The sequence below is a fragment of the Natrix helvetica genome (assembly GCF_964273705.1).
Source record: "Natrix helvetica genome assembly, chromosome: 1".
NCBI lineage: Eukaryota > Metazoa > Chordata > Lepidosauria > Squamata > Natricidae > Natrix > Natrix helvetica.
The window spans coordinates 374,397,143-374,540,452 of record NC_138548.1 but is presented as its reverse complement, the minus strand read 5'-3'; the positions used below and the strand labels follow the sequence as shown (position 1 = coordinate 374,540,452).

Sequence of the window (143,310 nt, the reverse complement as noted above, 5' to 3'; positions counted from 1 at the left end):
AAAATCCCAGTGCCCTCATCTGTTTGTTGGCTAAATTTGCTATGTGTGTGTATATGTGATAAATCATTCCACTTGGCTATTCAGTGTACTGATTCACAGTGTGAATTGAGATTATAGGAAAACCGATTCATCTGAATGCAGAATGTTAGCTGCAATTTAGTTAATGCTTCAGAGAGTAATAACTTTCGACTATTGGTTTAACCCAGGATCAAAACAGCATTCTGCCTAGAGTGGAACCATCCCTCTCCCACCCTTATTATTCATTTTAAAAATTCAGTGTTCTGTTTTTATTACTGGTTTGGTTAGTTCAAGTGATCCTTGACTTACAACAATTTGTTTAGTGACCGTTCAAAGTTACAACAGCAGTGGAGGGGGTGGGAAAGGGACTTACGATCATTTTTCACACAAGACTCGTAGTTTCCTGATCAAAATTCAGATGCTTGGCAACTGGTTCATATTAATGACAGTTGCAAAGTCCCAACATCACGCGATCCCCTTTGGCGACCTTCTGTCAAGCATAGTCAAGAGGGAAGCCAGGTTCACCTACCACCGATTTCCTAACTCATCAACTGCCGTGATTCACTTAACAACAGAGGCAAGAAAGGTCGTAAAATGGGGCAAAACTAACTTACCATATTTTTCGGAGTATAAGATGCACCGGAGTATAAGACGCACCAAGGTTTGAAGAGGCATTTTTTTTTAAAAAAAGTTTTTGTACTCTGCAAACCTCCCACAAAAGGCCCATTTTTCGTGAACACGGGCCCGTTTTTTCCCCAAAAAAAGAGGCATGAATAGCCTTTAGGGGGTTTGCAGAGTGCTCGGGGGGGGGGGGGAGCGAGCAAAAAAATGCCCTGGTTTTTTACAAAAACAGGCCTGTGTTTTGTCAAAAAACCCTGCATGCATAGCCTTTAGGAGGCTTATATAGAGTACTCCTGGGGGCTGGGGGGGGCAAAATTGAGCAAAAAACGGACCGTTTTACACTCATTTCTGCCCTCCCCAGCCCCTAGGAGCTCTCTGAAAGCCTCCTAAAGGCTCTGCATGGCCATTTGGTGAAGGGGGCAGGGTTTCGGGAGGCCAAAAATGCTGTATTCAGTGTATAAGACGCACCCAGATTTTCAGCCTCTTTTTTGAGGGAAAAAGGTGTGTCTTATACTCCGAAAATACGGCAATAATAGAGATTTTGGGCTCAATTGTGGTCCTAAGTTCAGGGAGCTAATGTGAAATAGTGTTCACGGTCCAAGCTAGAAACTGGGAGGCTCCAAATTTGAATTTCACCTTTGCCACAAAGCCAGCTAGGTGACTGTGAGCCAGTCCTTTGCTCTCAGCCCTAGGAAGCAGGTGATCCCAGCAAACCACTTCTGAAATCCTGCCAAGAACAATGGCAGAGACTTGTACTGGCAATTATCACAGGACCATTTAAAAAAAAAAGTTTGGGAGTACTGTATTTTTCGGAGTATAAGACGCACCTTTTTCCCTCAAAAAAAGAGGCTGAAAATCTGGGTGCATCTTATACACTGAATACAGCATTTTTGGCCTCCCGAATCCCTGCCCCCTTTGCAAAAATGGCTGTGCAGAGCCTTTAGGAGGCTTCCAGAGTGCTCCTGAGGGCTGGGGAGGGCAAAAATGAGCGAAAAACGGGCCGTTTTTTGCTTCTTTTTGCCTCCCCCAGTGCCCAGGAGCACTCTACAAGTCTCCTAAAGGCTATTCATGCCCTTTTTTTGACAAAACATCGGCCTGTTTTTGTGAGAAACAGGCTGTTTTTTGCTCATTTTTGCCCCCCACCCCCTAATTGTAATAGTCACAATATATTTTGAACAACAGCCATTGCATAGGCCTTGCTACCATCCAGGTCAATTCAGTGCATAGGCCTTGCTACCATCCAGTGACCCAAACATGTTTTTTAGACCCTACAAAATGCCCGAAGCCCAAGAATGTTCTTTTCGCAAGATGATTTGATATATGAATGTAGCCATGACTTTTTCCAGGTTTACTTAGAAATGATTGGGAATAGCTTTTGATGTAGCTGTTTTAGAAATGCAGCAAGTGAAGCTGCCTGAAGCATTTTATTGTAAATTCTATGTGTTATTTTAATCCTATCAAACATTTCTTTAATAAAAGAAGTTATATAAAAAGAAATTATTTCAATTATAAAGCCTTCCTTTGATTAAAAAAAATAGTGTAAACAGCTTGAACTCTTCCTGATGGCTAGACCAATATTAGCATTTTTTGAGCTACACATCACATCCTTCAGGAGCAGCAAGTTGTTGTTGTTCGTTGTTTAAAGACACCATAATCCCTTGCGGGGTGGAGTCGAGGCAACTGATTGGAACTGAGTGTTTACTAGCCAGATGCCCTTCCGGTCGCCAATGTGGAGTTTTGCATCGGGTATATTCTCACTAGTGATTGAAACACATAAGAGAATATCGCTCCCACCGCCTTGAGTCCACAAACAGTTTCATAGGTGGAAGGCGTAGGCATTTTGGTGAGGTACTGACATTTAGTACTGTAAGGATCCCCAGACTGCTCCTGAGTGAAGGAGTGGAACATCTGCCAGTTTGAACTGAGGTAATGGAATGTCAGACTTCTTTTCACGTGGGGAGGGGGAGTAGAATGTCTAACACCTTAGCATCAGAGCATGTTAATATAAGGCAATTGACAGTTGGAACAGAGTTCTTTTCAGGTAGGGAGGGGGAGCTGAACTCCTTAGCATCAGAGCATATTAATTATAAGACAACTGGCAGTTGGAACAGAGTTCTTTTCAGGTAGGGAGGGGGAGTTGAACTCCTTAGCATCAGAGCATGTTAATTATAAGGCAACTGGCAGTTGGAACAGAGTTCTTTTCAGGTGGGGAGGGGGAGTAGAACTCCTTAGCATCAGAGCATGTTACTTAATACTGTAAGAAATACTAATGATCTGATGGTCATTTCAAAAAATCCTTTCTTAGTGGGCACATAGACGACAAGAGGAACATATGTGCCAAATTTCAAGTTTGTAGGCTTTACAGTTCTGGAGATTTCATGGTGAGGGAGTGCCTTTTATATATATATAGATTGTGCCCAAAGAGAGAAATATCAGTCTCTACCAACAATCAAACTCACAGTCTCCTGATTGTGAGGCGAGAGCGCCACCTCTAGGCCACCACACCACTCCTTCAGGAGCACCAAGTGATTCAACTCCAAGTCCTGTGTGGAGTTCTCCTTTGCTCTGGTTTTATCTGCCAAGCGGGCTTCATGACAGGAAGAAGAGGGGAAAACAGTGTATGTCTGATGTCAAATCATCTAACAGTCCTTGCAGCTAGTAGACTAGTAAATTCCCAGAGTTGGTTGAATCAGTCAATCCTTTGTCCATCTATCTTTTACCTAGATGTATGGGCTGCTTTAAGTGCAGGTGATTCTAAGCCATATACAATTCAATTCTGGGGGGGAAAAAGGAAAGAATTCAAACAATGAAGAACCATGGCATGATGCAATCCACTTAAATAATAACGAGAATCTAGGATTCACATTCTACTGCAGAAAATTCTTAAAGTGAATAGAAAGATAAAATTACTGGAGGCTTTCAAGAAGAGACTGAACAGCCATTTGTCAGAAATGGTATAGGATCTCCTGCTTGAGCAGGGGGTTGGACTAGATGATCTACAAGGTCGCTTCTCATTGGAACTGTGATCCTGATGGCAGTAAGATTACTTTATGTACAAAAATGGAAAGACATTTTGATCTCCCCCCCCCCCCGGATGAATGGCTACAAAAATTGATGGAGCTAGCAGAGTTGGCCATTTTGAACAAAGAAAAGAATATAAGTACCACCAGGGTCTTTTTCAGTGAGATGGGCTGTTAGGCATGTAACCCTAGGCTTGGCTTGACAATGTATATAAGCTATGATTGTTACAAATGTTATTGTCACTTTAAATGTTAGAGAAATGTAATTGGCTTGTTACCTCAAGCAGCCATAAGAGGGAGCCAGAATGGCTGTTAGCTCTCTGTTTTGTTAGAAGCTGGTCGGTGTACTTTGAGGTATTGTGGCTTGCTACTGTTTAGCTATACTTTGTGTGTTGACTATTTTTGATAACTGAATTACTGAACTGTGTATGACTTGGACTGTTAACCGGACTCTGAATCCCTCTATATTTCTACACAGTAAACTACTATATTTTTATACTATCCAGTGTCTCTGTATGCTGGTTTGTGGGTGTTATTCCATGTCACTCTCATTATGCTTCTCTGCATATTGGCTCTTCTAACAGGGAGCTTAATTACTTAACACTGATTATGGGCCCAGAGTGTTGCAGACGTAGCTAAAAAGAGAGTTGGTGTTGATACGCATTACCATATACAGATAGCTGTTTAGTTTATAAACGGGGAGCTTAATTACTTAACATGGGCCACTATATAATTTTTTTAAATAAATAAATAGATCTTTTTTCTTGCAAAGCTCTGTGTGTGTGTGTGTGTGTGTGTGTGTGTGTGTATGTTTATGTATATGTATATGTATTTGTGTTACAACCCCTGGTATGCCCAAATCCCAGTAAGGGTATGGCTAGCTGATGAGAGCTAAATAGCTTGAAATAGATCTATACTAGTCTCCCTTTATTTATTTATCAGCACAAATACAACACACACACACACACACACACACACACACACACACATATATATACATACATACATACATACATACATACATACATACATACATACATACGTATTGCCCCTGATGAAAGAGATGTGAACCTACACACCTGCATCTCCTACTTACCACTGGAGGACTTTCAAAATCCGGAATGCTGGCTGTAACAAAGAAATGAGAAAAAACAAATTTGGAGGAAAATAGCATGTCCCTTTTAGTCAAACAATAGATCACAAACATGAAACACAAACTCCTGGCCATCTCCCATGTGTACACTTTTTTTTAAAACATAAAAAAGAGTTTCCTCTTGCTATCTGTCATCTCCCATCATCATACAGCTTAAGAGCCATGGTAGCGCAGTGGTTAGGGTGCAGTACCGCAGGCTACTTCTGCTGAATTGCCAGCTGCCAGCAGTTTGGCAGATCAAATCTCACCAGGCTCAAAGTTGACTCAGCCTTCCGTCCTTCCAAGGTGGGTAAAATGAGGACCCAGATTGTTGGGGGCAACAGGCTGACTCTGTAAACCACTTAGAGAGGGATGTAAAACACTGTGAAAGCAGTACATAAGCCTAAGTGCTCTTGCTCTCGCTATATAGAACAGAGATCTCCAAATTTGGCAACATTTAAGACTTATGGACTTCAACTCTCACTTCAACTCTCAACTTCAAGTCTAGGGAATTCTGGGAGTTGAAGCCCACAAGACTTCAAGTTGCCAAGTTTAGAGATCCCTGACCCAGAATAGGGCTTTTCCAAAATCTGTTTGGCATGAATGTGATGGACATCATTTTTAAAAAAGCCAATGCCCAGCTCATTATGCCCAGCTAACAATTAGTTTCATTTATTGCTATTATTCTAATGTCTAGAGCAGCAATGGCGAACCTTTTTTGGCTCGCGTGCCATAAGTGGGGGGAGCGCAGGGGGATCTTGTGCGGGCATGCCACACCCATAATGCAATGCGTGACACACACCCCAGTGCGCATGCACACACTACAGGTGCGACCCCCCATTTTTTGCATGCTTTTTTCACCCTCCCCAGGCTCCAGAGGCTTTATAGGAGCCTGGGGAGGGCGAAAACAGCCCCCCCCCACCCCCCCCAAAAGCCCTCTGGAGGCTTCAGGGACCTTCAGGAGGCTTCCCTGAAGCCTCCAGAGCAGTCAAAACGAACCTCCAAGCAAACCAGAAGTCTGTTTCTGAACTTCCGGTTTGCCGTAGGGCTGGTTTTTTGGGCTCCGGAGGCTTCAGGGAAGCTCATGAGGGCCTCCAGAAGGGCGGGGGAGGCTCTTTTCGCCCTCCCCAGGCTCCTATAAAGCCTCTGGAGCCTGGGGAGGGCGAAAAATGGCTTTAAAAAGGATGAACTCAGCTGGCCAGCGCGCGCATGCATGCTGGCCAGCTGACAGGGCAGTGCCTTGTGTGCCGTGACAAATGGCTCCGTGTGCCACCTGTGGCACGCGTGCCATAGGTTCACCATCACTGGTCTAGAGCTTTGTTTCTGGATCAAGGCTGACAAAAATTTAATAAAATATATTGTGGTTGGCTGATGGCCACAACTTCTTGCTACAGCCTCTACATATTTTACTCAATTTTTGTTTGTGTGTTTTATTGTGAACTGCCCAGAGAGATTTAAATACTGGGCAGTTTAGAAATTCTAAATAATCAATCAGTGGATTTATGGATTTATACAAACTTACTTCTACAGGCAATGCTCCACTTACAACCATGATTAAGCCCTAAATTTCTGTTGCTAAGCAAGACAGTTGTTAAGTGAGTTTTATCCCATTTTACAACTTTTCTTAGCACAGTTATTAAGTGAATCATTGCAGTTGTTAAGTTAGTAATATGGTTGTTAAGTGAATCTGGCTTCCCCATTGACTTTGCTTGTCAGAAGGTCGCCAAAGAGGATCACATGACCCCAGGACAAAGCAACCGTCATAAATACAAGACAATGTCTAAATTTTGATCATACAGACATGGAGATGCTACAACGGCTTTAAATGTGAAAAATGGTAATGTCACATTTTTCGATGCTGTCGTAACTTCTAACGGTCACTAAGTGAAGGATTGTAAGTTGAAGACTACCTGTATGTAGCAGGATCCTACACAGGTGGTCCTTGACTTACAACATTTCATTTAGTGACCGTTCAGAGTAAACAACAGCACTGAAAACAATGACTTCTTAGAATTAGAATTCTTTATTGGCCAAGTGTGATTAGACACACAAGGAATTTGTCTCCAGCGCAGAAGCTCTCAGTGTACACAGGGATAGGTTATTATGACTATTTTTCACACTTATGACCATTGCAGAATCCCCAACATCACGCGATTTGCATTTGGATGCTTGACAACTGGCTCACATTTATGACGGTTGTGTGTCCCGGGGTCGTGTGATTCTCTTTTGTGACCTTCTGACAAGCAAAGTCAATGGGGAAGCCAGGTTCACTTAACAACCTTGTTACTAACTTTAACAACTGCAGTGATTCACTTAACAACTGCGCTAAGAAAAGGGATAACATGGGGCAAAACTCACTTAACAACTGCCTTGCTTAGCAACAGAAATTTTGGGCTTAATCGTACTAACAACTGCAGTGATTTCACTTAAGAACTGTGGCAAGAAATGTGGTAAAAATGGGGCACTTAGCAAATTTCACACTTAGCAACATAACATTTGGGCTCAATTGTGGTCATAGGTTGAGGACTACCTGTGTTTCTCATTGCAGGGAAACTGTAAATCTGCCACATTTTCATTTGGGCTCATCGGGATCCGTCTCTAAGGCAACCTGTACCAAAATTACATTTCAAGACCACTCACCCGACGCTGTCCTGTACGTGTTTCTGCCCCATTTTTCTGCAAAACAGAATCAAGAAGTCAAAGACACTTAGAGATCCCTTATTTTCCCCTCGGCCTTTGGTACAAATTCAGAGCTTCATTCCCGCAGAATCGGAAACTTCCTAGTCCTGGACTGGGAAGTCGGAAAATCGTCCTGGAAGATGGGAATGCCCCCTCCCCAAAAAAAAGGGGTGTGAGCATGTCATTCGCTAAGTTTGGCAGGTTTAAAGAAGCTAAGCAGGATCCATGTTGATTAATTCTTGGACTTCCTGAGTTCAGCTTATAGCCCCTGGATTTCTTAGTGGTCTCCCATCCCAGCACTAAACAAGCCCAGCTCTGGCTTCTTTTTTGGAGTCTGCCAATTTCAGCTCAGTGCTGCTACCAGTTAGGCAGAGGAGCTTCCAGATCCCAAACCAAGGATTCAATCAACATCCTCAAAAGCAAATCAGCCTAAATATTATTGCTTCAGGCGGTGTTTTGGAGCCTTGGTGGCTTGAAGGCGCATGGACTTCAACTCCCAGAATTCCCCAGCCAGATGTCCGTGCATCTTCAAATGCCAAGGTTTCAGATTCGATTAACAGAGTTGGAAGGGACGTTGTAGGTCATCTAGTCCAACCCCTTGCCCAAGCAGGAGACCCTACACCATTTCTGACAGAGGGCAATTCTTCCAGTGATGAAGCTCCCACAACTTCCAGTGACCATCACTGCATGCAGTATTCTAGGTGTGGTCTTACTAAGGCTTTATATAGAGCTTAGGGTATCATATGGATCCATTCTCCAGGATTTTCAGGAGATTTGTAGGTTGTGTTCAAGGAAGCTTGTGGGAAACCCCAGGTTCAGGGGCACTGAGGTTGACTAGGGGATTCTAGAATTAAAGTTCATCAATCTTCAAACTGCCAAGGTCGACAAACACAACCTTGGGATATAACATAGCATATGGTGTAGACCAGGTCTCCAAAAGCAAACCAAGCTCAACATTATAGCGTGGAGCAGTGTTTCTCAACCGGGTCAATTTGAAGACGTGCAGACTTCAACTCCCAGAACTGAAGTTGAAGTCCACATATCTTCAAATTGACCAGGTTGAGAAACACTACTTTAGGGTATTTATGTAGACCACGTCTCCTGGATCTTGAGGATGTTTGGAGGCTGGGTTCAGAGGGAGCCTGATCAGGAAGCTTGTGGGAAATACCAGGTTTGGGGATGTGGAGGTTGGCAGCACCTCCCACATGTTTTGTGAATGACGCACCTTGTGCCTGCCCAAGAGATACTTACTGACGTAGACAGTCACTCCAACAGCAATGAAGATTATGGCCACCACAACCCCAACGACTCCGGCCACAAGCCCCATGTCGGGCACAAATGCTGTGTTAGAAAAAGGATAAAATGACTAGAGGCATCCTTGAGCTTTTTCTTCCCTCTAATTTCCCTGTCTTAGCCAAAGGGCAGCGAAGACAATAGATAACTACGCCATGGCGCTCTAAAACAGTTGGTCCCAAACTTTCTCGCTTTGTGGATCAGTGGTGGTGGGAGAGGCGGTAGTTCTACATGAGTGGCAGGTGAACATGGGCATGCAGCTCCACTTATATGTGTGGTGGGCATATGTGCCCGCTACTTTCCCAAACAAAGCTGTGCATGCATCTGTGCTCACCCACTACTGTTCTGACCGAGGCTTCCCAAGAGCATGAAGCAAACTCCTTCACCCGGCAAAAACCCCTTTTATTAATTTACAGTGAATTCTGCTCATTCACAGCTATAAAAGTCTTTCAAAGGGGGATTTACGGTCACAGACTTTATCTGGCTTGGAGAGTTGACAGGCCCATATCTGCAGAACCTGGCAAGGAGTATCTGAGAGTCACTAACCAATTAGCGAACTAATTGTCTCCTGCAAACTCCACTCCCCTTTCGCTCCTCTGTTATTTCCTCTGGAAGGGGCCATTCATTGTCTGGTCTTACTCCCAAGTCGACCCCTGCTCTTTAGCTGTTCCCTTCTTCTGGCAACTCTACGCATGCACACACTGGGAACAGGCTCCAGCTGCTCATCTGCCTCACTGATGTCTGACTCTGAAGGCAGCTGATAACTGGCATATGACCCTGGTGCCTTCTCTGCCTCCGACACAGAGCCCTCATCAGAACCTTCCCCAGATTCCAGGACTTGCCCATGTTCCTCCCCAACCTCCTCACTGTCCTAATCTGCTGCCAGCTCCACTGGCCACGAGCAGGCCACAACAATTACTTCTGTGCTCGGTTCCGAACAAGCCACAGCCTGGTACTGGACTGCAGGCCAGGAATTGGGGACCCCTGCTCTAAAATATTCCTAATACCTGGGACAGAACCTCTGATCCAGGGTGATAATTGATTTGTTGGAGGAGGAGTGAAATAGCCATTTTTCTGAGATGCTTTAACTTGGATGCTTGTACTGAGCAAGGGTGGACTGGATGACCTCAAGGGCGACTTCCAACGCTAGGATTTTGACACGCAATAAAAAAATATACCTGATTTTTCCATACCATAACCTCTTCTCCCCTACACATCTACACACCTTCTTTCTTCTGGCATCCCATAGGAGCCAAACTTTACACAACCACCCTTAACATTTTTCTCCTCTTTCAGAAGGCCATAATTTACCCACCGGCTCTGATTTCCACCCACTATGGTGCTGGAGAAGACTCCTGCGAGTCCCTTGGACTGCAAGGTGATGCAACGGTCAGTTGTAGAGGAGATCAACCCTGACTGCTCTTTAGGAGGCCAGATCCTGAAGATGAAACTCAAGTGTTTTGGCCACCTAATGAGAAGGAAGGACTCACAGGGGAAGAGCCTCATGCTGGAAAGGCAAAAGAAGAAGGGAATGGCAGAGAATGAAGTGGCTGGATGGAGTCACCGAAGCAGTAGGTGTGAGTTTAAATGGACTCCGGGGGATGATAAAACACAGGAAGTCCTGGAGGAACGTTGTCCATGGGGTTGCAATGGGTCGGAAACAGCTTCGCAACTAACAACAACTGAGTTGCCAAACACACTGGACTAGTTCAAGGGTTCATCTAAACTTAGGTTAGGTCTCTTTAGGGCCTGGCATGTTGAGTGAATCCAACCTTTGATCAAATTCATGGTCAATGCATTGGGGGAAACCCAGTAAACGAGTGTTCACTCCATCACCTGGTTCATTAGGTTGTATGATCACAACTATGTGAGGTTTCAGGGATACCTTTGCTCATGTTCATCTGCTTCCCCCTCTCCCCCTTTCTCTCACCAGGCTCCACCCAGGCCAAGATCAGAGGCTCCGGCAGTCCAACGTGGTCCACATAACACCGATAGCGGTCCCTCTCCTTTGGGTCAACCTCGATGCTCAGCCAGGCATGGTAGGTCCCATCTGAGTTTGGAAGAACACCCCCCCGGAAGGTGTCCTGCTCCCAGACCATCCCATCCTTCCTCCAGGTGGCATCCATCTCTTTGGGATAAAAGCCATAGACTCGGCAGATGAGGGTCTCCATACTGTTGTACTGGACACTGCGAGTTACCTTCACCACTGGAGCCTCTATAAAGAACACAACACTGGAAATTGTTAAGACTTAAGATTAACAGAGTCAGAAAGGGCCTTGTACATCATCCCTTCCAACCCCCACCCAAGCAGGAGACCCTACACCATTTCTGACAAATGGCAGTCCAGTCCCTTCTTGAAAGCTTCCAGTGATGAAGCTCCCAGAACTTCCGAAGCAACTTCTGTTCCGTGGGTTGATGGGTTGAATGAGCCAGGGTGATGCAGTGGTTAGAGTGCAGTACGGCAGGCTACTTTTGCTGACTGCTGGCTGTCTGTAATTTGGCAGTTCAAATTTCATCAGGCTCAAGGTGGATTCAGCCTTCCATCTTTCTGAGGTGGGTAAAGTGAGGACCCAGATTGTTGGGGGCAATAGGCTGACTCTGTAAACCGTTGTATCCCTTCTTTTAATGCAATTTAGGATTGCATGGGCTTTTTTGGCTGCCGCTGCACACTGTTAGCTCATATTTAGCTGGTTGTCCACTAAGACTCCAAGACCCCTCTCACAGTTACTGCTATGAAGCCAGGTTTCACCCAGGCAACAGGTGTACTTTTGATGAGCTTATCGATCAGAAAGGTCGGCAGTTCGAATCCCTAGTATAGGTCTCCTGCATGAGCAGGGGTTGGACTAGATGACCTCCAAGTTCCTTTCCAAATCGGTTACTGTTAATTTAATTTTGTTAAATTAAATTTTCGGAGTATAAGATGCACCATTTACCCTCAAAACAGAGGATAAAAATTTGGGTGCATCTTATACGCTGAATACAGCATTTTTGGCCTCCCGAAACCCCGCTCCCTTCACCAAAATGGCTGTGCATTGCCTTTAGGAGGCTTCCAGAGTGCTCCTGGGACCTGGGAAGGGCACAAGTGAGTGAAAAATGGGCCGTTTTTGCCCCCCCCCCCAGCCCCCAGGAGCACTCTATAAGCCTCCTAAAGGCTATACATGCCCTTTTTTTGACAAAAAACGGGTCAGTTTTTGCAAAAAAAAAAAAAAAAAACCAGGCCATTTTGGGGAATCTGCAAAGTGCAAAAACTTTTTTTTTTAAATTTGCCTCTTCAAAATCTTAGTGCATCATATACTCTGGTGCGTCTTATACTACAAAAATACAGTACTTGTGTGGCATGAAGGCCTTGCAGCACAGATCCAGTGCTCTCCTGCAACATCTTCCACCCTTGGCTCCCTCCTTCCTTCCTCACCCTTCCTCAACAGGGATTCCTTTCCATACACCATGCACTTCTGAAGCAGCTGGATACATTCCTGCTCCAAAAAGTTATTCCGGCTCCGGGCGATGAAAGGCTCGGCTTCCCACCTCCTCTTGGTCACCTGAGCGCGGACATCAACCGCCGTCCAGGTGAGGGTCTTCTGATCCAAGCTGATGAAGTCCTCCCCATCATAGCCATACTGGTAAATCCCGCTCTTGCGGCCATCTTTGCTCAGATCGCAGCCAATCACCCGCTGCCAGCTGTGAAACCCTGCCGAGAAAAATGGGCACAGAGCAGAAGTATAGTACTCCCAGGAGAATCTCTATTCTTTTTTTTTCATTAGAATTTTTTCCACTTTTTTTTTTTTAAAGAAAGTTTTTTATTGGTTTTTTAATGTTTTACATAGAGAAAAGGTAAGGGAAAGGTTACAAATTTTGGCAGCTGCGAAATGCGGTAGGTGCACCCCCCCCTCCAAACTCATAATATACATTTGCATAGAATTCAAATATTACATAATAGCATATAGTCAGTGTGGTAAATTCAATTGGTAATTTCGGTCAGTTTATATCACGTAGATTTTCTTGCTTATTTGTGTGATCTGAGCTTTCTTGATGTCTACCCATCTCCCCCAGCTGGCAGTGCTCCGGCCCCTCCCGTGTCTTGTACCTCTACTGAAGTGTCTTCTGGTTTTTCTAGGAGTAATTTATTTTTTTCCATAAAGGCCTGCGCCTCTATGGGTGTATTAATTCTAACTCTTCTCTCCTCCCAGAATATTAGCATACCTTCAGGCAGTAACCAAAAATGGGCACAGAGCAGAAGTATAGCACTCCCAGGAGAATCCCTATTCTTTTTTTTTTCATTAGAAATTTTTCCACTTTTAATATAGTATCTAAGCTAGTCAATTCAACTGAAAATCTATTTGAAATCTTTTAGGAGGAAAAATAACAATGAAAAACTAGACTAATGTGACTGTGTAAATATTCAGCTGTAATTCAGGTCCATGAAAATTTCCTGATCTGTCGGTTCCCCTCAGCATTTCCTCTTTAAATTTTTTTTTATTATTATTTACATATACCGTGTTTCCCTGAAAATATGACATGTCCTGATAATAAGGCCATGGCACATTTTTTGGGTGGGCAAAAATATAAGCCCCCCCTGAAAATAAACCCCCTGGACAACCCCCCCCTTCTGGCCAGGCAGAGCGCTCACCACCCTAGCGGTCTCCCAAAAGTGCAAAGCTGCGGGAATTGGGGGGGGGGGGCAAAGGTGATCACGTTGCTTGGCGCCTTTGGGATATCACTAGATTGGTGAGTGGCACTGTGTCCAGCTAGAGAGGGGGGTTGCCGGGCGGCTGCTCTTTTGTGAGCATGCTCCCAAAGAGCAGGCACAGCCTCAGGGGCGAATGGCTGTGTTGTGCTGTCACAGCCATGAAGAAACCACTCACGAGCAGCCACCCAGCAAACCCCCTTTCCAGCCGGGCACAGTGCTATTCATTGACCTAGGGGTATCGCCAAGTCGCATGAGCGTCTGTTCGCCACTGCCCAGCTCCCGCGGCTTGGCGCCTTCAAAATGCCAGTGAGAGGGGGGTCTGCACGAGCAGTTGTTCCGCTCCCGCTCGCACGCCTCCCAGCCTCACGATGCCCTGGCCCAGTTCTCCCTGCAGAGCAAGGGCACCTTCACTGCCGCCGTCGCCATCCCAGCATGGCTTTTTCAGCGGCTTCCAAACTGAGTCTTCCGGCAGTGGACTCTTTGGGCATACGCTTTATGGTTGTGGGCCAGCTGCCAGCACAGTGTACTCCCAGAGTGTACAACCATAGAGCGTACGCCCAGAGCGGCCACTGCCAGAAAACTCAGTTTGAAAGCTGCCAAAAAAAGCCATGCTGGGAGGGGGGTGGCAGGCGGTGGCAGCGGAGGTGCTCTGGCTCTGCAGGGAGAGCTGGGCCAGGGCATCATGAGGCTGGGAGGTGCGCGAGCAGGAGCGGAACAGCTGCTCACGCAACTCCCCCTCTCCAGCCGTGCAGAGTGCCATTCACTGGCATTTTGAAGGCTCCAAGCTGCGGGAGCCGGGCGGCGGCGAACAGGCGCTCACGCAGCTTGGCGATACCCCTGGAAAGGGAGGTTGCGTGAGTGGCTGCTCGTGAGTGTGTTCGCTTCATGTCTGCTGTGTTGTGCTGCTGCAACAGCGCAATACAGCTGTTTGTCCCTGAGGCTGTGCCCGGCTCTTTGGGAGCCCGCTCACAAGAGAGCAGCCACCCGGCAACCCCAAAACAATAAGCCCTCCCCTGATAATAAGGCCCAAGCCATACTTTGTGGGTCAAAAGAAAATAAGACCTTGTCTTATTTTCAGGGAAACACGGTAAATATATTGAATACAGTGTGATTGTCCTGGCATTTCACTTACCATGGAAACCAATGTGAAAAACAAATAACATGCATACTATTTAAGCAGTGCTAGCGTTGTAGAGTTCTTTTTGACCATCAGATTCATTCGAATACACCGAGGCATCTACAATATCTCTTTCCAAGTCCACCTAACCTAATTTTTCCGTATTCCAACTTCCACCTTGTGCTTCTAACCCTTGATACCATCTCTTCCATTTTCTTTGCTACCATTTCCTAACTGGTTCAGATTCTTCCTAAAGAGGAATGGTCCTCTCTCCGATGGCCAAAATCCATGCTTCCCCGCCCTCCCCGCCCAATGTCTTACCTCTGCTGGAGTTGTGATAGCTGTGCAAGATGGCGAGGTCAGTTTTGAATCGCCGCTCCGTGGTGCTCACTCTCCGTGATGTCAAATCCCAGAAATGGGAGTCTTCCTCCATTTTATGAAGCCAGGACATTTGGGGTAACATTCTTCTTGTGGGGGAATCAAAACGGGCAGCTAGCTGGTCGTCCACATATGCCACCACCTTATAGTGTGGCACATCCTGGCTGGAGGCCATGACCAGAGTGTAGAAAATGCGCAAAGAATGGGGGCCTGAAAAGAGTACGGGGGGGGGAGGAAATTTAGGAGAGGGGTGCCCAAAGGCAACATAAACCCCTTACCCTTTTATATTTGGAACCAGGCCCCTTTTTAGAGAAGGCCTCAATACAGCTAATCCTCAACTTGCAACACTTGAATTACGAGAGCTGTGGTGGCATAGTGGTTAGAAGGCAGTACTGCAGGCTACTTCTGCTGACTGCTAGCAGTTCAAATCTGACCAGCTCAAGGTTGACTCAGCCTTTCATCCTTCTGTTGTCGGTAAAATGAGGACCCAGATTGTTGGGGGAAATAGGCTGACTCTGTAAACCGCTTAGAGCACTTAGGGCTGTAAAGCACTGTGAAGCGGTATATAAGTGCTATTGCTATAGAGATAGATAAATAGGTAGGTAGGAAGGTAGGTAGGTAGGTAGGTAGGTAGATGATAGATAGATAGATAGATAGATAGATAGATAGATAGATAGATAGATAGATAGATAGATAGATAGATAGATAGATAGCCATGGTGCACAGTGGTTAGAATGCAGTATTGCAGGCTAACCATGCCAACTGCTAGCAGTTCAATTCTGACTGGCTCAAGGTTGAGTCAGCCTTCCATCCTTCCAAGGTGGGTAAAAAGAGGACCTAGATTGTTGGAGGCAATAGGCTGACTCTGTAAACCACTTAGAGAGGGCTGTAAAGCACTGTGAAGCAGTATATAAGTGCTATTGCTATAGATTAGATTAGATTAGATTAGATTAGATTAGATTAGGTTAGGTTAGGTTAGGTTAGGTTAGGTTAGGTTAGGTTAGGTTAGGTTAGGTTAGGTTAGGTTAGGTTAGGTTAGATTGAGGATAGATGGCTAGATAGATGACTGGCTGGCTGGCAAGAGAGAGAGAGAGAGAGAGAGAGAGAGAGAGAGAGAGAGAGAGAGATGGTGGTGGTGGTGCAGTGTTTAGAATGCAACATTGCAGGCTAACCCTGCCAACTGCTAGCAGTTCAATTCTGACTTGCTCAAGGCTGACTCAGTCTTCCATCCTTCTGAGGTCAGTAAAATGAGGACCCAGATAATCAGCTGACTGTAAACAGCCCCTTCTAGGGCTGGAAAGCACTGTGAAGTGGTATATAAGTCTAAGTGCTGTTGCTATTTAGTGATCGTTCAGTTACAACGCACTGAAAAATATCTTTTATTACCTTTTTTCCACACTTACAACAGTTGCAGCATGATCAAAATTCTGATGCTTGGCCCCTAACTCTTATTTATAACAGTTGCAGCACCCATTTGGCGACTTTCTGACAAGCAAAGTCAATGGGGAAGCCAGATTCACTTAGCCATCATGTTACTAGCTGAACGACTGTGGTGGTTCACTTAACGACTGTGGTGAGAAAAGTCATAAAACAAATTTCTCACTTAACAACATACATTCTGGGCTCTATTGTGATCATATGTCAAGAACTACCTGTGCTCTAAAACAAGGCTCTCCAAAATTGGCAACTTTAAGACTTGTGGACTTGAACTCCCAGAATTCTCCAACCAGCAGAGCCAGCTAAGGAATTCTGGGAGTTGAAGTCTACAAGTCTTAAAGTTGACAGGTTTGGAGAGTCTGTGCTCTAAAATTTTTGCTACCTATGGAGGTATATCAGGAAAGACATCTTGCAGGGATGGTCCAAAGAGAGGATGGACTAGATGCCCTCTAGTAACTCTTCAGTTCTATCCCAGGAGGTATAAAACCACGTCAAAAGCCTATAACGAGTTTAACAACATGTACTTATTCCACACAGACAGGATGGGATGGAACCTAGCCACCCAACCAGACGACGCCTCTGGAACTCGCTGCCACGGGAAAACTACGTCGCCTCAGATCTCCTTAGTCCCGCCGCGGCGCCGCCTCTGGCCACTCACCCGTGCATCCTCCCCGCAGCAATAGAACGGCCACCGCGAACAGAAGCCCCAACCGGGCTACCGGGAGCCCCATCCGGAACCAGACGCCGAAGTGCAGTTCGCATCAGCTGGATCGGGACGAGGCTGCGGCCAAGGAGAAAGTCTATAAAGTGCGCCGTAGGCGGCTGAGCCCTGGAAAGTGAAAGTGGGGGTGGGGTCAGCTCCCTTTGGAAAGAAGGAAGGGATACCCGTAGAGGCCCCGGATCAAAAATCTGCCAAGCCCCGAGCGTAGAGAGGAGGACTCCGCCCCTTAGATAGAATATAGATAGAAAAGAATTCTTGATTGCCCAAGTGTGATTGGACACACAAGGAATTCGTCTTTGGTGCTTATACTCTCAGTGTATATAAAAAGACAAGATACATTCGTCAAGAATCATAAGGTGAAGCAATTAATGATCGTCATAAGGTACAAATAAGCAATGAGGAAACAATCAACATCAATATAAATCGTAAGAATACAAGCAACAAAGTTACAGTCCTGCAGTCATAAGAGGGAGGAGATGGGAGATACAAACGACGAGATAGAGGGCGAGGCATCGTGGGAATTTCCCTTGTTTGTTACGGAGCGGGTCAGCTCAATCCTCCGGGTGCCCCGAGAGGAAGACCCTCCTGCCCCCTTCACGCGTGGGTGATCTGATTCCAACCCAGCTCTTTGCGCGGGACTACAATCGCCTTTCCCCCTGTGGTTCGGGGATAGTGGGGATTGTCTCTAACATCCGCGAAAGGCGGCCGATTGCCTGGATAAATATAAGTGGATTGGAGTCGGGCGTTCTCTAAATCGATTAAAAATGAAATCCTTTCCTTTCTCACCTGCCAGCCCTTCCCGCTTCTTGTCTTCACCTTTTGCTGGCTTCTGACGCTGCTAGCCCACCAACTGAACTCCGCGCCAAAGGCGGAAATGAATCCAGACAAGACAAAACGAAACCAAACGGGGGTTTTGTGGTTTGAACCGTTGCTAATCCTCAACGTTAAATGCCAGCCCATCCCACAGGCTCCGGCGTCCTTCTGTATGTCTTGAAATCGGAGGGAAAGAAAGGGAAGAAAGAGGGGGTGGGTAGCGGGAGGGAGAAAGGGAAGAAAGAAAGAATGGAAGAACGAATGAAGGCAAAGAAAGAAAGAGGAAGGAAGGAAGGAAGAAGGAAGGAAGAAGAAAGAGGAAAGAGGAAAGAAGGAAGAAGAAAGGAAGGAAAAAAGGAAAAAAGAAAGAGGAAGGAAGGAAGGAAGAGGAAGGAAGGAAAGAAATAGAAAAGAAAGAAAGAGGAAGAAAGGAAAGAAAAAGAAGAGAGGAAGGAAGGAAGGAAAAAGAAAAAGAAAGAGGAAGGAAGAAGAAAGGAAGGAAGGAAAAAAGAAAGAGGAAGGAAGGAAGAAGAAAGAGGAAGGAAGGAGGAAGAAAGGAAGGGAAAAAAGAAAGGAAAGAAGGAAGGAAGAAGAAAGAGGAAAGGAAGGAAGGAAGGAAGGAAAAAAGAAAGAGGAAGGAAGGAAGAAGGAAGAGGAAGGAAGGAGGAAGAAAGGAAGGGAAAAAAGAAAGGAAGGAAAGAAGAAGAAAGAGGAAAGGAAGGAAGGAAGAAAAGAGAAAGAAAAAGGAAGGAAGAAGAAAGAGGAAAGAAAGAAATCCACCAGTTATACTAGGGGTGGAAATGAATCTGGACAAGACATAAAAACAGAGACACACTTTGTGGCCCTTTGTGGTTTGAACCGTTGCAGGTCCTCAGCGTTAAGTGCCAACCTTTCCAAACATGCACAGGGACCCTTCGGAGGGGAAGAGAAGCAGGGAAGGAAGGTTGGGGTGGGGGGTGGAGGGTTGAGGTGCCATCCCAGGCTGGCTTTCCCCTTTCCCATTCTTCTCTTCGTGCAGCTTCACCCCTCCGGCTTCACTGAGCCTTTGGTGAATAACCAACTCCCGTTTCTTTTTCTGAGCAAGGAGTGAAAGTGAAAGTAGAGTGTTGAGAACTCTGCCCTTCCCCACCTCCTTCCCTCCCCCACCCCCATTCTTGGCTTGAGTCTTCCTCCAGTCCAGCTCCCCTCCTCCCCAACAGAAAAATCTTCCAGAAGTGGCACTCCTCCCCGCTCCAGTGTGAAACTCCAAGCAGGTCCTATGCTGCTGGCCCTCCAAGCAGTGGACATGTGGGGTCAAACTGGGGTCCAGGCAGTGGTGAAATCCCAAAATTTTCCCTACTGGTTCTGTGGGCGTGGCTTGGTGGTCATATGACCGGGCGAGCAACAATGCAGCAACCTCACAGTCACAGAGAGCTCAAAAACCAACTACCACACTTTACACAAAGATAACCCAAAAGCTACACAACTGACTCACAGACAATGCAAAAGCAGCTAATTGTCGGAACCATTTTTTTACCTTTTAAAGCATTTTTTTTCCTACCCGTTCAGACGAACTGGTAGCATTTCACCCCCGGGTGGAACCCCGAGGAGAGTGGCCCAAGGACCCCCTCCCCAGAAGTGTCTCTGCCCAGCTGCTTCCAGGCTCAGCCAAGAGATGCCGGGGACTTCTCGGGCCAATTTCCAGGGTGAGCATCCACACTGGAATCCTCCCAAGTACAGGTAGCCCTCGACTTACGACCATACTTGAGCACCCCAGATTTAAGCCGCTAAGTGAGACATTTGTTAAGTGAGTGTTGGTCCCATTTTATGACTTTTCTCACCACCTTTGTTAAGTGAACCACTGCAGCAGTGGTGGGTTGCAGGCGGTACGCCCCGGTACGGGCATACCGGAGCCAGCCCGGAGCACCGGATACTGTTCTGGTACGGTGCTCCGGAGGGCCCACCCACCCGCCCAAGCTCCTTACCTGTGTTTTAAAGCTTCTGCACAGCCATGCACGCGCATGGCACATACAGCGCCTGAGCAACGCTCCACGGAGCAGCTGGAGCATCGCGGAGCATCACGGAGGCACTAAGACGCGTGGACATGCTGCGCGCATACATGAGGATGTCGCTGGCCCTATTCCAACCATACCAGTTGGAACGGGATTTGAAACCCAGCACTGCAGTGCAGTTGTTAAATTAGCAACATGGTTCTTAAGTAAATTTGGCTTCCCCGTGGAATTTGCTGATCAGATGGCCATGCAAAAGTATGACCCCAAGGGGGACACTGCTACCATCATAAATATGATTCAATTGCCCAGTGTCTGAATTTTGATCATGTGACCATGGGGATGCTCCACTGGTCGTAAGTATAAAACATGGCCAAAAAAAGTCACCTTTTTCAATGGCCATTGTTACTTCAAATGTTACTAAACGAACTGTTGTAAATTGGGGGCCACCTGCAAAGCTGAAAGCTGATCTTCTATTTGAGAGTAGCTGTCAAGCCGGCCTCCCTCAGCAACCAAGAAAGAAACCACTTAACTCCATTCGCAGCATTTAGAGTACTTTTACTGGTTGTGAAAAGATAGTAGCTAAGCAAAGCAAGATCTGAGGCAAAAGCGCGCGAAATCATACATATCAATATATGACCCAACTGCCTCCCCTTGGTAACCTCATCTCACAGTCCAATCTGCAAATCCCTTAAGTGTCATGTGAGTTCCATCTTCAAGGAGCATCATCAGGTTGGTATGCAGGACGGTTGGCCTTAACCGACACCAAGCACTAATCTCTAGCATGCGCAGTAGACGGTGAGATCAAAACTCCCTTTTTACAATGTCTCCTGTACTTAAACCTCCCCTCCCAAATACCAGCCCCCCCCTCCTCCCTATTTCAATGACAGCCAAAAGCAAATAGCGAAACAGAGGCTGACAGTAGCTTTTTTCAATAGCAGCGAGGCAGGAGCTGGTGCTGCAGACACCTCCCTTCCCCCGAATTGTGCCCTTCACCCTCTTCCCTTTCCAGGCTCCTCCTGGCTCTTCCTCTCTATTTAAACCGGTTGATGTCAGAACCCAGCTGGGGCTAGCCCACTGCCTTGCTGTGGTCTGAACTGGATCCAGAAAGAGCCTGACAGCCAAGTGCATCTCACAGAGCAGAGTTATAATGTGTGGTTCTTCCGGAAACACAAATCACTGCATTTCGCTCCAGCTGAAGCGTCCAGATACTCTTCAAGGGCACTCCCATTTATAAGGCATTAGAGTAGTCCAACCACGAGGTGGCTAGAGTATGAGTGACTAAGCAGATCCCCTAATATAACACAAGATAACATTCAACAAAAGTAAATAGGGGAAGATGCTCCCCTATCATTAACACAAGTGGTGTGTTTTGATCATCTGACCCTGGACAGTGGACCCTGAGAAGGAGATGGGACAACTTGCTACTGTGATGGCGTGCCATCGGCCAGCAGAGCTGACAGCAGATTCAGACAGTGAAAAGGTTGGGGAGGGACATGGGCCAGTCCTGGAGTCTGGGGAAGGTTCTGATGAGGGCTCTGTGTCAGAGGCAGAGATGGGGCCAGGGCCATCTGACAGTTATCAGCTGCCTTTGGAGTCAGACATCAGTGAGGCAGAAGAACAGCTGGAGCCTGTTCCCAGTGTGCGCATGTGCAGAGTGGCCAAAGGGAACAGCTAAAGAACAGGGGTCGACTTGGGAATAAGGCCACAGGTGGACGATGAATGGCCCCTCCCAGAGGAAATAGAAGAGAAAGGAAAGGGGAGTGGAGTTTGTAGGAGACAATTAGTTCGCTTAATTGGTTCATGACTCTCAGAGGCTCCTTGCCAAGTTTTGAAGATATCGGCCTGGCAGCTCTCCAAGCCAGATAAGGTCTGTGACTGTAAGTCCTTCCTTGAAAGACTTTGCTGGATGTGAATGAGCAGAATTCACAGTCAATTAATAAAAGGGGATTTTGTCAGGACAAGGAGTCTGCTTTGTGGTTTGAGGGAAGCCTAAGTCAGACTCAGAACAGCCACAGCCAAGTTTCTGCAGCCAACTCACCATGGCCAACTTGCTGCAGGATGAACACCAGGTCACTTGACAACAAGCCCCCCCCCCCCCATTTGTGACATCATTTGGGAGTACGTAAGCTGATTGATATCCACAGTCAATAGATGGAAAGGAGTAAGACTTTTATTTACCAATGATAAGTTCTAAAATATGTGCACCTCTGTTCCATGGTGGATCCCCTTTAGATAGTTTTGAAAAGCACACATTGCCACAAACCAGTCCTGGAAACATACATCACAATACATCAATCATCATACATATAACCTGGGTAATCACAGTAACACACTTGTCAAGCACAGGGAAAAGCAGGAGATTCCGGTAGTTCAGATGAGTGTAAAGAATCTGGCGAACTAACAATCAAGGGAAATGAGCGGGAGATAAGACACTCAAGGTGGGGTGGACTTAGATCTCTTGCAAGGGTGCAGGGGCTTGTCATGACTTATGACGCGTTTGACTCCTCCCTTGAGCTCAGCCTGGTCACCTTCTACAACACTTCAGCTAACGCTTACAAGGTATGGGAGACTTTATCTGATCAGTAATGTTCCTAAGCTAAAAGCCTCCCTAAGCAACTTGGAAATCAGGAGTCCAGGAAGTTCCAATGAATATGTAGGCTTATTCATTGCTAAATCTCTATACAGGCTGTCCTCGACTTACAACCACAACTGAGCCCAAAATTCCTGTTGCTAAGTGAAAAGTTGGTTAAGTGAGTTTTGCCCCATTTTACAACCTTTCTTGCTACGGTTGTTAAGTGAATCACTGCCATTGTTAAGTTAGTAACCCGGTTGTTAAGTGAATGTGGCTTCCCCATGGACCCCACTTTCACATTAGGCAGAAATCTTGGGAACTGTGTGTGTGTGTGTGTGTGTGTATACACATATACCCACATGTATCTATGTATCAGTGACGTGCGGTGAGGTTTATGACTGGTGAGGCACTGACACAGTGCTGAGTTTCAAATATTTTTAGACTTGTGGACTTCAACTCCCAGAATTCCACAGCCAGGCATCATGCTCAGTTCCAATTTAAAGCGACAGCATTTGTTTTTCTCCTTTGCTCCTTTCTTTTTCTTTTTCTTCTCCTTCCCCTCCTTCCTCCCTCTCTCCCTTCCTCCCCCTCTCTCAAACACACACACACACACACACACAGAGAGAGAAGTTGGATTGGACTATCTCTCCTACCCCTTCCCTCTCTCACTCACTCTCAAACAAACCCCCCCACACACAAAAGTTGGATTGGATATCTTTTCCAGTGGCTTGAAAGCAGTTCCTCTGCCATCCCCCCCCCCCCCCATTCCCCTGCTGCCTTCCCCAAACACCTCCACCATTGCAAATGCAGCCTGCTGTCTGGGTGGGAAATGCCTGGAACACAATAAAGCCCACCCACCACCTCCTGCTGGCAGGCTGGGGTGAGAGGAGAGGCAGAGAAGCCGGAGGGGAGCCTTCCAAAAGAAAGAAGCTGGGGGGGAAGTGTGTGTACTACAGCATGGCTCTTTGCCTGGCTTCCTGCCTCCTCCCGTGGTCTCCTCAGTGCTCACTTGTGCTCTCCCTCCCCAAGTGTAGTTTGATTGCAGGTGGAGCCACGTTGCCTTTTCAAACTTGTAATCAGTGAAGCTGGGCTAGATTTTTATATAGTTTTATCCAGCTGTGTGTGTGAGAGAGAGAAATGAATGGGGGCCTGGGGAGGAAGTCACTACACTTGGGGAGGGAGAGCACCAGTGAGGTTAAGCAGAGTCATCCACGGTGAGGCAGCAACTAGCTCAGCTTTTTCCTTTTACTTTCTTTTTTCATGATGAGAGTGGTGCGGCTGTGCCTCACTTGCCTCACCTGACTGCACGTCACTGCTATGTATATGTATGTATATGTATGTATATGTTGTGTGTTTGTATATATGTGGGATGTGGTGGCTCAGTGGCTAAGACGCTGAGCTTGCCAAGCAGAAGGTCGGCAGTTCAGTGGTTCGAATCCTTAGTGCCGCATAATGGAGTGAGCTCCCGTTACTTGTCCCAGCTTCTGCCAACCTAGCAGTTCGAAAGCACATAAAAATGCAAGTAGAAAAATAGGGAACACCCTTGGTGGGAAGGTAACAGCATTCCGTGCGTCTTCAGGAGTTGAGTCATGTCGGCCGGAGACATCTTCAGACAGCGCTGGCCCTTCGGCTTTGAAACGGAGATGAGCACCGTCCCCTAGAGCCAGAAACGACTAGCAGGCATGTGCGGCGTAACCTTTACCTTTACCTATGTAAAGGGGGGGGGGGGAAGTTGCATCTTATACTCCAAAAAATAGGTATGTGAACTTCAATAATCAAACAGTAGTTGTAGCAAAAGGAGTAGTAAACTGCTAGGGTCATTTGGTCAATCTTTCACCTAAGCATATAGACCGCCTTAATTGCAGATCATTCTAAACTGTATACACTTCAGTTCTGTGAAAAAAGAAGGAAAAAAAAGATTAAAACAATAAATAATGGGATCAGGGGAATACTAAAGCATGGTCATTCTGTGCCATGCAGAGTTGCTTTCTGTGAGATGGTTGACTATAGATATTTGATGAATGAATGAATGAATTGGGAAGGAAGGAAGGAAGGAAGGAAGGAAGGAAGGAAGGAAGGAAGGAAGGAAGGAAGGAAGGAATAGCACTAGCACTTAAGATTTATATACCACTTCACAGTGCTTTTCAGCCCTCTCTAAGCAGTTTACAGAGTCAGCTGTCAGACCTGGAAGCCATCTTTTACCTTTTGGACTTCAGGCCTGCCACATTTTCCACCGTGGGAAAATGGGAGGGGGGATTATACAGAGTGTGGGTGATATGTAGCCATAATAACATTCTTTCTCAGAAAGTCAAGGTCAACTGGCCCTGCAGCTGTGGTGAGGCATCTCCAATTTTGGATGGCGTCTGATTGGATCATGTGATGGACATGTGGGTACTGGACAGGGGCTTGAACTTTCTTTTGGGTGGGGAAAACTTGGAAGCTTTCAGATTCAGGTTCCCCTAGATGTGCCAATATGACATCTCTAATAAAATGGGACTTTCGTTAGGGGCGTTACTTGGAACCCTGACATCAGCCTCTTGCCCCCAACAATCTGGGTCCTCATTTTACCGACCTCGGAAGGATGGAAGGCTGAGTTAACCTTGACCTTGGTGAGAATCGAACTGCCAAACTTCAGGCATCTGACAGTCAGCAGAAGTAGCCTGCAGTATTGCAATCTAACTACTGTGCCATTATGGCTCAAGGGAGGAAGGAAGAAAGAAAGGAAGGAAGGAAGGAAGGAAGGAAGGAAGGAAGGAAGGAAGGAAGGAGGGAGGGAGGGAGGGAGGGAGGGAGGGAGGGGGGAGGGAGGGAGGGAGGGAAGGGGAAGGGAAGGACATTTTGTTGCAGAGCTGAAAATTTTATTTTTCCTCTCTGATGAAAAATGCGTGATCTTACAGCCTTGAGTGTCCCTACTTACCATTGGAGGAATTTCAAACTCCTGGATAGTGGCTGTAACAGAGAGATGAAAAAGTCAAGGTTCAAGGCACGGTGGAACATCCTCTTTAGCCAGACAATATATCAAAGGGGTCACACTCACACAAGAAATGCAAAAATCCTGGGCATCTCCCACATGTACACTTAAAAAAAAACAACAACAATAGAATTTCCTTTTGCTGTCAGTCACCACACATCGATCATCAGGTAGAACCGGATTTTTCAAAATATGTTCTGCAAGAATTTAGTGAATATCATTTTTTTTAAAAAAAAATGCGCTCAAATACAGCCGGTCCTAGATTATATTTTATACAGTAGGAAGGCAAAACTGATGGCCACTATCATTGCCTATCAAAATGCCATATACAGGGAATCACATGAAGTACCAATGTCACTCTATAAAGCCTTAGTCAGACCACATGTAGAGTACTGCATCCAGTTTTGGTCCCCACGATGTAAAAAAGATGTGGAGACACTAGAAAGAGTGCATAGAAGAGCAATCAGGATGATTAGGGGACTGGAGGCTAAAACACATGAAGAACGGTTGCAGGGACTGGGTATGTCTAGTCTACTGGTGAGTAGGACCAAGGGAGACACGATAGCAGTCTTCCAATATTTGAGGGGCTGCCACAGAGAGGAAGGGGTCAAGCTATTTTCCCAAGCACCTGAAGGCCAGACAAGGAATGGATGGAAACTGAACAAGGAGAGATTCAACCTGGAAATAAGGAGAACTTTTCTGACAGAACAATCAACCAACGGAACAGAAGTTGCCTTCAGAAGTTGTGGGAGCTTCATCACTGGAAGCTTTCAAGAAGAGACTGGACTGCCATCTCTCAGAAATGGTGTAGGGTCTCTTGCTTGGGTGAGAGGGGGGTTGAACTAGATGACCTACAAGGTCCCTTCCAACTCCTGTTCTGTTCTGTTCTATATTTGATAATTGATAATTGATATTCTATATTCTATTCTGTTCTTATATATTTTATATTCCATTGTGTTTGTTCTGTTCTGTTCTAGCCTAGCCTAGCCTATTCTATTCTTTTCTATTCTTATATATTTAATATTCCATTGCGTCTGTTCTGTTCTGTTCTCTTATTCTATTCTATTTTATATTCCATTGTGTCTGTTCTGTTCTATTCTATTCTATTTTTATATTCCATTGTATCTGTTCTATTCTATTCTATTCTATTCTATTCTATTCTATTCTATTCTTATATATGTTTATATTTCATTGTGTCTGTTCTATTCTATTATTCTATTCTATTTTTATATTCCATTGTGTCTGTTCTATTCTATTCTATTCTATTCTTATATATGTTTATATTTCATTGTGTCTGTTCTGTTCTGTTCTATTCTATTATTCTATTCTAGTCTAGTCTAGTCTATTTTATATTCCATTGTGTCTGTTCTATTCTATTCTATTCTATTCTATTTTTATATTCCATTGTGTCTGTTCTGTTCTGTTCTATTCTATTATTCTATTCTATTCTATTTTAGTCTAGTCTAGTCTAGTCTATTTTTATATTCCATTGTGTCTGTTCTATTCTATTCTTTTCTATTCTATTCTTATATATGTTTATATTTCATTGTGTCTGTTCTGTTCTGTTCTGTTCTATTCTATTTTTATATTCCATTGTGTCTGTTCTATTCTATTCTATTCTATTCTATTCTTATATATGTTTATATTTCATTGTGTCTGTTCTATTCTATTCTATTCTTATATATGTTTATATTTCATTGTGTCTGTTCTGTTCTATTCTATTCTATTCTATTCTATTCTATTCTATTTACTCCTATTCGTGCTCCTACTCCTATTAACATGCACCAGGGCTCTCATTTTGATCATGCTGGCCCCGTCTCCCATTGAGTCATCCTGCCACAGGGCCCCTTCTTTCCCCTTTCCCTGAAGAAGCACTTATGGAAGGTTTCAGGGGGATTATTATGCACAGTTGACAATTAGTTTCATTCAGTGTCACTGTTCCATCTTTAGAGCGTTGCCTCTTCAGCCTCAGGGGAAATCAGTCAACCACATTGCGGTTGAGCAATGGGGCCTGACTTTGGTGCAGCGTATATGTTTCAATTTTTTAAAAAAGTGTGTTTTAATTAACCACGGGACAGTTTAGAAATTCTAATTAATAAATCAATAAATACATATACAGGCAGTCCTTGAATTACAACAGTTCATTTAGTGACTGCTCAGAGTTACAACGGCACTGGAAAAAAGTGACTTATGTCCATTTTCCATCCATACAACCATTGCAGCATTCTTAGGGCCACGTGATCAAAATTCAAATGCTTGGCGACTGACTCGTAGTTATGACGGTTGCAGTGTCCCAGGTCACGTGATCCCCCTTTTGTAACCTTCTGACAAGCAAAGTTCTTGGGGAGGCCAGATTCAATTAACAAACACGTCGCTAATTCAACCACTGCCATGATTCACTTAAACACCTGTGTCAAGAAAGGTGAAAATGGGACAATGCTCACTTAACAAATGTCTCACTTAGCGACAGAAATGTTAGGCTCAATTGTGGCCATAAGTCAAGGACTACCTGAAGACTGTACATATAAACTTTTACTCAGCAGGAGCCCTTATTTCCCATCACAGGGAAGCTATGAATCTTCTACAGCTTCATTTGGGCTAATCTGGATTGTCGTCTCATCCGCCCAAAGACAGTACCAAAAATTACCTTTGGGGGTTGCTCACCTGATGCTGTTCTGTATGCATTTCTGCCATGTTTTTCTGCAAGACAGAATCAAGAAGTCAGAGAGGACGTTCCTGGTTCAAGATCCCTCAGTTTCCCCTCAGCCTTTGGTAGAACTTCAGAGCTTCAGTGCTCTTTCTTCAAAAGGAGCAGCAGAAAGCTGTAGACTCTACTGCAAAGTTGGAAAGCCCTCCTGGAAGAAGGAACAGCTTCCAAACACAGGGGGTGCAAACATGCCATCAGCTGACCTTGGCAAGTTCAAAGGAGATAACCAGGATCAATGGTGATTACTCTGTTTCCCCCAAAATAAGTCCCAGCCCGAAAACAAGCCCTAGCCCTTTTGGGGTGGGCCTAATATAAGCCCTACCCTCAAAATATGCCAAAGGGATGGGCGTGGCCCCCTAGCCCCTTGCCACAACACAGATACCTGTAAATCTGAGCGCAGAGGCATGAGGGAAGACAAGCGATCTGGATGTGCTGCACAGATGCCTGGCTCATGGGAGGATTGTGCGGCTGTCAACTCATAAAGCATTTTCGACTGTTATCAAGTTGCCATGCTGAGGAAAAGAGGGGAGCGCATTCCATGCACACCTTCGGCTAGACTCGAATCTTAGATTAAAACAGCAAGCGTGTGAGTCCTGCACCTCGTTGGATAATGTGATTTATGACACAGACTGAGGGGAAGGAAGAAACAGGGGCAAAGTTTAGCTATCATTTAAATGAGGTCAGATCTGACTGCAATGTGGTATTGCCGAAATGGTGTTCCTAATAAATGAATGGATTTCTTTTGAAACTTGGCTTGAGGCTCATGAATTAATTAGGGCATCTTTCAGAAGCCTGACAGTAGCACCACTGACAGCAGGCAGAGGCATGGGAGAGGGGGGAGGCAGGCAATCCTGATGCCTTGCACATCTGCCTGCCTGGTGTGGCCACGGGCAAGCTGATAGACAGTGGGATGGAGTGGGCAGTGTGTTGGGATCACCTGCCTCCCCACCCCTGTGCCTCTGCCACCACCTGGCTCCACCAGGGCACTTTTCGTCCAAAGGGAGATGAAGCTTCATCTGCTTGCAAATGTCACACTCCATTTCAAAGCATCCCATTAGCTTCGAGAATCCCTCATTTCTCATTTCACCGTCTGGGTGAAAAGTATTTGGGAGCCTATGGGTCCCTTGGGAATGGAATGTTTTGCCCAGCTGTGTTGCTCAGCCTCCTGCTCCAGTGCCACGCTGGTGCCGGAAAAAGTGAGCTGGTGGCCACAGGGGCTGTTGCTGCACATGGATGCCGATGCTGCTACCATGAGGCAGTTTTTGGGGCATGGGGCCATGGGACCCTGAGGTAAGGTGGTGTGCACATCAGGCAGCTCCAACCGCCCACCTCATGGCGTTGGTACTCAAAAAAACTAAGACACTACCGCCTCGAAAATAAGCCCCAATGCTTATTTGGGGACCCAAAAGAAAATAAGACCAGATTTTATTTTTGGGGAAACACAGTAGTTGTTGAACTTGCCAGTTTTCATTCTAGAGCTCTTGGATTTTTTTAGTGGTCTCCCATCCTAGCACTAAACAAGGCCAGCTCTGATGCTTCTTGAAGTTTGCCAACTTCAGCTCAGTGCCGCTACCAGTTAGCCAAAGGATCTCCCAGATCCCAAACCAAAGTGACCACATTCAGCCAACATCCTCAAAAGCAAATCAGCCTAAAAATTACCTCTTAAGGCTGTGTTTTGGAGACTTGACACCTTGAAAGCACATGGAGTTCAACTCCCAGAATTCCCCAGCCAGATGACCATGCATCTTCAAATGCCAAGGTTAAGAAACACCGGCTTAGGGTGTCATATGGACAAGTTCTCCAGGACTTTCAGAATTGGAGGTTGTATTCAAAGAAGCTTGTGGGAAATGCCAGGTTCGGGGGCATTGAGGTTGGCATCATGTTGGCTGGAGGATTCTAGAGTTAAAAGTTCTTAAATCTTCAAAATACAATCTTAGGATATTACATAGGATATTGTGTAGACGAGGTCTCCAGGACCGTCAGGAAATTTAGAAACCATGTTCACCGTGACCCTGATGAAGGATGCTTGTGGGAAACGCTAGAATTGCAGAAAAAACAATTACTGCCAACCTGCCTTCCATTGAGGACCTGTACACTGCACGAGTCAAAAAGAGGGCCGTGAAAATATTTACAGACCCCTCACATCCTGGACATAAATTGTTTCAACTCCTGTCCTCAAAACGATGCTATAGAGCGCTGCACACCAAGACAACAAGAACATTTTCCCCCCAAACACCATCACTCTGCTAAACAAATAATTCCCTCACCACCGTCAAACCATTCACTAAGCCTGCATAACTATTACTATTAGTCTTCTCATTGTTCCTATCACCCAACTCCTCCCACTTACGACTGCAGGACTGTATCTTTGTTGCTTGTATCCTTACGATTTATATTGATATTGATTGTTTCCTGATTGCTTATTTGTACCCTATGACTATCATTAAGTGCTGTACCTTATGATTCTTGACAAATGTATCTTGTCTTTTTATGTACACTGAGAGCATCTGCACCAAAGACGAATTCCTTGTGTGTCCAATCACACTTGGCCAGTAAAAAGTTATATTCTATTCTATTCTTCTATTCTGAGCTGTGGAGATTGGCAGTACCTCTATTTTGTGAATGACACACCCTGTGCCCACCCAATAATTACTTACTGATATAGATAGTCATTCCAGCAGCAATGAGGACAGCGGCTACCACAACCCCTATGACTCCAGCAATGAGTCCAAAGTTGGATAATACGAAAGCTGTGTGGGAGAAAAGAAAAAATGACTGGGGAGCTCCGGGTTTCTCTAGTGGGTTTCTCTTCCATTTTATTTCCCGGCCTTGGCGAGAGGGCAGCCAAGCAGGGGTGGGATTCAGTCAGTTTAGACAGGTTTGGGCGAACCGGATGTTAATTTTATATCTGGTTCGCTGAACCAGTAGTTGCAAAGACTGGCTAATCCTGCCCACCCCTCCCCTCCCAGGAGTCTCCACACGGCCTGTTCATCTTGCTAGGTAAATGCAGGGCCCACGTGGAGGTTCTAGGAGGGCAAAAAATGGGCCTCCCAGAGTTCCAGAAGCCCAGGGGAGGCTGTTTTTGCCCTCTCAGAGGCTCAAGAAAAGCCTCCGGAGCCTGGGGAGGGCAAAAATGAATCTACCAGAAGTTCTGGAAGTCCCAAAATGGGCCTGTTTCTGGCCTCCGGAGCCCGGGGCGGCCATTTTCGCTCTCCTGGAGGCTCGAGGAAAGCCTCCGGAGCCTGGGGAGGGTGAAAACACTCCCCCCACCATGGTGCAGAAGTAGGCCATGCCCATCATGGCCACGCCCACCCAGCAACCAGACAGAGAACCAGTTGCTAACATTTTTCAATCCCACCCCTGCAGCCAAGACAAAGTTAACCTAGTCACATTAAGAAAAGATTCTTAGTAGTAGGAACAGAATCTCGGTTCCACAGAGATGATGGATTTCTCCGAGGAAGAGCTGAACAGCCATCTTTCTGGGATGGTTTACATTGGATGCCTGCAAAGGGGTGGATTGGATTATCGTATTTTTGAGTATAAGATGCACCGGAGTAAAAGATGCACCAAAGTTTGAAAGAGGCAAATTTAAAAAAAAGTTTTTGCACTCTGCAAACTTCCCAAAAATGGCCCTTTTTTATAAAGGGCATGGATAGCCTTTAGGAGGCTTGTCGAGTGCTCTGGGAGGGCGGGGGACAACGAGCAAAGAACGGTCTCTTTTTCACAAAAACAGGCCCATTTTTTGTTTTTAAAAGGGCATGAATCGCCTTTAGGAGGGTTATAGAGTGCTCCTGACAGCCCATTTTGTTGCTCATTTCTGCCCTCCTCAGCCCCCAGGAACTCTCTGAAGCCTCCATAAGGCTCTGCATGGCCATTTTGGTGAAGAGGGTGTGGTTTCAGGAGGCCAAAAATGCTGTATTCAGTGTATAAGATGCACCCAGATTTTCAGCCTCTTTTTTGAGGGAAAAAGGTGCGTCTTATACTCCGAAAAATATGATACCTCAATCAGTCAATCAGATTAGACCTGGAAAGGACCTTGGAGGCCTTCTAGTCCAACCCCCTGCTCAGCAGGATACCCTATAACATTTCTGACAAATGGTTATCCAATCTCTGCTTAAAAACATCCGTTGTTGGAGCATTCAGAACTTCTGGAGGCAATTCGTTCTATTGATTCATTCAACTCCATCATGACATTCATTGGTTTGAATGTCCACAGCTATGTGAAGTTTCAGAGACACCTTTGCTCATAACTGGTGACCCCCCCCCCCCACTCCCTTTTTCTCACCAGGCTTCACCCAGGCCAAGTTCAGAGGCTCCGGCAGTCCCTCGTGGTCCACATAACACCGTTAGCGGTCCCTCTCCTTCGGGTCAACCTCGATGCTCAGCCAGGTATGGTAGGTCCCATCTGAATTTGGAAGGACACCCCCCCGGTAGGTGTCCTGCTCCCAGACCATCCCATCCTTCTTCCAGGTGGCATCTATCTCTTTGGGATAAAAGCCATAGACTTGGCAGATGAGGGTCTCCATACTGTTGTACTGGATCCTGAGAGATATTTTCGCCAACGGGGGCTCTGTAGAGAACACAACACTGCCATTTTTCTGACCCAGCTCCCCAAACATGGCCAACTCTCTGACGTTAACTCAAAGATTCCTTTATTAGGAGCACCAGCAGCCTCATCAAAAACGTCCTCTCTCACAGCCGGATAACAAGTGTGGCTGACCAGAAGTTGAATAGTTGTATGCCACATCTATTCATCTCTGTCCCATGCCTTTTATCCCTAGAGCTAGGGTTGAGCTTCACTAGCAGTGGTGGGTCTTCCGTCCCAAGGATCAGCCCACAGATTTCCACTGCTCTCCTCTCCTTTCCTCTGCCTTCTGCACATCCATGCATCAGGCACTGGTCTCAGCTATTCCTCTTCTTCTTCATCAGCCACCTCCACACCTGGAAGCTTTTGACTCTCCATCTGAGGGCTGACGGATGGCCCAGGCGCCGCATCTCTCTCTCTCTCTCTCTCTCCCCCTCCCTCCCTCTCCCCCCCTCTCTCTCTGTGTCTCTCTGTCTCTCTCTCTCTCTCTCTCCCTCCCTCCCTCTCCCTCTCCCTCTCTCTCTCTGTGTCTCTCTCTGTCTCTCTCTCTCTCTGTCTCTCTGTGTGTGACAGCTCCATTCCCTCTTCCCCCTCTGAGCTCTCAGGTTGCCTTGATGCTGATCCTGACTCGCACGTCTCTTCCTCCTCCTCTGATTCAGCTGCTGGAGGGACAGGTGGCCAGTAGGCCATTTCAGGCATGTTTTAAGACTGCATTTGTGTAGCGTGGAGGCCTTGCGCCACAAATCCAACGTTCTCCTGCAACAGCACCAACCTTTTCCTCCCTCCTTCCTTCCTCACCTTTCCTCAACAAAGAATCCTTTCCATACAACATGCACTTTTGAAGCAGCTGGATACATTCCTTCTCCAAAAAGTTATTGGTGTTCTGGGTGATGAAAGGCTCTGCTTCCCACCTCCTCTTGGTCACCTGAGCGCGGACATCGACCGCCGTCCAGGTGAGGGTCTTCTGGTCCAAGCTGATGAAATTCTCCCCATCGTAGCCGTACTGAAAGTACCCCTGCTTGTGGCCATCTTTGCTCAGCTGGCAGCCAATCATGCGCTGCCAGCTGTGAATCCCTGCTGAGAAAAGGTCAGGTAGTTTTCGACTTATAACCTTTCGCTTCGTGACTGTTCAAAGTTGCAACGACACTGAAAACATGTGACTTATGACCATTTTTCACATTTACGACCTTTGCAGCTTTCCCATGATCATGTGATGAAAATTCAGATGCTTACCAACGAGTTCATACTTATGACCGCTGTGTCCCGTGAGGACACATGATTCGCTTTTGGGACCTCCTGACCAGCAAAGTCAATGGGGAAGCTGGATTCATTTAACAACTGGGCTACTAATGTATCAATGGCAGTGATTCACTTAACAACGGTGACAAGAAATGCCATAACATGGGCCCAAACTCCCTTAAGAAATGTCTCACTTCACAACAGAAATGTTGGGCTCAGCTGTGGTCATAAGTGGAGGACTACCTGGAGGCGCAGAACCAAAATGTAACTGTCAGGCCTGTAGTTATGTTCCTTTTAGGATCTTTGGCCTTTTAGGATCTTTCTATTATTTCACTGTGCTGTTTCATTAGTGTAGTAGTTGGGAGGGGGGAATAGAAAGGAGTAGAATTGTGGAATGTGTTGTTATCATTCTTTTCTAGAAGCCCAAGGTCATCTTTCGTCTCCGCACCTCTGCACCTGACCGGAACCAGGTGGGTGGAGATGCCACCATGGCCGAAGAAGATTGGACCATGTGATGGATTTACGGGTGTCGGGATAAGATCATGAACTTTCAACTGGGTGGAATTCCAGGAAGAAGATCAGAGTTGGAATTCCATAGACGTGCTAACTTGCCTGTATGATTAAATTGGAACTTTAAGGATGATTTTGCCTTCGACTCTGATTTAATTCTGCATGATATTTGGAACACTGACAGTAACATATGCAGAAATACCAGCTCTGTGTTCCCATCTTTAAATTCCATTTTTGGGGGGCGGGGAGGAAGTTTTCTTCTCCTACTTGGGCACTTATTGAGACATATTCTGATGGAGTTTCCTCCCCCCCCCCCCCCCAAGCAAAGCTATAAGCCATTTATTTTGATCTGGCTGAAAATCCTCTTTCAGATTTGCCCTTTTTTCAACTCCTCCTTGATTTGTTTCCAAGAAAATGTAGACACCATAGAGACACTCAAGTCTTTGACTTACAACAGTTCATTTAGTGACTGTTTGAAGTTACAATGGCAATGGCATGGGAAAAAGGGAGTTATGATCATTTTTCACACTTATGACCGTCGCAGCATCCCCATGGTCACGTCATCAAAATCCAGATGCTTGGCAACCACTGTGTAGTTATGACGGCTGCAGTGTCCAGGGGTCATCTGATCCCCTTTTGCGAAGTCAGAGGGGAAGCCAGATTTACTTAACAACCGTGTTGGTAGTTTAACTACTGCAGTGATTCACGTAAGAAATGTGACGAGAAAAGTCGTAAAATGGAGCCAAACTCATGTATCAAATGTCTCACTTAGCAACATAAATGTTGGGCTAAATCATTGTGGCTGTAAATCGAGGACTACCTGTCTAGCATACCCCTGCACAGAGATTTACCTTTATTCTCAACAAATCCTCAGTTCCTAAAACAAGCTTAATAAATATTGTCCCAAAGGTGATTTTTTTTCAAGAGGCAACTGGACTTTCTGGGTTTTTTTTCCTGGACTTTCTGAGTTTTTTTTTCCTTTGAAGACATTTCGCTTCTCATCCAAGAAGCTTCTTCAGCTCTGACTGGATAGTGGGGAATTTTGGATGAGAAGTGAAATGTGTTCAAAGAAAAACCAGAATGTTCCTCTTCGTTTTTAGGTGCTCGGTAAGATTTTTTGAAATGACCATCAGATTATTAGTATTTCTTATACAGTATTTAACATGCTCTGATGCTAAGGAGCTAGACGTTCTACTCCCCCTCCCCACCTGAAAATAATTCTATTCCAACTGCCACTTTGGCTGGCACGTGATTCATCAGGCCTGTGGGCTGGGAGTTTAGACAATGGGGCCAGCCTGAGGGAGAGAAGGGGATAAGATAGGAAAGGCCTCTGTGGAGCAAGGGGAGAGGGAGGGTGGGAGAGAAGGAGATAGGAGAGGATAAATGGGGACAGCCTGAGGGAGAGAACGGGGAGAGGAGAGGATAGGCTTCTGTGGGGCAAGTCTGAAAGAAGGAGAGAGTATATATAGAGAGAGTATATATATCTATCTATATCTATATCTATATCTATATCTATATCTATATCTATATCTATATCTATATCTATATCTATATCTATATATCTATATCTATATATCTATATCTATATCTATATCTATATCTATATATATCTATATATATGCATTTATGTTACAACCCTTGGTATGACTAAATATGGGAGGAAGGTCACTACTCCCTCTTTCTGTCCTTCGGCTTATCACAGAAGACCATGCAGGCAGAAAACCATATTTTTATTTTTACTGTTGCCTTTTTATATTTGTGTTGTAATTGTACTGATAAATAAATAAAGGGAGACTAGGATAGATCTATTTCGAGCTGATTAGTTCTCATCAGAGTTCTAGCTCTAGTCTCCCTTTATTTATTTATTCATCTATATATATCTATATATATATATATCTATATATATATCTATCTATCTATCTATCTATCTATCTATCTATCTATCTATCTATCTATCTATCTATCTATCTATCATCTATCTATCTATCTATCATCTATCTATCTATCTATCATCTATCTATCTATCTATTTCTCATGGGGAGGAACAGCAACCTAGAGAGGCCAAAATACATGGTTCCCTCCCCCACACGCCTTACCTCTGCTGGAGTTGTGATAGCTGTGCAAGATGGCAAGGTCACTTTTGAACCTCCGCTCCGTGGTGCTGACTCTCTGAGATATGAAATCCCAGAAATGCAAGTCCTCCTTCTTCACATTAAGGAGCCAGGGCACTTGGGGTAACATTCTTCTTGTGGAGGGGTCAAAGCGTGAAGCCAGCTGGTCGTCCACATATCCCACCACAACATATTGGGGCACATCCTGGTTGGGGCTCAGGACCAAGGTGTAGAAAATGCGCAATGAATGGGAGGAGGAATCTTGGGGGAAATAGGGGGAGGAGTGAGACAGGAAAGGCACACTTTTAATCCCCCCACCCATCCGTTTTGCTTTGGAATCAGCCCCCTTCCTAGCATCAATACTAAAACAAGACTCTCCAAGCTTGGCAAATTTAAGACTTGTAGACTTCAAGTCCCAGAATTCTCCAACCAGCATGGCCGGCTAAGGAATTCTGGGAGTTGAAGCCCATGAGCCTTCAAGTTGTTGACTTTGGCGACTCCCTGCTCTGAAATTCTTGGGTACCTATGGAGGTGTATCAGGAAAGACGTCCTGCAGCGATGGTCCAAAAAGAGGAATGGACTAGATGCCCCTCTAGTAACCCCCTCCTACCCGCAGGAGATATAAAACCATGCAAAAAGCCCACAGAAGATTTAACAAGGTGTGTTGATTTCAGATTGGTCGGATGGGCTGTAACCAGTGGTGGGATTCACATTTTTTAACAACCAGTACTGTGGGCGTGGCTGGCTGATCATGTGACTGGGTGGGTGTGGCCTAGTGGTGAGATTCAAACTTTTTTTACTATCAGTTCTGTGGGCGTGGCTTTGTGGGTGTGGCAAGGGAAAGATACTGCAAAGTCCCCGTTCCCTCCCCACCCCACTAACCTGCTTTCCAGCTCGGTTCTCCTGTTCAGGGCAACAAAAGATGATCAGCTGGAAGGTGGGGAAGCAGAGGGGGTGGGGCCAGCCTATTTGCCGGTTCTCCGAACTACTCAAAATTTCTGCTACCAGTTCTCCAGAACCTGTCAGAACTGGCTGAGTACCACCTCTGGGTGGCCAACTCGACATCACTCAAGTCGAGGGGTGCCTTGCCTCCCCCCTCCTTACCTGGCCTCTGGAGCTCTTCTGTCTTTGTCTATTAATTTGTCTACTACTACAGTGTCTGGTTGATTATCTAATGCCTGCCTGTCCTTCTGGATCTGGAACTCCCACAGATTCTTAGCGCTATTATTCTCCACAATCTTCTGTGGAAACTCCTTGATGGCTGGCTGGAGAATTCTGGGAGTTAAACTAACCCGACTCCCCAACCAGGCGAAGCCTCTGGAACTCGCTGCCACAAGAAAACCAGGCTGCAACCAACCGCCTTGGTTTTAGCCCCACTCGTCCAGCAACTCACCTGCGCATCCTCCCCGCAGCAACAGGACCACCGCCGCGGACAGAAACCCCAAACGGGCAACCGAGAGCCCCATCCGGATCCAGTCCCGATCAGCTGGTCGTGACCGAGGAGGAAGTTTCTCAAAGGCGCCGGTGGGAGCCGAACGCTGGAAAGTGAAAATGGGAGAGGTTCGGACTCGGCTCCCTTTGGGGAGAAGGAAGGGGAGACAGGAAAGAGAAGGAGCCGGAGCGAAAGGAGGCTTCATGGGCGAAGTCTGCCGGACCCCGAGCGCAGAGAGGGGGACGCGCGGCCCCTTAGATAGAGGGCGAAACATTGTGGGAATTTCCCCTGTCTGTTGCGGAGCGGCTCAGCTCAGCGTCCCTGGTTCCCCAACAGGAAACCCTCCTGCCCCCCCCCTTCACGGGTGGATGATCCCACTCCAACCTAGCTCCCTGCGGGGGACTACACTCCCCATTTTCCATCCTCCCCCCGTGGCCTGGGGACGATGGGAGTTGTCTCTAACACCTGCGAAAGGCGGCCGATTGCCTGGGATAAATAAAAGTGGATTGGAGTCGGGCGTTCATTAAATCGATTAAAAATAAAACCCTTCCCTTTCTTACCTGCCAGCCCTTCCCGCTTCTTTTCTTCGCCTTTTGCTGTCTTCTGACGCTGCTAGCCCACCAGCTAAACTCGGCGCCAAAGGCGGAAACCTATCCAGGAATGACACAAAACGAAACCAAACTAGCGCTTGTGGCTTGAACCGTTGATCCTCAGCGTTAAGTGCCAGCCCCTCCCACAGGCTCCGGCGTCCTCCGCTCTCTTGAAATCGGAGGGAAAGAGGGGGGGGGGAGGCAGAAGGAAACAAAGAAGGAGGAAGGGAAGGGAAGGAAGGGAAGGAAAGAAGGAAGGGAAGAGGAAGAAAGGAAGGAAGGAAGGAAAGAGGAAGGAAGGAAGGAAGGAAGGAAAGGAAAGGAAAGGAAAGGAAAGGAAAGGAAAGGAAAGGAAAGGAAAGGAAAGGAAAGGAAGGAAAGAAGGAAGGAAGGAAAGAAAGAAAGGAAGGAAGGGAAGGGAAGAAGGAAGGAAGGAAAGAAGGAAGGAAGGAAGGAAGGAAGGAAGGAAGGAAGGAAGGAAGGAAGGAAGGAAAGGAAAGGAAGAAAGAACGAAGGAAAGATGGAAAGAAGGAAAGGAAGAGAGTAAGTCCTGGTCTGACTCCCTCCTCTCCCAAATTCCTCCTTCGGGGCTACCTTCCCTCCTACTTCACTGAGCCTGGTTTGACCAGTTTTGCTATTTCATAAATAACCAATTATCCCTTGTATTTCTGAGCAAGGACTGAAAGTGAAAGCAGAGGGTGTTTAATAAGTAACCAATTCCCCCTTTGTACTTCTGATCAGAAAGTGAAAGTAGAGTGATTCAGAGCTCTGCTCTCTCTACCTCCCCCCCCCCCTATTCCTGGTAAAGGCTGTGCCTCCCTCCAGTCCCCTCCTCCTGCCATCAGAAACATCTCCTGGGCAGGAGTGTGTAGCCCTTCCAGGAGTGGTGCTGTTTCTACACTCAGGGGTGAAGTTCCAAGCAGCTCCTGTCCTGCTGGTTCTCCAGGCAGTGGGCCTGTGGGGGTCAAACATGGGTTCAGGCCCACAAGCAGCTGCGTGGAACCCTAAGGAGTAGGACCCCCACACCAGGTGTGGCTCTGTCCAGCTGTTTCCAAGGTCTGCCAAGGGTTACTGTGGATTTCTTTGGCCACTTTCCAGGTGAGCCTCAGGACTGGAAATCCTCCAGAGTAAAGCAGACAGTGGGTCTTCCTGTTGGAGAATTTCTTTCCACAACAGCAGTGAGGGAGGAGCTGGAGCTGCAGACCCCTTCCCCCAATTCTGCCCTTCATCCTCTTCCATTTCTGGGCTCCTCCTGGCACTCCCTGTGCTATTCTGACCTAGAGATAACAGAATCTAGCCTCATTTCATCAAAAACGAAGAAGAATTACACATGCCTCAGGATAAATGTTTCAGGATCTGAATCGGTCACCAGGACCAGAGATTTTGTCTTCCAGGTTTCAGGCTCAAGCTGAAGCCCAACCTCGGGAAATGTCTCTGGGTGCTTTGGGCTGTTCTGTGTGGGTTGGTTTTATGGTCTAATTCCATCAGACCCAAAGTGACTTTCTGTACCATCTCCTGCTAACCGTTAAGCATGATTTCATGACTGTGACTTGTGATTTCCTGCTGGCTTCCCCAGAGAACGCCAATTGGTCATACTTGACTAATCTTTTTAGGATGTGTGTAGCCAACAGTTAAGCATGATGTTGTGACTTGTGACTTGTGATTTAACCAAATAACAAGAGTTGGAGGGAACCTTGTAGGTCATCTAGTCCAACCCCGCCCCCACCCAAGCAGGAGACCCTAACATTTCTGACAGGAAGGCAATCCAGTCTCTTCTTGAAAGCTTCCAGTGATGAAGCAACCTACAACTTCCGAAGGCAACATCGGTTCCATGGGTTGATTGATCTCACTGTCAGAAAATTTCTCCTTATTTCTAGGTTGAATCTCTCCTTGTTCAGTTTCCCTCAATTGTTCCTTGTCTGGCCTTAAGGTGCTTTGAAGAATAGCTTGACCCCCTCCTCTCTGTGGCAGCCCCTCAAATATTGGAAGTCTGCTATCCTATCACCCCTGGTCCTTCTCTTCATTAGACTAGCCATGCCCAGTTCCTGCAATCTTTCATCGTATGTTTTAGCCTCCAGTCCTCTAATCATCTTGGTTGCTCTTCTCTAGAATCTCAACATCTTTCTGGTAGTGTGGTGATCAAAACTGGATGCAGTATTCTAAGTGTGGTCTTACTAAGTCTTTAAAGAGTGGTATTAGTATCTCATGTGATCTTGATTGAATCCCTCTATTAATGCAACTTAGGACTGTGTTGGCTTTTCGATTTTATGGGAATTTAAGGGTATTTATTTTTGTATACGGTTTTTTAATGAGATGTCTGTACACCGCCCCGAGTCCCTCCGGGGAGAGGGGGCGGTCTATAAATCAAATAAAACTTAAACTTAAACTTGGGTGGCTGCTGCACACTGTTGGCTCATATTTAATTGGTTGTCCACTAAGACTCCAAAATCCCTCTCACAGTCACTGCTATTAAGCCTGGTTTCTCCCAATCTATTTGTGTACTTTTGGTTTGCTTCCCCAGTGAATGCCAATTAGTTCCATACTTGACTGATATTTTTAGGATGTGTGTAATGGTAGCCAAGGGATGTAATGGCTAAGACACTGAGCTTGTTGATCAAAAAGGTCAGCAGTTCAGCGGTTCGAATCCCTAGCGCCACATAACGGAGTGAGTTGTCCCAGCTTCTGCCAACCTAGCAGTTCAAAAGCAAGTAGAAAAATAGGAACCACCTTTGGTGGGAAGTTAATAGTGTTCTGTGCCCCTTCAGCATTTAGTCATGCCGGCCACATGACCATGGAGACGTCTTCGGACAGCGCTGGCTCTTCGGCTTTGAAACAGAAATGAGCACTGCCTCCTAGAGTCGGGAATGGCTAGTACATATGTGCGAGGGGAACCTTTACCTTTAATGGTAGCCAACAGTAGCACTTCCTTAGGAATTCTTTTAGCTGATTGCTTGCTTCATTTGCACAAAGATCCTTACCTTTTGTTCAAATAGTATTTCTACAGGTGTTCTAAAATACCTTTTAAATTTACAAAACATAAATAAAAAATAGAATTTTATTAAGTTTCAAAAAAAATTTAAAAACAGTTAACATACAAAAATACAACAAAAAGGAAAAAGTGACGTTCGAAAACAACAGGGAAATTTTTTAAAATAACTTTTTAAAAATCATGAAAAAGAACAGGAAAAAAAAACGTACAACTTTTTTGGAGGTGCCTACAATTGCAAGACTCTTGTACTCTTTTAGTGCATACTTATTTTAAAAGATAAAAAACTAAAAGATAAAAATATAAAAGATACCAGCACACACAATCAAATGATAACAAAATATAATACCCTCTTAGTCTAAATAAAATGCATAGCCCATAAATGCATGATAAAATCAACACAAATACACCCAATATTACTAGGAGCTATATATAATAAAACATCCTGCACTTTAAACAAATATCTGAGAACCTAAAATAAAATGTAAATCTATTAAACTCCAATAATGCACATTGTACAAGATATAATCAAATCACAGCTAATCATCAAATCTCCAAATCAAAAATTCATTTTTTTCTTTAGAAATTTTGGGTTCAATTAGCATCATAAGTCAAGAACTACATGTAAATTTAACAAATAAGTAGGTCTTAATTTTATTTTTTACCTGTTTATTAAGTACCTATTTACTAGCGCTAAAAATGAACATTTTGAAGCCTTCTGAGTTTGCAAAGGTAAGTAGAACAACGAGAGGGAGGCGAAATCCGCTGTGCCACCTGATTCAGATTAGCTAGAAAGCAGGAAATCCGACGATTCTAGCTAATAGCGCGTCACAGCTGATCGTCCCCCAGCTGATCGTTGGAAATACCGGTTCGCCTGAACCGTTAGCATTTCACCCCTGAAATCACATCACAATTGCAATAGGATGCAAGTTATCACCAAAGGGGAGGAAAGGATGAGAATATATGGGAGGGGAAGTGGGAATTGCCATAAATCCATCAACCACCTCCAGGGTGAAATTTCCCCATTGGAGCCTCAAGCCAATTGGCAGAACTATTCATGTTCTTGACTGAATTTCAGTAACCATTTGTATACCCCACTAAGGAGTTTCATTTTTTTTTCTTAATCTAGAGATAGCCTAGTTAGCACCTTCGTTCATTTCTCTGACAGAGACCAAGGAGGAAGAGGGAATCTGGTCATATCAATGTTGCTCAACAACTGTCAGAGTGTGCACAGGGCGACTACTATTTTGAGAAATCCCAGGAGCAAAATACAGTATACAAAGTTTTGTCTTTCAAACAGTGATTTATCTACGAGGCATCTATATATACATATACGTTCTAGACAGATACCAGGCAATCAATCAATCTGCAACTATGCTGTCCCAACAGTATATAGCTAATGTAGAAATTAAGAACTGTCTCCTTTAAGAAATTACCTCATGGGAAATGTAGCCACCTTATGGGAAATGTAGGCAGAACTGCCTTGTGGGAAATGTAGTTCCATAACATGTGACCACATCTGTGTTCCCTGATTGGGCAGTGGGTATTCTGCCCGGGAAAAGTGATTTATTACTAGGCTCTCTCTGAATCGCCTTTGGTTAACTGGGATGGCAGCCACCGCTCATCCCCTCATCTCCGCTCATCGAGGGATACAGGAAACCACAGACCTTTTACACTACGTGATGAGACAGATCATGGAAAGTCAGAAGTATCTTAACACTGAACTGTAAGTTTTGCTATTAAGGATGCCTGATAATAAACTTGATCTGAAAGAGATTTCTAAGCGTGGAGTTTAGCTGCCTGCCTCGGACAAACTGACATCGCTGAGGCAGAACAGCAACTATAACACTAGGCATACACTGAGAACTACAATGGAGATAGAACAGGAAGAGAGAGAGGGATGTCATCACATGGCCTCCCTTATATAGACAGCTTCTTAAAGTGGCAGTAACCCTGCTGACTCATTCTCATTTCATCATCTCATTTTACAACCTTACAGCAGCTGGTCAGCTATTAAATCATCGTTACCTTAACAGCAACAATTTGTTTTATAGATATACTTTAGAAATACAAACACTGCACTTTTTGAGATTCCAGGACACTGGAAGAGGGATCCTGGCCTCCCCACAGGCTGTGCCACCCTGGTTCCTTCTCTTCAGACTCTGTGACTCCTGCTTCGGCCAGTCAGCTGTGTGCGGCAGCAACCAAAAAAGCTAATACAATCCTTGGTTGTATAAACAGAGATGTAAAATCAAAATAATGTGAAGTATTAGTACCGCTTTATAAAGCCTTGGTAAGACCACACCTGAGACACTGCATCCAGTTTTGGACATCGCATTACAAGAAAAGATGTTGAGGCTTTGGAAAAAGTGCAAAGAAGAGCAACTAAGATTATTAAAGGCCTGGAGACTAAAACACATGAAGAACAGTTGCAAGATTTGGGTTTGGCCAGTCTAGAGAAAAGAGGGAGTAGGGATAAACAGATGGACATGATAGAGTATTTTAGTATTTGAGAGGCTGCCAAAAAGAGGAGGGGGTAAATTTATTTTCCAAAGCACCAAAAAGTAAGACAAGAAGCAACGGATGGAAACTAATAAAGGAGAGAAGCAAACTGGAATTAAAGAGAAACTTCCCAACAGTGAGGACAACTGAGCAATGGAATAGCTTTGCCTCCAGAAATTGTGAGTGCTCCATCACTGGAGGTTTTAAGAAGAGATTGGCCAGCCACTTGTCTGAAATGGTACAGGATCTCCTGCTTGAGCAGGGGGCTGGACTAGAAGACCTCCAAGGTCCCTTACAGCTGATTCTGATATTCAGTCCTGGTTAGACATCTCCATCTGCCCTGCTCAGGAGCTCCACCTTTTGAGCCACTGCTGATTCTTTTCTTGCCTGTGTCATATTGGCAGAGCGGCTTCCGGAGCCTTCTGGGACCTCCAGCTGCCATAGGATGCCTTGTGCTGCAAGGAGAGAAAATGGAGAAGTCAACCCACCACATCCCAATTTTATATCAGGGAGGTGTGTTTACTCTCCACCCCTTAGTTCTCTCTTCCCCCGTCCCCCACTGCAACCTCAATAGGTCAAAGAAGAAACAGCCAAAGAGAAAAGTTTGTAGCTCTCCTCCACATAGACTCCTCTTGGTCCTTCCCCGAGAGAGGAATTCTTGGAGAAGAGTCCACATTGGCTCAGTCCACACAGAAAGACCCAGGGGTAGCTGTCAGAGGTTGCCTCTCACTCACATCTCAGGAAGAGAATCCAAAGTCCCACGTTTATGGCAGCCACGATTGCCACAGGGATCCACCACATTGTAGCTAAAGGAGGAGAAATTCAGAATTTCTGATTAGACAAAGGCTGAGGTCCCTGATGGAGAGATGCTCAGCAACAGAAGCATTTCCCAACCTGCACTGGCCTCCAGGCTGTGCTCCCACATGAAAGAAGCCAACTGTCTTAACTTCTACCTGTCGGGAAAATTCTCCTTAGTTCTAGAACCAACTTCTAACTGTCAGGAAAGGGCTCCTTAGTTCTAGAACCAACCCTTACCTTTTTTAAAAAAAAATGATGACCTTTACCTTTTAACTGTCAGGAAAGTTCTCCTTAGTTCTAGACCCAACCTTTAACTTCTAACTGCCAGGAGAGAATTAGGTTCTCCTTAGTTCTAGAACCAACCTCTAACTTCTAACTGTCAGGAGAGAACTAAGTTCTCGTTAGTTCTAGAACCAACTTTTAACCTCTGTCAGGAGAGAACTACGTTCTCCTTAGTTCTAGAACCAACCTCTAACTCCTAACTGTCAGGAGAGAACCAAGTTCTCCTTAGTTCTAGAACCAACCTCTAATTTCTGTCAGGAGAGAACTAAGTTCTCCTTAGTTCTAGAACCAACCTCTAACTCCTAACTGTCAGGAAAGGTCAGGAAACCCACCTCCGATGTGAACCTCCAAAATACAATGTGAGCTCCCCCCTCCACATGAACTCGTGCGTCCCCAGCATTTGCCGCGTCCCCTGTGCATGCATGGCATAGACCTGAAGACCAGCTGGGGTGCGCGTGCATGTGCGGTGGAGCTGGGCTTGGGCAATGGCTGGCATGCCTGCAGACAGGGCTCTGTGTGCCACCTGTGGCACATGTGCCATAGGTTTGCCATCACAGCCATATACCATATGTATCAAGCGTGCACAAAAGAGGTCGAAAACAAGATGGATCAATGATATCCGCAAGTATTGTGGGCCCAATTGGCAAAAGAGAGCTCATCACCGTATTGGTTGGAAACATGCGGAAGTGGTCTTCCTCCTGCAGTGGATCCACAATGGGTAAGGATGGTGATGATGATGACGCTTTATCATATATTATATATTTGGACCTTTTCTTTCAAGTTGTTCCCCTGTCAGAAATTCCTTCTCTCCCATCACTAAATGTAAGACTACATTTGCTGCTCTCCACCTGAGAACTTGAGATGGTGCAGCAGAAGTCTTTCTTCTCCCCACGCTTTCCAACATTGGTGAAAAATAAACTTCTACGCATCACAACCTCTCACCTGTTTTGTCCTCCCAAGCCAAGACCAGGGGCTCCTGCAAGCCCTCGTGCTTCAGGAGACACCGAAAACGGTGCCTCTCCTTGGGGTTAATTTGAATGCTGAGCCGGACAGAATAGGTCCCGTCGGAGTTGGGGGCCACATTCCTAAGCAGGGTCTCATTCTTCCAGACCTCTCTGTTCTTCTTCCAAGTGGCCTGGATCTCCTTGGGGTAGACGCCAAAGGCCTGGCAGATGAGGATCTCCAGGCTGTCATCTACTTTCTTGCGAGTCACCTTCCCCACTAGAGGCTCTGCCGAATCAGCAATACCAGAGTTCCTAGAATTTCTAATATTTCTGTTAAGATGACTTAATAACTGGGAAGACCTCATTTGGCCATCCTCTCCCACTGCTCCCTCCTCCATGTTTGAACCTATGAGAGCCTCAAAGATGGGACATTGAAGCTCTTTAGATTTAGCTTTGAAAGATACCTGTGTTTTCCCCCAAAATAAGACCCAGTCTTATTTTCTTTTCAGCTCCAAAATAAGTGCTAGGGCTTATTTTCAAGGGGTGTCCTATATTTTCCATATACACTTCTGCTTGCTCGCCACCACAAGGCGGGCGTGGGGGATGGAGCGACCATATGCACCCCAAACTGGCTTATCTCAGGGGCCCCCGCATCCAAGCTACCCATGCCCCAACCTTGCCTCCCCTCATGGCCACGGCACCAACACACTGCTCAGCCTCCTGCTCTGTTGTGGCTGCAAGCAACCAGAAGCATGTGGGCTGGTGGCAACATGGGCACCTGCTCAGTGATGAAATCTAATTTTTTGCCCACTGGTTCTGTGGGCGTGGCTTGGGGGAGTCATGTGACTGGGTGGGCGTAGCCAACCTTTTTTTCCACTTTTTAAAGCAGTTTTTTCCTGCCCGTTTGGGCGAATAGGCAGGAACAAAATGCTTTAAAAAGTGGGGGGGGGGAGTTTCTGACAATCACGTGGCTCAGCTGTGAGCCACGTGATTATGGGAAGCTTCCCCCCACTTTTAAAAGCATTTTGTTCCTGCCTATTTGCCCAAACCGGCAGGAAAAAATGCTTTAAAAGGGGGGGGGAAGCTTCCCACGATCACGTGGCTCACAGCTGAGCCACGTGATCCACGGAAGCTTTTTTTACTACTACGAACCAGGCCGAACTGGGAGGATTTCATCCCTGCTCCTGCTGCACAAAGCTGCTGGTCCCACCGCAGTGAGGCAGGTGTCAGGACATGAGATAAGCTAGTGCGGGACATGTGGGGCAGCTCCACCCCCACCTCACAGCCATGGCACCACAAGCAACCAGACAGAATGGGCACTGCACAGGCTCTTAAGTAGGGCTTATTTAGGGGCTGTTGTAGCCCAGCAGGTTCCGGTTCAGCTGATGCTGGACTCAGGTAGTGAGGGATCATTTGAGTCTGCCCTGGATGATGTTGAAAACCCTGTGCAAGTTGCAGATTCAGAGCAGGGACCAGAGGGACTGGTTGGCCACCAGGAGGCGCCTGAGGCATGGAACAGTGGGGAAGTTCAAAGGCAGTAAGATGGGCTGAGAAATGAAAGCAGCAGCTTCGTAGGCAGGCTCACAGACGATAATTAGCACAGGTGGTTGTAGATTGGCCCCTCCCAAGAGAGCTTATAGGTGAGGTGTTGGGAGGGGACACTTGTAGGAAACAACCGTTAGAAATTAGCAGTGAAGAAAGTCGAAGTCTTAGAGCCGTGTCTGAATATCTGGTTTGTTTTTTGAATTCTGAGTTATCTGGGCCTTTGGCCAAAAGATTTGTTATCTGCAATTAAACAGTGGCAACCAGCCAAACCTGTGTTTTGGCTTGTTCACAGGCATGGAGAGGGGGGTCAGAACAGGGGCATAAGGCCTATATTAGGCGCACACGTAAAAATAATGTTAGGCCTTATTTTCAGGAGAGTTGTTATTTTCGGGGAAGCAGGGTATACATAGAATTTGGGGCAAAATTTCTACTCTGACTAAAATAATTGGAATGCTTTTTGGTTGAGTCGAGTTTGATTCTCCCATTCACTGGAATTTTATTTGAATTTTAGAGATGGAAACACAAGTAGTTCGCCCCTGGCAACCACTCATTTAGCCATCATGGTTGTCACGATGTTAAAAAGTTTGCTAGACATGAACTGACTGAAACTGACACTAAAGAGTTAAACTGAGAAAGAGTTATTGCGCAGGTCATAAAAATTATCTGAAAGTGATTTATTGCGCATGTCTTCACACATTCCAGAGAGAGAGGCGAAGGAGAAAAGAGAAAGCTTCTGATGAACTTTTGTCCGCCTGCCAGAAAGCTGGCAGACGGAACTTTCTTATCAAAATGTAATAATTAGTTAGTTTTGTTTTATTTACTTTTATTATTTTCGTATTAAAGTTTGTTTATTAATTAGAATATGCTTCTCAAGACTTTTATTCTTTTTCTTCAATATCTTAATGCATATGCTGTTGGGAATCAGCCCGATCCATAGACTTCATTTTTCTTCAGGGTGATTTTTTCCCCTGACAATGGTGTGGTGGTTAGAACGCAGTACTGCAGGCTACGTCTGCTGATCATCGGCTGCTAGGAGTTTGGCAGTTCGGGTCTTACTGGCTAAAGTTTGACTTAGCCTTCCATCCTTCCGAGGTCGGTAAAATGAGGCCCCAAATTGTAGGGGGCAATGTAAATCGCTTAGAGAGGGCTGTAAACATTGTGAAGCGGTATAGAAGTCTAAGTGCCATTGCTATTTAATGTCCGATCAAAGTTACAACAGCACTGAAAAAAGTGAATTATGATCATTTTTCACATTTATGACCGTTGCTGCATCCCAATGGTCACAGGCTCAAAATTCAGACTTTTGGCAACTGGCTAATATTTATGACGCTCGCAGAGTCAGATTCACTTAACAACTGTGTTACTAACTTAACAACTGAAGTGATTCCCTTAACAATTGCAGGGAGAACGTTTGTAAAATGGGGCAAAACTCATTTTACAACTGTGTCACTTAGGAACAGGAATTTTGGGCTCAATTGTGGTCATAAGTCGAGGGCTACCTGCACAAATCAAACCGATCTTTTGATTCTGTCCCAAATGCAGGACGTGGAAATTGTATTGCAATTTCTTCTGCTTTGCCAGATTGGAAATGGAACCGGATCTTGCAGCCTTAATCTCTTGTTCAATTAGATTCCTTATCTTTATCTGTGAAGAATTTACTTTGGGGGATAGTGAAGATTATTTCCCCATCGCTCTTCTGTAATCTGATGTGAGATACTGCCCAACCTTTTCCTGCCAAGCCCATGAAAGATGCTTGGCTGTGTAGGACAGAAATAATATGGGGTAGGGGGAGAGGGTGGAAGGTACAAAAACAAAATCAACACAATCCCCAGTTTGGGGGTTGATTCAATGTTAACCTACCAAATTGAATGTGCTCAATGCGTCTGCATTTCCTGCGTCAGACGAGGAGAACACATCTTTCTCTTTCTGTCCTGGCCACACTTGACAGAGGCACAATTGAGAGTGTTTTAATAAAACTGCATCACTCTTTGGTTTGGTGGCAGCAGTGACTCAGATAGAAAGTCCTTACAGAGGGTGATAAGGACAGCTATTCTATATTCTATTCTGTTCTGTTCTGTTCTATTTTTATTCTTATTCTTCTATTCTATTCATTCTTATTCTAATTATTCTATCCTATAAATTCAATCCAGTCTATGCTATTCTATGCTATTTTTATTCTAATTCTATTCTTATTCTATTTGTTCTGTTCTATTTTCTATTCTATATTCTATTCTGTTCTGTTCTATTCTATTTTTATTCTTATTCTTCTATTCTATTCATTCTTATTCTAATTATTCTATTCTATAAATTCAATCTAGTCTATGTTATTCTATGCTATTTTTATTCTAATTCTGTTCTTATTCCATTTCTTCTGTTCTATTTTCTATTCTATATTCTATTTGCAAGTTCTTCCACATAGAAATAAGGAACAAACGGGTCTTTACGTTATGACCCAATGCTAGTTCCATTTGTTTTGCAAGCTTTTCTCGTGAAAATAGGACAGGACCTTCAACATTAATTACTTATTCAGTTAGTTTCTTTGCCTTTGAAGTACTAATTTGGGGGTGGGGGCATTGAAGGTTATTTTCAGGGGTGAAATTCAGCAGGTTCTGACTAGTTCTGGAGAACCGGTAGCTGAAATTTTGAGTAGTTCTGAGAACTAGTGGTGGAAATTTTGAGTAGTTCGGAGAACCGGCAAATGCCATTTCTGGTTGGCCCAGAGGGGGGGGGATGGAGATTTTGCAGTATCCTTCCCCTGCCACGCCCACTAAGCCATGCCCACCAAGCCACACCATGCCCATCAAGCCACGCACACAGAACCAGTAGTAAAAAAAATTGAATTTCACCATTGGCTATTTTTCTTCTGTAATGTGATCTGGGATACTGCCTGACCTTTTTCTGCAAAAGGTGGCTTGGGTAGGGAAGGGTAGGGAAGAAATAATATGGGGAGGGGGAGCCTACAGAAACATGCTCAATGGAGGGCCCCCCCTTTGCCACTCACCTATCCTTTTTGGAGCATCCTTCCGGTAGGACAGGTATCTCTGCAGCCACACAATGCAGGTCTTCTCCAGGAAGACATTTACTTTCTCGGACCACTCTGGATCATCCTCCTGCTTGACCTTCTCGGCTCGGGGCTGAGCTTCTCCCCATCTGAGGGTCTCATTCTTGAAGCTGATGATATCCCACCTGTTGTAGCCATAGCGCAAAAACCCTCCTTTGCTCCCATTGTTCTTGATCTCACAGCCCAAAATCGCCTGCAGGGTGTGAAGCCCTGAAAGAGTCCAGGAGAGAGATGGGTGAGAAGGGCTTAGGAGTCCTCTCCTCGTCCCCCCTCCCCTCCAGAAGGCCCATTAAGAAGTCTCAGGCAAATGCTTATGGAGATTCTCAGTCATCCAGGTCTTGATTGTCTCAAGAGGCAACTGGACTTTCTGTTTTTTCTCTTTGAAGACGTTTCGCTTCTCATCCAAGAAGCTTCTTCAGCTCTGACAGGATGGTGGGGAATGGAAAGATTTATACTCCTTGCAAGACAGCTGGTCATTTCCATTCTTTGAGACAGTTGTTGAGGTCACCTGGAAGTTTATCTGTTTCATCAGAGTGTGTCAACAGAGGGGAGGAATACGACACCATCCATCTCCAATCTACAACACCGTCCTTTCAGCAGTTCCAAGAAGGCTCCAGACCCATTTGCACCACTCGGGTGACCCTGAGGACACAGATAAACCTCCAGGTAACCTCAAGGACTCTCTAAAAGAATGCAAATGACCAGCTGTCTGCAAGGAATATCAATTCCCAACCATCCAGTCAGAGCTGAAGAACGTTTGTGGATGGGAAGTGAAACAAGAAACCAAAAAGTCTAGTTGCTTCTTGAAAAAAGCACTTTTTGGACAAGTCTCACGCAAGGAGTCTTGTCCTTATCTGGCCAATTTCTTATTCCCCTCTTTATCCCACAAGGATCAAAGCCTTTTAGTGGTCCGAGAGCATAATTTGGGTAGGGCTAACCCATGAAGAATTTGAGGGAGAAAATTGGTTTTGTGTGAGTGTTTGTGTTTTACAGGAAATAAGATCCCACCATTACGGCTCCTGAATCCATCGGAGGCCAAAAGTGGCGCTGCCTCTGCTCACCTCCAGCACGGCGGCCCAGTTCTGATAACTTCTCCAGGTCAGCCCTGAAGACCAACTCAAAGGGCAGAAAGGTCCCCTCCTTCACCTCCTTCACCCAGGACACCAGAGGCTCCATCTTCCTGGTGTGGCTGTCAAAGAGAGCGATGGGCTGGTCATCCAGGTAGCCCCTAATGAAGGACTGAGGCGGCCCCTGACTGGGCTCTGACAGATGGAGGTAGGAATAACACAGGGAGTGTGAGAGAGAGCCTGGATAGGGAGGAAGAAAAAGGATAGAATTAAGGAGTTTACACTCCATCCCCTCCAACATTTTACTATCCACGAGCATCTCCAACAACTGGCTTGCTCTCTTTCTGCTCTGCTTGGAAAGGCTCCTCCATTCAAACCCGAGGAAGAAGCCCCAGCATCCCTTTGGCTGAGCTTAAAAACATCTGGGCAGAGCCACACCTGATTAAGGTTTCCCCACCCCTGGATCCTCTGGGCCCCCCTGGGATTCCCAGCCAGCTGCTTATGCCCCGGATCACAACTCCCCTGCCAATTGCAAGGAACTGGTGGACCTGGGACAGGACTGACCACATGATTGACTAAATAATTGGCAATTAAAATTGCCTCGCCCTAATACAGCCTACTCATTCCTGCATCTGCTAATAATGCATCTTCACAGAATAACAGAGTTGGCACTTGGCAGGGACCTTGGAGGTCTTCTAGTCCAACCCCCTGCTCAGGCAGGAAACCCTATACCATTTCAGACAAATGGTTGTCCAATCTCTTCTTAAAAAATTTCCAGTGTTGGAGCATTCACAATTTCTGAAGGCAAGTTGTTCCACTGATTAATTCTTCTAACTGTCAGGAAATTTCTCCTAAGTTCTAGGTTGCTTCTCTCCTTGATTAGTTTCCATCAGTTGCTTCTTGTTCTACCTTCAGGTGCTTTGCAGAATAGCTTAACTCCCTCTTCTTTGGGGCAACCCCTGAGATATCAAACAAATGCTATCATGTCACCCCTAGTTCTTCTTTCCATTCTTTCCATAGACACACGAAATTTCAGCAATCATTCTTTATATGTTTTAGCCTCCAGTTCCCTAATCATCTTTATTATTCTCCTCTGCACTCTTTCTAGGGTCTCCACATCTTTTTTACATCGTGGTAACCAAAACTGAATGCATCGCTCAGATCCGGAGCGAATGGGTCCCCTTCAGTGATCGTGAGGAGACACCGGAGGCGAGTCTTGAGGTACCTATCTGGGAGGAGTTTGACTCTGTTGCTGCCGAGGATATGGACAGGCTACGCGGGCGACTGCGGGCCACCACATGTTTATTGGACCCGTGCCCCTCCTGGCTTGTACTGGCAACCTGGGAGGTTACACGTGACTGGCTCCTGGGTCTGGTGAACGCCTCGCTGGAGGAGGGGTTCCTGCCAACCGCCTTGAAAGAGGCGGTGGTGAGGCCCCTACTTAAGAGGCCTTCCCTAGACCCAGTTGAGTTAGCCAATTATCGTCCTGTCTCCAACCTTCCCTTCTTAGCGAAGGTTGTTGAGAGTGTGGTGGCGCAGCAGTTCCCTCGACACCTGGAGGAAATTACTTATCTAGACCCGCGCCAGTCCGGTTTCTGACCGGATCACAGCACAGAGACGGCTTTGGTTGCGTTGGTGGATGATCTCTGGAGGGCGAAAGATGGGGGCTGTTCCTCCATCTTAGTCCTGTTAGACCTCTCAGCGGCTTTCGATACCATCGACCATGGTATCCTATTGCGTCGTCTGGAGGGGATGGGGGTGAGGGGCACCGTTTTGCGGTGGTTCTCCTCCTTCCTCTCCGGTCGGACGCAATGTGTGTTGGCGGGAGAGCAGAGATCGACCCTGAGGCCGCTCACGTGTGGAGTGCCACAGGGGTCGGTCCTCTCCCCTCTCCTGTTCAACACATACATGAAACCGCTGGGCGAGATCATTCGAGGATTCGGGGTTGAGTGCCATCTGTATGCAGATGACACTCAGTTGTACATTTCTACCCCGAACCACCCCAACGAAGCCGTCGAGGTGATGTCCCGGTGTCTGGAAGCCGTGCGGGTCTGGATGGGCGACAACAGACTCAAACTCAACCCTTCCAAGATGGAGTGGCTGTGGCTACCGGCGCCCCGCTTTAACCAATGTGTTCCATCTCTGGCCATTGGGGGGAATAACTGCCCCCAGTGGATAGGGTACGCAATTTGGGCGTCCTCCTAGATTCCCGGCTGTCGCTAGATGATCATGTGACGGCCGTGGCTAGGGGGGCGTTCCACCAGGTTCGCCTGATGCGCCAATTGCGTCCCTTACTGGAGCGGGACGCCCTTTGCACAGTCACTCATGCCCTAGTGACTTCTCGCCTTGATTACTGTAACGCTCTCTACATGGGGCTCCCCTTGAGATGCACCCGAAGGCTCCAGCTGGTCCAGAATGCAGCCGCGCGGGTTATTATGGGGAGTACTAGGTACTCCCATGTAACACCTTTCCTGCGCGAGCTGCACTGGCTACCTGTGGCCTTTCGGGTACGTTTCAAGGTGTTGATCGTCATCTTCAAAGCGCTCCATGGCTCGGGACCTAGTTATTTGCGGGATCGCATTCTACCCCATACTTCCCTGCGACCAATCCGCTCTCACAGAGAGGGCCTCCTCCGGGTACCATCCGCTAAACAGTGCGGGCGGGCAGTGCCTAGGAGTAGGGCCTTCTCTGTGATGGGCCCAACCCTCTGGAACGACCTCCCCCCCCCCCCGATATTAGAACCACCTCTGATCTCCGCTCCTTCCGCAAGAAACACAAGACCCACCTGTTTCGAGTAGCTGGTCTGGCCTAATTATAATTATAATCGTAACTGTATTTAACATCTATTACAAACCTTCCTGGATGGCTTTTTTTTTGGGGGGGGGGGTAGCTGCATACACTGCTGGCTCCCATTTAAATGGTTATCCTTTCTTTCATGATTTGTAACACACCATTCCTGTGTTCAACAACTTCATTCTCTCCCGGAGTGTAGGAGTTCGTTTTTCTATGGGTTATTCTTTTTTTTTTCTCAGCCATTGCTGAAACATGTTAGACATGACCTCTGTTTGTAAGTCTGTTTATAGCTGGCAAACCCTTTGATTGACCCATAGCTTCCTTGTTAGAGACCTGGCTACTCTTCAGAGAATCAACCCAACCCTTTCCCGGCCCTCCAGCCCTTCCCAGGTGACTCAATTTTCTGATAACGTGGACTCCATAGCAGGTAAGCCCAGGAAGAGGAAAGAGATGGATGAGATGGATTGAGTTCTGTGATGAATTTAAGAAAGAATAAAATAAAGCTGCAAACTCTTCTACAAACAGCCCCCACTTTTCTCTGCCTCTCCTGTCAAACCCCCCTCCCCAATCTCTCCTGCTCCAACCTCTTTCCCCACTGTCTGCTGTCCCTATCCTCCTCCCCCCACTTATGTATGTAAATCAGTCCCAGGATAATGTATAAACTCTATCCTGGCTGTTGTTTTTGCTGCCCAAATTGCCCCTTGCTCTCTATTTTGATATTTCCCCAGAAATACCAATGGAATTGATTACAAAGAAACACCAAATGTTCTTAAAGGAGGATTGGCGAAGCAAGAAGGAAGGAAGATGTTTTCTGTCTTGTAAATCTTTCCTTCCTTCCTCCCTTCCTTCCTTTCTTCTTTCCTTCCTTCCTTTCTTCCTCCCTCCCTCCCTCCCCCCTTCCCATTTATCTGGAATAGTATATAAGGTCTCCTGCTCCAGCAGGGGGCTGGACTAGAAGACCTCCAAGGTCTCTTCCAACTCTGGAGACATGATAGGAGTGTTCCAATATCTCAGGGGTTGCCACAAAGAAGAGGGAGTCAAACTATTTTCCAAGGCACCTGAGGGTAGAACAAGAAGCAATGGGTGGAAACTAATCAAGGAGAGAAGCAAATTAGAACTGAGGAGAAATTTCCTGACAGTTAGAACAATTAATCAGTGGAACAGCTTGCCTCCAGAAGTTGTGAATGCCCCAACACTGGAAGTTTTTAAGAAGATGTTGGATAGCCATCTGTCTGAACCGGTAAAGGGTTTCCTGCCTGAGCAGGGGGTTGGACTAGAAGACCTCCAAGGTCCCTGCCAACTCAGTTATTCTATCCTGTCCTGTCCTGTTATTCGGTTTTCCCAATGGGGCTTTTTCAAGACTTTCTGGTTTTTCTTTGAAGACTCATCTAAAAAGCTTGGGAGTTGAAGAAGCTTCTTGGATGAGAAGCAAAAGGCCTTCAAAGAAAACCCAGAAAGTCCAGTTGCCTCTTGGAAAAAGCACCTTTGGGACAACTGTGGATGACTGAGAACCTCCATAGACTCTTATTCTGTTATAAATGAGCTTAGAGGGGGAGAGACACACAACTAGGAGGCTCAGTGGCTAAGACACTGAACTTGTCAATCAGAAAGGTCGGCAGTTCGATGGTTCAAATCCCTAGTCCAGGTCTCCTGCGAGAGCAGAGGGTTGGACTAGATGACCTCCAAGGTCCCTTCCAACTCTATTACTGTTTACAACTCCCCCTCCTTTTCTGCTCCCCCTCCCCTCGCCTTCCTCGTCCCTCAGGTGGCAAGTCCTTCCAGGAACTCACCGCAGCAGGTCCCGGGCACGAAGGACCCCAGCACCGCTCCCAGGAACAAGAGGGGCGCCCGTTGCAGAGCCATCGCCCTCCAGCCACGTGCGCCTTTCCACGCGCAACTCGGGACACCGGATTGCCCCCAACCGCCCAAACGATCCCCCGAACGAAAACCCCGCCCCTTCTGCCCCCGCCCCGCCCTTCGCGCTCCAGAGCGATGAGTCTCCCGGGCTGAAGTTCTCTACTCCCCCGTCCAAGGTGTGCAGATCTGCGAAGGAAGAGAGGAAAGTGAGCCGCCCTTTTTCTGTCCTCCGACGCCCAGGGAGGGGGAGCGGGGTCCTAGGCGGTCGCTGCCCACGACTCATTGGGATTCCCTTTAGAATGAAGTTTAAGGGAGGACCTGCCAAGTTTAGCAGGCAGGCGATCTGGTTACGTGTGAATGCAGCCACATGGATGCCCTCCGAAGAGAAGTCCGTGTTTATTGGATCAAGACTTTTCGCGAAAAGTGGATTCCTTTCCTTTCCCTTCTTTTTTCCCCCCTTTCTTTTCCTTTTCCTTTCCTTTCCTTTCTTCCTTTCCATTTCTTTCCTTTCTTTCCTTTCCCTTTTCTTCCTTTCCTTTCCCTTTCCTTCCTTCCTTCCTTTTCCTTCCCTCCTTTCCTTTATCTTTTCTTCCTTTCTTTTCCTTTGTTTCTTTATATGTTGAAACTTTTTTTTCAACATATAAATAACAAGAAAAAAAAGTCAAGGAAAGTATCTCTTGCTTGAGGAAGGGGCTGAAGTAGAAGACCTCCAAGGTCTCTTCCAGATTCTGTTCTATTCCATTCCATTCCATTCCAATTCATTCCATTCTTATTTTCTTTTCTATTATTTTCTATTCTATTCTATTCTATTCTTTCCATCCCATCCCATCCCATTCCACTATTTTCTATTCTATTTTCCATCTATTCTATTCTCTGCTATCCTATCCTATCCTATCCTATTCCATTCCACTATTTTCTATTCTATTTTCTATTCTATTTTCTATTCTATTTTCTATTCTATTTTCTATTCTATTTTCTATTCTATTTTCTATTCTATTTTCTATTCTATTTTCTATTCTATTTTCTATCTATTCTATTCTGTTCTGTTCTATTCTATTCTATTCTGTTCCATTCCATTCCACTCCACTCCTCCCTATTCTTATCCCCATTCCACCCATCCCATTAAGGAGATGTTGTCCCCTCAGTGTAACCCCAACTGACATAATTGGAAGTAGAGCAAAGAGCCTCTTGGCCATGATTACCACCTGATCTTCAAACACCTTGCACATGGGGTTTTGTTTGGGGCAGGGCAACCCCATCCAAGGATGGCCTTGCCCTCGAACTGGGGGTCCCAAGACCCAAAGCCACAATCAGTCTTGCCAGGCTCCAGCTGAAGCCTCTTAGTCCACATTGGGACCTTAGCAGCCTCTAGGATAAGACAGACGCTGCATCTGGAATGAGTATCACAATGAGAATGTATTTTATTCTCTTTCCGAAAAATAAAATACAAATACAGAATGAAACCAAAACAAAATAAGAATTACAGAAAGACAGGCACGTACACACACAAAAATGTGTTCAACAAATATAAAATTAACAATAAACATATTACCTCCGTCCTAGTTGAATGCTGTTTAGCTGTATGTCACACAAATCTAATTGGTTTGCTCACTTGCATTGTGAGTCTACACTTAGTTACACATTTTTCTTTTCTTTTTTTATTAATATTTTTATTGCATGTTTTTCTTCATTTTACCTCACAGTTTTAACTTTGCAACAACTATTATATCAGCAACTGATATACATGATGTTATATATCCTAACTATACCCATTTTTCTCTTATTCATACAATATATTCAACATAAAAAAGAATAAAAAAATATAGGAACTTGCATATGACAAACGTATATCTATTGTTTCCATGATTCTAACATAGTTCTCTACACATTTATCATTCTATATATTTTAATTTACACTTTTGTACATTCTGGTAATAATATTGCTTACAATACGTATTCTTCTATATAACTGTATAAACTGTATTTATTTCTGGTTTGTTAATCATCTTTCATCATTAGCTTTCTAGTCTTTGCATCTATCATCTAACCAATTGTACCATAAGTCCCATATTAAATAATGGGACTCTCCTTTATCTTTAATTTCCATCATTAACATGTCCATTTCGGCGCATTCTAATATTTCCTTTATTACCATTTCCTCTGTGGGTATGCTTCCATTTTTCCAATTTTGTGCATACGTGATTCTAGCCTCGATTATTACATGTAGTATTAAATATTGATTTTTTAAATTATATTTCCCTGTTAGTATGCCTAATAGGAATAGTTCTGGTTTTAAGTCTATTTGTTGTTTCGCCATTTCCTCTAACCACTATTTTATCTCTGCCCAATATTTTTTCGTTTTTTTCTTTATCAAGCAAAACCCCCCAAAATGGTTGTGATGTAGAAAGAAAAGTAGACAAATTGTTATCTTTAATCAAAGCAGCCATTTTTGCTGTTTCAGCCAGTGCCATTCACTTCACAATCCATTCTTCCATTGTGGGAATTTGTACATCCTTCCACCTCTTGCTTTGTAGCAGTTCTCATATATAAGAAGAAAATCCACTGGGTGGGAGTGGCTTGCCAGCCATGTGACCAGGTGGGAGTGGCTTGCCAGCCATGTGAGCGGGTGAGAGTGACTTGGCATTCATGTGACTGGGTGGGTGTGGCCAACTTGTAAAATGTGTTGAAACTCACTTAACAACGCTCTTGCTTAGCAACCAAAATGTTGGCTCAGAAACTCTGGCATTTGAAGCACGCAAGTCTTAAAGCTGTCAAATTACAAGACCTTTCCACCCCTAACCCTTTAGGGAAAAAAATCCAGGGGTGTTCAAACATGAAAGCTTTAAGACTTGTGGACTTCAACTCCCAGCATCCTCCTCTCGCTCCTCATCTTGATGATGTGTGGATGGGCGGGGGGAGGGAGCTGGAGCCAGCAGATTTGTGGGACCTCTTCTGTGGTAACAACTGGCAGGAACCCCCTCTGCTGTAAAGAGAGAACATGGAGAAGTCAAAACCCCAGGGGGGCAGGAGAGACAGCTGCCAAAGGGGAGAAAGACTTGCAACACCCCTCTGCTCAAAGAGCAATTCACTGAGGAGTGGAATTCCCAGGGAAGGGTCTTCATGTTGGTCCCACTGTTTCCTTCCCCTTCTCTTTCTCATCCCTCCACCTCATTACTATCAAGGACTTTTTTTCCTGGATTTCTCATCATATATTTCCAGCCCCCTCATTTCTTTCTCTACCTCCCCTCTGGTCCTTCCTGAACAGAAATCCCCCTTTCCTGGAGATATCCCAACCCCCTCCCTGCCTCCTTTCCTTTTTCCCTCTCCTCCCTTGGAGCTCTAGGGGGAAGGGGCTGAACTGTGCCAGATCTTCCCCACAGAGCAACCAATCAGAGGATCCCCAGTGAGAGGGGCTGAGCCCCAGAGGAACCCAGGCAGCCCATGATCCCTCCATGGCTGCCTTTGGAAGACTATGAGGATGAATCCCTCCACCCCAACCACTCTGAGGGTCTCGGCTTACTGCAAGCCAAGAGTTTTGTCTAAATAGACTTCAGTCATAGTCAGACTTACCTCTGATGTTATTTCGGGTTGGAGGATCACCTATAACTAGATCTCGTATTCTGTGCAATGAACAAGGGGACAAGGGAACTCTTTCCTGATCAGGAGATGCTGACACTTTCTGGGAGACATTTTCCATGCGTCTCCACCAGCAATCTGTTTAGATGGCAAAAAGAGAAGTTGGCTAGTTAATTTCTGGGACAGAAACTCCTTTGTGGGGTGGAGAAGGATTTGTGCTGAACACCTCTTAAGAGCCTAGATGGGCATTCTAACCCAGCATGTTAGGAAAGAGACATGTGTGCCCCAGAGGTGGTATTCAGCAGGTTCTGACCAGTTCTGGAGAACCGGTAGCAGAAATTTTGAGTAGTTCGGAGAACCGGTAAATACCACCTCTGACTGGCCTCGCCCCCATCTATTCTCTACCTCCCAAGTCCCAGCTGATCAGGAGGAAATGAGATTTTGCTGTAACCTTCCCATGGAGTGGGGAGGGAATGGAGATTTTACATCCTTCTCCTGGAATGTGGTGGGAATGGAAATTTTACAGTATCCTTCCCCTGTATTGGGGTGAGAATGGAGCAGGGGTGGGTTCTTGCCAGTTCTAACTGGTTCGGTAGAAGAGGTTCCAGAAATCTACCATGCCGGTTAGAACCCGTTCCTCACAGAGCGCCTGTCTAGCCCCCCTCGCTTGCTTCACCCACCTGTTCCATCGACGCTCACGGGTGGTAGCTTGCGGGGTGCAGCCGGCCTCCTAGGGCCTCCCTGAACTTGCCTAGGAGGCATGGCCACCAGAAAAGCACGGGGGCATTCCAGGGCATTCCCCCCCTAGTTCCCCACCTCCCTTCCCGCTGAAGTTTTCCAAGGTGTGGTTTCAAAAGCAGTCTCCCATCCCTTGTGCCCAGCTCCCGCTGAGCTCCGGGAAGCAGGAAAAGAGCCTTTGGTGAGTGAGGAGGAGGAGGAGAAGGAGGTGCACATGCGGGGTCATGCCAGCTGGGCAACCGGTGCTAAGAAAGCGCCTCACAACTTTTGAAGGGAGGAGGGGCGAAGGAAAGGGAGAATGCGGAAACCAGCATTGCCACCAGAGACTAAAGTTTTCAGCGGCTCCAGACAGGTGAGATGGGGAGCAGAGACCCAGGTGGTTTCCTTTGCTCCCCTTGCAAGGGAGTAGTAGGTGTCGTTTTTGCATTCCTGGCTCCACTGGACTTCGCGCTCTTCTCCGCGCTCTCCTTGGCTCCTCGCGACTGCAATAGACATCCAGAAGTGGAGGGGCTGTTGGGCTGGAAGCCCAAGCCCCATTAGCCCCAAAAGCCACTTCTGGATGTCTATCGCAGTCTTGAGGAGCTGAGGAGAGCGTGGAGAAGTGTGCAAAGTCCAATGGAGGCAGGAAGGTTCTTGGCGCTCCGGGAAGCTGCAAAAGCGGCTGGGAGAGACACGCGGCTTCAGGGAGGCTAAACCAAGCCACGTGCCTCTCCCAGACACTTTCACGGCTTCCTGGAGCGCCAAGAACCTTGACTTCCTGAGGGAAGAGCCCAGCCAGGAGAGGGTCCCACCGCTGCTTAGGTAGGGCACTGAGGCCCTTTCGCCTCCAAGCCTCTTTGTCTTGATGACATTGCTGCAGCTGCTGGGCGCAGAAAGATGGAGGTAGCTAGAGTGGCATCGAGGAGGTCCATGAGGGTGAAAGAGCAGCTGCGGCGATGTCATCAAGACAAAGTGGGAGCGAAGGAACCCAAACCTTCCAGTAATGTTCTTTTCCGCACTCCGGGGATTGGGGTGAGGGAGGAAGGAAGAAACGAAGCAGCAACAGCTTATTTTTCCCACGAATTCAGTTCAAAGGAAGAGCGAGGGGGAGGCAAAAAGGGAAGCTCCCAGCGGTGAAACGCGCGGTCTAACCAAACTCTTGCAGAATCATTCTGCCATCATGGCTGGGCAGGATCTCCGTCGGCCAATAAAGTGGGACAGTGCCATCGCAGGAGCCAGTAGGAAAGTGGCAGAGGGATGGGAGCAGCAGTGGCGGCGCCTTTGGGTTTGGCTGGGCCGAGAGGGTGCTTGAGGAGAAACCGAGCGGGGCTGCTCCAAAAGAGTTGAAGCGCTTCCACTTCCTCCTTACCACCTCATCTTCGCCAGCGCTCCGGCACCCTTTTCCCGCGATTGGTGCGGACCTGTCGTCCAGCTCCCGCCCCGCAGGAAAAAAATGCCTCATGGCTCCTGAAAAGCACGGTGGAGGAAGAGGAGGCAGCAGGGGTAACATGGGGCCCACTCAGGTGCACTGAGCAGAAGGGGAGGCGCTGCTGCCACTGCCACAGGCAGAGGCACCAGCGAGAGCTTCTGCGGCTTCACCTCAGCCACAGCACCAGGCGGCAAATCTGGCGGTGCTGTTGGTGGAGGAGGCAGTGGAGGAGGAGGAGGAGGAGGAGGAGGAGGAGGAGGAGGAGGAGGAGGAGGAAGAGGAGGAGGAGGCAGTTATTCTGGTGGCAGCTGGGGCTTTGCAGCATATTCTGCAGTGGCCGGTTCAGTAGCGGCCCAGTCCCTGGTGAAAAAACTGAAGATGAAGCAGATCTAGGTTGATGATGTCACCGCAGCTGCTGGGTCCGGACGGAGGTAGCCAGAACGGCACTGTGGTGGTCTGGGTGGGCGAAAGAGCAGCTGCGATGAAAGAGCAACATGACTGGAGGGGGAATTCTGGAAGTTGAAGTCCACAAGTCTTAAAGCTGTCAAGTTTGAACACCCCTGGGTTTTCTTTTCTAAAGGGCTAGGGGTGCAAGGGTCTTGTAACTTGACAGCTTTAAGACTTGTGTGCTTCAAATGCCAGAGTTTCTGAGCCAACATTTTGGTTGCTAAGCAAGAGTGTTGTTAAGTGAGTTTCACCACATTTGACAAGTTGGCCACACCCACCCAGTCACATGACTGCCAAGCCACTCCCACCCAATCACATGATTACCAAGCCACTCACACAAAACAGGTCACACCTACAGAAGAGGTTGTAAAAAAAATTGAAACCCACCACTGGAATGGAGATTTTACAGTATCCTTCCCCTGGAGTGGGGTGGGAATGGAAATTTTACAGTATCCTTCCCCTGGAGTGGGGAGGGAATGGGGATTTTACAGTATCCTTCCCCTGGAATGGGACGGGAATGGAAATTTTACAGTATCCTTCTCCTGAAGTGGGGAGGGAATGTGGATTTTACAATATTCTTTCCCTGGAATGGGGAGGGAATGGAAATTTCACAGTAACCTTCCCCTGGGATGGGGTGGGAAGGGAGATTTTACAGTATCCTTAACTTGCCACAACCACCAAGCAATGCCACAGAACTGGTAATAAAAAAAATTGAATCCCACCACTGCTGTGCCTCCATTGGTGGCCATTTTCCCATGTAGACAGGGCAAAAACTGTTGGCTTTCAAGAGGTGGTGACCATGGGGAAATGAAAAGGAACATTTATTGGGGTTATTGAGGAATAATCAAGTAGTCCTTGTTCCTATCAGAGCTCTTAGAGATAGCACATATACAGTCCTGTTTTCCCACCACCACCACTGAAGCCATTCAAAGCTGGCCAGCAGAACTGTTCCCAACAGACGGTGGTACTAAATCATCATCATGAACTGTTAAGCAATGATGCTCAACTTCTAGGAATCCTGTCATTGGTACAGGACAGATGGTATTATTCCCCATGGTAATCCAATTCTCAGAACATTTATTTTGATGTTGACTCTAAAGCCCTCATCTCAGTCTAACCAGATCTAAGAACCAGCAAGCTTGGCTGTTCTTGGAAGGCCAGCCTGGGGATCTGTGGGCTAGACAAGCGAGACTAGTCAACAAGTCAAAAGGTCCATCCTGGAAGAAGGAAATAGCAAGGCTCTTCCAAATTCTTCCTGAGAAAACTACATGGATGTGTTGAGCCGCATTTGGTGAAGCTCAACTGAGGAGACACTTGCCACATCCATCCTCTCTCTCACATCTCTTACGCTGAATAGGAGCAGAAGAAACAGAAACTCCTTCCACCATTAGATATTCCTTCCAGTTGTTGTCTGTCCCAAGGTGTGACAGCAAGCAAAGGGCAGGGGGCTCATCCCTCCACTGCCCCAGCCTTCCATCAGAGCTTCCTTGAGGGTCCCACCTGCCAAGTGAGATGGCACATGGGTCTTCTTTGGGGTGGGATTATCAATTTTCTAGCACTTCCTAGATCATTTATGAGACTTTTCTTTGATTCTTGAGCCCCGAATATTTGGTCCTCTGAAGAAAGTCTTTTAAGGCCAAAGAGGATTCCTCCAAGACAAGAGGAAGGTGGAACATTCTGAGATTTAAATGGAAATTAAAAAAATGGCTGCATAGTTTCTTCTTCCTTTCTGGCTCCTGTTCCAAATGCCCTTTTGTGGAGAAGAGAATTTGTGTGTCGGGCAGTGGTGAAATTCATTTTTTTTAACTACCGATTCTATGGGCGTGGCTTGGTGGGCATGGCAGGGGAAGGATACTGCAAAATCCCCATTCCCACCCCACCCCACCCTGGGGCCATCCAGAGGTGGTATTTGCTGGTTCCCCGAACTACTCAAAATTTCTTCTGAATTTCACCCCTAGTATGGTGTGGTGTGGTGTGGTGGTGGTGGTGGTGGTGTGTGTGTGTGTATGTGTGTGTGTTCCTGGCTCCAACTCTCAGGGAGACTCTGCCCTCCACACTTGGTCAGTCAACACAGAAAAACACAGGATGGGGCTTAATGGATGAGTTTCACTTACATAACAGGAACAGAGTCTCAGATCCCAAGATAAAGGCAGTCACAATTCCCACAGGAATCCACCACTCTGTAGTTAAGGAAGGAGAAACATGGTTCTGATTAGAGAGATGCTGAGTTTCCTGAAGTGGAGACTCTAAGTAATGGAAGCCTTTCCCAACCTGCATTGGCCTCCAGGAAGTGCCCCCACCTGAAGGGAGCCCCTTCCCCCAAGGCTGAAGGGGGAAGAATGAATGGCTTTGAAGGGCAAAAGGAAAGGCCACAGCAAGGCAGTGGTCAGATAATGGGGAATTCGGCCTGGGCCAAGAAATCAGGTGTCGAGCCCCTGCCTAGTTCACTTGAAGATAAATGGAAAGAGTGGGAGGCAAGTTTCAGATTGTAAGTTTCTATCACTATAATTTTATAATAAAAGTATTATATGACATTGGTTTCTTATTCTGATCTACCTGGTGGACTGGCACAGTCTGCTGAAAAGGGCATTGAATGACAAGGTATAACTTGTCCCATCTGATAATTCTACCAGAGAGGAAAACAGTTTTTCAGTTTCATATCACAACTCCTATTTTCCATCCCTGTATATAGCCTAGAGCAATGATGGTGAACCTATGGCACGCATGGCACAGGTGGAACGCGGAGCCATTTGTCAGGGCACGTGAAGCGCTGCCCTGTCAGCTGGCCAGCGGCCATGCGCACACTGGCCAGCTGAGTTCACCCTTTTTAAAGCCATTTTTCGCCCTCCCCAGACTCCAGGGGCTTTATATGAGCCTGGGGAGGGCAAAAAGAGCCTCCCCCATCCCCCCTGGAGGCCCTCGGGAGGCTACATGAGCTTCCCTGAAGCCTCTAGAGCGCAAAAAACCGGCCCTATGGGCAAACTGGAAGTTCGAGAACGGACTTCCTGTTTGCTCGGAGGGTCGTTTTGACTGCTCCGGAGGCATCAGGGAAGCCTCTTGAAGGTTCCTGAAGCCTTTGGAGCACTTAAAATGACCCTCCGAGCAAACTGGATGTTCGGTTAGCTCGGAGGGTCGCTTTGACTGCTTCGGAGGCTTCAGGGAAGCCTCCTGAAGGTCCCTGAAGCCTCTGGAGAACTTCCAGGGGGACGGAGGAGGCTGTTTTTGTCCTCCCCTTGCTCCTATAAAGCCTCTGGAGCCTGGGGAGGGCGAAATAAGCATGCAAAAATGGGGACTTCCTGTGGTGACATCAGCGTGTCTGGAGCTGAGGAACGGGAGCTCTCCTAATCTTTAACTCCAACTTCTTCGTTTGGGCTCATATTTGAGTGCTGTGGATCCTGTAGGGACCAACAGATTAAGGGGGAAACTCTGAAGACGCTGGGGCGATAAGGCAAATCCTCCCAGGGGCAGGAGAAACCCACTAAATGGACGAGGAATCACCCTGCCACTTTGTCAGGACTGAGCAATGGTGGCCACATAAGAAGGGAGCAAAGAGACAGAGCAGCTGAAATCGAGGTAGCCGTTACTACGACCCAAAGAAGAGGGAACAATGCATAACGGGCAGAAAGGTGAGCTGGAAAGAAAGAGACTCTGAGAAGGAGATTTTTTCAGGCTTTTGCCGAGAAGCTGTGAGAGCAGATTTACGGACTGTGAATTGACAGCGTAAATAACTTGAACTAAATTGCCCAGAGAGAAAACAAAATCCCAGCATGGATAACAGGAGTAGGACAGTGTAATTATTGAAAAGACTTGGAAAGTACAGAAGAATTGTTCAACATTTGGGTTGGTTGTTGATTTGTTGACTTTTTTTTTCTTGCTCTTCTGGAACGATTAGAGGGCCTCACTACCCACCCACCCACCCTTATTTCCCCTGGTAGCTGGACTGGCTGTATTAACTGACTGACACTAACACTGATACTGAACAGAGGGTGACATCTAGTGGTTCAAAATTGGAACCTGCGGTCTGGAAAAATCAGTAACCTTTTATTACCTATTACCCTTATAATTGATACACTTGAGAGATATCAATCTGTATAAGAAAACTGTGTGATATATAATGCTAAGATATATGATAATTAAGGATTTAAATAGAATGAATAATACATAAGAATGTGTAGATATTGAAACATGATATTAAGGAAGGTTAATTATTACTAAATATTGAGATAGATAACTATTGATAAGATTGATAAGATCGATAACATTGATATTGCTGATAAAGTAGAAGTAAAGTAGAACTTATATGCAATTGTGGACAAGGATAATTAGGGGGATAAAATGGCAACTTCAGGAAAGTTAATTTAAAAAAACACACCTAATACGACTCTGGCAACACCCCCATCCTCAAATCAAAGATCAATTGAGAGCGCACTGGGACTGGAGAAAGGTGGAAAGATGGCAGAAACAACAGGGCCAGCACCAACAATGAAAAGCATGCAATTAATGCTTCAAACGATACAAGAGACGCTTATAAAAACTCAAAAAGTGACAGCTACAAATCATGAAGAGACAAGGAGGAATCATGAAGAAGTGAAAAATGAAATAGGAGAACTAAAAGGAAATATTAAAACCGTGGATGATAAAATTGAAAAGATACAGACCGCCTTAGCAATCAACAAACAGAAAATCCAGAACATCGAAACAAAAATAGAACAAACAGGCCAGAAGGTGGAAAAATGGAGCTCGAATATAGACAATTGAATAAAGAACTAGAGTTATCAATAATGTGACTTGAAAATGAAAGAGCTGCATTCTATTTAAGATTCCAAAATATACCGGAAGAGAAGGAGGAAGACCTGAAAGGAAAAATGAATGAAATCTTCACTGAAATTTTACAGAGAACAGAACAAGAGTTGAGAGGAGATATTGATGAAGCTTACAGAGTGCATACTAATTATGCCAGAAGACACAGGCTCCCAAGAGAAGTGCATGTAAGATTCCCCCCCCCCAAAAAAAAAAAACAACCAGAGATGAAGTATACAAAAAAACCAGAGAAGGGACGATTACATATCAGGGAAAAGAGTTGATCACGCTTAAACAGATGCCACGGAGAATTCGTGAACGACGTAGACAATACCAAATTCTAACAAACCAGTTAAATAAAAACAGAATAATGTACAGATGGCTGACACCAGAAGGAGTACTGGTGTCTTGGCAAGGGAAAAGATATAAGATAGAGAATATAGAGGAAGCGCAGGAATTCTATGAGAAATACTGTACAGGGGAAGAAGAACAAGGAAGTAAAGAGGACCTAGAAAGAGGAAGGCGAGGCCAAGAGGAAGAAACATCAGAAGATAAAAAAAAGAAATAGGAAAGAAGAACAGAGGCAAGAAAGAGAGAGAGCAGAAAAGGAGGGTGCGAGAGGGAAGAGTCAGATACAAACTAGAAGTAACAAGAAAAACCCCATCTAAAGATGGACCAGGAAATAACAATTATCTCAATAAACTTGAATGGATTGAACGCACCAAAAAAAAAGAGCGCAGATGTTTAACAAACTTAAGAAACTAAAGGTAGATATAATCTGCATACAGGAAGTGCCTATTAAAAGGGACCATAAGAACTTATTGGAAAATAAAAAACTAGGGAAATTATACACAGCACTAGCAGAAAAAAAAAAGAGGGATAGCAACCTATATAAAGGAAAAAATAAATTCCAAAGAAGTCTACTCTGATGAAGAAGGCAGGATACTAATGATTGAATTAGAGACAACAGAAAAACCAATACTATTAATAGTCATATATGCACAAATCAGAAACAAGAGGAATTTTATAGGAAACTACACAACAAAATAAACGAATTAGAATTGCAATGCTCTCTACATGGGGCTCCCCTTGAGATGCACCCGAAGGCTACATCTGGTCCAGAATGCGGCCGCGCAGGCAATCATGGGAAGTACGAGGTACTCCCATATAACACCTCTCCTGCGCGAGCTGCACTGGCTACCTGTGGCTTTTCGGGTGCGTTTCAAGGTGTTGATTGTCACCTTTAAAGCGCTCCATGGCACAGGACCTAGCTATATGCGGGATCGCATCCTACCCCACACATCCCTGCGACCAATTCGCTCTCACAGAGAGGGACTCCTCCGGGTGCCGTCCACTAGGCAATGCCAGCGGGCGGCGCCCAGGAGTAGGGCCTTCTCTGTGATGGGCCCGACCCTCTGGAATGATCTCCCCCCCGACATCAGAACCACCACCGATCTCCGCTCCTTCCGCAAGAAACTCAAGACCCACCTGTTCCAATTAGCTGGCCTGGCCCAATTGTAGTTTTTAATCTTCAATCCTCCTGGCCGGTATTTTAAATTTTGGGGGGTAGACCTTTTAAGTTGATTTTTAATTTTTACTACTACTGTACAGACTTCATATTTAATCTGTTTTTAAGGGGTATCTAATATTTTAGTGTGTATACGGTTTTTTAGTTTCTGTCTGTACACCGCCCCGAGTCCTTTGGGAGAGGGGGCGGTCTATAAATTCAATAAATGAATGAATGAATGAAATGAGAATATGAAAATATTTGCTTAATTGGGGATTATAATGCAATAGTGGATTAAAAAATAGACTATGAAAGCAAAAAGAAAAACAAAACAAAAAAATACGCTACCCAAATCCTTTTTTGAGATGGCAATGGAATACAAATTACACGATATTTGGAGAGAAAGGCACAAAACAAGAAAGCAATATACTTTTTATTCGAACCCCCATCAGTCACTATCAAGAATTGACATGGCTTGGATATCATCTGGACTATGCAATCAAGTAGATGAAATTGAAATAGAAGCAAATGAGTGGGCAGATCACAACCCAATAAAATTAAGATGGAAAGGTCAAAGAAGAAGAAAAAGATGGATGATGAATTCAAATGTTATAAACGAAACAGAATACACTCAAATGCTGGAGAAAGAACTAAAACAATTTTTTAGAATAAATAAAAGAGAAGATACCTCAATTCAAAATCTCTGAAAGCATACATAAGAGGCCTTACGATTGCCTATATGGCGAGGAAAACTAGAAAACAAAAAAAGCAACAAGAATGTATACAAAAGGAACTTATGGAAGCCGAAGATGAACTCCAGAAAGACCCAAAGAATAAAATTAAAAAAGAAAAAAGAGAAATAATCAAACATAAGCTCAACTTAATAAATCAAAAGGAATTAGCTGAGAAAATTAAAGCAGCCAGACAAAATTACTTTGAACAAGCCAACAAACCCGGACGATGGCTGGCATATAGATTGAAGAATGAAAGACAAAAAAGGATGATATATCAATTAAAAGACGAGGAGGGAAGAATTCAATACAAAGCAGAAGAAAAAAAGAAAATTATTCATAAATACTTCACAAAATTATACGCACAAGATAGTATGGAGGAAAACAAAATAAAGCATTATTTAAACACAGCAAAGATAACACCAATCTCAAAAGAGCAAAGGGAGGCGATAAACAGGCCAATAACGTTAGCCGAAGTGGAATCAGTCCTGAAAAACCAGAAAAGTAATAAAACACCAGGACCAGATGGAATACTGGTGGAGCTATGCAAATATAATAAAATAATATTGGAAGAGTTAGGGGTGGACATGTTTAATGAAATCTTAGGAAAAGCCAAGATACCGGAATCATGGACAGAAGCAATAATATCGCTAATCCCAAAAGAAGAAACCAGCCTACAAGAAATTCAAAACTACAGGCCAATTTCATTATTAAATTCTGATTATAAAATATTTGCAGCAATTATGGCAGGAAGAATCAAACAGGTTTTAAATGAACGAATATATCCAGACCAAAATGGATTTCTACCCCACAGACACATTAGAAATAATACGAGAATCATCCTAGACATAATAGAGTACTATGAGGCGCATCCAGAAAAACAAATGATACTGGTTTTCCTTGATACACCAAAAGCATTTGACAATGTAATTTGGAAATTTATAATAACAATATTGGATGAGATGAAACTCGGTGAAAAATTTATAAAAATGATAGAAGGATTTTATAATAATCAGACAGCCAAAGTTCTGATGAATGGAGAATTAACAGAGAAGATCGAAATAAAAAAGGGAGTCAGACAGGGATGCCCCCTCTCTCCTTTGCTGTTTATATTGACTTTGGAAATTTTATTAAATGAAATTCGGAAAGACCAGGGAATAAAAGGTTTCAGACTCAAAAATGAAGAATATAAGGCCTATGCCAATGACTTAGTATTCGTACTAGAGGACCCATTAAAATCCAGTTGGAAATTAATTCAAAAATTAGAAGAATATGGCGAAGTGGCAGGATGAAAGTTTAATAAAAACAAAACAAAAATGATAACCAAGAACATGACAAAAAAGCAAGAAGAGGAACTGGAAGTAACAACTAGAATGCAAATAAATAAGAAAGTGAAATACTTGGGGATCTGGGTGTTGGCAAAATGTTCCACAATTAAAGATGATAACTATAACAAAGTAGTGATACAAATAAAGAAAGAGTTAGAAAATTGGAAAAATATTCAACTATCACTCATGGGACGCATAGCGACAATCAAAATGAATATTTTACCAAGAATTTTATTCCTGTTGCAAGCAGCACCTATTAATCCAGGTAAAAAATTCTTTCAAGAATTAAATAACATAACCGCTAGGTTTATTTGGCAGGGACGAAAAGCGAGGATTAAACTAAAGTCATTGCAAGACAGCAAAGAGAGGGGAGGTTTGGCATTACCAAATTGGGATTTATACGCATCGGCAGTATCAATAACATGGGTGAAGGATTGGATAGAGCTAAAGAATAAAAGAATTTTGACCCTCGAAGGCCATGATTTGCAAGCAGGCTGGCACACATTCTTATGGGATGATAAAAATAAAACGCACAAATACTTTCAAAAACATTTAATTAGAAGAGCGTTATTGCAAAAATGGCTCAAAATAAAAAAAATCCATTACGTGAAAATCCCGAATTGGCTATCACTGACAGAAAGGACGACTCATCCAAATTTTATAGATTTGAACAAAATGCTAAGATATAGAGACTTAATTGATAGACAGGGAAACTTAAAAACAATTGAACAATTGGCAGAACAGAACATGAAAGTGGACTGGTTAACCTACCTTCAAATCAAAACTAAATATAATAATGATACCAAATTATATGACATTGAAACAGAATCACACGAATTGGATAAAATCATTCAAAGCCCAGATAGAAAAATGATAGGGAGAATATATAAATTTCTCCTGAAATATAAAATGGCAAAGGAAATTGTGAAAGAACAAATGATAAAATGGGCACAGAACTTTGGATATAATATTGAATTAGACAAACGGGAAAAAGTTTGGGGAACAAACTTAAAAATGACACTCTCAGTTGCATACAAGGAAAACCAGTATAAAATGTTTTATAGATGGCACCTGGCACCAACAAGGTTAGCTAAAATATCGTCAAATACCTCCCCAAAATGTTGGAAATGCGAATCGTTACACTGAACGTATTGCCATTTATGGTGGACCTGTGAGGAGGCTAAATTTTTTTGAAAAAAGATCAAAAATTAGCTGGAGGCAATAACAGGGGTTAAAATAGAATGGAAACCTGAAATTTTTTTATTAGGAATAATGTCTGCAAAATACAAAAAAGAAATCCAGTATTTAATACTACATATAATTACGGCGGCAAGGATTGCTTTTGCCCAGAAATGGAAAAACAAACTAACTCCAAGTGAAGATGAAATAATAAGAAAGGTTATGGACTGTGCTGAAATGGACAAACTAACTAAAGAAATCCAGGGAAAAGAAGAATCAGAATTCTATCAGATAGGGAAAAATGGTATAGGTGGATGGAGGAAAGAAATAAGAATCCTAGGCGATAAATAAGTAGAATGTGGTAGCTCTTATAGATTGTTGTCGGTTTTAAAATGTTTATTCGTTGGGTAATATAAATATGAATGATTCTAGATTAAAGTACTTTCAAACAAATATAGTAAAATGAGAATGTTGGTATATTGACGGTATAAAGATTTTTGATTTAAAATGTACAATTCAATTTGAATGAAATATAAAGAATGATTGTAGTAATGCACGGAATTTAATTGTAACCAATCGACATGCTTGCTGGAAGATGTATTGAAGAGTGTTTTTTGTATGTGTTTTCTGTTTAATTAAAACAATAAAAATTTAAAAAATAAAAATAAAAATAAGCATGCAAAAATGGGAGGGGTCACACCTGTAGTGTGCTCATGTGCATTGCATTATGGGTGTGGCATGCCTGCACACGACCCCCCTGCACTCCCCCCACTTATGGCACGCGAGCCAAAAAAGGTTCGCCATCGCTGTCCAATTGTATCCTATTGTATCCTATCCTATCCTATCCTAACCTACCCAGCTCTTCAGATCATCTCTCGATGGTGCTTATGCCAGCATATAAGCATTTGTTAATTAGAGAAATACCAACTAAGAAACAGGTGAGAGTGTGGCCGGCGGGAGCTATAGAAGCTCTGCAAGACTGTTTTGGGTGCACAAATTGGGACATATTTAAAGAAGCTGCCACGAGTGGACAACATATTGATGTGAACGAATATACTTCTATTATGTCTGCTTACATTCAAAAGTGTATGGAGGATGGCAGTTACTGTTTGCTTATTTGAAAAACCACTCTACAGATGATGTGCTTCGACTTAGCTTGGCACACACGGAGGAGAAAACTGCGCATCTGGGAATGCTATTTGGGTTTTTTCGTTCGGTGTTCTACACAATCATGCCTCAGCATTCGGTGAACAAACTGAGCCTGTTAGGTTTTAATGCTCCATTGCCCAGTTTGCCTTGTATCTCCTTAGAGTACAGGTTCCCCACAGGGCTTTGTCTTGAGTCCTCTATTGTTCACCTTGATGACCCACAACTGCTGTGCCAAATCTGCTACGAATCATATTATGAAGTATGCAGATGACACGGCAGCAGTGGATCTTAACCAGGATGACAAGGAAGTTGCTTTTAGGGAGGAGGTGAAAGCTTTGGTGGACGGTTGCAATAAAAGTAACCTGGTACTACATGTAAATAAAACAAAGGAGATACATTTTTATCTTAGGAAGAGCCAGCCGTACTCCATTTTGCATCAAGGCTGCAGCTGTGGAGGTAGTCAACCATATTAAGTATCTGGGGGTGCAGATAAGTAATAATCTGACTTGGTCTCATCGTACATTATCTTTAGTGAAGTTTGCAAGCCAGCATTTGCATTTCCTGTGTCAGATGAGGAGAGCACATCTTTCTCTTTCTGTCCTGGCCACTCTTTACAGAGGCGCTACCGAGAGTGTTTTAAGAAACTGCATCACAGTTTAGTTTGGTGGCAGCAGAGCCTCAGATAGAAAGTCCATTCAGAGAGTGATGAGGACAGCAGAGAAGATCATAGAAAGCTCATGTCCTGTCATTCAGGATACTGCTTATAAGCGCTATGCACTTAGATCTCAAAGCATTGTTAGAGACCCCACGCACCCACTTCATGGTCTCTTTATGTTGCTCCCTTCTGGGAGGAGGTTTTGAAATATTTCTAGCAGGATTAACCAATTATGTACAGCTTTCTTCCCTATGTCACATTTTTCTTGTAAAATTGTCTTGTGAAATTTTTGCCATGTATAGGTATACATTTGAAGTAGACTATGATGTTCCTTCTTTGTCATGTGTGTGTGTATCTGGATATAAGACTTTGTTTGGTCATGCTTATGTAGTCTCTATTGGAGGTGGCTATCCTTTGAGAGCTGAATGCAACGAAATTTGATTTCACTGTATGCTGATTAGTATACATTTAAAGTGACAATAAAGTTTTTATCCCATGCTACCCTACCCTACGCTACGCTAACCTACCCTACTGGATCACTTCTATTAGACAGAAGTTGTGGGTTCTCCATTACTGGAGGTTTCTAAGAAGAGATTAGAGATCCATTTGCCTGGAATGTTATAGGGCAGTGATGGTGAACCTTTTCCGCACCGAGTGCTCAAACCGGAACACACATGCATGCGCACACACCGGAAACCTAAAGACTAGCTGGCTAGCACGAACGTGCCTGTTTTGGGGGCTGTTTGGGGCCATTTTCAGGCCGTTTTTGTAATAGTCTTTCTGGAGCGCCAGAAAACGGCCTGCAAACAGTCCAGAAATGTCCTGGAAAATGGCTTGGTTTCCACCCATGAAGACAGCTGGCCAGTGCACATGTGCATGCTGGAAACCAGAAGAGCAGCTGGCAATGATGCGCGTGCCCACAGAGAGGGCTCTGTGTGCTATCTCTGGCACATGTGCCAGAGATTCGCCATCACGGTTAAAGAGTCTCCTGCTTGAGCAGGGAGTTAGACTGGAAGACCTCCAAAGTCTTCCAACTCTGTATTCCATTATTCTATATTACGTCAATCATCTTTATTCCTTTGTCCTCAGGTTTCCACACCCAGCTCCCCAAGAAATTGCTTCTCCCCCATTGCTAAATGCAGGTATAGACCATATATTTGCTGCTGTCCACCAGAAAACTTGAGATGGGACAGCAGAAACCTTTCTTCTCCCTGCATTTTTCAATATTGGTGAAAAAATATACTTCTACCTGTCTCTCACCTGTTTCCTCCTGGAAAGCCAAAACCAGGGGTTCCTGCAAGCCCTCGTGCTCCAGGTGACACTGATAATGGTCCCTCTCCATGGGGTCGATCTCAATGCTGAGCTGGACATAATAGGTCCCATCTGAGTTGGGGGACACGTTCCTTTGGAGGGTCTCATTTTGGCAGACCTCTCCATCCCTCCTCCAGGTGCCCTGGATCTCCTTGGGGTAGAAGCCAAAGGCCTGGCAGATGAGGGTCTCCAGGCTGTCATCCACCACCTTGAGGGTCACCTTCCCCACTGGGGCATCTGCAGAAGAAGCAACACCAGAGTTGCTGGGATTTTTAGAGTTTCTGTCAAGTGATTTAATAAGTGGGAAGACCTCCTTTGGCCATCCTCAACCCACTATTTCCTCTGATCTCCTGGACCCATGGGACCTTCAAAGATGGGGCACCGAAGCTATATATTTATTTGGAGTAAAGTCCCTAGTCTGATCCAAATAATGCTAATGCTTGCTTTGGTTAAATTTTGATTCAAACATTTCATGCTATCCCTAATGCAAATAAGGGCCAGATTCATCTTTTGGTTCTGCCCCAAATGCAGTTAACATTTCTACTCTTTTGCAAGCTTTTCTCAGGCAACCAGAACTGGATTTTTCAACTTTAATCTCCTGCTCAGTTAGCTTTGAAGAACTTGTTTTGGGGAGCCTAGAGGATTGCCTATTGCCTATTGTTCTTCTGTAATTTGATACAACCAAACATTTTTCTGCCCAGTGCTTGGAGGTTGGCTTGGCTGTGTAAAAAAAAGGTAAAGGAGTCCCTGCAGATTTTAATCTGATAGTCATTGTTGTCTAAAGGAGTAGTGCTCACCACCGTCATGTGACCAGCATGATGTCATGGAGCACTGTTACCTTCCCATCAAAGTGGTACCTATTTATCTACTTGCATTTGCATGCTTTCGAACTGCTAGATGCATAGGAGTTGGACAAGTAATGGGAGCTCACCAGTGGTGGGATCCTACCGGTTTAACAACTGGTTCAGTGATTCTGCTGGGGAGGAAAACAGATGATGTGGGGCAACCCACTCTGCCGCGTGACTCAGCTATAGGTCAGTAAAGTGCAGGAGTGGGCGGGCGGGCCCACTTGATCATGGGAGCAAACTGGTTCTCTCCCAGCTGATTGTCAGAACTACCAGTTCGCCCAAACCAGTCCAAACTGGTAGAATTCCACCCCTGGAGCTCACCCTGTCTCAAGTCTCAAACCAAGGCCGTCAGCTTTCCAACTGAGAAACCCAGCATCTTTAACCACTAAGTCACTGTGCCATCCAGCTTCGCTGTGTAGGACAGCATAATATAGGGAGAGAAGAGGGAACCTACAGAAAAAAGGAAGGCTTTTGATACCATTGACCTTTGATGCTCTAGGGAGATTCTCAATCATCCAGGTCACGGTTGTTCCCAAAGGTGCTTTTTCAAGAGGCAACTGGGCTTCCTGGTTTTTCTTTGAAGATGTTTGGCGTCTCATCCAAGATCCCTTGGATGAGAAGCGAAACTGGTTCAGGGACGGGGAATGGGGGCCACCGCTTTGCCTTCTTTCTTTAAGCCCATTTCCAAGCAGTGTTGATTAGTAATGACCCTTGCTTTGTGTGGTCCTTCAAAGGGTAATGCTTTGCCTGCTTCGGTTCAACATCTAAATGAAACCGCTGGGAGAGATGATCTTTGGGATGCGCCTGGAGCTTTTTGAGTTCTGGATGGGGAGCAATAGTAAAACTGGATCCTGACCAAATGGTGTGGATTTGTGTCCATAGCTTCTTGGTTTTTGGAGAAGTACCATCTGTGATCATGGATGGGCTTTCACCGTCCCAGACAGAATCAGTGCATAATCTGGGGATTCTCCTGGACTCACTACTCCTGCCTGAGAAACAAGTAGTCATTGTTGCTAGGAGGATCCTTGCACAACTGTGTGTTGTGCACCAATTGTGTCCTTTCCTGGACCAACAGGCTCTTCTCACAGCCATCCATTCCCTTTGATTCTGTTGTTACCACAACAGGGTGGGATGGGATTAAACATTTTTAACTGTGGATGTTAAATGTTCTACAACACCCAGAATCACTACTCTGTGTGTGTTTGTTGGGTGGCTATATAAAGTTAATAAATTATACTAAATATATAATAAACAAACAAACAAACAAATAAATAATATTGCACAGTGGAAACCCTCCCTCACCACTACTTACCTATCATCTCCAGAACCTCCTTTCTATACAACAGGTATGTCTGCAACCACTCAGTGCAGGTTTTCTCCAGGAAGGCTTTCATTATCTCCGACCACTCTGGATTCTTTTCCCACTTCTCCTTGACCTTCTGGGCCTGGGCCTGAGCTGTCACCCATCTGAGGGTCTCCTTATGGAAGCTGATGAAGTCCATCCCATCATAGCCATAGTGCAAAAACCCTCCTTTGCTCCTGTCTTCTCTGAACTCACAGCCCAAAACCACCTGCCAGGTGTGACGCACTGAAAGAGACCAGGAACAGTTGAATTAGAAGGGCCCAGAATTCCTCTCCCTACACACAAGTAAAGTCTACCTGTGTTCCAGAAACCTAAAGTCCTTTTACCTGGTGTGTGGGCTCAATAAAACACACCAGATAGGCGGCAAGAAAAAAAGGCTTTTATTTGTAAATAAAAGATTACCAGGAAGCAAGTTCCAAAATAGGTATAACCTGCTTAGAGTAAACCCTTTTTTATACCATTCTGAAAAGCATCCATTTGCATGAAGTAATTATAGACCAATCATTAAGTGTCAACCATCTGACTAACAGACTCAATAAAAAGAGGCATCTTCAAGAACTTTAAAATCCCCAAAGCAAAACTTTATTGAGTGCATCATTCCGGCACAGAAGAAAACAAAACCAACTCTAAATTTTCCTGCACAACCCTGCATAATTAAAATGAGTTTCATCCCTTCCTCCCATGGAAAAGGTCACATGGTCCAATCAGGAATCAGCCTGTTGTTTTGATAACAGTCTATGTCTTGGCCGACACCTGCAGAAGTGTCCTTGGCTCTCACGATTGAAGATTGTATCCCCATCTACAATCTTACATCTACAATTGGCATCTCACCCTTCTCTTCCCCTCCAGTTCGTTGGCAACTTGAAATGCAATCATAGTCACAAGTAGCTTAAGCGTTTTTCAATCTTAATTTTAAGAAAAACATCGGACATACCTCTTCAATAGTCATAACAACACAGTTCAGTTAAAGGTTACAGGGTATGGAAAGACTTTGTATTATCAATAATATTCCTCATCACTAGAAACATCCCTAAGCAATTTGGTACCTGGTGTCAAGATACCAAATTGGTACCTGGTGTTAAGGTTATACGGACGAACCCACCCCAGCAAGCACTGTCGAGATGATTCAATCTCTTAATGTAAAACTTGATTGAGTACATCATTTCGACACAGAATAAAAGCAAAACCAACCCTGGCTAATTCATGGGGAATTCAATATAATTAAAGTTTAGAATCCTCCCTCCCTCCGGCCTCATTGTCCAATTGAGTGTCACAATATTGTTATGAGAAGATGTCTTGAAAGTCTGGCCAACACCTGCTGCAGTGACCTTGGTTCTCATGGACTCCCTGCCTGATGTTTAAAACTCACATTCCAATTCCTCTCCCCCCCCCCATAGTTTGTTGGCAAGCTGAGAAGCAGTAAAAAAATGATCACACTTCAAAGCTTGACACCAGGGTCTTGTCCATCACCTTAATAGTCTGGCATTCCTGAGCAGGAAGACAGAAGATCTGTTGCTGTTTTCCCTACCTATCAAAACAATTTAATTCCATACCAATAGATACAATACGTTATGACCATTTTTTTTTAGTGTTTCATTTTTATTTATTTATTTATTTATTTTTATTTTTTAATTAAACAAAAAAAAAAAACCACAAAAACATTTTTCATTAAATCTTCCAGAAAGCATGTTGATTGGTTACAAATAAATTTCGTGCGTTACTACAATCATTCTTTATATTTCATTCATATTGAATTGTACATTTTAAATCAAAATCTTTATACCATCAAAATACCGTCATTCTCATTTAACTATATTTGTTTAAACGTGCTTTTGTCTAGAATCATTTATATTTATATTATAATAAATCTAGACAGAAATTTATTACTAGAATTTATAAGTACCCAGGAGAGATTACATCTTTATAACAAAATCTAAAAAAAAGAAAAATTAATAAAATTAGTAACTCTTTTCCCCAGGTCCCATATTATAGTTTATATCCAAATTGTTTTTACCAGTTAGAGTTATTATTTCATTATTATTGTCATGATGGGTTATCTGTTAATGAATAAACATTTTTTTTAAAAAAATTCTATAAGCATCTACAACGTTCTACTTATTAATCACCAAAAATTAACTAAGTTTTTATTTTTATTTTTATTATTTTTTTCCCATTCAATTATGTTTTATTTGGGTTTCACCATTCTTAACTTTCTTATTTTACCCATAACTATTATTTTTAAGTTTTGTTATATTCCTTCATTGATTCTTGTTTCTTCCTCCATCCACCTATACCATTTATCCCATATCTGATAGAATTCTGATTCTTCTTTTCCCTGGATTTCTTTAGTTAGTTTGTCCATTTCAGCACAGTCCATAACCTTTCTTATTATTTCATCTTCACTTGGAGTTAGTTTGTTTTTCCATTTCTGGGCATAGGCAATCCTTGCCCCCATTATTATATGTAGTATTAAATACTGGATTTCTTTTTTGTATTTTGCAGACATTATTCAAAATAAGAAGATTTCCATTCTATTTTAACTCCCGTTATTGCCTCCAGCCAATTTTTGATCTTTTACCAAAACTTTTTAGCCTCCTCACAGGTCCACCATAAATGGTAATACGTTCAGTGTATCGATTCGCATTTCCAACATTTTGGGGAGGTATTTGATGATATTTTAGCTAACCTTGTTGGTGCCAGGTGCCATCTATAAAACATTTTGTACTGGTTTTCCTTGTATGGAACTGTGAGTGTCATTTTTAAGTTTGTTCCCCAAATTTTTTTCCATTTGTCTAATTCAATATTATATCCAAAGTTCTGCGCCCATTTTATCATTTGTTCTTTCACAATTTCCTCTTCCATTTTATACTTCAGGAGAAATTTATATATTCTCCCTATCATTTTTCTATCTGGGCTTTGAATGATTCTATCCAATTCGTGTGGTTCTGTTTCAATGTCATATAATTTGGTATCTTTATTGTATTTAGTTTTGATTTGAAGGTAAGTTAGCCAGTATTTATTTATTATTCATGCTTCTAGACCGCCCCCTCTCCCAAAAGGGACTCGGGGCGGTGTACAGTCCATGCAAAATATATCAAAATACAATAAAAATTGAATATGTACAGTTGGAATGGAGGAGGTTAAAAATGGAATTAAAAGAACTGTACAAAGCAATATATATAAATATAGGATTTTGAATCCCAGTCAACTTTCATGTTCCATTCTGCCAATTCTTCAATTGTTTTTAAGTTTCCCTGTCTATCAATTAAGTCTCTATATCTTAGCATTTTGTTCCAATCTATAAAATTTGGATGAGTCGTCCTTTCTGTAGGTGATAGCCAATTCGGAATTTTCACATAGTGGGTTTTTTTATTTTGAGCCATTTTTGCAATAACGCTCTTCTAATTAAATGATTTTGAAAGTATTTGTACGTTTTATTTTTATCATCCCATAGGAATGTGTGCCAGCCTGCATTGATAACATTGATATTGCTGATAAAGTAGAAGTAAAGTAGAACTTATATGCAATTGTGGACAAGGATAAATAGGGGGATAAGAATGACAACTTCAGGAAAGTTAATTAAAAAAACCACACCTAATATGACTTCGGCAACACCCCCCTCCTCAAATCAAAGATCAATTGAGAGCACATTGGGACTGGAGAAAGGCGGAAAGATGGCAGAAACAACAGGACCAGCACCAACAATGCAAAGTATGCAATTAATGCTTCAAATGATACAAGAGATGCTTATGAAAAACCAAGAAGTGACAGCTACAAATCATGAAGAGACAAGGAGGAATCATGAAGAAATGAAAAATGAAATGGGAGAACTGAAAGGAAATATTAAAACTGTGGATGACAAAATTGAAAAGATACAGAATGCCTTAGCAATCAATGAACAGAAAATCCAGAACATCGAAACAAAAATAGAACAAACAGATCAGAAGATGGAAAAAATGAATAAAGAACTAGAGTTATCAATAATGCGACTTGAAAATGAAAGAGCTGCATTCTATTTAAGATTCCAAAACATACCGGAAGAGAAGGAGGAAGACCTGAAAGGAAAAATGAATGAAATCTTTACTGAAATTTTACAGAGAAAAGAACAAGAGTTGAGAGGGGATATTGATGAAGCTTAATGAGTGCATACTAATTACGCCAGAAGACACAGGCTCCCGAGAGAAGTGCATGTAAGATTTGCCAAAAAAAACAACCAGAGATGAAATATACAAAAAAACCAGAGAAGGGACGATTACATATCAGGGAAAAGAGTTGATCACGCTTAAACAGATTCCACAGAGAATTCGTGAACGACGTAGACAATACCAATTTTTAACAAACCAGTTAAATAAAAACAGAATAATGTACAAATGGTTGATACCAGAAGGGGTACTGGTGTCTTGGCAAGGAAAAAGGTATAAGATAGAGAATATAGAAGAAGCGCAGGAATTCTATGAGAAATACTGCACAGGGGAAGAAGAACAAGGAAGTAAAGAGGACCTAGAAAGTGGAAGTCGAGGCCAAGAGGAAGAAACATCAGAAGACAAAGAAAGAAACAGGAAAGAAGAACAGAGGCAAGAAAGAGAGAGAGCAGAAAAGGAGGGCGCGAGAGGGAAAAGTCAGATACAAACTAGAAGCAACAAAAAAAAAAACCATCTAAAGATGGACCAGGAAATAACAATTATTTCAACAAACTTGAATGGATTGAACGCACCAAAAAAAAAGAGCGCAGATGTTTAACAAACTTAAGAAACTGAAGGTAGATATAATCTGCATACAGGAAGTGCATATTAAAAGGGAGCATAAGAACTTATTGGAAAACAAAAAACTAGGGAAATTATACACAGCACTAGCAGGGGAAAAAAAAGAGGGATAGCAACCTATATAAAGGAAAAAATAAATTCCAAAGAAGTCTACTCTGATGAAGAAGGCAGGATACTAATGATTGAATTAGAGACAACAGAAAAACCGATAATACTAATAGTCATATATGCACCAAATCAGAAACAAGAGGAATTCTATAGGAAACTACACAACAAAATAAACGAATTAGAATATGAAAATATTTGCTTAATTGGGGATTATAATGCAATAGTGGATTAAAAAATGGACTAGGAAAGCAAAAAGAAAAATAAAACGAAAAAAAATACGTTACCCAAATCCTTTTTTGAGATGGCAATGGAATACAAATTACACGATATTTGGAGAGAAAGGCACAAAACAAGAAAGCAATATACCTTTTATTTGAACCCTCATCAGTCACTATCAAGAATTGACATGGCTTGGATTTCATCTGGTCTATGCAACCAAGTAGATGAAATTGGAATAGAAGCAAATGAGTGGGCAGATCACAATCCAATAAAATTAAGATGGAAAGGTCAAAGAAGAAGAAAAAGATGGATGATGAATTCAAATGTTATAAACGAAACAGAATACACTCAGATGCTGGAGAAAGAACTAAAACATTTTTTTAGAATAAATAAAAAAGAAGATACCTCAATTCAAAATCTCTGGGACACTATGAAAGCATACACAAGAGGCCTTACGATTGCCTACATGGCAAGAAAAACTAGAAAACAAAAAGAGCAACAAGAATGTATGCAAAAGGAACTTATGGAAGCCGAAGATGAACTCCAGAAAGACCCAAAGAATAAAATTTAAAAAGAAAAAAGAGAGATAATCAAACATAAGCTCAACTTAATAAATCAAAAGGCATTAGATCAGAAAATTAAAGCAGCCAGACAAAATTACTTTGAACAAGCCAACAAACCTGGACGATGGCTGGCATACAGACTGAAGAATGAAAGAGAAAAAAGGATGATATATCAATTAAAAGATAATGAGGGAAGAATTCAATACAAAGCAAAAGAAAAGAAGAAAATTATTCATAAATACTTCACAAAACTATACGCACAAGATAGTATGGAGGAAAACAAAATAAAGCATTATTTAAATACAGCAAAGATAACACCAATCTCAAAAGAGCAAAGGGAGGCGATAAACAGGCCAATAACGTTAGCCGAAGTGGAACTAGTCTTGAAAAACCAGAAAAATAATAAAACACCAGGACCAGATGGAATACCGGTGGAGCTATACAAATATAATAAAATAATATTGGAAGAGTTAGGGGTGGAAATGTTTAATGAAGTTTTAGGAAAAGCCAAGATACTGGAATCATGGACAGAAGCAATAATATTGCTAATCCCAAAAGAAGAAACCAGCCTACAAGAAATTCAAAACTACAGGCCAATTTCATTACTAAACTCCAATTATAAAATATTTGCAGCAATTATGGCAGGAAGAATCAAACAGGTTTTAAATGAACGAATACACCCAGACCAAAACGGATTTTTACCCCACAGACACATTAGAAATAATACGAGAATCATCCTAGATAATAGAGTACTATGAGGCGCATCCAGAAAAACAAATGGTACTGGTTTTCCTTGATGCACAAAAAGCATTTGACAACGTAATCTGGAAATTTATAATAACAATATTGGATGAGATGAAATTCGGTGAAAAAATTATAAAAATGATAGAATGATTTTATAACAATCAGACAGCCAAAGTTCTGATGAATGGAGAATTAACAGAGATTGAAATAAAAAAGGAGTCAGACAGGGATGCCCCCCCTCTCTTTTGCTGTTTATATTGACTTTGGAAATTTTATTAAATGAAATTCAGAAGGACCAGGGAATAAAAGGATTAGACTCAAAAATGAAGAATATAAGGCCCAAGCCTATGCCGATGACCTAATATTTATACTAGAGGACCCAGTAGAATCCAATCGTAAATTAATTCAAAAATTAGAAGAATATGGCGAAGTGGCAGGATTAAAGATCAATAAAAACAAAACAAAAATGATAACCAAGAACATCACAAAAAAGCAAGAAGAGGAACTGGAAGTAACAACTAGAATGCAAATAAATAAGAAAGTGAAATACTTGGGGATCTGGGTGTCGGCAAAATGTTCTACAATTAAAGATGATAACTATAATAAATTAGTGATACAAATAAAGAAAGAGTTAGAAAATTGGAAAAATATTCAACTATCACTCATGGGACATATAGCGACAATTAAAATGAATATTCTACCAAGAATCTTATTCCTGTTGCAAGCCGCACCTATTAATCCGGCTAAAAAATTCTTTCAAGAATTAAACAAAATAACCGCTAGGTTTATTTGGCAGGGACGAAAAGCGAGGATTAAACTAAAGTCAATGCAAGACAGCAAGGAGAGGGGAGGTTTAGCATTACCAAATTGGGATCTATACGCATCAGCAGTATCAATAACATGGGTGAAGGATTGGATAGAACTAAAGAATAAAAGAATTTTGACTTTGGATGGCCATGATTTGCAAGCAGGCTGGCACGTTATGACCATTTCTATGTGCTAAATAATAATACGTCAATGCACAAATAGCAAATTATCAATACATACATAAAGCTGAGTTAAGGTTAAATGGACTGGGGCTAAATGGACTATCTTATCTTATCTCCTTGGTAGCAAAACCTGATTTGTCCTTTGTGGAATGAAAAAATTCCACAAAGAGCAAAGTCTAGTCAGGTGATTCAATTAAACCTTGGGGTGGAGCAAGGCATATAAAGCTTAAGGGAGGAGAAAGAGGGAGAGAAATGTGAGTGGTGTATTTGGTGTGTGTATTTTTTTTTAAGGAAACAAAATACACTTTTGGCAGCCATTGGAAGTCAAAGATGGCACTGCCTCTGCTCACCTCCAGCATGATGGTCCTGTTTTGATATCTTCTTCAGGTCAGCCCTGAAGACTCACTCAGGGGCCAGGAACCTCTCCTTCTCAACCTCTTCCATCCAGGACACCAGAGGCTCCATCTTCCTGGTGAGGCTGTCAAAGCGAGCGATGGGCTGGTCATCCAAGTAGACCCTAATGAAGAACTGGGGCGGCCCCTGGCTGGGCTCTGGCAGTTGCCAGTAGAAGTAGCTCAGGGAGTGCGAGGGAGAGCCTGGAGAAGGTAGAAGGAGAGGAGGAGAATTTGAGGGTCTGCACTGCAGGTCTATCCCCACCAACATCTTAATGTTATCTAGCTACCCCCACCCCCAAAAGTGGTCTACCACCTTTTTTCAGCTCTGCTTGGGAAGGTCCAGCAGCCCTCGGCTGACCTGGGAAACAGCTGGACAGGCCCACAACTGCCTAGGTTGCTGCCACAGTTCCTGTGGGCCTTGGAGATCCCAGCTGGCTTTTTGTGGGGCTCATCCTGATCACAACCCGTTTTGCCAAAGGCAGGGAGAATCAATGGGACCCTATTTGTAAGGAGGTTAACAAGTGAGTTGGAAACATGGCTGCTCCCCAAAGAGGCAACATTTGGAGGCCAGGGTGAGGTCTGCTGGCAGGGAGCAGGGCAGGACCATTTGAGAGTGAGGAGGAGAAGGAGGAGGGGGGAGGAGGAGGAGGGGGGAGGAGGAGGAAGAGGAGGAGGAGGAGGGGAGAGGAGAGGAGCTGGAGCAGGAGCAGGCACTGGAGGAGGAGGAAGGGATAAGAGCAGGAGCAGGAGCAGGAAAAGCAAGAGAAGAAGGAGTAGGGAGGGGGAGGGAGGAGCAGGAGCAGAAAGAGGAGGAGGGATAAGAAGGAAAAGAGCAGCAGGAGAAGCAGGAGCAGGGGAGGAAGAAGGGGAGCAGGAGCAGGGAGGGGGAGGAAGAGTAGCAGGAGGAGGAGGAGGAGGACAAGGAAGAGGAGCAGGAAGGGGGAGTGGGAGGAGGAGGAGAAAGAGGAGGGGAAGAAGGAGAAGAGGAGCAGGAGCAGGGGGAAAGGGGAGGATGAAGAGAAGGAGCAGGAGCAGGAAGACCGTGAAGGGGGGGGGGGTTAAGGAGGAAGAGGAAGGCAACTTATCTGAACTCTGAATGACGCTCTAATTTCTCATTAATGCGAAAGGAAATGGATTACAAATCGAGCCCCAAAGTTTTTAAAGAAGGTTCCGCGTAGCGCGAAGGAAGGAAGCCGTTTCCTTCTGGGGAAGGAGGGGGAGAAAGACCCAACCCAGGATAATGCCCCCCCCCCTCGCTTCTTCGCTCCCAGAAACTCACCACAAAAGCCCCCTGGCAGGAAAGTCCCCAGCGCCGCCGCGAGGAACAGGAGGGGCCCCGCGGGCAGCGGCATCGCCCCCGCCGCCCCCAGAACAGGGAGGCCTTTTGCACCTGCCGCCGGAACCATCAGTTTGTATCCAGCGATTGACGGGATCACCAAGGTCTGTCCAGGACGGCTCAGCTGGGCGGATATTCGCCTTATGGTGAGGTGCAAAGTTTGCGAGAGACAAAACAGCGTCGCCCTTTTCTCGTCTTCCGGAGCCCTGGAGGTTGAGCGCGCGCGCGCGGGTGTATGTGTGTGTATTTCCACCCTCTTTCGTAGTTTCAGTTTTCAGCTCCCTTGGGTCGTGGATTTATAACCAGAGAAAGGACTGAAGAAAGGCAGGGAAAGTGAGAGGACGCTGCGGGCATCCCTCCCTCCCTCCCGACGCCGCCAAAGGCTGAAGATTCAGGAGGGACCCAAAGTCCCAGTGGGCCACTTTCACTCGCTGTCTCCGGGATCGAGGCTCGCTTTCTGGGCGTCCCGAGGGCTACGCCGCTGCCTCCCTTCCAGACCGCGCTACGGACTTCCCAACGCCACGGAGGAAGGAGCGGGAGCCCTGGAGCGTTGGCGTCCTTGCCGCCCTTCACTTCCACCCGCTCCGCCCTTCACGTCCCACCTCGATTCTCTGGCAGCAGCCTCGGTTTGTGCCAGCGGATCCTGGCCACAGCGTCCTCCGGACCGGGAACAGGGGAAAGGCCTCCTTCCTCCGCGGGAGAGATAAACGAGGCTGACCCGCCTCTGCTGAATAGAGGCCGAACCTAAGAACCGTACACAGAATTGTCTGCTACAACGTCCAACCCGTCAACGACTCCTTCAGCTTCAACCTCAATAATACTCGGGCAAACGAGAGATACAAACTGAAGATAAACTGCTCCAACCTCGATGGCAGAAAATATGACTTCAGCCACAGAGTGGCCAACGCCTGGAATGCTCTACCTGACTGCATAGTTACATCCTCAAACCCCAAAACCTGAACCTCAAACCCATGATGGCCCCCTCTCTGATGGCACACAAGCCGTTCCCCCAGTTCAGCTCTACGGCGTATGCGTTCACGCCTCCCACTGGCCAGCTGCCTTTGGGTCTCTACTGTGCATGCATGGGGGGATGGGGTGCATGCAGGGCAGTCATGCGTGCATGCGCAGGTGCAAGGGGGGTCACGTATGCATGCGGGATGGGGTCATGCACACATGTGCAAGGGGCGGAGCAAGAATGGGGTTGTGTGTGCATGTATGGGGTGGGGCACATGGGGGCATGTGCAGGGGTGCATGCACGGAAGGGGCACATTGCATTTTGGGGGTTCAGGCATTTTGGGCACTCAGTCTGGAAAAGGTTAGCCATCACAGCCTTAAACTCTCTACTGTAGACCTCACCCCATTCCTAAGAGGTCCGTAAATGGGGGGGGGATAAGTGCACCAGTGTGTTTACCGTCCCTGTCCTTCTGTCCCCATTGATTTCGACTCATTTCCTTCGTTCATGTCCATGTTTATACTTATACCTGCTATCTTGTACACATTTGAATAGATGATAGATAGATAGATAGATAGATAGATAGATAGATAGATAGATAGATAGATAGATAGATAGATAGATAGATGATGGATGGATGGATGGATGATAGATAGATAGATAGATAGATAGATAGATAGATAGATAGATGATTGATAGATAGATAGATAGATGATAGATAGATAGATAGATAGATAGATAGATAGATAGATAGATAGATTCATAGATAGATTCATAGATAGATAAATAGATCACCTGCCTCAGAATATGACCAAGCCCCTCAAGACCTCCACAGAGGTTCAGGGGAAAGGACAGGGTTTGTTCCCCACCTATGTTGGCTTAGTGTCTATGGGAGCAATGTGAGGGCCTTCAACTTCCAGGAAGGTGTCAAACGAAGCTGCTCTCGGAAGCTCTGAAGATGAACAGCTGTGGTTTCTCTTCGCCCGTTGCCCTATCCCCCTTTTTTTAGTGGTTTGGGTATTTCTCTTTCTGGTTGCGGTCTCTGAGGTTGGCACAGCAACAACGGATGTGAAATTGTGCTGGTGTGTAAATCAGGGGGAAAGAAATATGGTTCCCCAGACAACGTATGAAACAATGGACACCAGGATGCCCCTCCCTCCAATCCTGCAAAAAATAAATCCACCGAAGAAAGAGTTTGTTTAGATTTGATTGTTCCTTCCATAAAGACCTTTCCATTCCTTGGGGCTCTTCCAACTTCCAGGCACAGGGATTTCTGGGTGGTGAGGTGGGCATGGGGGACAGAGAGACCCTTGAAGAAGGTGGCAAAACATCTTCATAAAGAATCTAGACCAGGAAATCAAATTTGCAGATGACACCAAGCTGGCAAGAATAGCCAAACACTGCAGAAGATACTAGTGTCTGCAAAATTCACAAGACCTTACCGACCTGAACACTGGGCCTTATCTAAGAAAATGAAATTCAATGTGGAGGAAAGTAAAGTCTCTACTGAATGCACAGGTACAGATTAGGTGAAACTTGGCTCAGTAGCAGTGACTGTGAGAGGGATCTTGGAATCCTAGTGGACAATCACTTAGACATGAGCCAGCAGTGTGTGGCAGAAGCCAAAAAAGTCAAAGCAATCCTCAGTTGCATTAACAGGGAAAGAATCCAAATCACATGGAGTTTAGTCCCACTTTATAAGGCCTTGGTAAGACCACACCTGGAATAGGTCTGTAGAGATTCTCAGTCATCCAGGTCATGGTTGTCCCAAAGGTGCTTTTTTCAAGAGGCAACTGGAATGTCTTGGTCTTTTTTCTTTGAAAATGTTTTGCTTCTGGTAGATGAGAATCTCTACAGACTTTTAGCTGTGCAATTTGGGATGAACACCCTTCGGAAGGTGTGGGAGTATGAACGGATTTCCAGAAAAAAATAATGCAGACTACAGGAACTATTTTTTGATAACGATCTTCAAAGCGCTCCATGGCTCAGGACCTAGTTACTTGCGGGATCGTATCTTGCCCCATACATCCCTGCGACCAATTCGCTCGCACAGAGAGGGCCTCCTCCAGGTGCCGTCCACCAGACAGTGTTGGGGGGCGACGCCTAGGAGCAGAGCCTTCTCTGTGACGGGCCCAGCCCTGTGGAACGACCTCCCCCCTGATATCAGGACCACCTCTGACCTTCGCTCCTTCCGCGTAAAGCTCAAGACCCATCTCTTCCAAGTAGCTGGCCTGGCTCAACCATAGTTTTATCATATCGCTCCTGACGGGTTTTTTTTTTAATTGTGTATTTTGTATCGTAATTGAGGGGATTTTTAAATTGAAATTTTAATTCTATTTTATCCATTTGTTTACCTCCTCCATGCATATGTTACTGTTTATATTTGTATATTTTATGTGTTTTTAATTGTACACTGCCCCGAGTCCTTCTGGAGAGGGTGCGGCTAAGCAAATAAAATTTGATTTGATTTGATTTGATTTGCCCCACTCAGGTCTGGAGGTTGGTTGGGCTGAGCAAGAAGATCTCCCGGAGAACTTCCATGGCTAAGGAAGGACTTGTTCATGGATCTTTCTACTTCCAGGCTGAGGGTTTAACTGCGATAGGTCTCTTCACCCTTCTTTGTCCTTGTCCAACTCAGCATGTCATGCAATCCCAGCCTGTTTGGCTAGTTTATATTTCTTTGAATGCTCTTAGAAAACAGGCTAACGGTACTCAAGGTAAGTACTTAAACAACCTAAGCGCTTCAATACAATACAATAGCAGAGTTGGAAGGGACCTTGGAGGCCTTCTAGTCCAACCCACTGCCTAGGTAGGAAATGTTTCAGACAAATGGCTATCCAACATCTTCTTAAAGACTGGAGATAGATGATCTCCCCCTCTATTTGATGACACAGAAAAACCTCTAGGTGGCCTTATCAGCTCACTAAGAGAATGCAAATGGCCAGCTGTCTGCAAGGAGTAATACAATAATACAATAGCAGAGTTGGAAGGGACCTTAGAGGTCTTCTAGTCCAACCCCCTGCCTAGGCAGGAAACCCTATACCGTTTCAGACAAATGGCTATCCAACATCTTCTTAAAGACTTCCAGTGTTGGGGCATTTAAAACTTCTGGAGGCAAGCTGTTCCACTGATTAATTGTTTTAACTGTCAGGAAATTTCTCTTCAGTTCTAAGTTGCTTCTCTCCTTGATTATTTTCCACCCATTGCTTCTTGTTCTACCCTCAGGTGCCTTGGAGAATAGTTTGACTCCCTCTCCTTTGTGGCAACCCCTGAGATATTGGAACACTGCTATCATGTCTCCCCTAGTCCTTCTTTCTCTTAAGCTAGACATGCCCAGTTCCTGCAACCATTCTTCATATGTTTTAGTCTCCAGTCCCCTAATCATCTTTGTTGCTCTTCTCTGCACTCTTTCTAGAGTCTCCACATCTTTTTTTACATCGTGGTGACCAGAACTGAATGCAGTATTCCAAGTGTGGCCTTACCAAGGCATTATAAAGTGGTATTAACACTTCACGTGATCTTGATTCTATCCCTCTGTTGATGCAGCCTAGAAGTGTCTTGGCTTTTTTGGCAGCTGCTGCACACGGCTGGCTCCTATTTAAATGCTTGTCCACTAGGATTCCAAGATCCCTTTCACAGTTACTACTACTGAGCAAGATACCACCTATACTGTACCTGTGCATTTCGTTTCTTGGATGAGAAGCGAAACGTCTTCAAAGAAAAAAACAAGCCCAGGGGAGAGATTATAATTTTAGGGCAATAAAAAGAAAAGATTAAATGATTACAGAAGGAAAACAATAAAGGGTGGGAGGGAAGAATAGAAACCTTTAAAAAAGAAAAGTGTGGAAAGGACCAGATCAGGAGAAGAAAAGATTACAGGTAGTCCTTGACTCACAACAGTTTATTTAGTGACTGTTCAAAGTTACAACGGCACTGAAAAAACTGACTTATGACCATTTTTCACACTTATGACCCTTGCCACCTCGGCACAGTCACATGAGCAAAATTCAGGCCTGTCAGGGGAAGATTTATTTCACCCTGAACTAGATGAGGTCTTAGATCGGGGCTGTTTCCAACAGGCATATTCTTTAAGATGTGAAGAAAAAGAAATAAGCATTCTGAAGAAACATATTCTAATTAATAAACAAACTTTAATACAAAAATAATAAATGGAAATAAAACGAAGCTAACTAATTGTTACATTTTGATAAAAGAGTTCCGTCTCCCAGTTTTTCTGGCAGCCGGACAAAGATCAGAAGTAGCTCTGGAATGTGTGAAGCATGCGCAGTACATCACTGTCAGATAAGAACTTATGACCTGCGCAATAACTCAGGTAGTCCTTGACTCACAACAGTTTATTTAGTGACTGTTCAAAGTTACAACAGCACTGAAAAAACTGACTTATGACCGTTTTTCACACTTATGACCCTTGCCGCCTCGGCACAGTCACATGAGCAAAATTCAGGCCCTTGGCAACCGACTCGTATTTATGACGGTTGCAGTGTTCCAGAGTCATGTGATCCCCTTTTGCGACCTTCGGACAAGACAAGCCCATGAGCAAGCCAGATTCACTTAGCAACCATGCTACCAACTTAACGGCTGCAGGGATTCGCTTAAGAAACGAGGCGAGAAAAGTTGTAAAATGGAGCAAAACTCATTGAAACAAATTTCTGGTTTAGCAACATAAATGTTGGGCTCTTGTGATCGTAGGTCTAGGACTACCTGTACAATAGTGTGAAAAATGCATCATTCTGTAAAGGCGTTTGATAACTTCAGAAAACTCCGTTAAAATCCCTATTTTCTGCTGATAGAATCCTTGAGGAGGTTTCCAGAGAAAATGAGAAATCAAACTCTACTGGGACCTGAAAAGTAACGGGAGTTCACTCCATTACCTGGCACTAGGGATTCGAACTGCTGAACTGCTGACCTTCTGATTGGCAAGCTCTTGGGCCTGCTGCTCTTTTTGCGGCTGCCACTAAGAGAAGGGGGGGCAGCAGCTGGAGTTCGTTCTGCATGGATGGCAGGTGGATGTGGGGTGGTTGGGGCATGTTCCCCCCTTCCCCCTAAGAAATGGTGGGGACTGGCATTTAAATATTTTAGGGGAGGGCGTATTTTCAGGGGAGGGCTTATTTTCATGCATGAGCTCAAAAGCCCAATTGGGCTTATTATATGGGAAGGTCTTATTTTCAGGGAAACAGGGTAGTACAATAATACCAGAGAAGAAGCTAGGCAAGATTAGGTTAAAAACTCTTACTGGCTTTTTGACGATGCTGTTTCAGTGGGCTCTGGCACTGAGATCTTTAGAAATGAGTACTTCAAGGTCCTTGATATAGGGCAGGTCATCTACAAGATCATGTCCATCTAGCTTGTTGATTATGTTCTGATTTTTTTTTGCCAATGTATAAGACAGAGCATTTGCTGGTTGAGATTTGAAGTTGCCAGCTGTTTGACCAATCTGACAGGTAGTCAAGGTCTTTTTGAAGGATGGTAGCATTGTTGTTGGTGTTGAATAGTTTTACATCATCAGCCAAGAGAACTCAGTTGCTTTTGGTATGACCGCAAAGGTCATTTATGCAAAGTATACAGAATCTTGGTCCTAAAACGCTGCCTTGGGGACCACCACTGTTAACAGGTGTAGGGTTTAGTAAAGCGCTTCCTATGTTGACCACTTGTTGCCTGTTCAACAGGAAGACAGCTATCCATTTATGTAGGAGCCCAGAAATGCCATAAGAGTTCAGTTTCAGAAGTAGTTTGTCGTGTACCACTGAATCAAAGACTTTACAGAAGTCTATGTAAATTGCATCTATTGCTTCTTGCATGCAGGCTGGGATAAGGTGGTATAGTAAGGGAGACCCTACAATGGGTGGTGGTGGTTAGGGAAGGGTTTGCATGGCCTCCAATGGGACTCCGAATAAAATTCGAAGTGCTTCTTCTCGGAACTTACAAAGCCTTGGAGAGGCTGGATCAAGATGGCCCACAGGGCTACCCCTCCATGGGCTCCAGTTGGCTTTTCTGTCCTGCTTATGAGCACAGGAGGGGAGGGATGGGGCAGAGGCCCAGAAGTGGTGGTTTTCCTCAACCCTCTGGCAAAATCCCCCCAAGACGCGGTTAGCCCCTCCAGACATTTTCCAAGAAGCTGCTCAAACTTACAGTTGCTATTCTCAGAAGCTCCGGAGATGAACACCTGCAATTTCTCTCCATCCGTTGCACCTTTCATGGCTGTTCAGGAGCCTCACTTGGAGGTTTCATTGTCTGAGGTTGCTGAACCTCCCCAAGAGCTGCTGGGAAAAAGAGAAAAGGCGACCCAAGACACGGAGTGCTTGAAGCGAAGGACTCAAGGACATTTTCCATTCGCTCTCCAGCATCGAAAGAATCTTTCTCCTCCCCCTCCAATTTTAGTTTAAGTTGCATCTGCCGACAGCCATCCTGCAGCCCTATTTAGTCCCTACTGGCTAGGGACGATCCCTTAGAAGATCTGTTAAGATCTGCCGCTATGAGGATTACCCGTACTCAGTCTCATTGTTGCTGAGGTCACTGGTGGTTTACGAGAAAATGTTGGTGGTCCACAGAAAAATCTGGACATTATTTGCATTTTTAATGCAATCTAAAAAATAATATTCCAATAAATTCTTATATTCTGTAAAAGATCATTATTTTACAAATGAACAGCCTTTTTAAAAATTGCATATTAAAGGTTGGCGACCGCTGGTCTGGATGGATTTGAACTGGTGACATTTGAGGAAGTGGTTCGAGCCCCCTGTGCTATCACCACAGCCATCTGTTTATTGGATCCAATACCCTCCTGGGTTGTAAAAGCAGCCAGGGAGGCGAATCTGTGGACGGGTCTGTGTCAAAACCTTGGCCTCTCTGACAGAGTGGATGTTGCCCCCGTCTCGGACCAAACAGTTTACAATAAGTCCCGACCAATCTCTAACCTTCCCTTTTTGGGAAGGAGGTTGAGAAGATAGTTTGATTGGCATTTGATGAAAATCCGAGGGGGAATGACTTATCTAGACCTATTTAAGTCGGGTTTCATGACAGACTCTTAGTATTGAGACAGGCTTGGTCACACCTGTGGAAGAGCTGAGATGGGCAGCAGTGAGGCACCCATCCTGTTCTCCGAGACCTCTTAGCAGCTTTTGGGATATTTTTTTTTCCTTACCCAGTTTGTCCTGTTTCAAGACAACAAGCAGCTCATGAATTACGTTCTTTATTCTTCACCCAAGAGGGATGACAGCAAGCTGTTAGGTGGATGGAAGTAAAGGCCCCTCCATCCAGTGTAGGCTATGCATTACAATCAGGCTTTTGGCCTCTATATTGCTTGCTTGCTATCCGCTGCCATAGTAATGGGGAGGGAGGGGTTCATGGTATTTGGGAGGGGAATCTTGCTGGTGGAGACATCTCGAAAGAGGGAGTTTTGTTCTCACCATCTTCTGCGCATGCTGAAGGCTCGTGTTTGGTTTTAGTCAAGGTCAACCATCTCTGCATAGCAGTTGGATGAGGCCACCAGGAGATACACCCCACATGACACCCTTGGGGGTTGGAGACTGGACATTGGGCCAGGGTAACTGGGAGGAGGGATTTGGGTAAACATTTGATATGTACAAGTTTGTGCCTTTTTGCCTCAGATCTTGCTTCATTTTCGCTGCTTTCACTTCATATCCAGTAAAAGTACTTTTTCTCTAAATCAATGGAGTTGAGGGTTTCCTTTCTTGGATTTTGAAGGAGGCACACCTGACACAGGCCCACCTATGGAACTTACTTCCTTGCCAGGACCTTTAAATTTTCTGAGAATTATCTAAGAAGATTTCTTGGAATATATACCTGAACTGACTTTCCTGGGTAAAATATTTTGAAGGCTGGACAATGAATGTTTATAACTCTTAAAGAAGACAGATACAAAAAGATTTGGATAATTGGACTAAAGTACAGATATCACTAATTGGCAGAATCTCAACAATCAAAATGAATATACTACCCAAATTACTTTATCTTTTTCAAACAATACCGATTAAATTAGAGAACTTTTTTTCTGAACAACTAAATAAAATGTTATCCAAATTTATCTGGTCAGGGGAAAAAACGCATATTAAATACAAACTTCTACAATATAGTAGAAACAAAGGGGGCTTTGGCCTCCCAGATTGGGAACTTTATTATCAGGCGGCAGACCTAACATGACTAAAGGACTGGATCTAACTAAAAAATAAAGAATCCTTATGCTAGGCTGGCATGGCTTCCTCTGGGAGGGAAAGAATAAGTTTCATTCCTACTTTCAGAGACATATAATAAGGGATGCCCTGCTTAGGGTCTGGGGAAAAAACCCCACTACCTGAAAATCCCAATCTGGTTATCAACTGTGGAGGCAATGACATATCCAAATACTATAGACCTCAGTAAAATGGTAAGATATGCAGAGCTCTTAGATGAAAAGGGAGAACTAAAATCAGTACAAGATCTGAAAGCGTAGGGAATAAATATGGAATGGTGGCCCAACCTACAAATTAAAACAAGATTTAAAAAAGATAGGGAACAATACAGAATAAACAAGAAACAAATGGAATTAGAAAATATATTACTAGTAACGGGAGGAAAAATGATTATTAGATTATATAATTTTTTTATAAAATATAAAATGGAGGAAGAGACGGTAAAGGAGACAATGATTAGCTGGAGAAGAAATTTTGGCCATAATATAGAGTTAGAAAAATGGGATAAAATATGTGAAAGAAATTATAAATTTACGACGGCAGTAGTTTACAAAGAAAATCTCTATAAAATGTTTTATAGATGGCATTTGCCTCCAGCGAGATTGGCCAAAATGTACCCAAATTTATCCCCTAAATGTTGGAGATGCAGCCACAAGCCTGGAACATTCTATCACATGTGGTGGACGTGCCCCATCACAAGGAAGTACTGGTGCAAAATCTGGAAATGGTTGGAAGTAATTACTGAGCAAAAAATAGAACTCAAACCAGAAGCATTCTTATTAGGACTACTAGATCAAAAAAATGGACAAACAATCTCAATACATAATCATGCACATACTCACTGCAGCCAGGATTGCCTTGGCACAAAACTGGAAAAAAATCAATACACCCTCAGATGAAACTACAATCAGGAAAATACTCGAATGCGCAGAAATGGATAAAATGACAATAGAACTAAAAGAAAGAGAAGAATCGGACTTCTATAAAGTATGGTTTAAAATGTACAAGTGGCTAGAAAACAGAAGCCAAGACAGAAAATAGAGAATACAAATATATGGCGATACAACTAATGAATATTATTATAAGTGTTAATATTATGTTTGTTACATTATAGGACAAGGTTAAGGTAATAGGAAGGCAATGCAGAAGGGAGAATTATAAAAACTAAGCAGGAAAGCCGATACAGAAAGCTGTAAAAATACTGTATATTGTTATGTATGTTCTGTGTTTTTTGTTTTACTTTGTTTTTTTTCTTGTTGTGTCTTCTTTACTGTTTTTAAAGATTAAAACATTCAATAAAAATTATTTTAAAAAAACTCTTGAAGAAGACAAAAAGTGTCAGGGTGAGACTTTTTAGTCCAATTGAGAAATTTAAAACACAACAAAATCTTAACAATAAAAAACAGTTAAAACACCACTCTCCCTAATAAAACCTATGACACCAGGCTACCATTAGTTGTTCCAAATTAGCAAGTTTCCTGTATAACAAAACAAACAAACAATATATACTGCTTCACAGTACTTTTTACATGTAAGGATACCGCTGGCGGGCCTCCCATGAAACCAGCCGAATAAGAGAATACACACACAGGAGTTTTCTCGGGATGGGAGCGCACAGATCTAACTCCGCATGTCCCTTTTATTGGTTATAAAAAAGTGGGTGGATACAAAAGACAAACAAGGGAACAGTGTGGGGAAAGATACAATTTCATGTATGGCAAAACTTTACACATGAATATAACATTGGTTACATGGTAAGAGATATTGCGGCCAGGGATGGAATGTTCCAATATCTCAGGAGTGTTCCAATATCTCAGGGGTTGCCACAAAGAAGAGGGAGTCAAGCTATTCTCCAAGGCACCTGTGGACAGAACAAGAAGCAATGGATGAAAACTAATCAAGGAGAGAAGCAACTTAGAACTGAGGAGAAACTTCCTGACAGTTAGAACAATTAATCAGTGGAACAGCTTGCCTCCAGAAGTTGTGAATGCCCCAACACTGGAAGTCTTTAAGAAGATGTTGGATAGCCATTTGTCTGGAAGGGTATAGGGTTTCCTGCCTAGGCAGGGGGTTGGACTAGAAGACCTCCAAGGTCCCTTCCAACTCTACTATTGTATTGTATTGTATTGTTTTTCTTTGAACCCCCTTTATCGTGGCCAGGAATGGAATGCTATCTCTGGGAAACTCCCTTCGCTGTCCTTGTGCATGTTTCAGCTGAAGTGTCAGCCTGGACATGAGACGGCGCCAGATTAATCAAAGAGTCCAACATTAATCAAAGATTCCAACATCTCCTCTGTTTTGTTTTCAAAACACGCTATCTTCTTTGTCCGATGGCATGTGAATATAGCTATGGCGTTCAGAGGTTTTTTCTTCCAATACCTCATCACTGCTAAGCACAAATTGTGGTTTCTGCAGCAGCTTTTGTTCTCCGTTATTAACTGAAGTAATAACATTGATTTGCTGATTTTTTGATAAAAAAAACTCCTAGCCATAGCAACTAAGGACGGGATACATTTAATACAAGCAAATTATTGTTTTTTGTTTACTCCCCCATATTTTCTTTCTAGTGAATCCAAAATTCTATTCAGGCCAAGGTTGAATCTCACATAACTCCCTGATACGGTATGTCACTGCTCAGTGAGATAGTAGGCTAAAAGATAACAGGCTACTCGAGACCATAGCTATAATGCGTATGTCTGTCCGTAACCTTTCCTTTATTCCCACATCTGGTTCTGCTAATTAGGTGAGCTTGTAGGTATCCAAGATAACCAGCTACTGAGATCATGGTAGCTTCCTACACATGTCTTTACGTAAGGTTACCTCTCATTCCTTCATCAATAGCACAAATGATGACTAAATAACTTAAAACATTTCCCAACAGACCTGTGGGTAACCAAGCCCAAAAGCTTTCCCACCAAGATCCTAGGGTATCAATTTTCAAATCAGAGGCCAAATTGTGTAAAATATTGAATTGGTACTGGATAGTTCTGGATTCATCTGAAAGATTAAAACAACACATTAATTACTAAAATAGCTAAAAAATAGCATTAATTATTTTTACCAAATTACATACAACCGCATTAATATTAAAATGAATACAAGCAACAAGCACTGGCATACTGCAGGCAAGATTCAAACAGGATCCAAGCATGTAGAAAGCAAATGTTTCACGTACAATTCAGATCAGTGTGTGTGATGTTAGCTGCACCCATAGATTTTTACTTCAGTCACTGTTCAAATGGGTTTTTGGGTGAGATGACAGCAGCTATCGATAAAGAGAAACAGCTGGTCCGACATGATCGTATTGGCCGCTGTGCTGTCTGTAAAGTCACCTTGGTCATCTCTGGAACTGGATTTGGGAACTGGTACCACAATATTCTTGGCTGGATGAACATCACATGCTAGAATCAACAAAGACCTGTAGAAGCAAGCACAGCATATCCTCATCCCCCTAGAGGGGGAGGCAAACAAACTTTTTTAACCTGTTATGTTACCTATGCCAAATTAGCCAAATTGGGGTACGCCAAATTGTTAGGTACCCGAGATCCCTCCTTTTTATTTGTTTGAGAAGACAGTCCTTAAAGGACCAATTAACATAAAAAAACCCCAAAATTAAAACAATGTTTCAATTTGTACAAAATTGCAAAAAGCCAATGAAAAATAGGCCAGGCCATTATCAGACTTTAAAAAGAAAGGTTTGCCCAAGGCAGTAATGGCTGAAAAAAGATGAGAAATAACATGATTAGCTGTTTCTCCTCGTTGAAATGTGGCCAAAAAAATAAAAATAGATAAATGAATTTACTTCTAGGGAGCCAAAAAGGGAACATAGGTGACATCCATTTGCCATAGTTGATTAGAGGCCAAACCATGGGGATTAACTTCCGTGTCCCCAGAGGGGGATGCCCCAGAACACTGGGGACAAGATGAAACAATCTGCTTGGCCTGGTTGAATGGAATATGGCAAGTTTGTGCCAGTCCCCTGGCATTTTGATGAAAAAAAAGTAATCAAAAAAAAATCTGAAAAAAAAGATAGTTAAAACAAATACCTAGAAAATTAAAAATAAATTGACACACATAATGAAAGTCAGAAATTTAGTTTAAAAGCTTGTTGAGAAAAAATGTGAAAAGCTAAAATAGCAACAAACAATTTTAAGTGTTGCAGGAACAACTGTACTGCAGGGTAGGAAACTTTCATGAGAGTCCTTAAAAGCAATCTCTCCTCTCATTTGCCCTGCACTTGAAAAACAGTGTTGCAAAAACAGAGAAACGAAAGCAATAGACAAATAGGAAAAGTAAAGTCATTAAACACGCAAGCCAAAGATCTTTAGGCAAATGATATGAAATACAGACCACATAGTTAGTTAAAGCACACTGAAGAGATACGTTTTTCTGAAAATAAAATTGAAAATCAGATTTTGGAATAGGAAAAATAATATTAATTAAGTCAGTCCAATTTCTACGACAAACCCAAGGTTATTAATTCAACAACTGCCTAAAAAAAATGGCAAAACATTTTGAAACGGAGTCTTTTTGTCTTAAAAAACATCAAAAGAGTTAGCTGACAATTTATACAATCCACAAATGGAATGCTCAAAATCTCATTAATCTTTTCAACTGTGGCAAGGGCACGAAAAAGAGAAAAAGATAAATCAAATAAAGAACTTTAAGTACCGGCAGACGCAGATGGACACTGGAAGTCTTTAAGAAGATGTTGGATAGCCATTTGTCTGAAACGGTTTAGTGTTTCCTGCCTGGGCAGGGGATTGGACTAGAAGACCTCCAAGGTCCCTTCCAACTCTACTATTGTATTATTGAACCCAAGTAAAGGTCCCCAACAGCTGCCATAAATTAATTAGCACAATACCTCCGTGTACATTTAAACAAAGAAAAACTGGAGCAAAAAAGATTGTAACATTTCATGCAGTTATACTTTTTCTGGAGCAATCTGCAATTCATAAACACTTAAATCATTTTTTATTTTTGAAAGCCAATTAGGCTATATCTTTCAGGCTCCAATTAAAATATCATCCATATAATGATTTACCAAAGCCAATGGATATCACTTATGCAAAGGATTCAATTCACCAACAATTCCATCTGCACCTCAGAATTATCTATCTGTTGTTGTAAAGCATAAACCGGCACAGACTCCTCCTGAAGAGGGGGAGGTGGGGGGAGGAACGCAGCAGGCATAAAGAAAACGGACTTTTCCTGACCAGCAGTAAAGTCAAACTTTTCCTGCAAAGCGAGGCAAGGAAGGATAGAAGAAAAGCAATCCTTTAAGCCAATTACTTCATGATCTTGTGGAATCAATTTAGGTGGACAGACAGAAAACATATATTTATTCCCCTCCTCTTTTAAACCAATTGAAGATGATTTTGGGGAAAGAATTTTAGACAACACTTTTGTGGGGGCTCTTGGTGTCTCGTGGAAGTAAACTCCCAATCTTTTCCACATAGACGTTTTTATAGAGCCCTTTTCCGGATAAGCAGGGCATTGTTTCCAAATATAAGCAAGTAAAAAGGCCAAATCAGATTTACTTGGTTTTTGTAAAATAATAGAGGACTTGGTTAGTTTGCTAATTTCTTGCAAATACATTGTTTGCATCTTAGAAAACCCTCCCCCAATACTCACGAAGGGATCGCCATCTTGCTCCAAGGGCAGACGGGATCGTCTGCACGGCTTCTTCCAGGCAATGAGTACAGGAGGTCCAAGGGACTTATAGCCTAGGACAGTGATGGCGAACCTATGGCATGTGTGCCACAAGTGGCACGCGGAGCCATTTGTCAGAGCACGCGGGGCGCTGCCCTGTCAGCTGGCCAGTGCGCATGCGCACGCTGACCAGCTGAGTTCACCTTTTTAAAAGCTATTTTTCGCCTTCCCCAGGCTCCAGAGGCTTTATAGGAGCCTGGGGAGGGCGAAAAGAGCCTCCCCCACCCCACCGGAAGCCCCCCGGAGGCTTCAGGGACCGTCCGGAGGGTTCCCTGAAGCCTTCGGAACGCTTAAAACCACCCTCCGAGCAAACCGGAAGTGACTTCCAGGTTGCTCGGAGGGTCGTTTTAAGCTTTCCGAAGGCTTCAGGGACCATCCGGGGGCTTCCCTGACACCTTTGGAGCGCTTAAAACAACCCTCCGAGCAAACCGGAAGTGACTTCCGGATTGCTCGGAGGGTGGTTTTAAGCGTTCCGAAGGCTTCAGGGACCATCCGGAGGCTTCCCTGATGCCTTCGGAGCGCTTAAAACCACCCTACGAGCAAATAAGAAGTGCTCGGAGGATGGTTTTAAGCGTTCTGAAGGCTTCAGGGACTATCCGGAGGCTTCCCTGACGCCTTCGGAGCGCTTAAAATCACTCTCCGAGCAAACTGGAAGTGACTTCCGGGTTGCTCGGAGGGTCGTTTTAAGCGTTCCGAAGGCTTCAGGGACCGTCCGGAGGCATGTAAAAAAAGCATGTAAAAATGGGGGGGCGCGTTGTGCACGCATGCGCACTGGGGGGGCGCGCGTTGCATTATGGGTGCAGCATGCCCGTACACGACCCCCCTGCGCTCCCCCCACTTGTGGCACACGAGCCAAAAAAGTTTCGCCATCTCTGGCCTAGGAGCTATCACATCGGGGTCACCAGTTGTAAGGATACCGCTGGCGGGCCTCCCATGAAACCGGCCGAATAAGAGAATACACACACAAGAGTTTTCTCGGGATGGGAGCGCACAGATCTAACTCCGCACGTCCCTTTTATTGGTTATAAAAAAGTGGGTGGATACAAAAGACAAACAAGGGAACAGTGTGGGGAAAGATACAATTTCATGTATGGCAAAACTTTGCACATGAATATATCATTGGTTACACAGTAAGAGATATTGTGGCCAGGGATGGAATGTTTTTCTTTGAACCCATTTATCGCGACCAGGAATGGAATGCTATCTCTGGGAAACTCCCTTCACTGTCCTTGTGCATGTTTCAGCTGAAGTGTCAGCCTTGACATGAGATGGCGCCAGATTAATCAAAGAGTCCAACATTAATCAAAGATTCCAACATTTACAGACCTCTCTAAGTGGTTTACAGAGTCAGCCTATTTAAGCCCTCATTTTACCAATCTCAGAAGGATGGAAGGCGGAGTCGACCGTGAGCCATTCAGGATCAAACTGCTGGCAGTCGGCAGAATTAGCCTGCATTCTAACCACTGGTATGGCCAAATATGGGAGGAAGCATTCTCTGTCTATCGGCTCACCCCAGGATACCATCCAGACAGAAAGCCATTATTTTTAATGTTGCCTTTGTTATTTGTGTTGCATTTGTGATATATATATATGTGTTTGTATTTGTGCGTGTGTGTGTGTGTGTTGTATTTATACTGATAAATAAATAAATATAAACAAATATAAAAAGGCAACATTAAAAATAAAAATAAAAATATGGTTTTCTGCCTGCATGGTCTTCTGTGATAAGCTGAAGGACAGAAAGAGGGAGTAGTGACCTTCCTCCCATATTTAGTCATACCAGGGGTTGTAACACACACACACACACACACACATATATATATATCACAAATGTTGTGTGTTTGTGTGTGTGTGTTTTGTATTTGTACTGATAAATAAATAAAGGGAGACTAGTATAGATCTATTTCGAGCTAATTAGCTCTCATCAGCTAGCCATACCCTTACTGGGATTAGAACCCGGGCTGTATATATCTTAGGCAGGAGTCTTAACCACTAAGCCACGGGTTCTCTTCCTTATCAGTTGAGCCAGGGAAATAGGTATTTATTTATTAATCATTTATTAATCATTTTTATATGCCCCACCCTCTCCACCAAGGGACTCGGGGCGGCGTACAATTTACTACATAACAAATAATGACAATGACAAGGAGGACATATACAAAAAGCATTATACACACACAATAAATAAATAAATAATCAATCAATTAAAACAGCAAAAAAGCAATTAAAAAACAATTAAAACACCCAGAGTCAAACCTAATTTAAAATTGTATCCAGAGGGATTAGAATAGCTATAATTCAAGCCAGGCCGGCTAGTCGGAACAGGTGGGTCTTGAGTTTCATGCGGAAGGAGCGGAGATCGGTTGTTGTCCTGATGTCGGGGGGGAGGTCATTCCAGAGGGCTGGCCCCATCACAGAGAAGGCCCTGCCCCTCGGCGCCGCCCTCTGGCATTTCTTGGTGGACAGCACCCGGAGAAGTCCCTCCCTGTGAGAGCAAATTGGTCGCAGGGATGTATGGGGCAGGATACGAACCCGCAAATAGCTAGGTCCTGTGCCATGGAGCGCTTTAAAGATAGTAATCAAAACCTTGAAACGCACCCGAAAGACTACAGGGAGCCAGTGCAGCTCGCGCAGGAGTGGTGTCACATGGGAGTACCTCGTACTCCCTATCACTGCCCGCGTGGCCGCGTTCTGGACCAACTGCAGTCCTCGGGTGCATGTCAAGGGAAGCCCCATGTAAAGAGCATTGCAGTAGTCCAGATGAGACGTCACCAGCGCATGAGTGACTGTGCGAAGGGCATCCCGGTCCAATAGGGGGCGCAATTGGCGCACCAGGAGAACCTGGTGGAACGCCCCCCTTGCCAGACCCGTATGGCTTCCAAACACCGGGACATCACATCAATGGCCTCGTTGGGGTGGTTCGGGGTGGAAATGTACAGCTGAGTATCATCAGCGTACAGATGGTATCCCACCCCAAAACCACGGATGATCTCACCCAGCGGTTTCATATATGTGTTGAACAGGAGAGGCGAGAGGACCGACCCCTGTGGCACCCCAAAAGTGAGTGGCCTCAGGGTCGACCGCTGCTCCCCTGCCAACACACATTGCGTCCGGTCGGAGAGGTAGGAGCAGAACCACCGTAAAACGGTGCCTCTTACTCCCAGCCCCTCCAGCCGGCGCAATAGGATACCATCGTCGATGGTATCGAAAGCTGCTGAGAGATCTAACAGAACCAGGATAGAGGAACAACCCCTATCCTTAGCTCTCCAGAGATCATCAACCAACGCGACCAAGGCCGTCTCCGTGCTGTGCCCGGGTCGGAAACCGGACTGGCGCGGGTCTAGATAGTCATTTTCCTCCAGGTGGCGTGGGAACTGCGTAGCCACCACACTCTCTACAACCTTCGCTAAAAAGGGAAGGTTGGAGACCGGACGATAATTAGCTAGCTCAGTTGGGTCCAGCAAAGGCTTCTTGAGTAAGGGCCTCACAACCGCCTCTTTCAAGGCGGCTGGTAGGAACCCCTCACTCAACGAAGCGTTCACCATTCCCAAGAGCCAGCCTCGTGTGACCTCCCAGGATGCCAGTACAAGCCAGGAGGGACATGGGTCCAATTAACATGTGGTGGCTCGCAGTTGCCCACGCAACCTGTCCAAATCATCGGGGGCAACAGAGTCAAACTCCTCCTAGAATGGTCTCTCAAGACTGGCGTCGGACGTCTCCCCTGGAACACTGAGGGAGATCCATTCCCTCCGGATCTGAGCAATTTTATCCTGCAGATATTCTCCAAATTCCTCTGCCCTGCCCTGCAGAGGGGCTTCCCGCGGCCTCTGTGATAGAAGAGAGCGGGTCACCCAAAACAGGGCGGCAGGGCGGTTATCTGCGGATGCAATGAGAGTGGCACAATATCGGCGTTTGGCCACCCTCAATGCCACAAGGTATGTCCTTAAGTAGGCTCTTACCTGTGTTCGGTCAGATTCGGAACGCGAAGATCTCCATCTGCTCTCTAGGCGTCTCTTATGGCGTTTCATCACCCTCAGCTCCTCGGTAAACCAAGGGGCCAGGGTGGTTCTTTGCCATAGGAGAGGCCGCAAAGGCGCAACCCGGTCTAGGGCCCCGGCAGCCGCACTATTCCATGCGGCCACCAGGTCCTCCGTCCGGGAGCGGGTCAGGTCGACAGGAAGTGGCCCAAGCTCCGTCTGGAACCTTTCTGGAATCGGAATCTTCTGTCATAAAAGCATCAAAAGAGTTAGCTGACAATTTATATAAGGGATACGATCCACAAATTGAATGCTCAAAAGATCATTAATCTCCTTAACTGCGGCAAATGCAGCTGAGAAAATCACGATAACATCTCCAGGTTGTTTTCCTTTGGTCAGTAATTCAAACAATAAATGTGTCAGCAAAGAAAAATATGGCCTTACCCAATTAAGAGTACCCAATAACTGTTGTAAGTTAACTAGTGACATAACGTTAGGCAATTTCAAACAAGGAAATTGTTAGATTCGGGCAACGAGAGGACAGACTCGAGACGATTGTGACAACAGCTCTTTATTAGTTAGGTAGCAGTGATCCAGCTGAATACGGGGTCATGCAGCTCCCCTTTTATGGGGAGCTGGCAGACCTCCCGTCCAATCAGAACAACCCCTTGTTCCCGCCCTGGCGGTGGACCTGAGTGGAGACTACAGCAGTTTATGCAAATATCTAACACCCCTCCCCTCTTAGATGGAGTGTTCCTGTTTGTTACAAAGTCCTGTAGGTAAGCGGGTTTCTGCCTTGCTCTGGTGGACATGCGTAATTCGGGTTGCGCCTGAACTGGTGCTTGATCGGAGTGTTCTTTTTGTTCCTCCGATCTGGTTGGGGATTGTTGATTCCGCTCACTCGGGACATGCTCTGTTCTTACGCCGGCCTCTGGTTCCATCCTCGGTTCCGCCATGCTGTAGTCATTTGTGATGGGTGTGCAGGGTTGTTGTGTCGGCAACCCTTCCGATCGTATTAGCTCTTCGTTAGGTGACCTCAGACTGGAATGATTTAGGCGACCTCGGAGTTGGTCGATGTGTCTTTTCCAGTTCCTACCGTCCTCCAATTCTAACAAATATGAACGAGGCCCGGTGATGCCTATTACCTTTGCCGGAATCCACAGCGTCCCCCTTGCATAGTTGTGGGCATATACTGAGTCCCCTATGCTAAAATTCCGAATTTTGCTTGTGGAGTCTGGGGGCGATGTGGCAGAGTAATTTGGGTGTAGCCGGTCTAGGTGAGACCTTAGCCGGCGACCCATGAGAAGTTCAGCGGGGCTCCTTCCGAACCACCCCAACGAGGCCGTCGAAATGATGTCCCAGTGCCTGGAAGCCGTTCGGGTCTGGATGGGGGACAACAGACTCAAGCTCAACCCCTCCAAGACGGAGTGGCTGTGGCTACCGGCGCCCCGGTTCAACCAGTGGACTCCATCACTGGCCATCGGGGGCAAGCAACTGGCCCCCGTGGAGCGGGCACGCAATTTGGGCGTCCTCCTAGATGCCCAGCTATCGATGGATGACCATGTGGCAGCCGTGGCGAGGGGGGCGTTCCACCAGGTCCGCCTGGTGCACCAATTGCGCCCCTTATTGGACCGGGACGCCCTTCGCACAGTCACTCATGCGCTGGTGACGTCTCGCCTGGACTACTGGAACACTCTCTACATGGGGCTCCCCTTGAGATGCACCCGAAGACTGCAGCTGGTCCAGAATGCGGCCGCACGGGCTATCATGGGGAGTACTAAATACTCCCACATAACACCTCTCCTGTGCGAGCTGCACTGACTACCTGTGGTTTTTCGGGTGCGTTTCAAGGTGTTGATTACCATCTTTAAAGCGCTCCATGGCACAGGACCTAGTTACCTGTGGGATCGCATCCTACCCCATACATCCCTGCGACCAATTCGCTCTCACAGGGAGGGACTCCTCCGGGTGCCGTCCACCAAGCAATGCCAACGGGCGGCGCCCAGGAGTAGGGCCTTCTCTGTGATGGGCCCAACCCTCAAGACCCACCTGTTCCAATTAGCTGGCCTAGCCCATTTATAGTTCTATTCTTATCCTCCTGGCAGTTATTTTTAATTATTTTTAATTTGGGGGTAGATTTTAGGGGTTGATTTTAACGTTGTTCTTAATTTTATTTTACTGTACAGTTTGTATATTGCCTCCTCTACCTATATGTATCTATATGTATGTTTTTTACTCTGACTGTACACCGCCCCGAGTCCCTTTGGGGAGAGGGAGCGGTTTATAAATCTAAATAAAGTTAAAGTTAAAGTTCCCATCGTGGCGCTAGGGGTAATGTGTTGAATTAGGAGATAATGGTCGACCCGTGTTTGCCAATCCTCCGGGCCCATCCTAGCGAGGGCCTCTTTTGCAGCTCGCACCATTCTCTCCGCCTGACCATTTGATGCCAGATGGAATGGTGCAACGAGGGCATGCCGAATTCCTTGACTCGCTAAATAGGATTTGAATTGCATGGCCGTGAACTGGGGCCCGTTGTCGGAGACTACAACATCGGGCAGGCCGTGCGTGGAGAAAAGTCTCTGTAGTACCTTGATGACCGCCTCTGCCGTGATCAAGGTCATCAGGACTACCTCTAACCATTTGGAGTATGCGTCCACAACTATTAAAAACGTCTGGCCCTGAACTGGTCCTGCGAAGTCTATGTGTATTCTCGACCAGGGTGCCTGCGGTTTGTCCCACTCCGTAGCGGGCGCTTCAGGGGGAGCTGGTCTGGACTCTTGGCACGGATTGCAAGTGGCCACCCATTCCTCGATCTCCTTGTCTATGTTAGGCCACCAAACGTAGCTCCTTGCTAATGCTTTCATCCTTACAATCCTTGGATGCCCCACATGTAAAGCTTCTAATACATTCTTCCGCAGTTTGTGCGGTATAACAACTCGATCTCCCCACAATAAACAACCTTTCAAAACCGACAGTTCATCCCGCTTAGACCAAAACAGTTTGAATTCGGGTCCCACAATCCCTTTGGGCCAACCCCTCCATACCCAAGTTTGCACTTGTCTGATTACGTTGTTCTTAGCAGAAAACCTAGCAACGTCCACAGAAGATACCGGTCCAGTGTCCAAACAGTCAATCAAAAGGACCGGTGTTTCCGGAGTGGGGTCGGCTAACAGTTCCGGTAACGGGCAACGGCTGAGCGCGTCCGCATGTCCCAATGTAGAACCTGGTCGGTGTACCAGTTTGTAGGAGTACACAGCCAGGAAAACAGTCCACCTGGTCATGCGCGGGGAGAGGGAGACCGGTGAGGGTCAGTTTCCCACCAGTAGACCCAGCAATGGTTTGTGGTCCGTCACAAGTTCGAAATCGTGGCTGTAGAGATATTCATGGAAACACTTGACTCCCGCCACAGCGGCCAATGCCTCCCTGTCCAGTTGGCTGTAGTTGCGTTCCGCCGATGACAATGTCCTTGAGTAGAATGCGATGGGGGCTTCGTTTCTGTTTGGCATTCTGTGGCTGAGTACTGCGCCAACGCCGAAAGGTGAGGCATCGCAAGTTAACACCAGAGGTAGGGTTTGGCTGTACTGGATTAGCAGAGAGTTGGCCGTTAGCAGGCGCTTGACTGCGGCGAAGGCAGCCGCCTCGGGACGTCCCCAGGTCCATTTGGCGTTTTTTGCTAGAAGTCGGTGCAACGGTTCAGCAACGGTAGCCTTCTGTCTGAGAAAGATGCTGTAGAAGTTAAGAAGTCCGAGGAAGGCCTGCAACTCGGTCTGATTTCGTGGTGTGGGGGCGTCCTGAATTGCCTTAATTTTTTTTGATGTCGGGTGTATACCCAGTCCATCGATCCTGTAACCCAGGAATTCTACACTGGGCACGTTAATTTGGCATTTTTCCTTTTTTAGGCGGAGACCCTTTTCTCGAATTCTGGCCAAAACAATCCTAACACACTTTAATAGTTGCTCCTCATTTGCAACCGATACTAGGATGTCGTCGAAATACAGGACGACCCCTGGTATGCCCTGCAAAAGCCGTTCCATGACGCTTTGGAATAGTCCCGGAGCAATACTTACGCCGAATTGTAAACTGTTGCATTTAAATGCACCCCTGTGTGTCACTATAGTTTGGGCCTCCGCCGTGGCGCTATCCACTGGCAGCTGCTGGTAAGCTTGTGCCATGTCTAATTTTGCAAAGATTTTTCCTGGCCCCAATGAGTGCAATAGGTGTTGTACTATGGGCACGGGATATGCGCTCTGTTGGAGAGCGACATTAATTGTGCATTTATAGTCCACGCAGATGCGGACTGACCGGTCTGGCTTAACCGGGGTCACGATTGGGGTTTCCCAGCGAGCGTGGTCCACTGGTTCGAGGATTCCTTGCTCAACCAGCTTATCAATTTCCTTATCAATTTTGGGTTTGAGCACAAAAGGCACTCTCCTGGTTTTGAGTCTGATAGGCGCCACATTTGGATCCAAATTCAATGAGATTGGTGTCCCCACATACTTACCAAGGCCGGGGCTGAACACATCCTCAAACTCCTTAAAAATTTCCTCGGCGCTGCTGTTTCCCACGGCATTGATGCCTTTGACTTCCAGTCCCAGGGCTTCGAACCAATCCAATCCCAGGAGGCTTTGTAGTGGTGCGCTGGCTACGGTCACGGGCAGCTGGGCTGTGATGTCTTTGAACTGTACTCGGAACGTGCCTTGACCCACGATGGGGACCCTGTTCCCCTGGTAATCGCGAAGCAGGATGTCTGGTTTCCGCAGTTGGTGCTTCTTCAGGTTAGGAATCGCCTTTTTCATTGCTGACCACAAGATGATCGTCAGCGATGATCCCGTGTCGACTTCAAGCTCGCATGGGGAGTCCTCAAGGAGGACAGTGAGTTTCAGCTTTTTAGGTCGCTTTGTGCGGACCTGTCCTATTGTTGTGAGATAGGTTCTTAGTGGTTCTCTCTGGGAATACTCTCTCTCGGCTGACTCCCTTGGTTCTCTCTCTGGGCGCCCTTTGTTTTTTCGCCAAGCCCCTGGGGTGGGCTTCTGTTGGCGGTAAGATGGCGGTTGCCATGTTGTGGCAGGGACTTTGCTCCGACACACTTTTGCAATGTGCCCTACTTTGTTGCAGCGTTGGCAAACAACGTCTCTAAAACAGCAGGTAGATCGGGGATGTTTCCCTCCGCAGCTTGCGCAGGGCGGCAAACGGGATTCGAATTTTCGCGCCGGTTTTGTGTGGCTACTGCGCATGCAATGGCTGTCTTCACACTCACTGTCCTCGGTCTCCTGGTCGGTGGCCTCGTGATGCACCCGGGTCTGTCTGGTCCCGGATTGGGGTGCGCTGTACTGGCATTGCAGCGTTTCTGTTGATCTGTCCGCCGATTCCGATGCTCTTGCCTCATCAAGTGCGATTTGCAGGATTAAATTGGGTTTGGCCAACAACCGTTTCTGCAAAGAAATGTCCCACACTCCGCATATGAGGCGTTCTAGGATGTGCTCATCCAGATTCCTGAATTTGCAATACGTTGCTGCCTTTCAAAGCGCTGTAACGTATTGGTTGATGGATTCGTCCGCTTTCTGGTTCCTCATGTGGAATTCGTGGCAGGAAGGTTTTGGCACATAGTGCGTCTGTAGCGTCTGTTGTAGCGCCGTCCATGTTACCGCCTGGATGGGGGTTGGCTCCGATAGATCCCTGGCCGTCTCGAAGACCTCTCGACCACAGTAGCCCAGGAACACATTCTTTTTCCGGGAGTCCGGTACTCCCATGAGATCGTTTGCCTCGAGGAAGCATTCGAATCTCAACATGTATGATTCCCAATGTTCGGCTACTGGGTCGTACGGGGTTGGTGGAGCGTGCATCGCCATCTTGTCTTGCGTTTGAATTTGCCGCACTGAGATGGCTGCCGGGATTTCCGCTGAAACCCGGGGCTGGATCGATTCAGTAGATTCTTGCTAGTAGATCTTCTTCCTATCTGCCTCTCGATCCCACCTTCGTCGCCAGTGTTAGATTCGGGCAACGAGAGGACAGACTCGAGACGATTGTGACAACAGCTCTTTATTAGTTAGGTAGCAGTGATCCAGCTGAATACGGGGTCGTGCAGCTCCCCTTTTATGGGGAGCTGGCAGACCTCCTGTCCAATCAGAACAACCCCTTGTTCCCGCCCTGGCGGCAGACCTGAGTGGAGACTACAGCAGTTTATGCAAATATCTAACAGAAATGCTGGGGCAGAATAGGAATGCAACATCTTATGACCCAAATACAGATAAGGAGCGTGTAGTTGTACTTTTTTCTGGGGAAATTTGCAACCCATAAACAGCCAAATCATTTTGTATTTCTGAAAGACAATTAGGTGGTATCTTTGGGGCTCCAATTAAAATATCATCCATATAATGATTTACCAAAGCCAACGGATGACGCTTACAAAAAGGATTCAATTCTGCAACATAAATCTGATATTTTGGGTATTTTGCTTTTAGCTTCAGCCCTTGAGGTTTGCTGCCTTGCGAGAAAGCGGCTGCCAATAAATTAGCCTGATGAGAGGCTGTTCCTATATCTTGACATGCTTTAATCATTTCTGCCAACTCAGGATCATTCCCAAAGCCAATGATTGCCTTTCGGCATTCAAAAGTGGCGTTTTCCTTTGCTAATTTCACCAAAAACTTCATCTGAGCCTCAGAATTATCTATTTGTTGTTTTAAAGCATCATAAACCTGCACAGACTCTTCCTGAAAAGGGGGAGAAAGGGGGCGGCCAGGGAGGGAAGCAGACACACAGAAAACAGACTTTTCCTGACCGGCAGTAAAGTCAAACTTTTCTTGCAAAGCAGGGCAAAGAATAGAAGAAAAACAATCCTTTAAACCAATTACTTCATGATCTTGTGGAATCAATTTAGGTGGACAAACAAAAAACATATCTTCTTTCTTCCCCTCCTCTTTTGCTAATTGCTCCTCTGACTGTGGAGAAGCAGAAGAATTAACCTCTCCGTCAGGAGCTGAAAGTCCAACTAAAGATGATTTTGGGGGAAGAATTTTTACTTGCTCACAATTAGGTGGAGGCACTGTGGTCAATTGTTGTTTTGCGAAAACCTTAGAGCCAAATTTTTCCACTGCATGATGGCACTGAAACCATAGTTGTAATGTCTTTACTGGGGCTCTGGGTTCAAGATGTAAAGTTTGCCCTATTTTTTCCCAGTCACATAAACGAAGCGTTCCCCTTTCAGGGTACCAAAAACAATGTTTCCCTATCTCACCAACTAGCTTCCTTATTTCTGCCTCAGGTGTGGTAACACCTGACTTCTGTAACAAGAACTTAAGTTCTTGAACATGATTTTGCTGCTGGTGAGAAAGATTGCAACCCATATTTACCTCTGAGGGGTCCCATAGGACGAAGCGCACTTTGGGGTCTGTTCCAGATGGGAGGTAATTATGTTGGCTGTTGCTCCCCCGAAGGGTGTCTTTGATCCTGAAGGGTGTGAGAGGTCCCGGGTTTCGGCACCAGATGTAGGTTTCAGAAATCCATCACACAGTTTGTGTCCAAAATATCTGTCTGCCTCTCGCAGAGTTTATTTGGCTTTTATAAAGTTTTTACAAGCAAAGCACAGAGCAACAACACATTACTTTCGGTTTTACTCCCCCAAATCTTCCCTAGAGAATCAAGAATACTATTCAGGCCAAGGTTAACTCATGCCTTTGCTCTGGTGAATTAATGAGCTAAAAATAACAGACTGTGCATCACCTTTCCTTTATTCCTGCATTTGGTTCTGCTAATTAGGTGAGCTTGTAGGTTTCCAAGATAAATAGCCACTGAGATCATGGTAGTTTCTACGCATATCTTTACGTAAGCCTTACCTCTCATTCCCACAAGTTTGAATACATTTCTTACCAAAATTCATCTGTTCTAATTGTAAAACATAAATTGGCAATTCACATTATCAAAGGCCTTCTGTGCATCAAGAAACATCCAAGCCATTTGTTTTTCGGGATGGGCCTCATAATATTCCAAAGTATTCAAAATCATTCTCATATTGTCTTTAATTTGTCTGGTAAAAATCCATTTTGATCAGAGTGGATAAAACTATTTAGGTACTTTTTACGTCTCTTTGCTAATATGAATGCAAATAATTTGTAATCTGAATTTAATAAAGAGATTGGTCTATAGTTCTTAGTTTGTGTTAAATCAGTCTCCTCTTTCGGTAGCAATGCAACGTATGCTTCTGACCATGATTTAGGTATTCTACTTTCAGACATCACTTCATTCATAACTTCTAAAAGTGGGAGGGACATGGATTCTTCTAATGTTTGTAGAATTCCACTGGTAATCCATCTGGTCCCGGGGCCTTTCCGTTATTTTGTTTCTTTTTTTTAAAAACAAAATTTTATTGGTTTTCAAATATATAGGGGAGGGTAAATAGGTATACAAATTTTTTTGGCAGCTTTCATACTGTTGGTAGAGCTTCCAGCACGATACTCACATATATAACATTGTACAAACAAAATTATAAAAGAAAACAGTAAACCAAATCTTACTCTATATTGTTAGTCCTGTGTTCCTACATGTTTCTCTTTGTCATTCTCTAATATATCACTAACTGCTATTGTTCCAAATATTTATTTTTGTGATCTGAGACTTTTCGATATTGCTTCTTCCTCCCTGTCACCAGAGAGAGCCTCAGTGCCCCCCTCCTTCCCGTCTTGAGTCTTGCTATCTTGTGTTTTACTGTCTCTTTCACTACTCCCACTCAATTCCTCCTCTGGGAACAGAAAATTCTTTTTGATGAAGGCCTCCGCCTCCTGAACTGTATTAATTCTGATCCTATTTCCCTCCCAGAAGATTAACATCCCCTCTGGTATCAGCCATTTAAACCAGATCCCTTTTTCATACAATGTTTTTGCTAGGGAGGGGAAATTTCCTCCTTCTATCTCTTGTTTTTTTGGGGGATCTGTTTGAGAATGGTGATCTCTTCATCTTTATATTTCAATGGTCCCTCCCTTTGGGTCGCAAGTACCTCATCCCTTGTGGATCTCCTGACAAACTTAACATGTATCTCCCTTGGAACATTGTGTCTTTTAGCATACGCTGAGTTTATCCTATATACTAGATCCATATCCCACCATACTTGTTTTTTGTCCCTCTTAAAATAATCTGCTAAGATTGTACTCATAATATCTTTAAGGTTTTCATTCTCTGCTTCTGGTAACTTCTGGAATCTAAGAAAAAAAGGACATTCTTTCAAATTCTACTTTTGTCTGAAAATTTTCCATATCTATGTTTCCCTTACGCATTGATTTCACTTCTTCCCCCAGCCCCGCCACTCCGTCCTCTAACACCAAAATTCGCTGTGTATTTCCAGCTATATGTTCTTTAACCACTCTGAGTTCTTCTTTGATCTCAGCCCTCATTTCATTTTATGTACAAAGTCTTTCTCTTTCAATATGGTATTATTTAATGTCCATCTATATCTTGTCCTCTGGCTCTTCCAATTGATTATAATTGGTGCTTGTTTCAATCTCAATTTATTGTACATTACAAATCAGTTCCGTTGAGGCTCATATCATATTGATTCTGGAAAATGATGAATGTCTATTTGAATAAAAAATATTCTTCAGAATTCTTCCCTCTTTGTCTGTATAAATTAATTTCGCTGGGATATTATCGTTAATATAGAAGATCACTCCTCTTTTCTTACAGTCTGCCAATGTAGTAAACATTTTTCCAAGCTTTGGTTGTACTAATAAATATACATATCTCTTTTGAATATGCACTTCTTGTAGGCAGATTAAGTCAAATTTTAGTTTTTCTAATTTGTGAAATATTTTCCTTCTTTTAATTGCTGAATTAAGTCAATTTATATTGATTGTGATCATTTTTTTCCTCCATATTTATACTTTATATACAGGATTTATAGCTCTAGTTCCGTGATGGTGAACCTATGGCACGCGTGCCACAAGTGGCACGTGGAGCCATTTGTCAGGGCACGTGACATCTGTCAGCTGGCCAGCGCGCATGCGTGCGCTGGCCAGCTGAGTTCACCTTTTTAAAAGCTATTTTTCGCCTTCCCCAGGCTCCAGAGGCTTTATAGGAGCCTGGGGAGGGCGAAAAGAGTCTCCCCCGCCCCCCCGGAGGCTTCAGAGACTGTCCCTGAAGCCTTCGGAATGCTTAAAACGACCCTCAGAGGGTCGTTTTAAGCGTTACGAAGGCTTCAGGGACCGTCCAAGGCTTCCCTGATGCCTTCGGAGTGCTTAAAACGACCCTCCGAGTTCCGGTTTGCTCAGAGGGTGGTTTTAAGTGCTTCGAAGGCTTCAGGGACCGTCCGAGGCTTCCCTGAGGCCTTCGGAGCACTTAAAATGACCCAGGGATCATCCGAGGCTTCCCTGATGCCTTTGGAGCGCTTAAAACGATCCTCCGAGCAACCCGGAAGTCACTTCCGGATTGCTCGGAGGGTGGTTTTAAGTGCTCCGAAGGCTTCAGGGAAGCCTCCGGACAGTCCCTGAAGCCTCCGGAGGGCCTCTGGGGGGTCACGGGAGGCTCTTTTCGCCCTCCCCAGGCTCCTATAAAGCCCCTGGAGCCTGGGGAGGGCAAAAAAATGTAAAAATGGGGGGGGTGTCGCACGTTGTGCGCACATGTGCACTGGGGGTCGCGTTGCATTATGGGTGCGGCACGCCCACACTCGACCCCCCTGCGCTCCCACTTGTGGCACGCGAGCCAAAAAAGGTTCGCCATCACTGCTCTAGTTGATCTGGGTTCTCGTTGTTCTCTGAGATTTACTCCACCCACCGCGCCTTCTTCTTTATCAATTCCACCTACAGCACCTTCAATTTTTTCCATCTCAATTATAGGTGCTTCCAGTAGTTGCACCGATGATTCTTCTTTCCAGTTTTCTCAGCCGTTTCACTGAAATGTTCTGTATAGAAAGCTTCTGCCTTATCACTTGTGTCTATTCTGTATCTTTGTCCTTGCCATACAAATAATAGGCCTTCCGGTATGAGCCATCTGTAATTAAAACCTTTTTTAATCAGAGCCTTGGTCAAAAATTGATATTCTCTTGTCTTCTCTCTCACTCTTCTTGGAATTTGTTTCAGAACTACAATCTCCTTACCTTTATATTCTAATTTTCTATCTCTCATTTTCTGTAGTATTTGTAATTTAGTTGCTTTCTTAGTAAATCTTACATGGACTTCCCTTGGAAGAGCATTTCTCATTGCATATCTTGTATATACTCAGTACGCTTCATCTATGCTATCCATCATCTTCTCTTGGGATATCTCTAATACATTTATCAAAATTTCAAATATTATTTGTACCAGGTTCTCTCCTCTTTCTTCTTCTATGTTTTGAAATCTTAAGAAAAATTCAGATCTATCCATCTCCCACCCTAATATTCCACTACTCTCCCTTTCCACATCGCTCAATCTGCTATCAAACTCCTCAACCTTCTTCTCTTCTTGTTGGACTTTTTCTTCAATTTTTTGGATTCTGTCCTCTTATTTCATCATCCAGTTTTGCATATCTTCTATTTTTCCTTCCGTTTTGGCTACTTTTTGTTCTATGCTTTCAGTTCGTTGTTCTATTGTCTCAATTCTTCTTTCTATACTCTCAGTCTTTTTTACAATAGCATCTAATTTTTCTTCTTACAATCATCTCCTGTTTGTAATTTCTGTATCGCTTGCATGATTGCATCTAAAGTTACTCCCTTATCTATTTCTTGTTGAAGCATCTTTGTCCTCCTGCAGGTGAGGAGGCAGGGGTTGTTGTTGTAGAACCAACAGGTGTTACCTTTTTGTGGTTTAGTCCAATTAGTCTAATTAGTATCACCAGAATTTCAGTTATAATTCAGCTTATTGTAGATAGAATGAAAAGAGAAAAAAGAAAGAAAAGAGAAATAGTGATCTCTTGCTTGAAAGAGAAAAAGGAAAGAGAGAAAGGAAAGAGGGGAGAGGAAGAAAAATAATAATAAAAAAATTCTTCAATCCAATTTACTCAAATTTTAAAGTAAGCCGTCTATTTATGTCCAATATCTTCAAAGTAGAAAAGAGAGCAAAGCAAAATCAAAAATCAATACTTCAAAAGCTTCAAAAAAAAAAAGAATTCAAGGAGCCAAGGAAGGAGCCAAGGAAGGAAGAAAAAAAATCATCACCTCCACAGCAAAATAATATATGCACTGCCACAAAGTTAGGAAAAGAGAATTCAAAGTCTCTTCTTTTTTTAAAAGATGAAAATCTTTCCAAGGTCATTCTGAATTTTCCTTTAAAGCTTCCATTTAGTCTGAAGTAGGTTTCCAGATACTGAAAGTTCCACAGGAAACAGCTGTGTAAACAACTGTCCTACCCCTATCAGTTCTTAACCAGATAGCCTTCAAGAGAACAGCTTCTCTCTAAACAGTTCAAATAGTAACACTTAGTAACAATGTTTTCAAGTCCACTAGGTGGCAGTGTTAATTGTATCCACCCTCAATGCTTATATTTTCCCAGCTCCATTTTTAATTTTTTTTACCTGCAGAAAACAAGAATTCAGAAATACAGAAAGAAAAGCCAAAAAAAGAGAAAAAAAACTTCAAAGCAGTTAAAATTTAAATTTAGTATCCCCACAAAGTCCAGAATTAAAAAAACAACAATAAGCCAATCCACATTAAGTTACAATTGAAAGTCCAGCTTGGCTTCCAAGAATAAAAAGGGAAAAAAGAAAAAACTTCAATTGGCCATCTTAGATCCGCCGCTTTCTCTCTCATCAGCCTTTATTTTAACTTAAGTTTCCAACTTTAGGGTGTTCTCTCTCCAATAGAAAAAAGATTTAAAAACTCTGATCAGAACAAATTGCTACTCTCCTGCGCTTGCGTATGGGAACTGTCGGCAGCATCTTCAGACTGACGTATGACTCTACATTGCTGGCAAAGGGGGCTTTTTTCCGGGTTACCAGAGACTTTGCAAATGTCCCTGGGACCGCAGGATCTCCCCCCATCTTTCACTGTCTCTTCAGGACGGTTTAGTCCTGATTGGACAGTCCAGATGACCTGAATTCAATGTTTGTCTGGAGAGCCTAGAAGATTGTCGTGGCACCACGATGTGAAGCTCCGTCCATCCCACCACGGCTTTTGAAATAAGAACCAACATGGTTGAATAAAGAACTCTCTGTTAAAGACAAAAAGAATAATCATAAAAAATAGAAAGAGGGGCTTATAGCTAAGGCAGAATACCAACAGAAAGCCACAATATGCAAATATGAAATCAGGAAAGCTAAAGCTCAGAATGAAGTAAGACTTGCAACAAATATCAAAAATAATAATAACATGTAAAAAAAATAAGAAAAGTAGGAAAATCAAGCAACTGATCTGCAAACACCTAGAAACAAGCAAACATAACACCAGAAGTCAACATGGGTTTGTCAAATAGAAATGGTGCCAAATAAATCTTATTTCATTCTTTGACAAAGTGACTAAATTGGTGGACCAATGAAATGCTGTGGAAATAGTATACTTAGATTTCAGTAAGACATTTGACAGAGTAGATGGCAATCTATTTCTTAGTAAATTAGAAAAATGTGGGATAGGTAGCATCAACGCCAGATGTATTTGTAACATCTGGTGTTGAAGAACATTTGCCTGAAGAAAGTATGAACTTGGGAGAGCCAGGATGTCCTCCAAATGAAGTCCCCGCATGGTGGGGAGGGGCTTCCTCTGCTCAGCACCTTCTATATCAGGGGACTCAGCATTTGTGCAAGAAGTCCTGGAGAGCAGCCTCCAATCTAATCAGAAGCATGTTTCTCTCTCCTCTTTTGGCTGGAGAATGTCTAGTTCCAGCGGGGACCATCCTCGTCATTCTGCTGCTGCTTCTGTTGATGTTCTTCCCAAGATGCAAGTGAAGGGGAAATGCCCTGGTGCTAATGGTGGGGCCTCCCTGACGGTGGCAGCAGGAATTCCTGAGGTGGCTTGAAGTTATAGTAGCCCTCTTCTCCTCCGGGGCAGTATATAGGAAATGTCTGTCTCTCTTCTCTAAACTCTCTTTTATAAGAATCTATTCTATAAGATCTCACAGCCACTTTCTCTGCTTTGGGCCCCCATAACATATTCTCTTCTGACTCTGTTGCTTCTACATTGTCCCCGGTCTCCAATTCACCTGTCCAGGACTTTGACCTTCTGCACGGCTGCTGCTTCCCTTCTTGCCTGCTCAAGGTTGACCCAGAGTTTTCAAGAGCTCTCTGGGGACTCCATGCTTCATAGGATACCCTGTCCTGCAAAGAGAGAAAACGAAGACATCAGAACTATACTCTGTACTAGCAATGCTTTCCCCCCTTCTCCACTTAGAATCATACGGCTGGAAGGGACCTTGAAGGTTTTTTAGTCCAACCGCCTGCTCAAGGCAAGTCCTTATGAGATCTGTTATTCCCACCACAACCCTGGCAGTTATGAGGGCAAGCAGCCAAAGAGGCTTGACAGAACAGCTCCTGGTGTATGTGGGTGTGTGCTGGTCCTCATTTCTCTCTCAAACATCTTTCCTTCCTTCCTTCCTTCCTTCCTTCCTTCCTTCCTTCCTTCCTTCCTTCCTTCCTTCCTTCCTTCTTTCCTTCCTCTCTACCATATCTACAATCCCTACCTACCTATCTATCTATAGACCTGCCTGCCTGCCTCCTGCCTCTCTCCCCCCTCTCTTTCTCTTGTCTGTCTGTCTGTCTGTCTGTCTGTCTGTCTGTCTGTCTGTCTGTCTATCTATCTATCTATCTATCTATCTATCTATCTATCTATCATCTACTTTCTATATAATCTATAGCTATTTCTATCCATCTACAAATGTCCATCATCCGTTCATTTTATATTCTCTGTATGAGGAAGGACAAATCAATCAATCAATCTATATATCATCTATCTATCTATCTATCTATCTATCTATCTATCTATCTATCTATCTATCTATCCCCATCTCATTCTTCTCCCTCAGAGCTGATGGGTGCGAGAGGATCGCAGAGCCCGAGAGGAGCCCCAAGCAGCTCATAATCTCTTCATGGTTGCCTTGCAAAGACTTTGGGGATGAATGTTGCCCCACCCAACCCTTCAATGGTCTTGGCTCTTGGGTATTTCCCAAGCCCAGAGTTTTGCATCTTACATAGACTTCAGCAACAATCAGACTCACCTCTGAGGTTACTTCTGATTGGAGCATCGTTTTTGATTGAATCTTATCATCTATGCCACAATTAAGGGAAGAAGAAAGTATTTCTGATGGAAAATCATCAAGCGAAGACTTTGCACTCCGATGGGGACTCATTCTACGTCTCCAGAACCTGCCTGTTAGATGGGGAAAAGAGAAGACAGCTGGCTAATTTTGGGGGCAGCAGCTCCTGCCTCAGATGGAGACTGACTCATGCTGAAGACCTCTAGGAGACTTCTAAATCTGGATTATAACCCAGCACCTTGAGAGTGTTGAATTAGTGCTGCCATCTGTTTGTTATGGACAAAAGACAAAGCTGTTGGCTGTCAAACATTGCTGGCCACAGGGAAATGAAAAGGAACATCCCTGGGTGTTACTGAGAAATAATCAAGTTGAAACCATTCTTGCTCCTATTAGAGCTTTCATGGAAAATCACAGTCCACCACCACTAAAACCAGTGGTGGGATTCAATTATTTTTACTACTGTTTCTATGGACGTAGCTTGGTGGGTGTGCCATGGCATGGTGGGCAAGGCAGGGAAATGATACTGCAAAATCCCCATTCCCTCCCCACTCCATGGGAAGGTTACGGCAAAATCCCCTTTCCCTCCAGATCAGCTGGAACTTGGGAGGCAGAGAATAGATGGGGGCACGGCGAGTCAGAGGTGGTATTTACCGGTTCTCCGAACTACTCAAAATTTCCGCTACAGGTTCTCCAGAACTGGTCAGAACCGGCTGAATCCCACCTCTGACTAAAACCATTGCAAGCTGGCTCAACCATTGGGCTGCTCCCAATAAAACCTTTTATTAAATCACCACCAATTACTCTTAAGCAATGAGGCTAAATCTCTGGGAATCCTGTTATTTGGTACAAGACAGATGGTCCTCCCCACAGATTCCACACCATTGTTCCCTCTAAGCTGCGTGCCTGCGCGGCCGCACAGATAACAAGGAAACACCGCGCACAAGTTTTAAACTGCACACAGTGTTTTTTAATATCTTAAAATATGAGTGAAAATATCCCCCATCCCTCCCTTCTCTCTGTCTGCACCGAACTCTCTCTTCCATGATTGGTGAAATCAAGGAAGATTCTGCCCGGAGACCGATGACGTTGCAGAATGGAGAATTCCCATTGGTCCTGTGGGGCTTCATTGGTTCCTGGGAAAACGTGATTCGCTGGTTGTAGCCTGCTTTTCTCTGCATATCCAGGGTTTCTAAGGCATTGCATCGTCTGAAGCCCCGTTCTGGACTGGGCAATCTTTCTGCGATCCCTTCGCTTTGGGGGGAGAGGGAACCAGCGTGGAATTGGACTGTCTGAGCCAAAGGGGTCCATGGGATCTTGAGACTGGACTTTTGAGCAGTACCATTCCACTCTTTCTTTTCCCTTTCTGTCCTTCTATCTTCCTTTGCTTTTCATTTTTTTCCTTTCATTTCTCCTTTCCTTTCCCCTTTCCTTTCCTTCTTTTCCATTTCCTTTCCTTTTTCCTTTCCTTCTTTTCCATTTTCTTCCTTTCTCCTTTCCTTTCTCTTTCGGGGAGAGGGGGTGGTCTAGAAATCTAATAAATTAAATTAAATTAAATTCCTTTTCTTTCTCTTTTCCTTTCCTTTCCTTTTTCCTTTCCTTCTTTTCCATTTCCTTTCCTTTTTCCTTTCCTTTCTCCTTTCCTTTCTCTTTTCCTTTCGTTTCTCTTTTCCCTTCTTTTTTCTTTTCCCTTCCCTTTCCCTCCCTTCTTCATCCTTTCCTTTCTGCTTTCCCATTTCCTTTCCTTTTTCCTTTCCTTCTTTTCCATTTCCTTTCCTTTGTCTTTTCCATTCCTTTCCCTTTCCTTATTTCCTTTTCCCTTTTTCTTTTCCCTTCCCTTTCCCTCCCTTCTTCATCCTTTCCTTTCTTCTTTCCCATTTCCTTTCCTTTCTCTTTTCCTTTCCTTTTTCCTTTCCTTCTTTTCCATTTCCTTTCCTTTTTCCTTTCTTTTTCTTCTTTCCCATTTCCTTTCCTTTCCCTCACCCCTTTCCCTTCCTTCCTTCCTTCCTGGGAATCTGAGGGAGAGGGAGGGGGCCCTTTACCTCCTTGCCTCCCTCCCCAACATCTGCTCTGATGGCAATTATGGCTAAAAAAAATCAGGTGCTCAGGGATGAAAATGTGCCGCTCAAACACTATATTTTTCCTCACACACTGAAAAAAAAATTAGAGGGAACATTGTTCCACACTCGGTAATTCTTAATCCCTCTCTTACCACATTTGTTTTGATTTATATTTCAAAGCCTCTGTTTCCAACCCGGCCAGCGCCAATCACCAGAGATCTTGCCTGATCTTGCAAAGCTAAGCTGGCTCTGATTGCCTTAGCACTTGCACCCGAGACCGACAAGTGAGCAACATAAATTGCAAACAAGTCAAAAAGCCCATCCTGGAAGAAGGACATGGCAAAGCACTTCTTCACTTCTTCACTTCTTCACTGTTGCTGAGAGAATTGCTTGGAAGTGTTGAGCCGCATTTGGATGAGCTCAACTGAGGAGACACTTCCCACATTCATCCTCCCTCTCATTACTTTTGCTCTGAGTAGGGACAGAGCAAGCAGCAGCTCCGTCTACTCCTGGCCCTTCCCCCCTGTTGTTGTCTGTCCCCAGGTGTGATTGCAAGCAAGGGCAGAGGACATGGAGCTCCTCCACCCATGCCCCCCCCAAATGCCACCAGGGCTTCCCTGAAGGTCTCTCTTGCCAGGTGAGATGGCACATGGATCTTATTCAGGGACATGATTGTGGATTGTCTAGGACAGTGGTCGGCAAGCCGCGGCTCGCGAGCCACATGCGGCTCTTTACACATTTTAATGCGGCTCTTCTGTGTGCCGGGCGCCCGCTCCCCTCCCTCCTCTCGGGCACTTCAAAACAAGCGCCCCTTTCCCTTTTTTCTTTTCGACCCACAATGATTAGGGAAGATCCTGAAGTCAGGCGGGGACGAGAAGCGAGGAGGCAGAAAAAGAAACAGAGGCTAAGGAGCTTCCCCCCCGCCCCCTCCCAGCAAAAATCTAACCGGGGAGCCGGGCGGGCAGTAGCAAATTAGCCGATCACGCCACGTGATCGGTTAATTTGCTACTGCCCACACGGTGTGATCGGCTAATTTGCTACTGCCTGCCTGGCTCCCCGATTAGATTTTTGCTGGGAGGGGGCGGGGGGGAAGCTCCTTGGCCTCCGTCTCTTTTTCTCCCTCCTCGCTTCTTGGGGCTCCACCAATGGGGGAGCAAGGCCCGCCCAGCGCCAGGCTTTGGGCTAACACAGAGGTCTGCAAAGTTGGCTGTTTTAAGACTGGTGGACTTCAATTCTCAGAATTCTGGGAGTTGAAGTCCACCAGTCTTAAGAGCCAATTTTGCAGATCCCTGGGCTAATATGATTGATGCCCTTGGTGGACTTCAATTCTCAGAATTCTGGGAGTTGAAGTCCACAAGTCTTCAAGTTGTCAGGTTTGAAGACCCTGGGTTTTTTTTTTCTAAAGGGTTGGGGGTGCAAGGGTCTTGCAACTTGACAACTTTAAGACTTGCATGCTTCAATGCCAGAGTTCCTGAGCCAACATGACTGGAGGAGGAATTCTGGGAGTTGAAATCCACAAGTCTTAAAGCTGTCAGGTTTGAAGACCCCTGGGTTTTTTTTTCTAAAGGGTTAGGGATGCAAGGATCTTGTAACTTGACAGCTTTAAGACTTGCATGCTTCAATGCCAGAGTTTCTGAGCCAACATGACTGGAGGAGGAATTCTGGGAGTTGAAGTCCACAAGTCTTAAAGCTGTCAGGTTTGAAGACCCCTTGGGGTTTTTTTCCTAAAGGGTTAGGGATGCAAGGATCTTGTAACTTGACAGCTTTAAGACTTGCGTGCTTCAAATGCCAGAGTTTATTGAAACTAAAAACAGTGTGTATTTTATGTATTTTCGGTTTTAAAAATGTGGCTCTCAAAATAAATTTCAATCGTGGTTTTGGCGAGATTTGGCTCAGTTGAAAAAAAAGGTTGCCCACCACTGGTCTAGGACCATGATGGCGAACCTAGGGCACGAGTAGCATGCGGAGCCATTTGTTAGGGCACGCGAGGCATTGCCCTGAGAGCACCAGCACGCATGCACGCACTGGCCAGCTGACTTCGCCCTTAATTTTCGGCCATTTTTCGAGGCTTCCCTGAAACCTATGGGGGGCCAAAAACAACCCAACGTGCAAACCGGAAGTTCAGGAAGCCTCCTGAAGCTTCCAGAGGGCCTCTGGGGGGGGAGGGGAGGAGGAGGCCGTTTTTGCCCTCACCAGGCTCCTAGAAAGCTTCTGGAGCTGGGGAGGGTGAAAAACGGGTCCACGTGCCAAAAGTGGGGCAAGGGGGGGGGTCGTGCATGCATTTGCAGGGTGTCACATACACATACACAGGGGATCACGTGCATAGAATTATGGGTGTGGCCACGCCCATGCACGAGCTTCCTGCACTCCCCAGCAAAATGGTTAGCCATCACTGGTCTAGGGCTTCCCAGGTCATTTATGGGACTTACCTTTGATTCTTGAGCCCCTCTGAAATCAATCTATGAAGGCCAAAGAGACTTCCTCCCAGACAAGAGGAAGGTGAAACATTCTGAGATTTACAGAAAATTGAAAACAAAATGGCTGCATAGCTTCTTCTTCCTTTCTGACTCTTGGTCAAAATGCTGTTTGTGGGGAAGAGCCTCATGGGAAATCATGGCTGAAACTCTCAGAGAGATTCTCTCACATTCACACCAACTCAGTCAACACAGAAAGACCCAGGGTGGGGGTGAGTGGAAGTGTTTGTTTCACTTACACATCAGGAAGAAAATCACAGCTCCAGAAATTACACATGCTGCAGTTCCCACAGGAATCCACCACTCTGTAGTTAAAGAAAGAGACACAGAATTACGATTAGAGTAGATAGATCCTGAGTTCCCAGAAGTGGAGATGCTGAGCAATGGAAGCATTTCCCAACTGATCTCCAGGACGTGTCTCTACCTGAAGGAAGCTCTTCTTCTTCAAAGCCATTCCCTCTTCAGCATTGAAGGGGAGGGGCTTCCTTTAGGTGGGGGGGGCACTGCCTAAAGCCCACCAAGATCAGATGGAATGGCCATGGAGGACAGAAAGAAGAACCACAACTGAAGCAGCAGTCAGATAAGGGAGGAAGGGGCTAAAGCCTGGGTCATGTAATAAAATTACCATAATTTTCGGAGTATAAAACGTACCTTTCCCCCCAAAAAAGAGGGTGAAAATTTGGGTGCATCTTATACACCGAATGTAGCCCCTCCACCAGAGGCCAAAAATGGGAGGCATGGAGGCAGTGATGGTCTGTGGCAATCCCTGTAGCCTGGAACAGCTGATTGGGGGTATTCTGCAGTCCCGTCCACCCGCCAATCAGCTTTGCTGAATCAGACTGCAATAAGTGCTGAAGCTAACCCAGCTGGAGAAAGAAAGAAAGAAAGAAAGAAAGAAAGAAAGAAAGAAAGAAAGAAAGAAAGAAAGAAAGAAAGAAAGACCTATGACGAAAGCAATGGCAAGCTAGATCTCTATGGTTGGGGGTCACCACAACATGAGGAACTGTCTTAAAGGGTGGCGGCATTGGGAAGGTTGAGAACCACTACTGTAAAGCCAAGATGCCGAACCTATGGCACTTGGGGAGGCAAGCTCTCACCCAGCTCAGCTCCACTGTGCATATGCGTGTACCTCCCGCTGGCCAGCTGATATTTGAGTCTCTGCCGCACATGTGGGAGATGCACATGTGGGAGATGGGTGGGAGGGAAGGGGATTGCATGCAACCCATTTTTGGTCCCAGGAGGCTTTAGGGAGACCTGCTAGGCCCAAAATGGGGCACGGGGGGATCGTTACCATGTTTTTTTTGGGGGGGGGTGCATTGCATAATAGGTGTAGGCACTCACATGTATGTTGTCACACACGTGTGCATGATTTCAGCACAGGAGCATCCTCACTACTGTAGAGGATGGAGGGAATGGCCTTGAAAGGCAGAAGGAAGAGCCACAACCAGTCATCTCATATATCTTCATATCTTCATACTTTTGCTATTAAGTTACCAATTCCAACTCTTCTGGCAGAAATCACTTCTCTCCCATTGCTAAATGCAGGGCTATATTTCCTGCTCACCACCTGAAAACATGAAAGGATGCAGCAGAAAACTCTTCCCCCCCTTTTCAAATACTGACGTAAAGTTTACTTCTACACTAAGTTTACTTCTTCGTTCACTCATCACTTTCTCACCTCTTTCTTCCTTCCAGGCCAAGACCAGGGGCTCCTGCAATCCCTCGTGTTCCAGGTGACACGTAAAACGGTGCCTCTCCTTGGGATCGATATCAATGCTGAGCAGGATATAATAGGTCCCATCGGAATTGGGGGCCACGTTCCTATGGAGGGTCTCATACTGGCAGACCTCTCTGTCTCTCATCCAGGTGGTCCTGATCTCCTTGGGGTAGAAGCCAAAGGCCTGGCAGATGAGGACCTCCAGTCTCTCGTTCACCATCTTGCGAGTCACCTTCCCCACTGGAGGCTCTGCAGAAACCAAAACACCTGAGATTCCTGGGATTTCTACTTTTTCTGTCAAGATGATTTAACCACAGGGAAGGCCTACTCTGTCCATCCTGTTCCACTGCTCCAACTCCTCCTCTGAACCTTTTGGGAGCCTCCAAGATGTGATGTTGAAGCTCTTTAGATTTATCTTTGAAAGGGTTGCATAGAATTTGGGGTAAAGCTCTCAAATTGATGGGGTTTGATTTAATTGTACCCCTCCCCCCCAACTGAATTTGCTCAAGTTGTTCTAGATAGAAGTCAGGGACGGACGGATCTTTTCCTTCTGACCCAAAAAACAGGACGTGGGTTTCTTCTACTTTTCAAGATTTTCCCAGGGAAACAGAATGAGACCTTCAACATTAATTTCCTGCTCAGGTACGGGTTTTTTTTTTCACGAAGAATTTATTTTGGGGGAAATTGAAGATTATTTTCCTTCTGTAGTGTGATGTGGGATACAGGCTGACCCTTTTCTGCAAAGGGTGGCTTGGCTGTGTAGGCCAGAGATAATATGTGGTGGGGGGGGAGCCAACAGAAACATACTCAATAGAGCATTGTCACTCACCAATCCTCTGCAGAGTCTTGTTCTTGTAGGACAGGTATCTCTGCAGCCCCTCAATGCAGGTTTCCTCCAGGAAGACTTTATTGCTCTGGGACCATCCTGGATCCTCCTCCCATGCCTCCTTGACCTTCTGGGCCTGGTGCTGAGCTGTCACCCATCTCAGGGTCTTCTTGTCGAAGCTGATGAAGTCCATCCCATCGTAGCCATAGTGCAAAAACCCTGTTTTGCTCCCGTATTCCCAGAGCTCACAGCCCAAAACTGCCTGCCAGATGTGAAGTCCTGAAAGAGACCCAGAGAGTGGTGAATGAAAAGGGTCCAGGGATTTTTTCCTACACATCATGAAAGTTTATTCCCCCCCCAAAAAAAAACTTCCCACCTGGGGAGAGAAACCTGATTTCTCCCTCCAATCTTTATCACACAGAGAGAAATATCTTTTACTTCAGTTAACCCTTTTCGGCTGGGGTCAGGCCATGAAGAATTTCTAAGGGAGGGAGATAATTGGGGATCAGGGGGTGGGGGTGGGGTGTCCCTCCTTTTCAGGAAAGAAAATCTCACTAGTATGTCCCCTGCAGGCACTGCTGGCCAAAGATGCCACTGGCTCTGCTCACCTGCAGCACGGCGGTCCAGTTTTGATAACTTCTCCAGGTCGTCTCTGAAGACCCACTCAAAGGGCAGAAAAGTCTCATTCTCAGCCTTCTCCATCCAGGGCACCAAAGGCTCCATCTTCCTGGTGAGGCTGTCAAAGCGAGCGATGGGCTGGTCATCCAAGTAGAACTTAACGAAGGATGGAGGTAGCCTCTGGCTGGGCTCTGGCAGATGCAGGTAGAAGTAGCACAGGGAGTGTGAGAGGGAGCCTGGAGGGGAAGGAAGGAGAAAGGTAGAATGAGGGGGTCTGCACTGGAGCTCCATCCCCTCACTATCAGAGGGCTCTTGCTCTGCAGTCTTGCGATGCACTACCGCAGTTTTGTGCACATGTTTGGGGCTGTTCTGCCTCTGCAGCATCTCCATCGATTTGGTTGAAGACTCGGTAACCCTGGCCTCCTCCAGGGCGATTTGTACAGTGAGGTTTGTCTTGGCAAGCAACTTCCTCTGTAAATTAATGTCCTGAACACCTCAAATGATTCTGTCCGGCAATAGTTCATCTTAGTCCTTAAATTTGCAGTAGGCTGCAACCTTATAAAGTGCAACAACATACTGGTTGATTGTTCCACCTTCTTTCTGGCTGCGGAGGTGGAATTTGCACATATTTAGACAGTCTGGGAGCGTAGTGTGTCTGCAGCATCTATTGCAGTACCGACCAAGCGACTGATTGTATCGGAGTTGGCTTGACTGGATTGTATCTGTTCTTTTTGGTGCTTAGTTGCCTTCCAATCCCACCCTCGTTGCCAGTGTTAGATCGGGTAAATGGATGAGGCAGACTCAGGCTCCAGCAACAAACAGCTCTTTATTAAATGACAACTATGTACAATCCAGCAAAGGCTCTGTCTGACCTCTCGACCAATCAGATTAAAGTATTGTTCCTGCCTGAACAGAGGACCTTGATGGAAACTACCATACTGTCTGTCAGTAGGGAACAGTATCCATCAGAGTTCAGGCAAAAATACATCACCCTTTTTGAAACCTGCTGAGAAGCCCCTCCCCGCCCCCTGCTCCCCTCTGCTTTGAAACCTGCTGAAACCTGCTGGAAAGCCCCTCCCCTCCCCAATTTCTTTTCTTTTTTTCAATTTTATTAAAAAACATGTAAAATACACACACACAAAACGTAGACGTACACCACATTTACACAATGCAATACATTTATTTATTTATTTATTTATTTATTTATTTATTTATTTATTTATTTATTTATTCAATTTATAGGCCGCTCCCTCTCCACCAAGGGACTCGGGGCGGCGTACAATTCAATATACAACAAATGATGAGGAGGAGGTATATACAAAAACAGTTTACAGTACATAAATAAATAATCATAAGTTAAAACACACAATAAGATTAAAACAATTAAAATACCCAAAAAGTCAGACTTAATTTAAAATTTAAAATTGTCCAGGGGGATTAGAAAATGTAATTATAATTCAAGCCAGGCCGGCTAGTTGGAACAGGTGGGTCTTGAGTTTCGTGCAGAAGGAGCAGAGATCAGTAGTTGTCCTAATGTCGGGGGGGAGGTCATTCCAGAGGGCTGGGCCCATCACAGAGAAGGCCCTACCCCTCGGCGCCGCCCTCTGGCATTGCTTAGTGGACGGCACTCGGAGAAGTCCCTCTCTGTGAGAGCGAATTGGTTGCAGGGATGTATGGGGCAGGATACAAACAGGAGCTTCCTGTTCTTTCTAATAGCAATTATCAATCGATACCGCTCACCTTATATTATTTCCCCTTCTATTGTATTTCATTTGGATTTCACCATTCATAACTCTCTTATTTTACTCATAACTACCGTGTTTCCCCGAAAATACGCCAGGGGCTTATATTTTTTTGACCCATGAAATATGGCCTTGGGCTTATTAAAGGGGAGGGCTTATTATTTTTGGGTTGCCGGGCGGCTGCTCCCTTGTGCCTGGTTTCCCGAAGAGCCGGGCACAGCCTCAGGGTCGAATGGCTGTCTTGCGCTGTCGCAGCAGCAACGCAGCAGCCATGAGGTGACGAAGCTTATGAGCAGCCGCCCGGCAACCCCCCTTTCCAGCCGTGTATAGTGCCGCTCACCGACCTAGCAGTACCCGGAAGGCACCAAGCAACGCGAGCGCCTGTTCGCCGCCCTCCGCCTCCCGCGGCTCGGTGCCTTCGGAATGCCCCTAGGTGAGTGAATGGGGCTCTGCATGGCTTCAGGGGAGTTTCGCAGCGGGTTTTCCTCTCCCAGCTCGCGCGAAGGGCATCTGGGCTGCAGATTGTGCAACCATAGAGCGTACTTCCAGAGCGGCATCCATCCTCCGTGCTTTGAAAAAAAAACCCAAGCGGCGGACGGCGCCAGCAGCGCAGATGCCCTTCGCGCGAGCGGGGAGAGGAAAAGCCGCTGCGAAACTCCCCTCAAGCCATGCAGAGCCCCATTCACTCACCTAGGGGCATTCCGAAGGCACCGAGCCGCGGGAGGCGGAGGGCGGCGAACAGGCGCTCGCGTTGCTTGGTGCCTTCCGGGTACTGCTAGGTCGGTGAGCGGCACTGTACCCGGCTGGAAAGGGGGGTTGCTGGGCGGCTGCTCATAAGCTTCGTCACCTCATGGCTGCTGCGTTGCTGCTGCGACAGCACAACACAGCCATTCGACCCTGAGGGTGTGCCCGGCTCTTCGGGAGCCCGCTCGCAACAGAGCAGCTGCCCAGCAACCCCCCCCCCTCTTCAGCTGGGCACAGCACCGCTGACTGACCTAGCGGTACCCCGAAAGCACCAAGCAACGCAAGCGCCTTTGCCCCCACCTCATTCCCGTGGCTTGGTGCCTTCGGGATACCGCTAGGTCGGCGAGCGGTGCTCTGCCTGGTCGGAGGGGGGGGGATTGTCCAGAGGGTTTATTTTCGAGGGTGGGCTTATATTTTCGCGCATGCGAAAAATGTCGCAAGGGTTTAGTTTCAGGACAGGTTGTATTTTCGGGGAAACACGGTATTATTTTTTGAGTTTTGTTATATTCCTTCATTGATTCTTGTTTCTTTCCTCCATCCATTTATCCCATATCTGATAGAATTCTGATTCTTCTTTTCCCTGAATTTCTTTAGTTAGTTTGTCCATTTCAGCACAATCCATAACCTTTCTTATTATTTCATCTTCGCTTGGAGTTAGTTTGTTTTTCCATTTCTGGGCAAAGGCAATCCTTGCCGCCGTAATTATATGTAGTATTAAATACTGGATTTCTTTTTTGTATTTCACAGACATTATTCCTAATTAAAAAAAAATCAGGTTTCCATTCCATTTAACCTCAGTTATTGCCTCCAGCCAATTTTTGATCTTTTTCCAGAATTTTTTAGCCTCCTCACAGGTCCTCCATAAATGGTAATACGTTCCGTGTATCAATTTGCATTTCCAACATTTTGGGGAGGTATTTGTTGATATTTTAGCTAACTTTGTTGGTGCCAGGTGCCATCTATAAAACATTTTGTACTGGTTTTCCTTGTATGCAACTGAGAGTGTCATTTTTAAGTTTGTTCCCCAAAATGTTTCCCATTTGTCTAATTCAATATTATATCCAAAGTTCTGCGCCCATTTTATCATTTGTTCTTTCACAATTTCCTCTTCCATTGTATACTTCAGGAGAAATTTGTATATTCTCCCTATCATCTTTCTATCTGAGCTTTGAATAATTTTATCCAATTTGTGTGGTTCTGTTTCGATGTCATATAATTTGATATCTTTATTGTTTTTAGTTTTGATTTGAAGGTAAGTTAGCCAGTCAACTTTCATGTTTCCGTGCATTCCATCAACCTCGGGCCCTGGGTAAGGGTGGTGGGGTGGCGGTAGTTATACGGGAAGGTCTTGAGCCGAGGGAGTTCACTGTTCCTCAGATATCCGGGTGTGAGTCCCTTGGTGTGAAATGGGGCCCACGGAGGCAGTTGGGTTTGCTGATTGTATACTTGGCTCCTCGCTATACATCAGCAGCCCTGCCCGAGCTCCTCGAGCTGATCTCGGAGACGGCGGTTGAGATCCCCAGGCTTATGGTCATGGGGGATTTCAACCTGCCGTCGACGGGAGCAGCATCTGAGGTAGCTCGGGAGTTCATGGCTTCCATGACAGCCATGGGCCTGACCCAGTTAATTCAGGGCCCCACACACGAAGGAGGCCACACATTGGACCTTGTCTTTGTATCTGAGCAGTGGACGAGTGATCTGGGTAGAGGGGATTTTACTGTTACACCCCTGTCATGGTCAGATCACTCATGTCTCCGGCTTGACTTCCCTGGCGCTACCCCCCACCGCGAGGAGGCGGGACCAGACGGTCCACGCTGGTACCGCCCCAAGCGCCTGATGGAGCCGGATAGGTTCCAGACGGAGCTTGGGCCATTACCTGTAGCCCTGACCCGCGCTCGGTCGGAGGACCTAGCGGCCGCCTGGAATAGGGCGGCGGCTGGGGCCTTGGACCGGGTTGCGCCTTTGCGACCTCTCCTGCGGCAGCGACCCACCCGGGCTCCTTGGTATACCGAGGAGCTGAGGGTGATGAAGCGCCACAGGAGACGTCTAGAGAGCAGGTGGAGGTCCTCACGCTCCGAATCTGATCGAACACAGGTAAGATCCTACTTGCGGACCTACCTGGTGGCATTAAGGGCGGCCAAACGTAGATATTGTGCCACCCTTATTGCGTCCGCGGATAACCGCCCTGCCGCCCTGTTTAGGGTGACCCGCTCCCTCTTGTCACAGAGGACGCAGGGGGCACCCTTACAGGGCAGAGCAGAGGAATTTGGGGAATATCTGCAGGACAAAGTCGCTCAGATCCGGAGCGGATGGGCCCCACTCAGTGGACCAGACGAGCCGCCAACAGCGAGTCTTGTGAGACCATCCTGGGAGGAGTTTGATTCTGTTGCCCCCGAGGATTTAGATAGGTTGCGTGGACGGCTGCGACCCACCACATGCTTAATGGACCCGTGTCCCTCCTGGTTGGTACTGGCATCTTGGGAGGTGACACGAGGCTGGCTTCTGGGCCTGGTGAATGCCTCATTGGGTGAGGGATCCTTACCAACCGCCTTGAAAGAGGCGGTGGTGAGGCCCTTACTTAAGAGGCCCTCACTCGACCCAATGGAGCTAGCTAACTATCGTCCAGTCTCCAACCTTCCGTTTCTAGCGAAGGTTGTTGAGAATGTGGTGGCCCAGCAGTTTCCACGACACCTTGACGAATCCGAGTATCTAGACTCACGCCAGTCCGGCTTCCGACCTGGGCACAGCACAGAGACAGCCTTGGTCGCGTTGGTTGATGATCTCTGGAGGGCCAGAGATAGAGGTTGTTCCTCTATCCTGGTCCTATTAGACCTCTCGGCGGCTTTTGATACCATCGACCATGGTATCCTATTGCGCCGGTTGGAGGGGATGGGAGTCGGAGGTACCGTTTTGCGGTGGTTCGGCTCCTACCTCTCCGACCGGAGGCAATGTGTGTTGACAGGGGGACAGAGGTCGACCCCGAGGCCACTCACTTGTGGGGTGCCACAGGGGTCGGTCCTCTCGCCTCTCCTGTTCAACACATATGTGAAGCCGCTGGGTGAGATCATCCGTGGTTTTGGGGTTGAGTATCACCTCTACGCTGATGATACTCAGCTGTATATTTCAACTCCAAACCACCCCAACGAGGCTGTCGAAGTGATGTCCCGGTGTTTGGAGGCCGTCGGGGTCTGGATGAGGGACAACAGACTTAAACTCAACCCCTCCAAGACTGAGTGGCTGTGGCTACCGGCACCTCGATTCAGCCAGCTGATTCCATCGCTGGCCATAGGGGGCGAGCAATTGCCCCCTGTGGAACGGGCGCGCAATTTGGGCGTCCTCCTTGATGCCCGGCTGTCAATGGATGACCATGTGGCGGCCGTGGCAAGGGGGGCGTTCCACCAGGTTCGCCTGGTGCGCCAATTGCGCCCCCTACTGGACCGGGATGCCCTACGCACGGTCACTCATGCACTGGTGACGTCCCGCCTGGATTACTGCAACACTCTCTACATGGGGCTGCCCTTGGGACGCGCCCGGAGACTGCAGTTAGTTCAGAATGCAGCCGCGCGGGCTGTGATGGGGAGTACGAGGTACTCCCACGTAACACCTCTCCTGGCGAGCTGCATTGGCTACCTGTGGTTTTCCGGGTGAGTTTCAAGGTGCTGATTACCATCTTTAAAGCGCTCCATGGCACGGGACCTAGTTACTTGCGGGATCACATCCTCCCACATACATCCCTGCGGCCAATACGCTCACACAGGGAGGGACTTCTCCTGGTGCCATCCACTGGACAATGCCGGCGGGCGACACCGAGGAGTAGGGCCTTCTCTGTGATGGGCCCAACCCTCTGGAATGACCTCCCCCCCGACATTAGAACCACTTCTGACCTCCGCTCCTTCCGTCAAAAACTGAAGACTCACCTGTTCCGATTAGCAGGCCTGGCATAATTCAACTGTCCCTCCTGGCAAACGTACTATATCTGGTTATTTTAGGGGTTTTTTAATTTACTGTATTTGTTTTTAGGGGTTTGAATTTATTTTATATCTGCTTTGTACAGTTCTTTTAACGGCATTTTAACCTCCTCCATGTCAACTGTCAACTGTACATATTTAATTTTATTGTATCTTGTTATATTTTGTATGAACTGTATACCGCCCCGAGTCCCTTTCGGGAGAGGGGGCGGTCTAGAAGCATTAAATTAAAATTAAATTTAAAAAAAATGTTCTGTTCTGCCAATTCTTCAATTGTTTTTAAGTTTCCTTGTCTATCAATTGTCTCTATATCTTATTTGCATTTTGTTCAAATCTATAAAATTTGGATGGGTCGTCCTTTCTGTCGGTGATAGCCAATTCGGAATTTTCACATAGTGGTTTTTTTTTATTTTGAGCCATTTTTGCAATAACGCTCTTCTAATTAAATGATTTTGAAAGTATTTGTGCGTTTTATTTTTATCATCCCATAGGAATGTATGCCAGCCTGCTTTACACAAAATCATCCAAGAACCAAAACCAACCAACCCTTCTGTCCCAGTCCTGCCCGTTTAACCGTTTCAGATATCTGACCCCTCACAGCCCCCCCTGTCCGCTGCCTTTAGGCGCCCAGAAAGGGGGAGAGGGGTGCCAGACAGACAGATTAACAGAGTTGGAAGGGACCTTGCGGGTCATCTAGTCCAACCTCCTGCCCAAACTGGAGACCTTAAATCTGCCTCTACCCAGGATCAAACTCCCAACTCCACCTCTAGGTACAGTCCCCCCCCCCCAAGACCCCTCCACCAGCCCCCCCCCCGGGTCTTTTTGGCCCAAAGTGGTTGCAGCTTCCTGGGACTGTTTTCTTCACAATTTTCTCTAAGGACTCTGGACAGTCAAGATTGAATTTAGTGGAGGGATTCTATGGTGGATAAAGGGCATTTCATTTATGACAACTCCGCCTTTAAGGGACAATGACTTTCCCCAAAAGTCTTCAAGCGAGTCACTTTCCTTCTTATTGGATCCTCCCCTCCTGCAATTAAATCTTGCAGAAATCTAACCTTTTTGGCATCGCGTGCCAAAACGCCTCTGCCTGCCCGGGGAATGCGCACATATATGACTTCCTCCATTTATAATTTTGTAAGTAGGAGGGAAATCTTTTGTCCTAGGTCTAGGACAAATTTTAATCCCATGGACAGCGGGAGTGTGTGCGCGCGCGCCTCCGAGGGCAGTGAGACTCGAGCGCCTGTTGGAACGGATGACAAAGGAAACGCCAAACGTTCTTAAACGAGGCTCGGAGAAGCGTCCCGAGGGAAGGCAGACTTTTCCTTCTGGGAAAGGATCTTAGAGGCGGAGAGACCCTGCCCAGGACTACGGCTCCCCCTCCCCTCCGGGACGCAAGTCCCTCTCCAGGCACTCACCGCAGAAGCCCCCACATAGGAAGGAACCCAGCACCGCTCCCAGGAGCCAGAGCTGCATCGTGGTAGCTGCACCGCCCTTCAGTCACCTCATCCTTTATATCCGAAGTTCGCCAGCCGCATCCATTGGAGTTCAGCCAAAAAGATCTTTTGCTCTAAACCGGCAGAGCTGAAACCTGCTGAGAAATTCTTCCCGCAGAATTCTGCTTTACCAAAAATCATCCAAGAGACAGACAAGCCCCGTCCCTTCTGTCTCACTCCCGCCCCCTGCGCTCCTGAGCGAGGAGCCTCCAAGACCTTTCTAGCCGCTTGGGAAATCTGAGTCTCTCCCCGCCCCAGAATCTGGTCCTCCCACAGGTTGGGACAAAGGAGGGGGTGAGGACGCCTCAAAATTGAAAGAAGACAAGGAAGCACCCCCCATTCTCCCCCCCTCTTATTTTTTAACCTCCTCCCATTCCGTCCAGGACCGCTGGAGGGAAGGAGCGAGGAGGCAGAGAAGTCTGTCTGTCTATCTGTCTGTCTGAGAGAGGGGGAGGGAGGGAGAGGGAGAGGGAGAGACAGAGACAGAGAGAGAGAGAAAGAGAGAGGGGGGCAAGAGGAGGAAGCTGAGGTGCTACAAAAAGCGGAGCTTCCCCCCCCCCTCTCTCTCTCTCTCTCTCAAAAAAAAAACCCCACCTCTACCCTTCATCTGGTCACGGCAGCCGGATCAGCTGGTGGCAAAGGAGAGAGTCTGTAAAGGGGGGATGGGAGGGATCGAGCGCTGTAAAGTGAAAGTGAGGTCCTTGACATCTGCCGGGTCCCAGTGCCAAAGCTCCCTTTGGGGAGTGTTGCAGATCTTCTGAATTATGTTGGATTAATTGATTTATTTGGTGCCACGAAGTCTAACACTTCTGAGTGTGAGGTAAACAAGGGCACTAAGAAATTTCTCGAAGATAACATCTTATTTATGGCCGCCATAAAAAGGGGCTCATAGATAAACATTCCATCCCTTACTGTCACGGTGATATCTCTGACTGTCTAATCAATGATATATGTACATGTGAAGTTTTCCATACATGAAACTGTATCTTTTCATTACGTAGTTTTCTTGTTTATGAATGTGTATCCACCCACCCTATTGAAACCAATAAAAGAGAGCTACGGAGTCAGATCTGGGCTCTCATCCCGAGAAAGCAGCCTCTGCCTCTTTCATGATTCGGCCCCTCATGAGAAGCCCACCGGACATTCGCAGGGGAGAAGGAAAGGAGACCCGCTAGAGAGCCAGGAAAGGGAAGGAGCCAGAGCGAAAGGAGGCTTCGGGGCAAAAATCTGTCCGGCTGGGTTCCAACCTAGAACTAAGGAGAAAATTCCTTTCAGTGAGAATAATTAATCAGTGAAACGACTTGGCTCCATAAGTTGTGAATGCTCCAACACTGGAGCTCTTGAAGAAGAGACTGGACAGCCTTATGTGGGGAATGATATGGGTTTCCTATATGAGCAGGGGTTGGGCTAGAAGACCTCCGGGGTCCCTTCCAACTCTGCTATTCTGTATTCTCTCCTGCTGCTTGCTCATGAGCCACACACACTTCAGGGAGCAAGTGCAGAAATCCAAGCAGGAATGGCTGGGATGTGGGTGTGTGAAGTGGGTGCCTGAGTCAGCCTGTATTACAATTGAGTAAGACAATGTAAGACATGACACATTGACTCCGAGTGACTGACAGATGTAAAAACCCAAATGCAAAATCTCATAAATCTCCCACATCCTTCCTGGTGATAAAAGTCAAATAATGATCTCTGTGGGGCGCCAGGTCTACTGGCAAAAACTTCAGGGCCTTTGGAAAGAGTCTCAAGATGGGGAGCCAATCTGATCCCCAGGGGATGATGTTCCACAGGGAAGGATCCACCAAGGCAGAAGGTCCTTCTCCTTCCTCTCATCAAAAGGCCCTTCTCCTTCTTTCACCACCCAGCAGTGAAATTCAATTTTGTTTACTGCTGGTTCTGTGGGTATGGCTTGGTGGGCATGGCAGGAGAAGGATACTGCAAAATCTCCATTCTCACCCCACTCCAGGGGAAGGATACTGTAAAATCTCCATTCCCTCTGCACTCCAGGTGAAGGATACTGCAAAATCTCCATTCCCACCCCACTCCAGGGGAAGGATACTGTAAAATCTCCATTCCCTCTGCACTCCAGGTGAAGGATACTGCAAAATCTCCATTCCCTCCGCACTCCAGGGCAAGGATACTGTAAAATCTCCATTCCCTCCACACTCCAGGGGAAGGATACTGCAAAATCTCCATTCCCACCCCAATGCAGGGCAAGGATACTGTAAAATCTCCATTCCCTCCACACTCCAGGGGAAGGATACTGCAAAATCTCCATTCCCACCCCAATGCAGGGGAAGAATATTGCAAAATCTCCATTCCCTCTGCACTCCAGGGCAAGAATACTGCAAAATCTCCATTCCCTCCGCACTCCAGGGGAAGGATACTGCAAAATCTCCATTCCCTCCACATTCCAGGGGAAGGATACTATAAAATTTCCATTCCCTCCACACTCCGGGGGGGGGGGGGGAGGATACTGTAAAATCTCCACTCCCTCTCCACTCCAGGGGAAGGATACTGCAAAATCTCCACTCCCTCTCCACTCCAGGGGAAGGATACTGCAAAATCTCCATTCCCACCCCACTGCAGGGGAAGGATACTGCAAAATCTTCATTCCCTCCACACTCCAGGGCAATGATACTATAAAATTTCCATTCCCTCCACACTCTGGAGTGGGGGGGGGGAGGATACTGTAAAATCTCCATTCCCTCTGCACTCCAGGGGGAGGATACTATAAGATCTCCATTCCCTCCCCACTCCAGGGGAAGGATACTGCAAAATCTCCATTCCCTCTGCACTCCAGGGGAAGGATGCTGCTGCTATGGTCTGGTTCGCTTCACAGACTTTGAGATCCTATGATTGGTTGGGTTTTGCTATTTGTTTTGCTTGCATGTTGAGTGATCACAATGGTAATCCATGGTTTATGAATTAGGACAGTGATGGCAAATCTTTTCGGTACTGAGTGCCCAAACTGGAAGGAGCATGCATGTCTGCCCTGGAGCACCAGGAACCAGAAGACTTGCCTCTAGAAGCTGTGAATGCTCCAATACTGGAAGTTTTTAAGAAGAATCTGGACAGCCATTTGTCTCTGCTTGGAAAGCCTATGCTTGTAGTCCTCAGCAAGGTGCTTCTGCTGAGCCTCCTTTTCAGATCCAATTTGAACTGAACTGTTTTGCCAACTCTTTCTCGTGGTGGCTGCTTAGCTCCAACAACTACTTCCTATTGGGGCCCCAAGGAGCCTGGATGGGTAGGCGAGAAGTGGCGAGTAGAGGGGCAAGGCGCCCCTTGACATGAGTGACATCGAGTTGACCACCTTTCCACGCCCACCCAGCCAGTCATTAGGCAGATCATATTAGTGGTCCATGGGGATTAAAATTATGAATTTAGTGATCCCTGAGGTCCGAAAAGTTGGAGACTCCTGCTCCAGAGGACAGGAAGGCCTGGAGGAACGTTGTCCATAAGATCACGATGGGTCGGACACGACTTCTCAACTAACAACAACAGCACAATTTAGAGCCCCTGGAGAAGCAGAGGCATTGCTGGGGGTGGCTGGGGGTGGGATTTGCAGCAGAGTGTTAGGAGTAGGGGCAAACCCCTAATAAAAGACCGATGTTTTCTTTGATGTCCCACTCAGTGCCTGGAGCTTTGGGGAAAATCTGGGCCATAAAGGGCTTTGGAAGGGAATCCCCCTTCCCTATCTTAGAAACAGACTTGTGGTTGTATGTTGTATCGATACAACAACGTATTGAGCTGAAGCCAGAAACATTTGTGCTAGGAATCCTACCTGAAATTTATAATAAAGAGAACGTATATTTAATCATTCATGTATTAACCACAGCTAGAATTGCAATTGCACAACATTGGAAGAGTGTAGAGATTCCTGTTGATGAGAAGGTGATCAGGAAAATATTTGAATGTGTAGAAATGAACAGATTAACATTAGCAATGAATGAGAAAGAGCAAACTGAATATTATATGATTTGGGAAGTATTTGACCAACGGTTGGAGAATAAAAAAGGAGTTTGGAAATGAAGGCTAAATAATAAGTAGACAATACACTTAGATAGAGACAGTGGCGTAGCGTGGGGGGTGCAGGGGGGGCGGCCGCACCGGGCGCAACATCTGGGGGGCGCGCGGAGGAAAGGAGAGAGGGGAAGCGAGAGGAAGGAAGAAAGGAGGGGAGAGGGAGGCGGGGAGGGGAGGAGGGGGAGAGAGAGGAGGTTGGGGTTGGGGAAGGGAGAGAGAAAGAGTGAAACTGGATTCAGGGAATGTGGCCCCTCCAGAATCCCCTCCCCGCCTTTTCTCTCCCGGCGATAGTCGGGCGCTTGCAGCTGGCGAAGAGAAGCGGCTGGTGCAGCCGAGAAGGGCTGTTACTGCTTTCGCGTTCTCACGCTCTCCCAGTTGAAGAGTCTCAGGCGCGCTGTCGGGCTAGACTCTGTCAGGAGTTGCTCGCTGAGTCTCTCTCTCTCTCTCTCTCTCTCTCTCTCTCTCTCTCTCTCTCTCTCTCTCTCTCTCTCTCTCTCTCTCTCTCTCTCTCTCTCTCTCTCTCTCTCTCTCTCTCTCTCTCTCTCTCTCCCTCCCCCCCCGGTTTTCCCGGCCGCGCTCTCCCTTTTTCTTTCCTTCTCTTTCTGTCTATCTCTCCTTCCAGCACACACTTACGCGCAAAAAAACTGTGTGTGTGTGAGAGAGAGAGAGAGGGAGAGAGAGAGAGAGAGAGAGAGAGTACAATATACGTGTGCAGGCCTTCCAGAGAACCGGAGAGCTGAACCAATCGAGGCGAAGAACTTGAGGCGCGGGTTGGAAGGTTAAGCCAAAAAAGACAGCGAAAGGGTGCCTGGTGGGTACAATTGAATCCCGCCCCTGGTTGTGCTAAGATGGGACCATCCAGGAATAAATAAAAACAGCCGATTTCGAACCATTCTCCACTTCTGACTGCCCCACCTTAAGGAACAGAAGACGGCAGAAATGTGTTGGGCCAAAATAGTTGATCATGTACTTTCTGTGATGGAGTAGCATGGTAGGAAGGAGGCACCAGATTTTCAATGTTGTTCCATTTCCTTTTCTCCATATGAATAGGAGCTAGGCTAGATGAGCCTTGTCCTTTCCTCAGTATTGTGTAAAAAGCAGGGAAACAAACAGAAGAATATAGTTATTCTTCAAAGCTGTTTCCTCTTATTTCCTACACACTTCCTCTGGAGCCTGACTTTCCAGCAAGCATCTTACAAAGAGAGGTGTGTCAACAGGTAGAAAATTTGCACATGCCCATATGACTGAAGGCTCCTCCTCCTTTGGTATTCCATTCTGAGAGGAATAAAGGGCAGTGGAATAGGAATTGCTTCTTTTGATCTTCCCTGCACACCAAAATACCAGCATTTTCAATTGATGATTATAAAGAATAATTACTACATTTCAGACTGTTTATATGCATTTTCACTTTGGTATCTAGTTAGTTCCTTGCTTTCTGGTTGGGCAATATTCAATATGAGCTGGTTAAATCACACTTAGTGCTACAATAGCATTTTACCAAAGCTCAAAAAACCGAACAACTACTAACAGCAAAAAAAAAAAGAGTAGGTTTTTTTTTGCATCACTGCTGCTATCTAGTGGTTATATGGTTTTTTGAAGCCCAGACATATTATCACTGATTCATCCAGTATTGGATGCTTATTGAAAACCTCTCAGATGGCTGATCATGCTAAAAGATGCCTTATGGATTTCAGGTTAGAAAAAGTCAGCGTATTACTTTTTGTTATTCATTCAATGAGATCCCTACCATGTTTCTTGCTCATAATTTTTCCTCTCTTTCCTCTTCCTCTAGGACTTTACAATAAAAAGTGCACTTGCTCAATTCAATCCCTGATGGCAGAATCTCCAAAGCTAGTGTGTTTTGTATAAAATGATACCCCTAACTTTCTTATATAACTTTACTCATTCTTTACCATTTAGAAAAATTGATCAAGTTTGGACCCTTTTGCTGTTCACAGAAAGAAGATGACATGGCAGAAATGATTGATTGTGCTGTTTGGGAGGAAAGTTTCACAGGCCCAAATAAAGCCAGGATGAAATATAAAAAGACAGTATTGTCTTGTGTACGTGTTCTCTCTGGGCAGTTTGTTTCTAATTCATTTTTTTTCTCCTTTACACTATATAAAAAGAACGCAAGTAAGTTAAAAAATACTTCTTTTTCTGGATAATTCATCACTCTCTATTCTTAAAAAATTGTCTTCCAGAAAGAAAGGATGGGTAAGCAACTGCAGACAGGCTGTTCTTTGCTATCTCAACTCTTAATTTCACAAGTGAGCTATAGCTACCCTGTAGGGATAAGCATTACAGAACATGGGTCATAGAACAGTTCAGGCAGCATGGCTGTAAATAAACATGGATTCTAATACTTACAGAAATACTTTATCTGATGTTAGTTGTTACTATTTTTGTACTATTACTACTTTTTTGTATATCAATATTGATTAATCCTGCAAAAGGAGTAATTAGAAGTAACTTAAAAGGGGGACTTCCGGTTCCGGCGGCTACGGCGACGGGCAAGTCTTTGCCCGCTCCTGCTCTCCCGGTGGGCTTCCCCCGCTTCTGGGGGGGCACAGGACGCCCCGAAGAGGCGTCCTGCCGAGGGAGCGGCTCGCGGAGGGCCCTGGCATCGGCAGCGGCTGGTGGGGGCTTCTCCGCTTTGCTCTAGGCACCGGGGAGCAGTTTCGGAGGGCGCGCCTGCGTCTCGCCCCATGCCGATCGGGCAGCGTAAAATTGAAGGAAGCAGCGGCGGTATGGTGAGGTGCTTCCTTTCTCCATTCCTTTTTTGTTGAATTGATGGACTTTTCAGCAAGGTTATAAGTTAAACTTTCGGAGCTTCGCTGGAGGTGCAGTTAGAGGGGGGGATTTCCCCCCCTTGGACAAGCGGCTTGAAAAAATTCTGCTTTTGCCCCTAGGAGGAAGGAGGAGGGGGGAGAGCCAACTAATGATGCCTCACCCCTGTAAAAGTGATTTTCACTGGACTTAGTTTTATAATTTGTTGATGACCTGAGAACTTTGTGAACTTTTGAAATTTTACT

At 45.2% G+C, this 143,310-nt stretch overlaps 3 protein-coding genes and 1 pseudogene across 5 annotated transcripts; all 4 read right to left on the bottom strand.

The window, feature by feature from the left end:
- Positions 1-2,341: 2,341 nt before the first annotated feature.
- Positions 2,342-18,033, bottom strand: LOC309383797 (major histocompatibility complex class I-related gene protein-like). Of its 2 annotated transcripts, none has more exons than XM_081936708.1 (9): positions 17,890-18,033; positions 17,041-17,163; positions 14,889-15,155; positions 12,176-12,451; positions 10,694-10,978; positions 8,722-8,811; positions 7,432-7,467; positions 4,756-4,787; positions 2,342-3,415 (listed from the first exon to the last, which is right to left on the bottom strand). In XM_081936708.1, the coding sequence occupies exons 2-9, from the start codon at positions 17,111-17,113 to the stop codon at positions 3,410-3,412; spliced, it is 1,065 nt and encodes a 354-aa protein (XP_081792834.1). In that variant the 5' UTR covers positions 17,114-17,163; positions 17,890-18,033; the 3' UTR covers positions 2,342-3,409. The 2 variants fall into 2 exon arrangements, with proteins under 2 accessions (XP_081792834.1, XP_081792833.1); XM_081936707.1 differs by having other exon boundaries at positions 2,342-3,226.
- Positions 18,034-23,800: 5,767 nt separating this feature from the next.
- On the bottom strand, positions 23,801-38,092 carry LOC309383801 (major histocompatibility complex class I-related gene protein-like; annotated as a pseudogene). The gene is made up of 8 exons (XR_014176848.1): positions 37,996-38,092; positions 36,588-36,863; positions 33,541-33,816; positions 32,443-32,727; positions 30,815-30,907; positions 28,115-28,150; positions 25,397-25,428; positions 23,801-24,372 (listed from the first exon to the last, which is right to left on the bottom strand). The product of XR_014176848.1 is annotated as a major histocompatibility complex class I-related gene protein-like (transcript).
- Positions 38,093-41,693: 3,601 nt separating this feature from the next.
- LOC309383800 (major histocompatibility complex class I-related gene protein-like) lies at positions 41,694-56,512 on the bottom strand. Its single transcript, XM_081936719.1, has 6 exons — positions 56,393-56,512; positions 51,804-52,049; positions 50,683-50,952; positions 46,135-46,422; positions 44,847-44,918; positions 41,694-44,567 (listed from the first exon to the last, which is right to left on the bottom strand). Exons 1-6 carry the CDS (start codon positions 56,463-56,465, stop codon positions 44,434-44,436), a joined length of 1,083 nt encoding a protein of 360 aa, XP_081792845.1. The 5' UTR covers positions 56,466-56,512; the 3' UTR covers positions 41,694-44,433.
- A 1,426-nt stretch (positions 56,513-57,938) lies between these two features.
- On the bottom strand, positions 57,939-136,300 carry LOC309383794 (major histocompatibility complex class I-related gene protein-like). The gene is made up of 7 exons (XM_081936698.1): positions 136,172-136,300; positions 128,293-128,538; positions 127,688-127,963; positions 75,238-75,525; positions 64,743-64,808; positions 60,030-60,173; positions 57,939-59,442 (listed from the first exon to the last, which is right to left on the bottom strand). Exons 1-7 carry the CDS (start codon positions 136,227-136,229, stop codon positions 59,318-59,320), a joined length of 1,203 nt encoding a protein of 400 aa, XP_081792824.1. The 5' UTR covers positions 136,230-136,300; the 3' UTR covers positions 57,939-59,317.
- Positions 136,301-143,310: the final 7,010 nt, after the last annotated feature.

What these genes read in the sequence shown, in the direction of transcription:
- LOC309383794 (XM_081936698.1), bottom strand. Translation starts at nt 136,229, where the DNA reads ATGCAGCTCTGGCTCCTGGGAGCGGTGCTGGGTTCCTTCCTATGTGGG. An exon ending in ACTGGACCGCCGTGCTGCAG is followed by an intron (nt 127,964 to 128,292) that starts GTGAGCAGAGCC and finishes GGTCTCTTTCAG; the next exon opens with GACTTCACATCTGGCAGGCA. An exon ending in AACCCGAAATAACATCAGAG is followed by an intron (nt 59,443 to 60,029) that starts GTAAGTCTGACT and finishes CTCTCTTTACAG; the next exon opens with CAGAGGGGGTTCCTGCCAGT.
- LOC309383800 (XM_081936719.1), bottom strand. Translation starts at nt 56,465, where the DNA reads ATGGCTCTGCAACGGGCGCCCCTCTTGTTCCTGGGAGCGGTGCTGGGG. An exon ending in CGTGCCCGGGACCTGCTGCG is followed by an intron (nt 52,050 to 56,392) that starts GTGAGTTCCTGG and finishes CTCCCTATCCAG; the next exon opens with GCTCTCTCTCACACTCCCTG. An exon ending in ACTGGGCCGCCGTGCTGGAG is followed by an intron (nt 50,953 to 51,803) that starts GTGAGCAGAGGC and finishes GGACTCTTTCAG; the next exon opens with GGCTTCACACCCTGCAGGCG.
- LOC309383797 (XM_081936707.1), bottom strand. Translation starts at nt 17,113, where the DNA reads ATGGGGCTCCCGGTAGCCCGGTTGGGGCTTCTGTTCGCGGTGGCCGTT. An exon ending in GCTGCGGGGAGGATGCACGG is followed by an intron (nt 15,156 to 17,040) that starts GTGAGTGGCCAG and finishes TACTCTTTTCAG; the next exon opens with GCCCCCATTCTTTGCGCATT. An exon ending in CTATCACAACTCCAGCAGAG is followed by an intron (nt 12,452 to 14,888) that starts GTAAGACATTGG and finishes TTTTCTCGGCAG; the next exon opens with GGTTTCACAGCTGGCAGCGG.